This window comes from Triturus cristatus, chromosome 7 (genome assembly GCF_964204655.1).
Source record: "Triturus cristatus chromosome 7, aTriCri1.1, whole genome shotgun sequence".
Lineage (NCBI taxonomy): Eukaryota > Metazoa > Chordata > Amphibia > Caudata > Salamandridae > Triturus > Triturus cristatus.
The window spans coordinates 159337917-159482095 of record NC_140590.1 but is presented as its reverse complement, the minus strand read 5'-3'; the positions used below and the strand labels follow the sequence as shown (position 1 = coordinate 159482095).

Below are 144179 nucleotides of genomic sequence, written 5' to 3'. Positions count from 1 at the left end.
CTTTCTGCTGATTTTCCGCCTCAGATTGAGCACAAATCTTTTCCTTTTTCTGCTAGGTCCTTTATCCGACATCTCGGGTTTTGTAGGTCTACTATTGTATCAGGAGGGTGGACCTAGCACATTCCTCTACCCCCCACCCCCCTTTTTTCTGACGTCTAACATCAACATTTTTCTCACCAAGTTGAAGAGTACATATGACACCTTTGGTAGCACGGGGTTCGCAGGATGGGGTCTTCAATGGTTGTTGTGTTTCTCCTGCGGAGATTTCCACTCCACTGTGCATTCCTGCCTGTTCCACTTCAGCAAAAATCGATGCAAAAGATTCTTTTTCACCAGTTGTTTGTGATCTTCATTAGCCTGTATTGGGCCAGGGGGTGTGATAAGGGGCTGAAGTTAGCCCCTGGTACTCCCACTGCTTTTTGTAGTTCAATCAAGCCAGGGAGACCCAGGAGCTGAGGAGCTGAGAAGCATTACCACGCCCTCCTTCTGCTGCTCAAGTGGCTCTGAGCTAGGGTGGTCAGAGGGGGAAGGCTCTGGTGTGCATTGTAGCACAGCCTCTGTCTTTTCCTTTCCCCTACCCATTCTATGTATTTTGTAGAGGCAGGGAAAGAGAAAGACAGAGGCTGTTTATTAGAACTTTGAAATGCTGAGTGCAGTGGGCCTATACCAGTTTATATAGGCCGCTGCTCCCAGACCACTGACTGAACTAGAAAAAGGAGTCCCACAGAAGGGGTTGGGCTTTGTGCCCACACCCAAGGTGGACCACTTCCAACAACTATGTGAATTACAACAATTCTTCCGCAAGGTACGCCTTAAAGCATTCTTTGATGGTAAGCCCTCCCAGGAAGAAGATGATTCGAGATTACACAACCCCTCCACTTTCACTCCAAACAACGGGATGATACCCAATGAAGTGATAAACTATGAACAAGCTGTCGTAAAAGAGCTAAAAGCAGCCTCCGACCCTAGACACTTCTGCAGTATTTCCAGAAGAGAGTTGATGGCCATAGAATCCCTGGCCAATGACCCCTCAATCATGGTGAAACAAGCGGATAAGGGTGGGGGCACGGTCATCATGGCCACCGTCGATTATGACATGGAGTGCTTGAGACAGTTGAGCAATAGGAAGTACTACATCCCAATTCCCAGTAGCCCACTGGAACGTCTAACTAAGACCATCACAGCTCTGGTCTCCTCTGCAGAGAACCAAGGGTGGCTGAGCAAGAAGGAGGCTTCCTTCCTCATTAAAAAAGAACCCATGACCCCCTACTTCTACATACCACCAAAAATTTATAAGGGGACCACTCCAGTACCAGGTCACCCAATCGTATCGGGAATCGATTCCATATTGGAACCTTTTTCACAATTTTCTGATCATTTCTTGCAACCGTTGGCGGAACTTACATACATACAAGACACCACCGATGTACTTCGCCTACTAGACGGGTTCCAACCGACCAATGAGATTGACTTCCTCATCACTCTAGACGTGGAAGCTCTCTAAACCAACATCCCTCAGAGAGCCACCCTAGATGTGATAGAGGAGGAACTGAGTTCAGCCTCATGGGAATCACTAACACCACCCAGTTTCATCATGGAATGCGCTACACTGGCTCTGACGGAAAACTTCTTTGAGTTCAGGGGTCAACTATATCACCAAACACAGGGTACTTCCATGGGAAGTACCTTTGCCCCCAGTGTAGCCTGCCTCTATATGGCTGCCTTTGAAGGACAACATATCCTTCACGACTCTAACCCATACCGTGCCAACATACGGATGTGGAAGAGATTTATAGATGATATCTTGATCTTTTGGACAGGGGACTCAGAATCCTACTCCAATTTTTTCAGGTGGATCAATGAGCTGAACCCGTACTTAAAATTCACCACCACTGTCTCCCTGAATCAGATTGCATTCCTGGACCTGACAATAAAACTTGAAGGAGGGTGCCTTACAACTACCATGCATAGGAAAAGCACTGATCGGAATAACCTTCTGTTATTTAGCAGCCACCATCCCAGAGCCTTAAAGGAGAACCTCCCCTTTGGGCAGTTTCTGAGGGTGAAGAGAAATTGCAGCACATTGGAAGAATACAGGTCAGAGTCAGAAATCCTTGTCAAAAATCTGGCAGCACGAGATTACCCACCACTTAGTATAGCACTCTCCAGGAAGAGAGCAAGAAACAATAATTGTGAAGGGTTGTTAGAACACAGAGAGAGAACCCCCACTGAAACCTTACCTGTGTAACCACCTTCACACCAGCTTCCAATCAACTAACGAAAGCAATAAAAAAACATTGGAACATACTGAATACAGGCACAATTAATTTGGAGCTTCCACGCTTCGCATTTAAACGTTTCCAGAAACATCAAAGACATGCTGATCGACACAAGACCCAAAGGGACCGCAGGGAAGCAACAGAGAACACTATGACAATTACCACTGGTGAAAGGCCATTACCCCTGTGGCACATGCACAGCGTGTGCTTTTACAGCAGTACAGAAGACCATCACTCTCAACAATACTTTCACATGGTAGGTGAGGTCACACACCAATTGTATATACTTGATTACGTGCCCCTGTAATTTATACTATATAGGGATGACTACCCGCCCAATCAAACTACGCATATCAGAACATCGCAGCAACTTTCGCTGTCATAAGAACAACAGGAAAATGTGCTTTTTGAGGTTAATAACGCAAGCTACGCGACATATTTGGCAGGTCAGTAAGCTAAATACGAGCCATTGTACTTAGGAGTTGGTTACTGGATCGATGCCTAGACTCCATAAACTGATGGAAAATACAATACATGAGCTGAACAATGGTCCTAATTGGACTCAGTATGAATGATTGGTGGCTATTAGTGGGACATGTGAGATCATGAGTATAAGGATCGGTTCGTTCACTATGATAACATGGTTCCCTGCGCATTGAGTGATATTGGTGCCATCCATTTTTTGTTTCTCTTTTTATCTAGCCTTACATATGAGCATTGCCTTATGTGTGACCTACCAGGTACTGTTGAAGCCTGGTTAGTCTACGGATTTGAGTGAGTCCACATGAATGTACCTCTGCTGCAGTACGTATGTGCCACAAGGGCTATAGTTCACATTAGCTCACTGTGGGCACTCACTACATGTCACTGTTGTTAACTGCTTTTAGAGTCCTCAATGCAATTGTATTTACTGTTCACCACTATAGATAAGAAGTCAGAGTCACAAAGGAATATAACCTGTGTATTTATGTGTACCATTTCAATCTGAATGATGTCACATTTTGTCTCTCCACACAGGTAGTTCCAGGTCTAAACAGGTACACTTATAGGTAGATACTTGGTTGATGTGAGTATGATTCCATGTCACCAAAATGTTAAAGTGTAGATAGTTTCACTGGTCTGTTCCTGAAGAATCGCAGGTAGAATATATTTCAAGCGAGAAACATGTTGACCTTCACTTATCAATAAGGACGCTCTAACTCAAGACATCAAGCTTAGGAGAGCGCCTCATTGTTTGTTTTTACTTAGGGTAGGACACCTCTAGAATAAAGTTTGGCTTTCCTGGTACTCCCAGCCCTATTTTAAATCGCTTTCCAAAACTCATACATCCACACATTTCAGGCCCCTCACCCCCACTTCACCATACGGCTATTGGAAAAGGATCTCCGCCAAAGTGCCCCTATTATAGGGAGCCCGTTGGGTATTGCACCGCCGACCCAACGAGGAGCAGCCCAGATGACACCTGAAAGGGTGTGTGAGGGCATTATAATCCAATATATGGATCCCCAACTCTAAACCCTTTGGGTTAAGTTGGCCACGTTTTCCCTGACTCTTACACTCTATCATTGAGGAACAGCATAACTTTTGTTTTCAATTTTGACTCAGGGGCACTTATGCTGGACCTCCCACTCTTGTTAGAGAGGAAAAAGCCCCCTTGTCCCTCCTTTGCATACAAACTTTCTAAACCCCCTAACTTTTAACGGACATGCAGGTGATATTTAATGTAACTAAAGCATCATGTGGTAAAGCACTGTCAATTACAGACAACATATTGTTCATTGAAATGGCCACTATATATGCACAGACAGACAGTTTTACTGTCAAGACTATATTGCATACAAATGATAATGTGTGGAAATCTGGGTTCAATTAATATTTGTCGTTTGCGCATGGGTACAGACAGATTTCTGTGAGGATAAGCAGGCCCAAGGTGTGGTCATTCAGCAGGTCCCATATCTCTGTAGTGTGCTTGCTGAGTGAACAGGTGTTGAGGAGTACAAACCTGAGTGAGGAATGGGGTTTGTGTGGGGAATGTTTTGAGTGTGTGTGGGCAGGTGGGGTGCTGTCATGTAGTTCCTATGAACCTATATAGGATCTGCGCATTTAAACAACATACACTGCGGGATTGGTGTCCGAACTGATTCCAGACACCCCCACCAGGTATGTTAGACTGCATACCATCTAGCTCACAGTGCCACTATTAACCCCACTTACCAAGGAGAGAATAGTTCTTGGCAACTATTGAACATAACAGCTCTGTCCCGTCAGGGATCGTGGAAACAGTACAGTACTTTTCGCTCAGTCATTCGTGCTCTCTTCATCTCAGAGGAATACACAGAATAAATGGTGGGGACGTTTTTCAATCAGTATTTATTGAACCAGCGTCATTCTAATGTAAAATAGGTGTGCTGAAACAACCATAACACAGAAACAGATGTAAAGGATTCCAAGCACAAATAGGGTAAAAGGATGGTAGATTCCTACCATAGTGCTAAAACAATGAATACATGCAAGTATAAAAATACACTGCAGTAATAAAAGCATACTCCTACGATGCAACCCTAACTAGATGTGCCTAAGTGTACCTAGCATGTATGTAGGTGTAGAGCCAAGAATCCCCCTAACCACCTTTACCTGAATTGAGAGACTGTGGGACCCCATCTTGGTCTCGAGATGGACACCCCACGAGGGATGTCAGACCACTGCGTTCTGGAGTGTCTGCGTGCAGGAACCTTAGCTTCTTGCGTTAGAGTGTCAGCATGGAAGTCCTTTTCTCCTCATCTCAGCAAAGATATGGTGTTTATATACCCAAAGAGGTACCCTCAAGGGATATACCTTGCTGTGCCATGTTGGACTAGTTTGACAGAAGGAATGACCCTTATACATAGTTATTATGCAGTAGATGGTAGTCCTGTTGAGATTCCAAGAATCCTCATGCATAATGAATGAGGCTAGTTTTCGGAGAAAACCCCATGTCATTTAGGCATTACCGTAACTAGGTAAAAGGTCAGGACTAAGAACCGTTATGTAGTGTAATGGCAGGGGATAAGTAGGTGAAAGGCGTATTCACAACCTGAGCCTGTATATGGGTACCTGTTTGAAACATAACACCCACTCCTCATCCGACTGGACGACATACTAAAAAGGTCTAAATATGTATTTTAAAAATATGCAGACAACTAACAAGTCCATTAGAAAGAGGAAAATGCATAAAAATGCTTAACATTCTAGCAGAAGCTGCAGAAGTCTATTAAAATATATTGTATATATGGTCCAAACAACGAGTGCTTGAAAGCCTACTTTTCAGCAAGCGAAGATCATAAGTGTTTTTGCTTTAAAATTCCAAGTTATTGGTTGTTTTGAAAAAGGACACATTTTTCCCAGCACACAATGAGCCAAATGTTTATATGTCCTGTGTGGGAGACGCAACATCACTGCTGCTTGCCATTGCAGATGACGATCCCTGCAACATCTCACAGATCAGGTCAATTGAGCACATATGATCTTCTGCAGTGCCCACAGCTGAAGCGGGGGAAGCCTGTATGGTATCCATGACTTGTGTGCCAGTAGATGAGCCGGTCTCCGTTCCAACAGGAGCTGAAGCATCCCATGGTGGCTCTAAGAAAGCAGACATTTAAATGACACCGCAATGCATGGGCCTTTAACGGGTCCAGTAAAGCATCCATGTCCGGTGGCGCAACCGATGGAAGTGTTAGACAGAGATCCAACACACATTCTTGTCCACAGAATAGGCATCGGAGGACAGGCAGAACACAGTCAATGCAGACTGGTTGATATGATAGGAACCAAGACTCGCTCAGTTCCCGAAGGCAAGATGTGCCAAGATGGAGTACCATGCGATCACGTATAGGTGCTCCAAGAGCCTTTTTTCCATCTCCTTGATGACTGGGATGTCCATTGCGTAGCAGAAAAATTACAATCAGGATTCCCGCTATTAGAAACAGGATCAGCGGAAGTCCTCCAAAAATGCTTCCGAATACGGAGTGTATGAAGGCTGGTATCACTCCGAAGACTATCTGAAAGGTGCTTAACTGTCTAGAACCTATGGTCTTAAATAAGTGTTCTATACCCTTCGTATCAGACATGTTAAAGATACGTTGTACCATTTCTGCGAAATGGAAAGGGCAGTTTGTTCGTGCAAGTGCCTGTATCACAGCTTACGACCTGGAGATCAAAAGTCTCTTGGGCGGAGTTTAAGGGCAAAGTTGTCTGTAAAAGCATGGCTTTCATTCGGCAAAGAGTATCAAACCGTATAAAGGAAACATTCAACGAAGGCCATAACGGTGCCTCCCTGACTGTGTGGGTCAGTGGAAACAATACTTGCATACAACAAGTAACCCTGGAACCTACAGTAACAAGATATGCGATGCCCGGAAGCAATCCACAACAACCTTGATCATTCAGCATCAAGTAACTCCCATTCGAGAGCAGCTTGAACACCGGATTAATCATGGCAGCTGAAGAACCCTTCAAATGACAGGATAAGTTTGCAACTGAACCGTTACAGGCCCTGTGAAGCATGATATCCTGGCAGATGAGTGATCCACTTAAGGAGTTTTCGCAATCTGTACCGCTCAGAAACACTTCCATGTCCTCACTCCTGCACCAAAATCTATAAGGCAAATCTCAAGATTCATTGATGAATTCCGTACCCATTTCTTCATATCTGCCTGCCTGTTGTTGTTCTAGGCAATACTAAACTGGAAAGTTGTGACCGGTAACGCAATACGGCCATGAATTAACCAATCTGTGGATGGTGACTCTGCCACAGTGAAAGGTAATTTGTCTAGTTTTTCAATACGCATCATTGTATACTTAGCTCCTCTTTGTTCCCTGAACTTTTCATTCCCTCAGCCCCCTTCTTTTTAACATTTATGTGACCCCCCTGGTCCATCTGGCTGAGAGTTTGGGAGCTAAGGTGATGGCCTACACCGATGACACACAGCTGCTCTTTACCTGGGACAGTGATGACAATTTGGTCGCTTCAGCCCATCACTGCCTCTCTTCCATTTTCAGGTGGCTTATGGCTGCTCAACTAAAATGCAAAGAGGAGAAGTCAGAGATTCTCCTGTTTGGAAAATTCCCTCACAGGTTCCGGGAAGCTCTGTGGCCACCTGATTTTCCCCTGCCCTCCTCTGAAGGGAAGCCGGCGAGGAACCTGGGGCTATGGTTTGATGAGAGCCTTTCTTTCTCTTTCCACATCACAAAGTTGGCCGGTGTCTGCTTTGGCCTTCTCAAGACTCTAAGAAAGTTCTTTCCTCTCCTGCCTCATGCAGCTAGAGAAATGGTCACATGTGCTCTCATCCTGTAACGGCTGGATTATGCCAATGCACTTTACATTGGCATCCCTGGCTACCTGATTAAAAAGCTTCAGGTAGTCCAGAACTCGGCAGCTAGACTTCTGCTGGGCATTTCCACCAGATATAGTGTGCGTCACCACTTGCGTTCCCTTCACTGGCTTCTTGTAGCCGAACGGGTGAAGTTCAAATCGCTGGTCCTAGCCCACCGTGCCTTACATGGCATTGGTCCATCCTATCTGCAAAAGCGTTTTACCTTCTACGTGCCCTCAAGACTGTTGCGATCGGCATCCCACCGACTCGCACAGGTTCCCCTATTTCAGTTCCAGAAGCTGAGAGGCAGGTCTCTGACTGTGGGCTTTGGCAGCGTGGAATGCACTTCCCCTGGCCTTACACAATATTGAAGACCTGTCAGCATTTAACAAAAATCTGAAAACGTATCTTTTTGTTTGCTAGTCTGCTTGCTCCCCTTAAGACATCGCGCCGGGACACTCATGAGTAGCCTTGCATGTTATAAATCCAAATAACATAACATAACATCATTTCAAAGCTTGAAAATGCAGCGGATTGTTCTAAATCAGGCAACATGTTATTTACAGTTTCCAAATCCCAATCATCAGAAAATGTACTGCAGGTAATGATATCATTTAAAGAAATGTTAAATTCATGAGGTATTTTCAAAAGTTCTGTGGGACCAAATACATCATAATCAACCCTGTCCCAAACTATGCCATCAGGAATTGGAACAGTTGTAATGTTCACGAAGGACAGGTCTCTTTGTTCACGATGAGATGACGTATGAGGTTTCAGGACCAAATTTACACTTGAAACTGCAGAGCGTTCTGGGAGATAGTTTCCATTCATCAGCAAGCAAAAGACCGTCACTAGGCCAGTCCAGAATAGAAAAAACAATATTCCAGTTATTATCCAGAGCTGTAGCTATTGTGAAACTAGGTAAGTCTTTTTCATAAAATGTTTGAAATCATGAAGTTATTTTTTATGGAAAGCTGGTGCCGGCGTTTATTCAGGTTCACTGGGATCAAGATAGAAGGTATCAAAGTCAATGAAGTAGCCAGATGCAGTTTGATCTATATATCTCTCAGCAGGTTTTGTCGAACTGACAGACGTCTCATGTAGAGGCATATTGATGTAGATATCGGTGGTAGACCGAATTGATATTTGTCTTTCATTTTTGTTTTGATGTTCTATTTCTTTGGGAACAAGTTCCATTTCATTGTTAGTAAGTCCATTACTTTGAATTGGTGACTCTTCAAATGTTATGAGTCTTTCTGTCTGAACTTCCTGTTATATATTTTTTTAATCAGCTGATTACCCCTTGCGGTCATGAATTTTGTCGTGTTTTTACCTCCTTGCTTGATACCATGTACTTTGGTGGCATGTTCCACCCTTTTATGATTTAATGAAATCAAATAAAAGTATTATTGACTTTCCTTTTCTTACATGTGAGTCACTCATAAGGTAGGCCCAAGGTAGCCCTGTGGGCAGGGTGCAGTGTATGTGAAAGGTAGGACATGTCCTGTGTGTGTGTGATATGTCCTGATAGTGAAATACTGCCAATTAAGTTTTTGCACTATTGAAAGGTCATCAGTCCAATAGGATAGAATGGGGAGTTTACTTATAACATCTTATAAGTATAACTACCCATAGGAACAAGATAGAAAAATGGAGTTTCGGATGCTTGAACTCAGAATGTAAAGATGCGTCTTTTAGTAAGTGTGATTTTTACTTTCTTGGTTTGAAAATGCCACTTTTAGAAGTAGGTATTTTCTTGCTTAGCCATTCAGTGTGCCTCTTCTAGGTTTGTGTTTTACCTGTCTGGCTTTGGAATGACAGGGGTTGGGGATGTGCATTCTGTTCAGACAGCCACTTGGGGGGCTGAGGTTTGTCCTGCCTTTCCAGGGTGCGTCAGGGCTGGGCTGAATAGACCTGGGCAGCATTCAGAGTAGGGAGAGGAGATTTCTTTTACACCTGAATGGGCCTGGTCTGCCTTGGACAATGGTGTCTCCACCTCCTGCCAAGGAACTGCACTGGAGAGGACAGAACTGGTTGTGGCTGGGCAAAGAGCTTCTCGGCTACCAGAGAACAAAGGAATTTGTGCTATAATAGTGGGGCCCAGACCCCTGAGCTTTCGATTACTTCTGGGATTCAAGAGGAACCTTTGCCAAGGAGAAAAGCTGGAGAAACTGTGGAGAAGTACTGCCCCTTTGCTGTGTGCTGTCTAGGGTGGCCTGCCGTGGATGTTTCTCCCAAGGAAAGGACAAGGACTTTGCTGTGTGCTGTGTCCCCTGCTTGAGGAAGATCTCCGAGGGCTTGAAGTAGAGCTTGCCTACAGTTTTGAAGACTGAGTGACACAAATACTTCACCCCCAGTCCCCGTTGAGCTCATTTGGTTTGAGTTCCGACCTGATATGAGGTGCCTGCCAGTGTTCTGGGCCTCTGTAGGTTGTTTCTGGGGCGGGGAACTGCAAAAGACTAAAGAACTGTGAAAATCGACTCATTGCCTGGTTCCGATGCATCACAGCAGTGTGAGAAGAATTTCGGACACATCTCCGCCGCTAAAGAATCGACGCAGCACCTGCTTGCAGCTGAAGTGTTTGCCGTGCGACAAGTCCTGGGCACTGATCTCCAACGTCTGAGATCACTGCACCGAATCTGACACAGGCCCTGCTGTGTAACAACCAATGAATCGAGGGGACGCAGCAGGAAATGTCGCAGCGCATCCCGGATCTTCCCGCATCGTATCGCCCCGGATCGTCAAGCATTGAATCGAGGAGCCAGGTCTGTCGCATCGCTGGGGATGCAGTAAGAAACTGATGCATTACTTCCCCACGCTGTTAGAAACCGACGCATCACCTCCTCTCCGGTAAGGAATCGACGCATCACCTCCCCTGGAGCAAGGAACCGAAGCATCACCTTCCCTGTGTGTAAGGAACTGACGCATCACCTTCCCTGCGACACTTTTTGCTTGTTTTTTTTTAAGCATCCGAGGTACTTTGTGTTGAAAGTGTCACACAGAACTATTTCTCCCTTTTGAAAGTCATATTTGTAATAGTGTATTGTGGATTTTTGTCGTTTTGGTCATGTTTGGTTTAGATAAAGATTACTTATTTTTCTAAACTGGTGTGGTGTACATTTGTAGTGTTTTCACTGTACTATTGTATGTGTGCACAAATGTATCCCCCTTAACCTGACTAGGAAGAAGGGTCCCTATTTGGACAAAGGTCCAAACCATTGCCAAATAGAGACCCCCATTTCTCACAGTTCTCATTGTTCACTCACAGTAAGCTGTTGTGGGGTGATCAGTGAATCACACACATCGGAAGAATTAAGTTATCCTTTTTGCAAATTTCATTTATATTCATTAAGTTCAATTGTATTACCATTTTGTCACTTCCATGGAAATGGGTGGAACTTTGCTCTGCTCACAGCCCGTCCGTTCCCAGGCTCTTTTCCCTGGGTTTGCCACAATATTGTTAAAATTCTACTGAATATGCTTCTTAGCATGAAGTAAGTCCATTATTAGTTAATACAGAAGTGAAACTTCACAGAAAGTTCTTATAGGGCTTAAGTGACTGCCTCACATAATTTTACATTAGCTGAATCACTACTGTTTAATATTATTATAAATCACACATTCATAACTGCATTTCTACGTTCTCTATTATATTCTCCATTATATCAGTTATAGTTTTCTTCAGAAGCTACGTATCAATGTTAGGTATTACTAAAAATTTCTTTATAGGCATTATTTGTACATTACCATTTTCAAAGAATAATTATTCACGTTCCCCTCACAAATACATGTATTATTGTATAAACGTCACAGATGCTCAGGTTTGCACTATATCAATTCTTTCTTAATTAAGCAATTTTGCATTTCAAGAGTCTCATTATGCATGTATATATTTCAAGTTTGATGCACATTTGAATGTTATTATCACAAAACTCTATGTTAACAGTATTTTATTTTCTCACAACACGTAAATGCATTTATGTGTAATTCTCATTGTTTCTCTCTTTGTTTACATTTTCATATTGTCATTTTAGAATACTCTACAATCTAACGTGTCCGGATGAGATATTCTCCACGCGTCAACCAGAACCCTCGATTGAATTGTAGTTGTGAAGGTTTTTTGCAATTTGTTGGGAGTGTACCTAGCGTTAGACTTCCTATCCGTGAAAGGGTCCATGACCTGATTTCAATCCCCACCCACAAGTAAATTGGTGTCAGGACATGAATGAAGGGTGTGTGACATGTTCTTCCAAACTTGTGTATCAATACCCGTAGGACCATAAATGTTGAGAAGGGAAATAGGGGAACCATTTATATTATGATGTAAAAGGAGCCATCTTCCATCAACATCTCTCTCCTCCCTCTCCAAAACAAGGGAAAGAGATTTGTAAAATAAAGTAAATACTCAATTTTTCCTATCTTTAGACGGGGACAGAAAACATGGCCCACCCATTGCCTTTTAAGTGAATTTATCTTGTTTTCATTAAGATGAGTCTCCTGGAGCATTGCTATTTTATATTGCAGCCTAGCCAAATGAGTAAGAACCCTCTGTTTCTTGACAGGACTGCGTAATCCCTTAACATTCCATGAAACAATGCGAACATTATCAGTCATGATAGCCAGAGACAAAAAGCATTAAGCAACAAGACATGCAAATTAAAACTTTTAGCAACAGCAGAAACAGTTCATAATTTATATAACTGAGGAATGGACATGTGAAAAATTGTAATACAAAGTACCTGAGATCGAGTAGTAGAAAGCAAAGAGAAAGATGAAAAGTAAAATAGTGACAAAGTAGAAAATAAAAGGAAATGGAAAAAGATAGAAGCAGTGTGCAAAAGGGAAAAGGAAATGCAAGAACTACTAAATGCACGAGATCTTGTAGAAACAAAAGGAAAGAAAAAGATAAAAAAGAAGAATTAGTGTTTAAAGAGGAAAGAACAGAAAAAAAACAAAAAAGGAAGAGGAGAGGAAAGAAGAGAAGGTGAAAAAGAGACATGTTAGAGGATGAGAGGTTGACAGGAAGCCGGAGGAGCCGGAAAACTTCAGTCAAGAATGACGGAATACAGATCCAAAAGAGAAAGGATAAGCTGTAGAGGCGGGGTGCCGCAAAGGAAAGACAGACGGCAGGCCCGCGAAGACAAACGGAAGTAACAGGAACCAATAAGGAAGGAGGTATGAGGAGCTGGGAGCCAAGCAATAGATAAAGTAGGAGAAAGAAAACATAACATAGATGGAACAAAAATTAAAAACATATGATGGTGATATAAGAGAAATAATCCAACAACAGTAACATGAGTATCCAATAACAAGCATTTACAATGCAATGGTCTCGGCATTGTTAAAGTTAGAGCTATTGGCATTGCTCATGACATTATTTTTGTTTATGTTTTTGTTTTTAAAACATTTAAAGAAACGGCATTGTTATTTACAATGTCAATAGCTTAATCACTCTCAAATGCGAGACCTATTGCATTTGCACCCACACACAGAGCCACACACACAAAGCCACCCACACACACAGAGCCACCCACAGAGCCACTCACATAGAGCAACCCACACACAAATAGAGCCACCCACAGAGCCACCTACACACACACACACGCAGTAGCCCACTGACCTATTTACATTATGTGCACTTTGTGATCTGCATGGTACATGTTCTTTGCTACAGGCACATTAACCCTATGTGCTACCTTTTCAGGAGTCAAAACTTACCCTAGACAAAACTCCGATCTCTCTCTCTAGGAAGAACATTAAACACCAGTCATCATGACATTTTTATTGTTGTCGAAAATTGCTGGAGGCCAGGAAGGAGGCAGCAAGCGCTTTTAAAACCTTAATTTACTTTCACACATAATGTCTCCACCCAAAGTCAGCGCCCGGTCAAACCGGTTGCACTGCCCTAGAGACTAATTTCCCTTTTTCTTGCACTTCTTCACTTTCTTCTATTTTATCCACGTCTACATTCACTCCTGACCTCTCCCCCGATCTCTCTCACTTTCTTTCATGCCCTCTTCACTCCTCTTACTTCCCTACTCTGCCCTATTCTACCTCTCCCTCTCGTCTCATTTAGCTGCCCCTTTTCTTCTTTCATCTTCTATCATGATCTCTTCTTCCCTCTTTTCTGCTCTCTTCCCTCTCTTGCTCGACCCTTCTTCTCTGGGTCCCCTCCAAGAATCTGGAGTAGGGCTTGCCATGAAAGACCTAAAAACGTTTGCTAAAGGGGGAGCACATATTTACGTTTGATTTGAAAATGCCTGCCAGGTACATTTTCTCAAAAAATACACCATCTGCTAATGGTAGTAAAATCCTCTCCCGGGTATGCACACCCTTACCATCACATATCAGGCAACATGGAAGAGGATCTTCAGAAGTTTCTAGCAGGAAGAACATAGCAAGATAACGGATGCTGTGCAATCAGGACTTCAGGAGAGGACCTGTACGCCACCTCTTAGCTCAGCATTTGGCAACAATATTTACCTGGTACATCTGGTCAAAGGGTGAAGTAAACCTCGTGTACAGGGTCTGGGGACATGGGCACCGTCACAAGCAAGGAATGATACTTTCACAGCAGTCAACAACTACAAGTTTTTATCTGCAAACACTACACAATTGATCAGGAAAACAATTAACTGTACAAAGTCATTTTGACTTTCCCTCATTTAATGCCACTTGTTGAAAGGGTCTAATTTCCGTCTTTTGTAGTGAGAATAATCATCATCTTGGGGGAACTACCTGACATTAGGATGAGCAACTGTGACAGTAATATGCTGCAACATGTGCATTTAACCATTTCTTGGTCTGAGAATGTGTGGCTCTACATTTCAGAAATCTCTAGTCTGCAGGCAAAAACCAAGAGCCATCTACCTCTTATGTTTCAGTTGCAGGAATCCACTCATCAGGGAGCAGCCCCATTCTCCATTTTGTTCATCTAGGCGAGAGGTTTAGTCAAACACCTGAGCCATATGTGGATGCCTTATCCATCAAGGGCCTCAAGATACATTCTTCTGAGCTGCGCAAGCGCAGAGGGATCTTCGTGCTTCTTTTTTGCCTAGGCCACCTATTGGCTTAGACAATGGTTTTTGGTGAATCTGTACAGCATCGCCGATGCAGCGTGGCATGTCCAAAGACAAAAAGAAAAAAGTGTGATAACGTGGTCATTGGCAGCGACATCATTCGATAGGCAAATGCATGCAAGCACCTACAAAATGACTTGGGCACCTTTGTCTTTTTCCAATTTATCAATCCAAGCTGGAGAAAGTAACACAGAGAGCTGGGGAGGCAGTGAAGGACATGGACGAGAGAGAGCCGTACAAAGAGCAAGGGGGAGAAACATGTGAAGGAAACAGCTGGATAACACATGCACTCACATGAGTGCTTAAGCTGAAAGAACGCGGGTGCCTTCAGAGGTTTCCTCTGCAGTGACTTGCTACTCTACAGGACGCTCTTTGGCCCTCTATATTCCATTACATTGTCAGAGCTGTTTCTGTGTTAATCCTTGCTTGTTCCTTTTAACCAGTAGATGTCGTGGGGCCTTACTTTGGCCTTCTACCTCCTTTTGTTCTGTCTTTATCTTCCTAACAGTAAAGCACTTTGCTACTAGGTGTCTGGCACTATACTAATTTACAGAATAAAGCTATTGCAATGCTAGAATTCACTAACAATGAACCATAATGAACCAAGCTGTCTGAGATATTGATTGCCACTTCAATGCCTTACTCACCATGTCTTGTCTTAGCGGAATGACACAGAACATGGAAATAACCATGTTAGACGGCGACCTCAGGAGCCTGGAAGGGGTCCTGACTACCCTGAGACCCACCCTCAAAGTATCGTAGCCGGGCACTGGCGGGAGACTCCCCAGGGGGAGGAATCTCGTATCTAGGATCGTACTTCTGGCACCACACGACACAGAGTGACCACACCGGTTATTCTGAGAAAACAATCTTTATCAAGTAGGTTATCACTGCAAATATGTACAAGGTGAGCGCGGGCTCAAGAGTCTCGGAAGGGGTAGGGGGTAGCGGGACAGTCTCTGGTAAAGGTTCAAAGCAGGGACGTATCCGGCGCACAGCTCACAATCCTCGAGCTGGGGGATACGATGTTGTAGTCGGGGTCCGGCGGGACCGTGAGAGTCTGTTGGAGCCGCGAGTCACTCAGCGGGCTCAGGCACAGGTTCGGAGGTCTTACGATCTTCAGGGAGCCGCGAGTCACTCAGCAGGGCTCAGGTACAAGTTCGGAGGTCTTACGATCTTCAGGGAGCCGCGAGTCACTCAGCAGGGCTCAGGTACAAGTTCGGAGGTCTTACGATCTTCAGGGAGCCGCGAGTCACTCAGCAGGGCTCAGGTACAAGTTCGGAGGTCTTACGATCTTCAGGGAGCCGCGAGTCACTCAGCAGGGCTCAGGTACAAGTTCGGAGGTCTTACGATCTTCAGGGAGCCGCGAGTCACTCAGCAGGGCTCAGGAGGGTCCAAGTTCCAGGAGCCGCGACCACGTCGGCAGGCTCTCGTTGTTCCAGCGTCGAATCTGCCGGACAGACCCAGAGCACCCCTTGTTATAGGTCGACCCCTCTTTGATGTCCGGAGTCTGTGCAGGCAGGGGTCTTGTCACCTGGGGGTCGCTTGTCGGGATTTCCTGCTATTGTCTTTTGATCCTTTCAGGGCCGGGTCGGGAGGAGTCCCAGACACCCAGCAGGCACAGAGCCAGCCCTCAGGGAGGCCGGAGGGCCGATCGAAACCCATCGTCCCGGGGGGTTCAGAGGTGCGATAGATACTGCTCCTCCCTCTCTCGTCCCCTGGAAGCGGGATGTCCTCCAGCCGGAGTGGCGCCTCTAGGCCCGGGTCGCGCTGGGGCCGGGCGGCCATCTTGGTGCATGAAGTGGGCACGCGGGCCCGGGGTGGCCGAAAGGAGAGAGGCCATGGACGGGGATGTCCGGGTCGGTGCGTGTGTCCTGGTGGGGAGGATCGGCTGGGCCGTGTGCTTGGGCTGCAGGTACCAGGTTTCGGTGGTGCGGGGGCACGGAGGGCCACTCTACGAGGCCGGGTCCAACACGCGTCCCCCCCAGCTGAAAGCCGGAGAGAACTGCCCATCAACTTGGGGGGTTCTCTTCGCTGAGGCGGAAGAACCGGGAGAGGCCGTCAGCATTGGCGTGGTCCGTACCAGGGCGGTGTTCTACGGTGAAATCCATCCCCTGGAGGGAGATTGACCACCGCAGTAGCTTGGGGTTTTCTCCTCGCATCTGCATGAGCCATCGCAAGGGCCGATGGTCAGTTTGGACTCTGAAATAGGTGCCGAACAGGTAGGGTCGCAGCTTTTTGAGTGCCCAGACCACGGCAAAGGCTTCGCGCTCTATGGTGCTCCATCTCTGTTCTCGGGGCAACAGCCGCCGACTGAGGAAGGCGACGGGCTGGTCTAGGCCTTGGTCATTCACTTGGGACAGGACTGCCCCAATGCCATGCTCGGAGGCATCGGTCTGGACTATGAACTCCTTGGCGTAGACGGGGGCAGTACACATGGCTTTTTTTAGGGCATCGAAAGCTTCCTGGCAGGCAGCTGTCCACTGCACTTTCTTTGGCTGTTTTTTAGACGTGAGTTCTGTGAGAGGGCCGACAAGGCTGCCATACCCCCGAATGAATCTTCGGTAGTAGCCCGTGAGTCCCAGAAAGGCTCGGACCTCCGTTTGGGTGATGGGTGGTTGCCAGGCCAGGATGGCGTCGATCTTTGGCTGTACAGGGGCGACCTGGCCGCTCCCGACCTGGTGCCCCAGGTAGACTACGGATCCTTGCCCGATCTGGCACTTGCTGGCTTTTACTGTGAGGCCTGCCTGGCGCAGGGCGGTTAGCACCCTCCGGAGGTGCTGGAGGTGCTCACTCCATTCTGAACTGAAGACAGCGATGTCGTCCAGATATGCCGCGCTGAACTGCTCTAGCCCGGCCAGGACCCTATTCACCAGTCGCTGGAAAGTGGCCGGGGCGTTTTTCATCCCGAAGGGCATTACGCGGAAGCGGTAGTGCCCATCGGGGGTGGAGAAAGCGGACCGCTCCTTGGCCCCTTCGGTGAGCGCAATCTGCCAGTATCCGCAGGTGAGGTCGAATGTGCTGAGGAACCGGGCGGCCCCTAGTCGGTCAATGAGTTCGTCGGCTCGTGGAATGGGGTGGGCATCGGCTCGGGTAACGTCATTGAGCCCCCGGTAGTCCACGCAGAATCGGAGCTCGGGGGCGACACCGGGGGCCGCTGCCTTCGGGACCAGGACCACGGGGCTGGCCCAGGGACTGTCAGAGGGCTCGATCACCCCCAGGGTCAACATCTTCGAGACTTCCGCTTGAATGCAGGACCGGACCCGGTCAGGAGCCCGGTAGGCTCGGTGTCTCACCGGCGGGCTGTCCCCGGTGTCCACGTCATGAACACACCAGTTGGTGACCCGGGGGGTCAGGGAGAAGAGGTCGGAAAATTGTCTTAGGAGCTGGCGGCAGTCCGCTTGTTGCTGGGCAGTGAGGGCTGGGGAGAGGTTCACTCCTTCTACGGAGCCATCCTGCTCCTTGACACACAGGAGGTCCGGGAGGGGATCCGACTCATCTTCGGCCCCGTCATCGGTGGCCAGCAGGAGGCTCAGTTCTGTCCGCTCGAAGTGAGGCTTGAGGCGGTTCACGTGCAGGACCCGGAGGGGATCCCGAGGCGACTGGACGTCCACCAAGTATGTGACTTGACTCTTCCGCTCAACCACTTTGTAGGGCCCAGTCCATCGGTCCTGGAGGGCGCCAGGCTTCACGGGGGCCATGACCCACACCCGCTGGCCCGGCTGGAACTCGACCAGAGTGGCATTCTGGTCGTACCAGCGCTTCATCTCTTCTTGACTTGCCTCCAGGTTGGCCTCGGCCAGTTCTCGGAACTTCCTGGTCTGGTTCCGGAGGGCCAGGACGTATTGGAACACATCTCGGGGGGTGGTCTGGGGTGCCGCCTCCCACCCTTCCTTAACCAAACTGAGGGGACCTCGGACGGGGTGTCCATAGAGTAATTCAAACGGGCTGAACCCTAAGGACTTCTGGGGGACCTCCCGGTAAGCGAACAAGAGGCAGGGGAGCAGGACGTCCCACTTACGCCGGAGGGGCTCTTCTAGGCCAGCGATCATCCCTTTCAAAGTCCTATTAAACCTTTCTACTAGGCCGTTCCCTTGGGGATGGTACGGGGTGGTGAACTTATAGGACACCCCACATTGTTGCCACAGGGACGTCATGTACTTCGAGATAAAATTAGTGCCGCGATCGCTCACGACCTCGCGGGGAAAACCCACCCTGGAAAAGATCCCCATCAGGGCCCGGCCCACCACAGGGGCCGTAATGGTGCGTAGGGGAATAGCCTCAGGATAGCGGGTGGCGTGGTCCACTAGGACCAAGATGAAACGGTGGCCTTGGGAGGTGGGGGGGTCCAGTGGTCCCACGATGTCGATTCCGACTCGTTCAAAAGGGGTACTGACGACCGGGAAGGGTTGGAGGGGAGTCTTGCGCTTCCCCCCCACTCTTCCCACTAGCCTGGCACGTGGGGCAGGACTTGCAGTGGGCTTCTACCGCTGCTCTCATTCTAGGCCAGTAAAAATGGGTCACGAGACGGCTGTAGGTCTTGTCCTGACCCAGGTGGCCGGCGAGGGGGACGTCGTGGGCTAAGCCCAGGAGGAAATCTCGGAAGCGGAGGGGTACCACCAGTACCCGTCCGGATCCCAGCTCCACTGACTTCTGCTCACTGTACAAGATGTTATTTTCCCAATAGATTCGGTGCGTCCCGGTCTGGTCACCTGCGGCTTGGCCCTCGGCCTGGCGCCGCAGCCTGACCAGGGAAGGACAAGTGGCTTGCTCCCGGCAAAATTCTTCCCGAGTGGGCCCGCCCTCGTGGCGCCAATGGGCCAACTCGGGTAGATCTCCCAACTCGGGGACCGGGGCGGGGTCAGATGGTGCGGGTTCGTCGCGGGCGACGGACCCTTCTGATGGGGGGAAGGGAGGACCCTCGGCGGGGACTTTACTGGTCTCTTCGACCGGGGTGCTCTCGACTTCTCGCCGGGGAGTGAGTCGGGCTGACATAGATCGGGTGGTGGCGCACACCCACTCGGGGAGTCCCATCATTCCTAGGTGGGCCTTGCGCTCGACGTGCTTCCAGGGAGAACTCTCCAGGTCGTTCCCCAAGAGGCAGTCGACCGGCTGGGAGGTTCTTACGGCCACCTTGAGTTTACCTATCACCCCTCCCCACTCAAACGGCACCAGGGCTACCTGACACATACTTTCTCTATTGTCTGCAGATATTACGGGGCAAAAGACGTTGGGGAGGATCTGCTCCTCGGGGACTAGGTGCCTGAGGACACCGGTGATACTGGCCCCGGTGTCCCGCATGGCCTCTACCTGGTGGCCATTGATCTTGACGAGCTGCCCGTATTTCTGTGTGTTGGAGGGTAGGAGGCTACCAGGGATCATCTCCCTATCTCCCAGGGATACTAGGGCCATCGCTGCGGGTTCCCACTCCTCGGCTTCCTCAACCTCCTCCCCCAGGGCTACGTTGGCTATCTGTCTCGCAGGGGTGGTAGGGGAGACTTGGGTGGCCATGGGGCACTCTGGGTCATTGGCGTAGTGCCCGGGTTTCTGGCAACGGAAACATGTGACGGTCACCCGGTGTCCCCGTCTCCCAGGGGGCCCTGTTACCGGTGGGGGGGGCGCCGGGAAAGGTGGAGGTTGTGTCTTCGGGGGGCTAGGCTGGGACTCTCTCGGCCCTCCCTGGTTCCCTCCCCCTCTCTGGCGGGGTGGTCCCTGACTGGCTCGGGGGTACTCTCCTACCATGCCCCGGGAGACCCGGGTGTTGGTCCAGCGGTCGGCCTCCACTGCCAGCTTCCGGGGATCTGTGAGCTTGCTGTCAAGCAGATGCTGACGTAGTTCTATGAAGCAGTTCGCAGCCAGATGTTCCCACAACATGAGGTCAGTGAGTTCGGCAAGGGTGGTGACTTTGCTGCCCTTGATCCACCCATCGAAGGCCCGACTGAAAAAGTTTACATACTCCACCCAGGTGGTGCCCGGGATCTTCCTGCAGTCCCGGAATCGCTGACGGTACATTTCTGGGGTGAGGCCGTATCTTGTGAGTAGAGCCTCTTTCATGTGGCTGTAGGAGGTCTGCAGGGAGAGGGGTAGGTCGAGCAGGGTGTCCCTTCCTTTGCTCAGAAACCGCCCCCACAACCCCGCCCCCCAGTCCTTCTGCGGGATCCGATGGGAGGTCATGGCGACCTCGTAGGACCTGAACCATTGCTGAATGTCATCGTTTTTATAATATTCCTTGACCACATCCTTGGGGATGTGGACCTTCTGTTCCGCTGGGGAGGCCGTCTCTCGGTTTCCCGGGGGCCTTCCTTCCTCGCTTCGGGCCTTGAGCTCGATTTCTTTCAAGCTGCGTTCGTGCTCTAGTTGGAGCTTCCTTCCCTCGTGCGGCCCGTTGGAGCTTCTTTTCTTCTAGTTCGCCTTGTACACGCATTTGCTCTACTGCTAGCTTTTTTTCCGCTAACTTCAACTCGCCCTCGATTTTGAGTTTGGCTAACTCGAGTTCATGATTGCGGCTTCTCTCTCTGTCCGTGAGCTCTTCCGGGGACAGGCCCCCATCTGGTACGATGCCTCGCACCTGATTGCTACTGCTTTCACTTTGGGGGGGTTCGGCTTCGTCGGGGCGCTCCCCCGTGCCTTCCGGGCGGGAGGCCCCGGTCTCCACCCAAGTTTTCAGTGCTTTCTGCAAATCCTCTTTAGTGTTGAGACCAGTGGTAGCGATTTTAAGTTCTTTGCAAAATTGCTTTAGCTCTTTGTGTGTGTATTCTTCTAGATGCTCCACCTGGAACACCCTGTTGGCTTTGGTTTCTGCGGGGCTCACGGCGCTTCCTTCTGCCATCTTTGTCGGTAGTGCTTCTGTTGTTCACGGTACGATCTCTAGGTGATGGGCCCGAATCCCGTCGCTTGCCACCAATGTTAGACGGCGACCTCAGGAGCCTGGAAGGGGTCCTGACTACCCTGAGACCCACCCTCAAAGTATCGTAGCCGGGCACTGGCGGGAGACTCCCCAGGGGGAGGAATCTCGTATCTAGGATCGTACTTCTGGCACCACACGACACAGAGTGACCACACCGGTTATTCTGAGAAAACAATCTTTATCAAGTAGGTTATCACTGCAAATATGTACAAGGTGAGCGCGGGCTCAAGAGTCTCGGAAGGGGTAGGGGGTAGCGGGACAGTCTCTGGTAAAGGTTCAAAGCAGGGACGTATCCGGCGCACAGCTCACAATCCTCGAGCTGGGGGATACGATGTTGTAGTCGGGGTCCGGCGGGACCGTGAGAGTCTGTTGGAGCCGCGAGTCACTCAGCGGGCTCAGGCACAGGTTCGGAGGTCTTACGATCTTCAGGGAGCCGCGAGTCACTCAGCAGGGCTCAGGTACAAGTTCGGAGGTCTTACGATCTTCAGGGAGCCGCGAGTCACTCAGCAGGGCTCAGGTACAAGTTCGGAGGTCTTACGATCTTCAGGGAGCCGCGAGTCACTCAGCAGGGCTCAGGTACAAGTTCGGAGGTCTTACGATCTTCAGGGAGCCGCGAGTCACTCAGCAGGGCTCAGGTACAAGTTCGGAGGTCTTACGATCTTCAGGGAGCCGCGAGTCACTCAGCAGGGCTCAGGAGGGTCCAAGTTCCAGAAGCCGCGACCACGTCGGCAGGCTCTCGTTGTTCCAGCGTCGAATCTGCCGGACAGACCCAGAGCACCCCTTGTTATAGGTCGACCCCTCTTTGATGTCCGGAGTCTGTGCAGGCAGGGGTCTTGTCACCTGGGGGTCGCTTGTCGGGATTTCCTGCTATTGTCTTTTGATCCTTTCAGGGCCGGGTCGGGAGGAGTCCCAGACACCCAGCAGGCACGGAGCCAGCCCTCAGGGAGGCCGGAGGGCCGATTGAAACCCATCGTCCCGGGGGGTTCAGAGGTGCGATAGATACTGCTCCTCCCTCTCTCGTCCCCTGGAAGCGGGATGTCCTCCAGCCGGAGTGGCGCCTCTAGGCCCGGGTCGCGCTAGGGCCGGGCGGCCATCTTGGTGCATGAAGTGGGCACGCGGGCCCGGGGTGGCCGAAAGGAGAGAGGCCATGGACGGGGATGTCCGGGTCGGTGCGTGTGTCCTGGTGGGGAGGATCGGCTGGGCCGTGTGCTTGGGCTGCAGGTACCAGGTTTCGGTGGTGCGGGGGCACGGAGGGCCACTCTACGAGGCCGGGTCCAACAAACCACATGACGCAGAGCTGAGGCTGTGTGGGACGCCAGGCCTGCATGAGGTGTTAAACGGCACTATGTCGACATTACTCACCTTGTGCAAATCCTTCATTAAGGCTGCTTATAAGGAATTAAGTGAAATCGTAAGAAAAGCTGTCTTGTGGGACTGTGTAATGGAGGGATAAAATCTGGTGAAGGTCATTTTTGGGTGCTTGACTGGAAATTGTTTAGAGAAGTGAGAATTTTCTTATGTATAAAACACAGAATGGTCTAGAACATTACCTAGAACCTCTATGTGCTCATCAAGATACGAAAAAACTTCTACTGCACTCAAATAGTCAAACATATCTTTTCTTTACTGGAGCTAAAGGATTTGTGCATTAAACCATTTGCATACTCCATATCTCTGGGACCTCCATTTCATGATGAGCATATCGAAGTACCCAGTAGCAGAGAGAGAAAAAATGAAAAACGAAATCACCAAAACACAGCCATCAGGACAATCGGACTATATGTATTCACAAATCCAACAACAAAGTGCAACTGCGTGATTTTTAACAAATGCTTAAGGGGAGGGGGGGGGGGTTGCGACAAAACAAAAAGCTGCAACTAACCCTTTAAAAACAAAAAAACAAAAGTTTGCTTCCAACTTCAATGCAGTCTGCAAAAATACATGAAAAGGCACAATGGTGAAGAACTACATTAATTCAGAGCCCTGGCCCTCGCTGTGAATGGGGGGCGCCAGGGATTGGCATGGCTTTTTTCGTGGTGCGCTGTAAAAGTAACCCTTCATGATCCTTGGAAATGTGCCCGAGCCCAGCGCTGCCAAGAGCGAGCACTTTCCCTTGTACCCATTGTTGCAAAGCACACAAGAGGAGCTTACACAGGCAGCGGCTTGGAATTGCTGACTAGCAGCATTGCTTAATCCCCGGCAATGTCTTTTCATTTCATAAGGCAAGTTTATCAAGACAGTGAACTCTTCCGACAATGCCTGCGCTTAAACACTTACATCCATGCTCTATTCCAGTTAAGGCCCGAGTTTAGGTCCCCAGTTTGGGAAAATATTGCTTCACGCTTTGCAGCGTTGTTGTTTCAAGCCGTGCATTTCGTGCAGAGGCTGCCAGGGAAAGAGAAAGGGCCCATCTTCCCAAAAGCTGCAGTTGTGACCTCTGAGCTGCAGACAGCCATTGTCTCTGCTGGGTTCAGCACAAGGCGGTAACCGGAGGAGCCGCTAATAAAAAGGATTACAGCGCAGCTCCAGGGAACTGTAATGGGAAACTTCAACACGATGCGAACAAGGTACACGTGAAGAATTATAAACAAGAATATACGGAGACACCGCCGCCTTTCTCCGAGGTGAAGCAGAAATGCCTCGGAGAAAGGCAGCGGCGGTTTCGGATTCGGGGTCGTGTTTTTCTTTCTCTCCTCTTGCCACTGGCTGGAGGAGAGAAAAACACGCCTAGCAAACAGTAACAAAAAAACACGCCCCCGATTCCGAAAAGGACGGGGCTTGTTTTGCGAGACAAGCCTCTTCTCCAATGGCTGGCCAGCATTTAAAAGGCCAGCCAATGGAGAAGAGGAGAGAAGAGGGGCGGGTTCAAGCCCCTCTTCTCCAAGTCATTAAATCTCGTGAGCGAGACTGCGCAAGCGCAGCCTTCGCTAGCCGAGACCTAAAAAGGATAATACTTACCAAGCACTGAAATTAACCGCAAACAGTAGGATCAGGATGGGGAGATATGAGGGAAGAAACATCAGGGGAATGAGTTTGCATGGGAAGGGAGACATCTGTGGAGAGAACAGAGGATGAAATAAATAAGAACAAACTTCCAAAGAAGATAAACATACAACAATAATCAACGATAAAACAACAAACCTGAACTAACAGGAACAGACAAAACCAGTAACAGCAGAATATTGGATTGAAAAAAGAATATTCGAATAAATGAGACAGAACAGAAAAACAATTCTCCGGCCCCTCCAAAGTCCATCTCATCTCCTTTATGGCGTGCAATAAATTGTCGTATATCCTCAGGGTGATCAAAAGAGTATGAGCGGTCCGTGTAGGCGACTTTAAAAAAAACAGGGATGCACCAGGACATAACGTGCGTTCATAGATCGAAGAGCTGGGCGAAAAGACAAAAATTATTTGCGACGAGCAGCAGTTGCGCGGGCCACATCCTGGGAGAAGAAAACTTCATGTCCAGACCATGACATCTGCTTTCTGTCCTTTGCTGCTGAAAGGACCATAAGCAACTCTGTGTACTCCAAAAATAGAACAATGATCCCTCTAGGGTGGTTGACCAATGAGGTGGAGGATGAACTTCCAGATCTAGGACAGATGCGGTGTGCTTGCTGCAGAATAAGACTGATGCCATCCTTGAGACCGACAATTTTAGTAATGGGTTGATTTAAAAATGCAGGTATGTCACAACCTTCCTCTCCCTCAGGAATACCATATTTTCTGAGATTGTTGCGCCTGTCAGATTTGTCAAATCTTCAGCTTGCATTTTAAGGAGAGCGATATCCTTTGACATAGCTGCAACTTGAGGTAACACATCCTGAGTGTCACTAATCCTCTGTTCCACCGCAGATACTCTGGCATCCAAACTAGACCATTTCTCCTCTAGCGTCTGAATAGTAGCATTAGTATCAATAACAAAAGTTTCATAAGTTTAAGTTCTTCCATAAGGTCCTCCATTGTTATAGGTAGTGGAGATTTAGAGGGAGAATTAGGATCTTTTTAGGGATGTTTGGAAGATGCAGCCATGTTAGCATCTTTGCGGGTAGACGACATGTCTATTGAGGTAATCGTTTGACCAAGAGAGGAAGAAGACTCCATAAAATAGACAAAATAAAATTGTACTGCAGTCGGCATCTTGGAAAACCTGCGTCAACAATGTGTAAAACCCTCAGAGGAAACTCAACTAATGGGAAGTAGGTGATAAGCGGAGTTTGCGTCAGCCCAGAGAGAATCCAAAATCAATTAGGAACAGCGAGAGGGAGACAAACAAAACGAAAGTTCCTCTGAAAATCCCCTTAGCAAACCAATATCATAAAGAGTACTTAATTAGCACCTAGAAGACCGAAGTGAGCCTTTAAAACATAATGCACCAACGCAATCTGGGTATTTCAATTGAAGGCAAAACCAGCTCCATTAACGAGGCCGCAGGTATGTATAACCATCTGGTACCATAAACTCACAGCACATCAAAAGTCTCAGGCAACTATGCAAAAGGCAGTTCCAAATAATATGGTTTGACCAAAAGGCAGGACTGCTCAGCATATATGAGAGTAGTAGGGATATATATGACTTGAACTGTATGAAAATTTAGAGGAAACCGAAGGCTCTTGAATCTGTGAAAATGAGGAAATTGCTCTATAAACAAATGATAGAATAATACTGCTCAGTCCCCTCACCACACTTCAGGCGACATTGTGAAATCCATGTGAAGAGGCAGCGCCTCGCCGCAAACAAAATGGCGGGCGCCGCCAACAATCATGAGGGTAACAGAGCACGAAGGGCACAGGGCGATACAAGGCAGCAAAAAGAAAAAGAAAAGCAGCTGCCTGTACACCCGCCCCTTTAAAGCAGACCGTCCAAAGCTCCTGACATTAGGAAGACGGCTCCGATAAGGAAAGAGGCTCTGTATGGGACGCGAAGCTTCAAGCAGGTGCCGCCATCTTCGAGCGGCTCAAGCCGCGCCCCCCGTTGTGCCATTGTAATCTGTTTTTCTTAAATTTTATTTTTCAAGTGCAGAAAATACAGAGATTTTACTTTTTCAGCATGCACCCCCCCCCCACCCCCTGCTACTGCAAAATTGCCAAATTTCAAGGACACGGAAAAATATACAATTGGGAATATTGGGTACAGAATCACCAAGGAGAGTTTTACAAGGTAAAAGAAAGAAAGAAAAAGGAGAGAATAAACAAACAAAAAAAAAACAGATTAGCCGTTTGGCCCAGGCTGTTCAGGCTGTTCCAGCCAGGTGGTGAAAGGTCCCCAAATGTCTAGCCCCTTTTTTCGCCATTTACGGACTTTTTTAGCATATACAGCCTTTTCGAGGTGGTAGGTTGCAACTAGCCTGGCCAGCCATTGGGGAAAAGAAGGTGGATCGATCTCAATCCACTTTTGACGCAACGCAGATCCTCCACACTGTCATAGCAACAAAAATAAGAGCTCCACCTTTTTCCCTGTTGACCTCTTCCTGTGTCCCCAACAGTATGGTTATGGGAGTCAGAACTATTGCTGTGTAATGACCCTCCCAAGAAAGTCCTGTATTCTAAGAAGAACAGGAGTGAGTTTTGGGCAGGCGGCGAACATGTGTATTGCATCAGCGCCAAACTCCGAGCACCGAGGGCGCAGTGTCCCTTTGCCTGTTCCCCATTTGGCAATTTTGCTGGGGGTAATATATAAAAAAAAAAGATGGTTTTGAAGTGTTGCGCCTGTAGTTTTGCTTACAGCAGGTCGCTTTGGGAGAGTTCCAGTGAGTTGTAGAACATACTATGCGGGGCCTCTAGTTTTATGAGCCACCTGTCTGCTATCCTAGGCAGGTCATCTGGGGTTTGGCTATTTAAAGCAGAGTAAATGAGACCTATCCTAGGGATCGTTGGGGCCGTAGCGTTTTGATAAATTCAATCTCCGAAAACCCTGCGGGTCCCCTAGCCTTTTGGGAAAGAAAGTCGTGAATAATAAGATGTTTGAAGGTGTCTTGATTTTTCAGTCCGTATTTACTTTGTAGATCTGCAAAGGATTTAACTCCTTCGCTGGAAATTAGGTCTCCTAGCTTTGTGATATCGGCCTTATACCAGTCCAATAGATAGGACCTGCCAAAGATAGCAGGCAGGCTGCAGTTCTCACTAATAGGAGTATAATAGTTAAATGTTCCCAACCCGTAGGTTCTGCGGATGTTGCGAAAGACCTTAAAGGAGTTCATCAGTGTCTTGAACCTAACGCACTTGTAGTATCCAAAGGATACTTGCCTGAACAAACAGCTGCAGGTCTCCTCTCCCAATAGAAGCCGAAATGGTGAAGGAAGACCGGTTGAGGGAGAGAGGGAGTGTTCCTTCACCAATTCAGTGCTGTATTGCAGAACTGAAGCCCAATAATAGAGTACTATGTTAGGAAAAGCCCAGCAACCCCGCTCCCTGGGGAGAGACAGTTGCTTTAGTGCCCGCCTAGGTTGTGAGTAGGTCCAAATAAATTGCATAAAGAGTTGCTGAAATATCTGCAGCTTGGCCTTACTAAATTCCAGTGGGATGGAGCGAAAATAGTAGAGCAATTTCGGGAAGGAGGTCATTTTGATTACGTTGCATCTGCCTACCAGAGTCAGGTGTAAGTTGTCAATTTGTTTGAGGGCTTTCTTTGTTTCGATGATCAGGGGGATAGGTTCTCAGTTACAATTTCGTCTATGTTGGCAGTTATAGTTACCCCCAGGTATTTGGCCTGTGTAACAATCCGGCTATCAATCCAATTGACTTCATTATTCGGTATTATTTGGGTTTTGTTTTTGTTCAATGCATACCCCGAGATTTTTCCAAATTTTTGTGCCTCCAGTTCCAATGCCAAAATAGCGGTCTCAGGTTCAGGGGTGGTTATGGTCAGGTCGTCAGCGTAGGCCATAATTTTTGTATCGATTCCCTGTATGCTTACTGCCAGAATTGCTGGATTTTTTTCAATTTTCTTAATTAGGGGATCTATGTAGAGGGCAAAGAGCAAAGGGGAGCAGGGGCATCCTTGCCTAGTGCCCCGAGAGATGTTGAATTGCTCGGTTAACCTCCCATTAATCGACACACAAGCTGTCGGGCTCTGGTACAGAGCCCGTACAGCCTGCGTGAGTTTTGGCCCAAAGCCCATTCTCTTCATGACACACCACAGGAACCGCCAGGAGACCTGATCAAATGTTTTTTCAGCGTCTAGTAGAATCAGAGACATCGGGTCTCCTGTCACCTGTGCTGCGTCAAACAGAGTAATGGCCCACCTAATGTGTTCAGTGGTACTTTTCTTTGGAATGAATCCATGTTGCCATCTTGACACCAGGGAGTAATCTGTTTTTCAGTGAGATTGTATGCTGAAAATAGAGATGAACTGTTGATAAATCGCCAAGGCACATAACCAGCGAGCAATGATTGCAGCGTCCAGCTTAATAACATTATAGAACGTAGCTGTGATTGTCTGTGCTGTTGAATGGATTAGACTTGTTCTAGTATATCTATAGCAGAAGATACAATGTTGCCCAGTGAATAAATCCTGAATGTTAATGTAGTCATACCATCGTCAACTACAGCTAACGCTTTTTCTAGGTTAATTCTATCTCTCTCACGGAGTATCTCAGCAGCTTCTTGTTGAGATATTTTCCATATTTCATTATATAGAGCATAATAGAAACGTTTCTGATGTGGCTTTTGGGGAGCTAGTAAACAATCACTTAAATTCACCTCGCCTGACAGTAAGCATAAGTGCTGTTTCACCTGGGACAGTGTCGAGGGTTTTAGCCGATCAAGGCACAACTTCCCTACACGGTACGATGTCAGTCACTACCCCCGGATGTTCTCTTTGTACATATCATGGGTCTGGCCTATGGATACTGAACCCTTTGGTTGCACCCCTGAATCTAGTTAAACATGTCTGATACGACGGGTATTGTCCACCTATGTAAGACCATAGGTTCTGGACCATTAAACACCTTTCAGACAATCCTCGGAGTTGTTCCCAACTTTATACACTCCGTCTTCGGAAGCCTTTTCGAAGGGTTTCTGGTGATCTTATTTCTAATAGCAGGTATCCTGATTGTCCTTTTTCTACTAAGCAATGGACCTCCAGTTACCAAGGAGATGTAACACACACTCCTGGAGCGCCGATACCGTGATCGTATGATAATCCATCTGGGCACACCTCGTCTTCGAGAACTAAGCGAGTCTTGGTTCTTGTCATTTAGACCAGTCTGAATCGACTATTCTGCCTGTCCTCTGATGCCTGTTCTGCGGACAAGAATGCATGTTGTATCTCTGTCTAACACTTCCAACAATTGCTTCACTGGACGTTTATGCTTTACTGGACCCGATAACAGCCCATGTTCTGTAGTGTCGTCAGCGTATTCCAATGTTGATGTCTGCATTCTTAGAGCCACCATGGGATGCTTCAGCTCCTGTTGGGAAGGATTCCGGCTCCTCAACAAACACTCAGGCCTCGGATGACAGTAGCGTCTCACCAGCAATGGCTGTGGTGAACACGGACGAACAGCTGTGCTCGAGTGACCTGATCTGCAAGGTGTTGCAGGGATCGTCATCTGCGAATTGCAATTAATGTTGCGTCTCCCAGCCAAGACACATAAAACATTCGGCTCATCGTGTGCTGGCAAAACTCAGCTTTTTCCAAAACAACCTAAATTGGAATTTTAAACAAGACACTTTAGTCTGAGTTGCATGGCTTTCAGTCACTCTACAACTATGTTCAAACTATATCCTCGAACATACTCTAGATTTCCATTGCCTTCTATACATGTTTTTTTTACTATTTCTTGGACTTTGCATTTTCTAAGGACTATTTTATAGACTTATTTCCGTTCTATATTTAGCAATATGTTAGTCTTTTAGTATGTCATCCAGTCGGATGAGGAGTGGGTGTTATATTCCATATAGGTAGCCCAATATTGGCTCAGGTACTCCAGGCACCTTTAACCTACATTGCCCTCATATTGCACTACATAACGGTTCTTAGGACTGACCTTTTACCTAGTTGAGGCAATGACTAGAGGACCTGGGGATTTCTCCGAAAGGCCTAAGCCTCATTCATTATGCATGAGGATTCTTGGAATCACAGCTGGACAGCAGGCCAAACATCTCCTGCATAAAAACTATGCACAAGGGTCATTCCTTCCATCATCCTAGTTCGATATGACACAGCGAGGTATATCCCCAGGGGGTATCACTTTGGTTATATATACACCATCTCTTGCTAAGGTAGAGAGAGGAGAGAAGGACTTCCATGCCGACACACTGACGCGAGACGCGGAGGCTCCCGCACGCAGACACACTTTAGCTCACAGTGGTCTGACATCTCTTGCGGGGTGTCCACCTCGAGACCAGAACAGGGTCACACAGTCTCCCACTTCAGGTAATGGGGTTGACTTTATCCTAGAGGGATTCTTGGCTTCCACACCTACATACATGCTAGGTATACTTAGGTACATCTAGTTAGGGTCGCATCATAGGACTACGCTTTTATTACTGTCATGTATTTTTATACTTGCCTGTATTTATCATTTTAGCACTATGGAAGACATCTACCATACTTTTACTCTGTTAGTGCTTATAATCATTTATATCTGTTACTGATTGTTTCAGCACATCTATTTTACACTAGAATGACGCTGGTTCAATAAATACTTATTGAGAAACGTCCCCATCGTTTATTCTGTGTATCTCTCTCCGAGACAAAGTGAGCACGAATGGCTGAGCGACTAGTAGCACTGTTTCCTTGATTCTGAGGGATCAGGGTTGTCATGTTCGATAGTTGCCAAGAACTATTCTCTCCTTGGTTAGAGGTGTTTCTAGTGGCACTGTGAGCTAGCTGGTATACAGGCTGACATACTCGGTGGGGGTGTCCGGAATCAGTTTGGACACCAAGCCAGCAGTGTATGTTTTCTAAACGTGCAGATCTTATATAGGTTTATAGGAACTACACGACAATTGGAGGTATTCTTCCTGCGGCCAGTATGTCTCAACCTTTCAGATTTTCTGGGCCAATGGTCTCCTCTTCGCACATGTTTTTCTGGTATGCTGCTCACATTATCTGACTCAATACTTCGCTTAGTTAGATCCCCTTCAGTTTGACCCTCATTACCAACTGGGACCAACTCTCCTTGTCTGAACCTATGTTTCCAGACCGAGTAGCTGGCACCCCCTCTACTCTGTGATTGATCTGAATGGGATGTCTCTCTCTTACCACCAGTTCATCCACTACAGATCCTACACTTTTGAGAGGAGATAGTACTCGACGAGTGTGGGCAGCATGCACCAAGTTACGCAGACCACCACATTTTACAGCAGTTGTGGTTACAAGTATCACTTGATAAGGCTCACGTCAACGAGGTTCCAGGCAGGATTTTCGCACGTACGTCTTTCGCAATAGCCAGTCACCTCAGCACAGTTCATGGCACTGCTCCTTTTGCACTTTAGTTGCTACGTCTCCAACCTGGTGAAACACAGAATGCACCACATCAGCTAATCCTTTACAATAACCGAGTACCAAGTCATCAGTAATATTCACAAGCTGATTTGCTGGAACTGTAGGCTGCCTCATGGCCCTCCCCATAATTATATTGTGAGGGGACAGTCCAGCTCTTCTGTCTGGAATGCTTTGTAAACTCATCAACACCAAAGGCAGAGCATTAGGCCATTTCAGGGATGTGGAAGCACACACTTTTGCCAATCAAGAGTGACTTTAGAGTTCCATTCACCTGTTCAACTGCTCCAGACACATCAGGCCGATAGGCACATTGCAGTTTTTGTTCAATTTCCAATGCAGCGCAAAGCATTTGTATTACTTCATTATGAAATTGTGTACCTCTATCCAATTCCAAGGAGGTCGGAAATCCAAATCGCAGTGTAAACTCTCTAAGAAGCAGTTTAGCTACTTTTAGACTTTCAATGTGTCTTTTAATGTAAGCTTCCACCCAAAGAGAGATCAGATACACAATCACAAGGACATATTTTAATCCATTGCAAGGGGGCATTTCAACAAAATCAATCTGCATACGGGTAAAAGGAATTATTGATTTTCCTAAATGACTTGTCATGACCAATGTTTTTCCTCCTGCATTTTGTTAATGACATGTCACACATCTCTGACACAGACTGTCTGCAATGGCTCTGAATCTGGGATTATACCAGGTCTGTCAAAAGAGATGCAACATAGCATCTCTTCCCAGATGTGCAGGACCATGGCAATTGCTTGCTATAGGTGACAACAGACTATCTGGTAAAACTGGTCTCCCATCTGTGTACACCCACACTTTATCCTCTTGTCGACTATTGCATCCTGCTCTAATCCGCCCTTTTCTTTCAATTTGGGGTACTGCATTTTGTAATTATTTAATCTCTTCCCAGGTTTCTACAACTGAAAACATTAGTCTGCATTCTGTGTCATCAGACTGTTCCTTCAAGGACTACCCATTGAATGAATGAGAATTTAGGGTGCAATAGAGTGCAGTCTCATCTGCATAGCGATTGTCGACCGTCACATAATCGTGGGTAGTTTGGTAGGCGGAACACTTCACCACCGCAATCTGCTCTGGCAGTTGTAGTGCCATCAGTAGGTTTCTCACACTCTCTCCGTTTTGTATGGATGAACCCGAAGAGGTCATGTACCCACGCTTAGACCACAACTGCCCGAAATCGTGGGCAACTCAAAAACCATATTGCCTGTCTGTAAATATGATTGCTCTCATTTGTTCAGTAATGCTGGAAGCCCTGGTAAGTGCAATCAATTCAGCCACTTGTACTGAAGACAATCCTTTCGACCACTATGCTTCAACTACACCCACCACTGTACAGATAGCATATGCAGCTCAAAAGGTACCTCCAGAACCTCTCAAACAGGATCCATCCACAAACAGAACATGATCTGACTCATGCAATGGGACATCTTGGCTGTCAGGACACGGTTTGGTACAGAATTCAGTCACGTCCAAAAAATAATGATCTGCTTCATCCATCACAACTTCATGTGCTGGTAAGGGCATCAAGGTAGCTGGATTCAAACTCATGCATCTTGTCATTTTCGGCTCCCAAAATCACTTGCTCATATTTGGTTAATCGACTACTTGTGAGATGTGGTGTTCGTCTTCGAGTAAGCAGAAGCTCAACAGAATGCGGTACATACACTTTCAAAGGGTGACCTATCGCAATGTTTTCACACTGCTTCAAACTCATACATGTTGCAGCAATAGCTTTCAAACATCCAGGCAATGCAGCAGCTACAGGATCTTAAGTAGCTGAAAAGTACGCAACAGGTCTGTGAGGAGTTCCATGCATTAGCATTAATACTGATAGTGCACTACCTTTGCCCGCACTGCAGAACAATGTAAAGCTCTTGTTAAAGTCAAGCATTCCCAATGATGGAGCTCGACACAGATTGTCTCGCAGTTCATGAAAAGAGCGCATGCATTCCTCATCCCATGGAATGGGATCAGACATGTCTTTGTGTGTAAGTCTCTGAAGTGGCTTAGCTATCAGGGGAAAGTTTGGTATCCACTGTCTGCAATAACCAACCATTCCCAAAAACATGCAAACCTCCTTTTGGGTACTTGGCAGATTCATCTGCAAAATTGCAGTGATCCGATCCTGTGACACTTTTCTGACTTTTTTTTCAAAGTGGTGTCCCAAAATAAGAACTTCTCTTTAGCAAAACTGGATTTTTGCTGGGGTCACCTTATGTCCACTTATTGCCAAATGATCCAATAAAGCAATAGTATCACAAACCCGAGCCTCTTTAGTACCAGATGCGGCCAACAAATCATCTATGAATTGCACCAGCACAGTGATTTGGCATCTCCAATGATTTCAGATTTCTTTTCAATATTTGGTTGAAAATCAAGGGACCCTCTGTATTCCCTTGTGGAACTCGGCACCATGCCAAGACACAGTTTCCGAACCGGAACACAAACAAATATTAGCTAACCGGGTGCAAGGGGATCGAGAAAAAGGCTTGATATAAATCAATCACTGAAAACCATTCGTCCTCACAATGAATCTAGTATAGAATCACAGCAGCATTTGGTACAATTGGACAATATGGTATCATAATTTGATTCATTTTTCCTAAATCCTGCACGATTCTATATTTCCCATTTGGTTTTTGAATACCCATGGTAGGTGAATTACATGGGCTAACCAAAATCTCTCTCAAAATTCCTTGTTCAATCAGGGTCTCAATCAAAGGAGTCATGCCTGCAACGGTTCCTGGGCTCAGATTATACTCTGGAGTTCTGGGAAATTCTGCATTTGGCTTCACTGTGCTTCAAATTGGAGCTACTCTTTTCATCAAACTAACATCTGTTCCTGTAAAGTCCCACACTTCAGGTAAAACTGTATCTCACAACTCAAGTGGTAAATTATTTTCAGTAAGTAAGGGATATAACCCCTCTACCTCTGTCTTTTGTCTGGCCATTTTAAACACCATAGCTTCATCTTTTGTAAGGAATTCTATTCCCTTTGGGGTACAATAGATGGAACAATTCATTTTGCATAATAAGTCTCAGCCTAGTAAATTCACTAGACTAGAATCACACACCACAGATTTGTGTAAATCTTCAAAAGACTCAATTTGTACTTGTACAGGTTCTATCACTGGGGTCGATATCAATTGGTTGGATACTCGTACAACTTGGATTTTTTCTCTCGAGAGGGGTAGGTTCGGAATTTACACAGTTCTCACAGTGGAACGGGTAGCACCAGTACAAGTACAAGTAATGAAATAGGTGTTCCATTTACCTTGCCATCCACATTTGGACCATTCTGATCTACTTCTAAGGATGCGCCAAGCACGCATTCCTCCTCCCTTCTCAGGCACCGTCATTGGGACATTTCTGAGTCACTGTCACCGGTCTGCAACAAGTACTGTGTTGCCACTTGTATATTCAGATTTACCTGATCATTGGTATGAAAACACATATTAGCATTTTCGCTGCACCTGTCCATTCAGTTGAGCCATAGGAGCTTATAGCATATTTTGATTTAGACCTCACATTCTAGTAGTCCCCTGACCATTTCCCTGTACCATGCCTGAAAAATCAGAATCAAAACCCACATATCCTTTCTTGGCCGCTCTCATCTGTGCCAACATTAATTTCTCTTTTAATTTCTTGTGACTCGAATCAATCAATGTCATCTCCACAGTATTTTGCAAAACAAAGAATCTCATCAATGGGCTTAATCTGCAAGCAAATCAAATCCACTCTGCTCCATCCACAAGCACGCCATCGAACTCTAGGACCTATTCGACTCAGCCTCTCCGAACTTCACCTTCCTAACAGAGACTTGGACGAATTCCTCCTCGGCACCCGACATTGCCATAGCCATCCCAGATGGCTACAAGATCACCAGAAGGTACCGCACCAACAGACCAGGAGGAGGAATCACCATTGTCTACAGGCATACCCTCAGAATTTCGACAAGCACAGCAGACACCTCCAGCACCGCTGAACACCTGCACTTCTAGATCCACATCAACCCCAACACCACCCTCAGAGGAACACTTATTTACAGACACCCCGGACCCTGGCCACAGTTCATCAATGCCATCTCCGACATCGTCAGCATGCACGCTCTTGCTTCCACAGACTACATCCTCCTCGGAGACCTGAGTTTCCACCTCGAGAACGCCGATGACAGCAACTCCATCATTCTGCTCATTAACCTCACCAACCTCAGACTCAAACAGCTCGTCACAACCCCCACCCATTCCACCGGACACACGCTCGACCCCATCGTTTCCGCAAGCAACCACGTCACCTTCAGCCACACCACCGAACTCCACTGGACTGACCACCGCTGCGTCCACTTCACTTTCAAGAAACCCACCACGCACCACCACCCGCAACGGATCCCAAAACCGTAACTGGAACAAAGTCACCGAAGACCAGCTCATCACCACCCTCGCCTGAGACCCACCAACCGACACCACCGACACCGACACAGCTGCCCCCAACCTCAGGCAATGGATCGACGACTGCGCCAACACTCTCGCCCTGATCAAAAAACCCTCAAACATACGCATCGACAGAAAGGCCAGCTGGTTCACAACTGACCTCCAGGAATCGAAGCGGACCTGCCAAAGACTCGAGAAAAAGTGGCACCACGAACAGACACCGGACAACCACGCAGTCCTCAAGAACGCCAGCCGCAAGCACCACCAACTCATCCGAGCCACCAAAAGGACCGCCGTCAAGGAACGCATCGACAACAACGCACACAACAGCAAAGAGCTCTTCAACATCGTGAATCCAACTCCAGCTCCTCCTCCAATGACATCCCGCCGTCACAAGACCCATGCAACTCCCTATCCACCTTCTTTCACAGCAAGATAGCAGACATCCACAACAGCTTCAACACCCAGACCCTGCCGACAGCTGGCAACACCACAGACTCACCACCCCCCAGCCTCACCAACCTCCTGGTCTCCTGGACCCATGTCAGTGACAACGACACCATCAAAACCATGAACACCATCCACTCATACTCATCATCCGCCCCCTGCCCTCACCACTTCTTCAACAAAGCAAACCACATCATCGCACCCCAACTCCATAAGATCATCAACAGCTTCTTCGAGACCGCCACCTTCCCGGAGAGCTGGAAGCATGCTGAGATCAACGCACTACTCAAGAAACCCACAGCGGACTCAAAGGACCTCAAGAACTTCCGGCCCATCTCCCTTCTCCCGTTTCTGGCCAAAGTTATCGAAAAGATTGTCAACAGGCAACTGACCCACTTCCTCGAGCAGAACAACGTCCTGGACCCATCCCAATCTGGATACTGCAGCAATCACAGCACCGAAACCACCCTCATCGCTGCCACCGATGACATCAGGACCCTGCTGGACAACGGCGAAACCGCGGAGCTTATCCTCCTGGACCTCTCGCCGCCTTCGACACTGTCTGCCACCACACCCTACGCACACGCCTCCATGAGGCAGGATTTCACGACAAAGCCCTAGACTGGACCAAGTCCTTCCTCGTTGACAGAACCCAGAGGGTCCGCCTCCGCCCATTCCGTTCCAAAGCCACCAAGATCACCTGCGGCGTGCCCCAAGGATCACCCCTCAGCCCTACCCTTTTCAACGTCTACATAGCACCACTCGCCAACATCGTCCGCATGCACAACCTCAACATCGTCTCCTACGCCGACGAAACCCAGCTGATCCTCTCACTCACCAAGGACCCCGCCACCGCCAAAACCAACCTCCACGAAGGAATGAAGGCCGTCGCCAACTGGATGAAGAACAGTCGCCTGAAACTTAACTCAGACAAAACAGAGGTCCTCATCCTGGGCTCCACCCCCTCCGCCTGGGACGACTCTGGGTGGCCAGCCACTCTAGGAGCTGCACCGACACCCACTGACCACGCATGCAACCTGGTGTTCATCCTGGACTCATCGCTCTCAATGACCCAACAAGTCAACGCCGTCTCCTCCTCCTGATTCAACACCCACCGCACGCTTCGCAAGATCTACAGATGGATCCCCACCAGAACCAGAAGGACGGTCACCCAGGCCCTCGTCAGCAGCAGACTGGACTACGGCAACGCCCTCTATGCAGGAACCATGGCCAAACTCCAGAAAAGACTTCAACGCATACAGAACGCCTCCGCACACCTCATCCTCGACATTCCCCGCCACACCCACATCACTGCCCACCTGAAAGACCAGCACAGGCTCCCAGTCACCTTCAAGCTCCTCACTCTCGCTCACAAAGCACTCCACAACGCTGGACCAGCATACCTCAACAAGCGTCTCACCTTCCATAAACAAACCAATACACAAAATGTTGCATGTCTTTTTCGGTTACATTCTCGATTCCCTTATATTGCTTAAATGCTTGCAAAAGCCTTTCATAATATGCATGCACTGTCTCTTTTAATTCCAGTGTAGTTCTGTCTATTTTTACCCAATCTGTTTCTTTCAGCGAAAAGCATTTTGTAAAATGAATGCACTGTCTCTTTGAATTCCTGTGTAGTTCTGTCTATTTTTACCCAATCTGTTTCTTTCAGCGAAATCTTTCCTTTCGGATAAGGAATAACCTGATTATACTTCCTCATTACTTACACGAAGACGCAACAGCTTTTGAATCTCTTGCAGGCTCTGTTTCTGGCCAATCAACAGCAATTTTACCTTCAGTCCACAAATCAGTCGGCACTACAATGTCAAACAGGGTGTCTAAATCTTTTCACAGAACCTTTGAAACTTTCTCAAATCTTGCCAGTTGCTTGGACCACTCAACAGGCTTCTATCTCAATTTTGGAAAGTCTTTTGTAAAAGACAAAATATCCTATCTACTCCAAGTGACATAAACATATCCTACTCCTGGTACTTCTCTCATAGGATATGCTCTTGCTTCTGCTTCTCCCTTCCCTTTCTCCATCATTGGGTATAGAGGCAAGACCATTGCCATATCTTCCTTCTTTTTAGCCTATCTGCCTCCCTATTTTTCTACTTCTCCCCATTGTTTCAAGGTAGTTAACAGTTCTTTATTCTGCAACCTCTCCCCAGAAGGGTTAGACTCTCTAGATCTTTGTCACTAAAATCCAATCTATATGTTTTTTGTAAAGGCTTAGAATTTTCCACATCTACTCCATATTTTTGAACTGTCTCAGCAAATGTTTCAATTGTATTCCTAGAATTTCGTGTTATTTCCTTGCACATGAATAGTAATTCTTCATCACGATATTTCGCCAATCTTTCTGGACTAATTGTTCCCAATATAATTTCTTCTAATTCTATTTTTAATCTGTTTAGGTCTATATTAGTTAGGGCGTCGTTTTCCACTAATTTTACTTCTCGTTCCACATTACCCATTGCACTAGTTGTAGGAACTATGGGCCATATGTAACAAGCAATTTTGCTTTCGCAAACGGGCCGATCTCAGAATCGGCCCGTTTACAAACACAAAAAATGCTTTTTATATGTATCAAACCCTATTTTGTGATTCGGTAACCTGTTACCGAATCGCAAAATGGGTTTGCGATTCGGTATTTGGAATGGGTGTGTTTAGGGCGTCCCTTCCAAATACCAAATCTCTGCGATATGTATGAATGTTTTGTGACCGTGAATGCGGTCGCAAAACGTTCTCATTTTCCCATCTACTTCAAGTAGTTGGTAACCCATTCGCAAATGGAATGGGTCCCCGGGGGACCCCTTCCACTTTGTGAATGCTTGTAAAAGCACTTTTAAGATCAGGCAGTGGTCCCACGGACCACTGCCTGGTCTTAAAAAATGAAAAGAAAACGTTTCATTTTACATTTTGAAAAGCATCTCGTTTTCCTTTAAGGAAAATGGGCTGCTTTACAAAAAAAAGATTGTTTTATTTAAAAGCAATCACAGACATGGTGGTCTGCTGATCTCAGCAGGCCACCATCCCTGTGAATTTTGCGATTCCTAATGGGTTGAAAATTGCGAACTACCTCACTAATATTCATGTGGTAGGTCATTTGCTACCCATTAGGAATCGCAGAAAGTGTTCAACACACTTTTATACATTCCGTTTTGTGATTTCCTAATTGCGAATCTCAAGATTCGCAATTTGGGATCGCAAAACAGTTTATTGATACATCTGGCTCTATGTCTCTAATCCAATCATCAAGTTCCTCTGGTGATGGCCCTAATGACGTACATGTCTCCTCTCTGAGACTTCCCACTAGTTTCTCCTGCTCGTTGTGTTACATGGGTGTTTAATTTTAGATTTCCCATTTGCAAAACCTTTCCTGTTATTACCTGGGGACCTCTATTTGGCATTTCAAAACTTTTCCCAGTAAGGTTATTAATGATTCTACGTCCCATTCTATGGTGTAATTTATTCTTTCACTCATTACAACATCACTCCCTCGTGTTACAGTTTTCTCTCATGTAGATGATGCATTCTTATCAGCCACCTTCTTATTTATCTCTTGCGAGGGATAATTTTCTCCAGCTATCCCACTAGGTATCGTTATAGCATGTACTTATGATACACATCATCCTGTCTGTTATAATGGGACATTTTGGACTCATAGTAACTGGGACGGATAGTGCATCTGAGCCATTTGTTATAGCAGAATTACGGAATCCTGCTCCATCTGGATTTGTCATCTAGACAAGAAGATATTTCTATGAGCCAAATCTAAGGTTGCGGGTGGTGTTTCTGGGTTCATACCCACAAACTGGCTTGTTTCTGAATTTATCTGTTCTTCATTATAAGGTGGAGGTCTATTCAACAATAACTCTTCAACAATTCGTCATCTATTTCATCCAGATTCTCTTTTGTTAATGTAAGAACCTGTGTTTGTGGCTCATCGATATGTTGCTTTTTCTCTTTACATTTTTCTCCTTCCTTCTTCTCTTATTCGATACATTTGTGCACCCATGGCAACATCCTTTCTCCACATCTTTTTCTGTGAATCCCATTTCGCTTCTGCATATCGATTTAAGTATTCTTATATCTGCCTTGATATTTCTCTTTCTCTCTCCAATGAGCGTCATGCTCCCATTCGTCGAGAGCCTCATATTGCATGGGTCTAGGTGTCAGTTTCATATCATTCATCTGTGTTCTCAAATTTTCTAAAATTCGGAAATTAAATGTTCCATATTGTGGGAAAGCTAAAGGACCATCCTTTTCGGTGTATTTTACCCAATACTCTAACCAGGTAGAAATGTGTGACATCCCCTCTCTAGAGACATATGCAAAGCTGGTGTACTCACCGGAGATACAGGAACTCCTTTTCTGATAGGAATAGGCTCATCATGTGTATTAAAGCTCTTAATCGCTTAATAAATTTCTTGATTTCTTCCTTTTAATACAGTCTAATCTTATTTCTGCAGAACTCCCTTCTGTATTATTGTTTCAGCTTCCAATCACTGCTCGATTTCAACCACCAACCCCAGCGCGGCTCCACACCAACCAACCAATCCCAGCGCGACAATTGTATTTGGTCAGTCTAACTCCTCACAGCAACTGACCCTCCCTTTGCAATGCTCGTCGTCTTTTCTTGGTGCTTTTTATTTTAATTGATTTCACGCAAAACAACACAAAACATAAAACAACTCTTGTCTGCTCCACTAAAAAGAATTATATATCCTTACACAATCAGAAGTTTCATTCACTCCCAGTAAAATCTCAACCAGCGCAATTTCACCCCTTTGAGTAAAATCTTAGAATTCCTCCTGGTGCACTCTAGAAGAAACCCCACCATAATTTTAACTCATCACTCTTTCAAAAAGTTCCCTTCCTGGTGGCCCTGGCAACAACATCTCATGCACAGCACCCTAATAACAGCAGACAATCTTACTTAGTGTATGCCACACTAAGACCCACCCATAGGTGCATACCCTGATTTCTTAGACCTCGACTGACCTGTAATCAACTTCAATACAACACAAACATCTAAATTTCACAATATGACCTAACACTTCTGTGATCACAATTCCACACTAGTCTCGTTAAGTTGATTTTTATTTTAAAACATCTTTTTATTTAACAGTTGATTCATGACACATAACAATCATTCAGATCATTTCTCCTTTCATAGGCCCCTCGCAGGGGGCTAGGTCGCCTTTGCAATGTCAGTTCTGGCTTGTATTACTCTCCTACGGAGTCATCCTTGACAGCATACTACTCCCATTCCTTCACTTCCCTTCCAGCACCTCAAGCTCATTTTCCGCCCCCTTCCCAGTTTGATTACCCCCCCCGGTACTGCATCCAATGAGTTAAGTAGATGTTTACTGTCGATTTGAAAACTCTCTTAACCTCTAGACAACAAAGGGATCTTTATGACCACGTCTCCTCATATCCTAATTTCAATTAGCCAAACTAACCATTCGTCACGCTACCAGAAAACTGATGCAGCGCAAAGCTTCCCAGATTTTACTTCACCCTTAAACAATCTTTGAATCTCTAGGCCTATTTCATTATCAACCTTCAAACTCACAATTGTCTCGATTGATACTCAGATTACCACAAATCATGGTCCACCGATGGATCTTTTTGTTGAGATGACAGGGACTAGTATACTTGGAAAACGTGAACAATTATTCTATGAGTCCCTGAAATAAAATAATTGTTATCTCAAACCTAATTCAAAACTTTTCTCAGCCACAGATACAAATGCCTTGAGACAAGAAGTATGACTAAAAGAATGAGACAGAATCAATATAGATAATTCATAAAAAAACATTTATCAAATGCCTCGTATTGCATAGACAGGTCAAGAAAAAGCATTTTAAATCAGATTTGATGACAAAGTATTAATTACAAGTAGTCTCACAACACAGTACAGATCATTATTAAACAGCTGGAATTTTGCCTGTGGAGAGAAACAGGATAAATTTGAGGTTCAGTTATTAATCATACAAGCCAAAGCAAAGCTGATCGCTCCAAGTTCGTCCTCAGTTAGATCTAGTCAAGTCTGTACTGCAGCACCGTGTGCCACAGTAGGAGTCAGCTAACCTCTCAGCCAAAAGGTTATTTTCCTGCACAACTTTACCAGCCGGCAAAGTACAGGATTCAAGTCGCAGTTAGATATTGTTCAGTTCATTAAAGTCAATTCCACCCAGTATAGATGGAGAGGGGCATAGAAAAGACAATAGGGATCAAAAGTCTGTCCGACAGCATGCCAGGCAGGAAAGGAAATGACAGACAGCCTCCCACTCCTCCTCCAAATGGGCAATTATACCTCAAAATGTTCCAGGTTTACACCCCTTAATGTATCAATTCCATCAGTCCATGGTGTTCTCATTGTTCACTCGGAAGTGGGTGGAACTTTGCTCTAGTCACAGTCCGTCTGTTCCCATGGGCTTTCTCTGGGTTTGCAACAATATTGTTACAATTCTATCGAATATGCTTCTTAGCAAGAAATTAGTCCATTGTTAGCTAATACAGAAGTGAAACTTCACAAAAAGTTCTCATTGGGCTTAGAACTGCCTCACATGATTTTACATTAGCGTAGCAAAAGAAAAGCATCTAAGGCCTACTTGAAAAATTAGCTGAATCACTACAGTTTCATATTATTATAAATCACACATCCATAAATGCATTTCGACTTTCTCCATTATTTCAGTTATAGTTTTCTTCAGGAACTACATGTCAATGTTAGGTACTACTAAAAATGTCTTTATAGGCATTATTTGTACATTACCCTTTTCAAAGCATAATTATTAATGTGTCACTCTCAAATACATTTATTATTGTATAAATGATATAGAAGCTCAGGTTTGCACTATGTCAATTCTTTCTAAATTAAGCAATTTTGAATTTCAAGAACCTCTTTATGAATGTATATATTTCATGTTTGATGCACATTTGAATGTTATCACAAAACTCTCCATGTTAACATAATTTTATTTTCTCACAACACGTAAATGCGTTTATGTGTTCTCATCTTTTCTCTCTTTGTTTATGTTTTCATATCATCATTTTAGAACACTCTGCGTGTGTTGGTCCGTTTGTCCCCATTAAAATGAACCCCAACTACAACTTCTATAATGCACTAATAAGTAAAAGCAAAGACCAGGAATGGAAACTTGGTGGTCCTGGTGCCATGGAACCATCTGGTCACCCTAGTAATGGGATCATGCGATAAGTGTCTCCGCTATGCTGCCGACAAGAACACAGTGGAGGCCTCCTGCAGTGATTTAAAGATGGCAGGGACAGTGCCAGGGCTCAGAGAAATGGAAAAAGAAAAAGATGAGTGAAGAGAGGGAGGCTCTGGCATAAGAAACTTTCTATGCATGGGTAGGTTCCTCCATACAACCCATGTCTTGTTGGGTCAGCCCCAAGAGGGCTCTCCCTTTCAGGGCCTTAGGGGTGGCACAGGTGATACTGCTGCCGTCTGCCGCCGCGTTCCCTATCTTTTGCAGCCAGAGCTTCAAGGGATGGAGATCACAGGTGCAGGCCCAGGGGTTATCAGCAAGGTATAGCTCCTTCATGTTTACTAGGGGCTGCAGAAGTTCCACCTTCAGGGTTCTCAGATTATTGTAGGAGAGGTCAAGCACGCTCAGTCTCATCAGTCCGGTGAATGTCTCGGGGTCAATTCTTTCAATTTTATTGTCATAGAGGTAGAGAATATTAAGGTCTTTCAGGCCATGGAAACTGGACTTGGTCAGATGTTTAATGCTGAGATGAGCAAGGCTAATAAAGAAGGCACCAAGTGGGAAACCTGGAAGAGAAACAGAGGTCATGTCACAAACACATGCACCAATAACACTAAGACACATGGTGACTGCCTCACCAGTCTGCAGCTAGAACCGGAAGTAGCAGCCAAATCATGAACAAAATGGGCTTGGGAAATCACAGTGCCTATGCGGGAGTTGTTTTCCTCTTTATTAAAAACATTATAACTTGAGTTTACGCTAACTTAGTGTTTATACTGTTCTCCATATTGCACCAACATCACAAAATATCATGTGATGACTATTGCTGTGTTCTAAATAAAGCATTGTTATGATCCACACTAATAAACAGAGAGTGTTGCCAGAGACTTTCTCTCACCGTACCTAATTTATCGCAATACAATGTGTCAATTGAATTGGTTGAATAAACTGTAAGAATAACTAAAATCCAATGTGTTACTACCATGAAAGAATCTTCAAATGTATTCTGTAGTAAAATGTTTCTTCTTGCTTGTTCCTTATTGGTGCATATCCTGAGAATCATGTTTTCATGTAGAATGTATAAATGTCTTAGTTTTAAGTCAGACAAAAGGGCATGTGGGTTTCTGTTTTAAGGAAGACCCTTTTCACCACCTGCAGAATCTTTGCTGGATTTCACTTAGGACTGGATTGAGTTCTTTGAACTCATGATTTGTGTGCTTTACTGCCAAATTCACTTATGGCACGGTTTATGTAATCTACCTATTCTTCATATAAATTTTGGTCAAATCCCTCTACGAATCAATCTTGCGCAGCTGAAAATAGAATTTGAGGAAATTGTGAAGCGAAACGTGGGGATGGATTATTTAGGATATTACGGGGAGAGTGAGTTGCTTTACATGAGCAAGGAAGCAGCAAGAGCGCAAAAGAGAGGTGCACGCATGGATGGAGAAGGCGGTGGATGAATGTGGATTTGTTATAACACAGCGAAAGAAGCTGGGGAAGAATGCTAGGATGGTGATGAATAAGAAGGAGCTGCAGATGTTGAAGTTGAAAGGGTTAGGGATACACGTGAGGGAACTGAGTGAAAACATCAGAGAGTGAAGTGATACCACAACTACAGAGAATTGTTGTCCGAGAAAGAGAAGGTCAAGGTGAAATAAAAGAGAGAAAAGGTCAAGAGAAGACGGGGAAGGAGCTGTGAGAGGAGTGTCAAAGGAGTTGCCCTTGCGTGATGTGCAGGGAGGAGCATATGTGCATATCTATGACCACACTTAGATCTATTCCATTTTAGAAACTCCCTTCCATAGTTGAGAGAGAATCCTGATAAATGTTACACCCAGAAAGAAAAGACAGTGACCATTTCCAAAGTTCTGTGGGAAAACCTGGATGTTCTATTTGAGGTTGCGGTAGTGTAAAATAACAGTCAATTGGTCAACCCAAGAGCCGCCCCAGGTAGCAGGGACAAATGTCCCTTTGCCCTCTGTTAAAACCAAGTATGATGAGGTCATAAAGCACCTAAAAATGAAGGTTCCCCAAAATGATATGAGTTGGCCCAAGATTTTTTTAATTTATCAAGAGCTGAACCTTTCCGGGCATGCTTACTTTGAGAGATTGATGCAGGTGTACAGAGAGTACAGCGGGATGAACGACCCGCTAGAAAATACCATGAGAGGGTTTCTTGCGTCCCCTGTACAGGGACTAAGGTCCAAGATTAGCAATGAAATCATCCAAGACGTTCTCTGCTGGCAGAGCAAACCTGTTGGTGAAATATTACAGTATGCGATATATTGCAGTGACATCTTGGAAGTGAAACCATAGGGGTTAAGAAGAAATGCACGATAGCCCAGACTCAGCTGTCACAGAGTGGAGGGACAAAGAGATTTAAAAATATACTCTGAGGACCCGAGTTAGACCCCAGTTCTGTAATGGTAATGCAAGGAGTCTCCTTGAAATACAATGGGAATGTCCCAATAATGGGGAGAAGTCGAGGTAATGTCACATTTATAACAGGGTGGGGCATTAGAGGCGGGAGTGCCGATACAATCTTTGCCAAACTGTGATGGATTCCCAAAGCATGGACCAGTATGCCAGGGAGAACCTTTCCCTAACACCTAGACCCACTATTGCTGTCCCGAAGGTTCCTAAATCTGAGAAGTGCCAAATTCTTTCAACCAGATGCAGGCAGGTATTCCTCATCCACAAGCAGGCTACAGAGTACCCCAAAGTCCAATTATGTTCCAAGGAGGTCCAGGCCCCATGATATTCAAGACTTCCATAGACTCCAACTAGGACTAATGATGGTGTCTGATTGGGGAGGAGGAGTGCGTGCTTAGCTCAGTCCTGGACCTGGAAGTGGATCAGAGTGGCCCATATGTGGGTGACGATCTTAACGTACATCCCATATCTCTTTTAATATACACTGGAGCTACACTTTCAGCGGTTTGAACAGTTGAGGCCCCTAACTTACCCCTCTCTGGAAAGGAATTCCAAACTGAAGGCAATACAAATCAGCAGCATAGCAATAAAGTTACTGCCCCTGTACCAGTAATATAAGAGCTATTATAGAGCAACACTAATTTGTAATTTGGTCTCTAGCCCTGTAAACCTGCTCCGTGGAGATCTTTGCAAACTCAACTGCGTCATATATTGTACACAGGATGGGGTGGGAATTGAAACACAAGCAGCCAATGCCCAAAACCTGTTGTCAGGTTATACCTTGTCATCACAACGGAGGATTTGCCAGTGGATTCGAGAGAGACGTTTGACCTCTTCAGTGCCCATGACGAGATAGTCTCGTCATGGAGCACGGTTGCGCTGTGCCCATGACGATACTATCTCGTCATGAACCCCACCCACTAGTGCAACGCCCGGCACAGGAGGGGGAAAGGGCGTGGCACTGAAGGGGTTAAGGAGGAGGTCTGGGATTTCACAGGGAGAAAGATTGGGTTGATTTAAAGGTAATAAGCCCTAAAGATTACCCTCTGACCAAATACCATTTTTCCAAGGACTTGCCCATACAAAATGATCCCAGAAGCTATCAATGAAATCACCACTGTCATTGAGACCATGATAGAACAATGCATCCTGAAGGAAGTTATCAGGAGTCCATGTAACTCCCCAATCATGGCCCTACAGAAAGCAAAGAAAAGTGGAGGATGGTTGAAGACCTTCAAAAGATTAACCAAATTGTTGTTCCATGCTATCCTGTGGTACCAAAACCTGCCATGATCCTGTTGCTAATTCCCCCAGAGAATGAGTGGTTCACATTCATTGATCTTTGCCAAGCTTTTTCTTGGTTCCATTACATGAAGAGAGCCAGTTTCTCTTGCCATTGTAAGCAAATCCCTTCGGATTGTTTTTTCAAGATTGTTTTGCTCACTTGGATACTTACCAAGTCTGTGGATAAAACTACTTTCCGGTGTCTGTGACCTGGACATTTTTAACAACTTTAGTGATTTGCCTGGTTCGACATATTTTCTTGACCAGACATAAGGGTCAATTCTAATTCTACTTTCATTGTCCTGAAGATGGTCCAATGGACATATATGCCATCAAGACCGAAACGTCAACAAGCTCATCTATCTCCCCAGTGATTTATTTTTCTAGGTATTGTTTTCTGTTTTCTTCAGATTAATTTTCCTTTATGATATTGTTTTGGAATAAATGTTTACACAAATGATTTGAAGGTTTCAATTTCTGTATATGATTCATCAACCTCTGACATTGTGTTTTGTTATCACCCTTTGTACCCCTTTCTCTTGCTTGTACGCAGTAAATGAGTCTATAATTTGAGAAATTCACACCTGTGTTTGAAATTGTTCACTGTAGATTTATCTTGATTTAAATGAGCAAATTGATGTTCAGATTGTTCATGTGTTAGCTACCAATTGGGGCTTAACAACACAATTCAGTTATTTGTGCAAATGGTTTAACTGAGTTGTTTTAATGAAATCCCTTGTAGGCACAGTTACCTATCAATAGTTATATTTCCCAAGCCTCCAATGGTAGATTGGATTTCCCACTTTTTTCCTACTGTATTGTAAATACGGTGCATCCATGATGGCGCAAGAGTTTCTCAGGGTGGTGCAGGGAAAGCGACTCATCTCTACAGGTGAGTCACTTTCTTGTAAATCTGCCACTATCTTTGCAGCTCACCCAGTCTTGGTTTGCCAGACTATACAAAAGAACGTGTGCCCTTTTATCATGAAAGAGATGGGTGTGCTCTGTCTGTACTAACACAAGCCCATGGGGAGAATAAGGGCTCTATCAGTTACTTCTCAGCTACGCTTGATCTAGTGGGCGCTGCATTGATTGGTTGTCTCAAAGCGATTGTAGCGGTGTCTTAGCATATAGTAAAAGTGAAGGGCATGTGATGGGCTACCCTTTAATTGTAATGTTACCCTATCCTATTAAGATTCTTATGACCCTTACCAGAACCCAACATTTGACCAATAGCCACCTAATCCGCTATGAGAGAATTATTCTGGTACGGGAGAAGGTTTCCATTCAAAGGCGTAACACACTAGACCCTGGTTCTCTGTTGCCAACTCCAGCGGGAGATGAGGGTGATTTTGACCACAATTTTATCAACATTACCGAGTTGTGCACAAAACCAAGGCCAGACATACTGGATGTTACCTTTCCTGAATCTAACCATACCCTTTTTGTTGATGGGTCTTGCTTGAGAGACTGGCGCAATATCTTAAGAGTCGCTTATGCAGCATGTACGCTGAGTGTAGTGGTAGAAGCGTCTTACTTGTGCCATGTAACGTCTGCGCAAGTCACTGAACTGATTATCATTCCCAGAGCCTGCTGTACTTCAAAAGGCTCACGAGTCACCGTTTATCCAAAATCCAGATGGGTTTGTGTTGCACACCATTTTGGCCATTGATGGTCGCAGATAGGATTTTCTTTTACCTCAGCTGGCACCCCCTTTTGGAACGGGCTGAAAGTTTTAAGTTTGTTAGATGCCCGAAAATGCCAAAGGGAATTGTGGGGGTGTAGTGTGCTGCACACAAGAGTGGCAGTGATTTTGTTACCAGAGTCAATCGTTATGCAGACAAAGCTGCCTGATACTGCACTCTTGAGTCCAGCAACTTCCATTTTGACAGACCATGAAACGCAGAAGGAAAAACTGTATTCAACATACTTCTGGATACTGTACACACCTTTAATGAGTTGGAGTTGAGAGAACTGTAACATACTGCCCCAGAGATAGAGAAAGCGGAATGGGAAGTGATGGGATGTGTGAGGGTCGACATTTGGGTGTCTAGTGAGGGAAAAACAGTTCTTCCTGATTCCCTCCTGCCTGAGATGGTGTGACACATGCATGTTCCAATCTATATGGGGAGGGATGGAATGGTATCTACCTTCCGATTGCACTGTTATAATCCCCATTTCATGATAATGGCAACAATTTTGTGCCAGCAGTGTATTACTTGCCAAAAAAAAAATGTGGGCAAAGGCGTTGCGGTGACCATGAGACATATCGGAAAGGCTGATGGCCCCGTCAAACGTCTCCAAATTGACTTTGTGGAGATGCTCCAATGTAACCAACTGAGGTATATCCTCATCATCGTGTGTCTATTCTTACGATGGGTTGAGGCATATCCCACTCGGAGATGTGACAGCCTAAGAGTGCCAAACTATTGCTGTGGGAGTTGATACTGCAATTTGGAATGCCAGTTCATTATGAATCAGATCAAGGAACTCACCTCAAGAGTGGGATAATACAGTTACTTTGTACAGCCCTAGAGATTGCCCAGAGATGTCCAAACTATAGGTGCAGGAGTTGATACTGCGATTTGGGATGCCAGTTCATCTCAAATCGGATCAAGGAACTCACTTCAAGAGTGAGATAATGCAGTTACTGTGTACAGCCCTAGGGATTGACCAGAGATTCGACTGTAGATATAGGCCAGAAGCATCAAGGGTTGTGCAGAGACTAAATGGGACAAACAAGGCTAAACTGGCTTAAGCTTGTGCCTCCACATTGGTCAAGTGGCCTGATGCCCTTCCTTTGGTGCTCATGAGCATTCAAAGTACCCTTTGTAAAATAACTGGATTGTCTCCTCATGAGAGGTTGATGGGGAGAGCCATGCGGATACCCTCTGTCCTGACAGCCTCTCTTGTGAATATCACAGATGACCTGGTCCTCGAGTACTGCAAGGGATTGTCTGATGTGGTGCGTTCTATCTCTCATCAGGTTGATGCAGCTAATCCAGCTGTCCGAGGGTCCCCAGGGCATGTTCTGAACCCTGGCAATTGGATTTGCGTCGAGGAACATGTCTGCAAGTCTTGCTTCCAGGAGTGCTAGAGAGGATCCATCCAGGTGATCCTGGTCACCAACACTGCTGTCAAGTGTGCCGGTCTGCCGAATTGTATTCACACCTTCTAAGTTGGCAAGGTATGCCGAGACGTGGGTGCCTTGCTCACTTTGCCACTGGATTCAAGCTAGTCTGGTTGATGAGCGCTGTTAAAAAGGAGGCACCACCCCTGATTGGAAGCCGGATTCCTGGCCAGATTTCAATAAGCAATTTTATACTGTAGTTTTTGGACCAATACATGCCAGTGTACCTTCTTGACCTGAATAACCTGTACTGATGGTCCACAGAATGTAGACAAGAACCTCTGTGGTCAGTACCACTCCGAGCTGGTGCCAAGCTGGAGCAAAGTACTGCCCTATTGATCTGCATGTTGCTTGCCTGACCTGCTGAAGAAGCTGTCTGAAGGCCAAGGTACTCCATGCATGAGGAGCCAGTGAAGGAGTCCGGGACTTCCTACACAGGGAGGGAGGGCAAGATATAGTGGATGTCTATATCTTAGTCCAAGAGGGAATTGCACAAGGGTGAAGAGTGCAAAAATGAGCTGAACGAAAGGTGTGAAGCTGCCTGCAGGGCTTTTCCTCTGTTCTGTACCAAAACATTTCATTCTTCTAATGTGAGGAGGTTGTTCTTTCCTTCCTACATGTCTAGTTATTCCCTGAAATTCCGGAGTATGGTTTGGGTTCCATCTCTTTCTTGTAAAGCCCTACATTACATTATACCTGCGTCAGGTATAATGTATGTAGGATGTGCTTACCCACACAAAAAAGCCTCGTAGAAGTGACGCCGTGCAATCTATAGGATTTCGCTGCGCCATTTCTAGGACACCACTGCGTCAAAACCCTACGCCTGCTTGGAGCTGGCGTAAGGAGTGATGCAGTGTATTGGCAATAGGCTTACCTGGAGAAGTGTGGCTCAATGGTTAGAGCGGCAAACTCTGATGCAGAGGTCTGGCTGGGACTAGTGTTCAATTCCCGCCTCGGCGGGTCTTGGGCTCAATTTCCCCGGACCCGATAATTCTCGCCTCTGTTCCTATTCTAATCATGGGTCCAACTCTGGGCAATAGCTTGCTTAATCTCCAGAATGGCCCCAAAAGTGCTAGGATCCCTGGCTTCACCTTGGCGGTGCCCAGGAGTGGGCACTTCACAGGGAAAGGCCAGGAAGGGTTCCACAGCGGTATGTGCACAGCGCCTGAGAGACCCTTTCGGGGGTGTGCGGAGCGCTATATAAATGCACTACATTTACCTGTGCATTGCTGGAGTTGCGTTGTGCTTGCGACACGACACGACTCCTGCAATGCGTGACTTTTGCGGCAACAGATGCCTCAGAATTTCTGACGCATCTGTCAATCCTTGCCCATGGTGCGCAGTATTGTAAATACCCAGTGCCCTGATGGCATGCGAACAACATACCTATGCAGATTGTTTTGAATTTTATTTCAACTAGAGTGGCTTTCACCAGGCTGACAAACTCAATCTAGTTTATACCCTTCTTTGTGAAAATAAATTCCTCAGGTTGTATTTTTTCAAAGGGGATTCCCCCTCTCAACCCCCACCCTCACTTTAACATTTTTATTTACTCATCTTATGGGAGGGAGGGTTCCTTCCCTAAACACCCCTGACCCTTTACCTCTTTCCCATGATTTTCACCTTTTGAAAGCACCTCCTTTAAGCCACCCTCCTCCACTCAGGTTACTGCTGACTTTCTTGTTTTTAGGTCGAGCTAGACAGCACATGCGCTGTCTCTTCAAGACCTGCTGTAATCTGTCTGTGCGCATCAAGCCCATCCCCTTTTGTGCCATTGTTTTCATTTTTCTATGTTAGTGTCCTTAAATCATCCTCCTGCCCCATTGCTTGTATTATTTTTAGAATGTTTTTGCAATTCTGGATGTCGATCGGCAGTTGGGCTATTTGGTGCAATGCTTGGTTGGTTTTGGCCTTTATTTTAAGGGGGATTGTGCTTATCTTACAAGTTAACTCACCGAGTATTGCCGGTGTGGCGTGTGTGATATGTCACGTCAGATGAAAGTAACATCCCTTAAAACGACCGATGGCCAGAGAAACCGCAAAACCTGCGACAAAAACTGAAACTTGGAGACTTTTTGTGAGGTTATTTTCATTTTTTTTTCCTGCTGTCGTGGTGATCCTTTTCAACCCTCGTCTTTTCTTCTGATCAGATCTCACCCGAAACAGTTGATAAACTAAATTTAAAGCTGCTTTTCTACCCCTCGTTTTTACATCAATATGTCAATGCCCATCAGGTTTGAAAAGGACAGAGAGATCATAGGGGAGTACGAGACTCAAGTGAAAGGTAAATTGCATGCGAGTGTGTGATGTTTCCAAACCTGTCCCTTTCCTCCAAGGATGCTTGATCTGGGTTCCAGCTGAAATAATATCTCTTATTGCCTATTCTGCATATGCTGATCAAAGCCGGGATCCTGGGCATGCAGCCATGGGGGTGCGGGCGAGCTTACCATGCACAAGCTGCATATCATACCCTCTCAGCCGCTGAGGTTTTATGTTTCAGGTAGCCGAAACAGAGGTGGGTTCGATGATTTGATTTAGGAAAAAAACTATAGATTTTATCTGCTTGGGCAGCAGTGAGATGAAGGCCAGTGTAACGAATTGACAGCAGCTCTTATGCTATATTGTTATTGAATTTTGCATCTGGTTTCTATGACCAATTATGCAGAGCACAGTTTAACTCGCATTGAATAAGGCGCACACTTGTTTTCAGGGTGATGGGAGCTACCACTAAAAGGTTTCTCATTTCTCCGCCCGGCCCTTTATGCCTTTATGCCAAAGATCTCTATAATGTATACCCTAAATCGAGTGCTACCTGCCCTCAATGTTAAGCAAATGCAACATCTCACAAGGAGGTTTGGTCAGCCACCCTGAAAGTGCTTTGTTTTGAAGCAGCTTGCTTGTTGTTTTTTTTCTACTAGGAGTGGTTTGTGGACATATATTTGATGGGTTACATCAGGGGTCTCCAACCTTTTCAGTAGTGAGAGCTACTTCTGCTCATGAAAAGTCTTCCCGAGCTACTAGCAAATGTTATACCAGTAAAATAGTGACTATACTATGACCACCCAAAGCAAGATTTTCAGTAGTTACCACCCAAGTATACCAATTGCGGTTACCAGCAGAAATTCTGGGAAAACGTTCTTCAATATTAAATGCCTCCCCTTGACTTATGAAGTAACATTCAAATCTTGACATGCCCAGTGGCACAAAGGACATAAGCACAGCAGTGCGTCTCCCCAGTTCAGCTTGAATTATCATTCACCAGTTTCTGAAAATGCAAATACTACTTTCCACTGTGGGCAAACAAACTTAATTTTCCAGAAGAAACCCCATTTTTGAAAACTAAAACTGCCTTTAAAATATCAGTTTTCAATTTTTGAGAAATGCACAGTCTCAAAACATCAACTTGTCATTATCATCATGTACTCCCATGTACAAATGCCTCATATGGACAGACTACTTTGAATTCCCAGGTATTACAGGAAGACCCGCCTGCAGAGGATATAAAATACTCTCATTGCACCAAGGTTGAAACGTCGACACTCTCCCCCAGTGGGCCTGTACCCGATATCATCCCAGCCTGCCTTTTCACAGATGAATGTTCTCTGTGCATCATCAGAAAATCATGAAATGAATATTTGTAAATCCATAAGGGACTGGCCTATCTGTAAAACTGGTGCCACTATGAACCAAGACCGGTTTTTGCTAAGGATACCAAATGTGTAATTGATTGGTTTTTGAATTTGCCCTCCTTTATGTCTGTCCTACCTCACAAGCACTTTCATTTTTCACACTCCCCTTGGAGCAACCTCTTTCTCTATTTGGAGCATTGAATATGGTGATCTGTTATAAAAATAACTAAATAATAAACAGTCACTATTGGAGCGACATTTTGTGCCTTTGTGTTTTTCATAACTGAATTGTAGCTTTAAAGAAGTCTAGGACCGTTGTTTCCTATACCAATCCTTACCCAGGTCCGTGGGCAATTGTGGGTTACCCCATTATATCATAGTGGATGCTCACCATAGCACCACGGATGCCTGGATTATGCCAGTAATGCCATTTCACTCGTACAAAACCATAGAAATTCCTCCGTTATAGTTAGTTCTGCTAATTATAACTCGCGCACCCGCAATGCACTGCTGATGATGTCACATATTGCATCATTCATGACATGGTCAGTGACATCACTGATGACATCTCAAATGACATCACTGATGACATCTTCCAGTGAATGTGGTTTAGTTTGAAATTTAAATATGTATTATATATATATACCAATCTGTATTGAAGATTGAGTGGATATATAACTGTCTGGATGGAGGATTTAGTAGCTGTCTGACTGTTTAAGTGAGTAATTAAAAGTGTCTCACTTAATACATGGATTAGTAACTAAACTATGTGAATGTGTGCATCACTGTCTCTGTTGTTGTAACATGCTGTAACAGTTGGTCACTAACTACATGAGTGTGTATATTAGTTATTGATTAGTTGGGTGAGTATTTGTATGGGACACCGAGTTTGTGTGTGGTTGGATGGTGTGTGTGTAACTCTATGCATAGATGTGTGAATGGTTGATTGACAAGGTGTGTAGGTTTAAGAGTGCATGTGGAAACAGTTGTTTGGGTGAATGAGTGTATTTATTTGTGTGTTGGTGAGCGAATATATGTTTTAGTTGTACATCTTCAACAAAGTAAAAAAATAAAAGGCATTGTATGTGAGAGTTGGTGTATATAAATAAGTATGTGTAATAAGAGTCAGTGTTTGTGAGAGTAACTATAGGAATAAGTGATAATTGTAATGGTGATTTTTTAACATACTAACTATGAGTTACTATGTGTTTGAATAAATGAGGTGTTGTTGGATAATTGTGTAAGTGAGTAAATGTAAGTGTGATTAATTTTTTTCATGAGTGAGTAGGATGACTGCATAACCGACTAAGATGACTGCTGATGTGTCAATGTCTATATATGTGTATAAGTGCATTTGATAGTGTTCTATTAATTAGTGACTGAATGTATAAATGATTCTGTTGTTGAATGGGTAGTTGTGTGTGTAGACTTAGGAATCAGTGAGTCGGTATGTAGTAGCTGGTATTGGTGTGTCAATGGTTTCAAATATGGTACAATGTATTTTACAGTGAGCGATGAAAGGTTATACTAGTGTATGATGAGGTGTATCAGATTGTCACGTGGATGATGTCATCAGTGATGTCATTTGAGATGTCATCAGTGATATCATTAGTGATGTCACTGACCAGGTCATGAATGATGCAATATGTGACATCATCCGCAGTGCATTGCGGGCGCGCGAGTTATAGTTAGCAGAATTAACTATAACGGAGGAATTTCTATGGTTTTGTACGAGTGGAATGGCTAGCTAACTATAACACCCCTGAAACCTATGGTTTTTTCTGTGAATTTCTAAGGTTTTTTAAATGCTAATTTCTAACTATAACGTCTCTGAAACCTATGTTTTTTTTCAGTGAATTTCAAAGGTTTTTTAAATGCAAATTTTTAAGTGTGATAGTAGTTATACCTATTTTTTGTACTGATTTTCTACAGTTTTTTAACTGTTTATTTATACATTTTTTATTTATTAAATAACATATATTTTTCTGAAAATTGCAAAAAAAAAATTTAATAAAAATTACAACTGAAATATTGATTCATTTTCTTGTTTTCATTTTTAATTGTAATATATTTATATTATTTTCTTTAAAAAAAATCGGAGTCGCGAACTCAAAGCGTACACGGTGGGTGCGCGTATTCTAGCCGCCATTTTTGAAAAGTCGTGAAGGATCCGCGTACGGTGTGTGATGGCTGCATGTTTTTCAGTTACATCATATACATTTAATATTACATGATGTGCGCGATTGGTATGCGTCCAGTCCACGACTCCTGCTCCCGCGCATTTGCGACACATGCACATGACGGTACGAGATGCTTGCACAGTTGCTGGTCCCGCGTGACGTCTTATATGTGCTGGGGCGTGCTGGGTGCGCGACTCCAGCAAAAACAATTTATGTTCCAAAATGATATGTATGTGTCTTTAATATACATATTAGGGCAAGAGATTATCTAAGATATTCATAAAAATAATATATTTGTACTTATAATAAACTTATATTATTTTTAAATATATTTTCGCGAAGTCGGGTGCGTGCATCGTGAGTGCAGAGAACTAGGTCAGCAGTACTGCTGTAGAGCCAGAGAAACTAGGTCAGCAGAGCCGTTGTAGAGCCAGAGAACCAGGTCAGCAGAGCTGCTCTAGAGCCTAAGAGGATCAGCAGAGCTGCTCTGGAACCAGAGACCCAGGTCAGCAGAGCTGATCTAGAGCCAGAGACCCAGGTCAGCAGAGCTGCTCTAGAGGCCGAGAACCAGGTCAGCAGAGCTTCTGTAGAGCCAGAGAAACCAGGTCAGCAGAGCTGCTTTAGAGGGAGAGAACCGGGTCAGCAGAACAGCTTTAGAGCCAGACAACCAGGTCAGCAGAGCTGCTCTAGAGCCAGAGAACCAGGTCAGCAGAGCTGCTTTAGAGCCATAGAACCAGGTCAGCAGAGCCGCTCCAGAGGCAGAGAACCAGGTCAGCAGAACTGCTTTAGAGCCAGAGAACCAGGTCAGCAGAGCTCTTTCTTAACCACTCACTCTCTACTACTCACTCTACTACTCTCTCGCTACTTCTCACTCTCTACTACTCACTCTCTACTACTCACTCTCTTCTACTCACTCTCTACTACTCTGTACTACTCACTCTTTACTACTCACTATCTACTACTCTCTCTACTATTCACTCTCTACCACTCACTCTCTACTACTCTACTACTCACTATCTACTACCCTCTACTACTCTCTCTCTACTACTCACTCTACTACTCTACTACTCTCTACTACTCACTCTCTACTACTCACTCTCTACTACTTTCTCTCTACTACTTTCTCTCTACTTCTCACTCTACTACTCACTCTACTACTCTCTACTACTCACACTCTACTACTCGCTCTCTACTACTCACTCTCTACCACTCTCCACTACTCACTCTCCACTACTCACTCTCCACTACTCACTCTCTACTACTCTCTACTACTCACTCTCTACTACTTACTCTCTACTACTCTCTCTTCTACTCACTCTCTACTACTCTACTACTCACTCTACTACTCTCTACTACTCTCTACCACTCACTCTCTACTACTCTACTACTCACTCTACTACTCACTCTCTACTACTCACTCTCTATTACTCACTCCCTACTACTCTGTAATACTCACTCTCTACTACTCTCTCTCTACTACTCTCTCTCTACTACTCTCTCTCTACTACTCATTCTCTACTAGTCACTCTACTATTCTCTACTGGTCACTCTCCACTACTCACTCTCTACGACTCACTCTACTACTCTCTACTACTCTCTCTCTCTACTACTCACTCTACTACTCTCTACTACTTGCTCTCTACTACTCTCCACTACTTACTCTCTACTACTCTACTACTCTCTACTACTCTCTAAACTTCTCACTCTCTACTACTCTACTACTCTCTATTACTTACTCTCTACTATTCTCTACTACTCACTCTACTACTCTCTACCACTCACTCTCTACTACTCAATCTACTACTCTCTCTCTACTACTCACTCTCTACTACCAACTCTACTACTCTGTACTACTCACTTTCTACTACTCACTATCTACTACTCTCTCTCTACTACTCTCTACTACTCACTCTCTACTACTCACTCTCTACTACTCACTCTCTAATACTCTATACTGCTAACTCTCCACTACTCACTCTCTACTACTCGCTCTCAACTACTCTCTACTACTCACTCTACTACTCACTCTCTACTACTCTACTACTCTCTCACCCTCTCTACTTCTCACTCTCTACTACTCTCTCTACTACTCACTCTTTACTACTACTCACTCTCTACTACACACTCTCTACTACTTGCTCTCTACTACTCGCTCTCTACTACTCTCTAGTACTCACTCTACTACTCACTCTCTACTACTCTCTACTACTCACTCTACTACTCTCTACTACTCACTCTCTACTACTCCACTACTCTCTACTACTCACTCTCTACTACTCTCTACTACTCTCTCTCTACTACTCTCTACTACTCACTCTCTACTACTCACTCTCTACTACTCACTCTCTACTACTCACTCTCTACTACTCTCTACTACTCACTCTCTACTACTCTCTACTACTCACTACTACTCACTCTCTACTACTCACTCTACTGCTCACTCTCTACTACTCTCTACTACTCACTCTCTACTGCTCACTCTCTACTACTCTATACTGATAACTCTCCACTACTCACTCTCTACTACTCGCTCTCAACTACTCTACTACTCTCTTACTCTCTCTACTTCTCACTCTCTACTACTCTCTCTACTACTCACTCTTTACTACTCTCTACTACTCACTCTCTACTACACACTCTACTACTTGCTCTCTACTACTCGCTCTCTACTACTCTCTAGTACTCACTCTACTACTCACTCTCTACTACTCTCTACTGCTCACTCTACTACTCTCTACTACTCACTCTCTACTACTCTCTACTACTCACTCTCTACTACTCACTCTCTACTACTCACTCTCTACTACTGTCTACTACTCACGCTCTACTACTCTCTACTACTCACTACTACTCACTCTCTACTACTCACTCTACTACTCACTCTCTACTACTCTCTACTACTCACTCTCTACTGCTCACTCTCTACTACTCTATACTGATAACTCTCCACTACTCACTCTCTACTACTCGCTCTCAACTACTCTACTACTCTCTTACTCTCTCTACTTCTCACTATCTACTACTCTCTCTACTACTCACTCTTTACTACTCTCTACTACTCACTCTCTACTACACACTCTACTACTTGCTCTCTACTACTCGCTCTCTACTACTCTCTAGTACTCACTCTACTACTCTCTACTGCTCACTCTACTACTCTCTACTACTCACTCTCCACTACTCCACTACTCTCTACTACTCACTCTCTACTACTCTCTCTCTACTCTCTCTACTACTCACTCTCTACTACTCACTCTCTACTACTCTCTCTCTACTACTCACTCTCTACTACTCACTCTCTACTACTCACTCTCTACTACTCTCTCTACTCTCTACTACTCACTCTCTACTACTCTCTACTGCTCACTCTACTACTCTCTACTACTCACTCTCCACTACTCCACTACTCTCTACTACTCACTCTCTACTACTCTCTCTCTACTCTCTCTACTACTCACTCTCTACTACTCACTCTCTACTACTCTCTCTCTACTACTCACTCTCTACTACTCACTCTCTACTACACACTCTCTACTATTTGCTCTCTACTACTCGCTCTCTACTACTCTCTAGTACTTACTCTACTACTCACTCTCTACTGCTCTCTACTACTCACTCTTCTACTCTCTACTACTCACTCTTTACTACTCTCTACTACTATCTCTCTGCTCTCTCTACTACTCACTCTCTACTACTCTCTACTACTCACTCTCTACTACTCACTCTACTACTCTCTACTACTCACTCTCTAGTACTCACTCTCTACTACTCTCTCTCTACTACTCTCTCTCTACTACTCTCTACTACTCAATCTCTACTACTCTCTCTCTACTACTCTCTACTACTCACTACTACTCACTCTTTACTACTCACTCTCTACTACTCACTCTCTACTACTCACTCTCTGCTACGCTCTCTGCTACTCTCTACTACTCTCTACTACTCACTCTCTACCTCTCTCTACCTATCTCTATTACTCTCTACCTCTACACCTCTACCTCTACACCTCTACCTCTACCTCTCTACCTCTCTCTACCTCTCTCTACATGCACACTTATGCACATATATATATGCATATATATGCATATGCATTTATATATGTATATATATATAGACATACATATATAAACATACATATAACCTGCATATCTATAAAAATACAAATATAAATGCATGCATACATATACATATATGCATACATATGCATGTTATGTACATGAAAGTTTGAAAAACACTAATACAAGCAAAGCTAAAAAGCCACCTAATTACAAACAAAATTGATTTAACTTAAACGAGTGCGAGACTTATTGCATTTTCAATGCTTGTTTACTTTGGTTCCATCAAGAAGGCATTCAGATGTGTCACACATTTGCCATACATTCTGAATGGTAGCACTCTAGTTGCTCATTAGATCACTGTAGTAAAGCTACCGCTCATCAGGGAAGTCTGCTGCTGGTATTCAAAGTGCATGTTTCAGTCTGTAAGTCAGATTTGTTTTAATGAAATAGAGGAGGATTTGAGAAGTCAAAATGTGCTTTAATTTTTCTTTCTGCAGCACTAATCATAATTTCTATGGCAAAATGAACCCCCTCATTTTGTTCCTTTGCAATTTAAATGTTTTAAGTGTTACCACTTTCTTCCAATAAAGATGGCTTCAGGTGTGCCATACTTTTGTCATAAGTAAGACTGTTAGCGCTCTAGTTGTTCTTTAGAACACTCTGGGACATTCTGTCATTGGGCTATACTTGGGCTACATCTGGGTGATATTTGTGCTACATTTGGGCTCTTTTGTCTCTGGTGGCCATCTTGGGAGACTTATTTGTTATGAAGTTTATTAATTTCCTCATTTATTACAGTCTCCTCAGTAGAAAATACTTTCAGGTTTTTTACTTTGATTCCATCAAGAAGGCATTCATATGTGTCACACATTTGCCATAAATTCGGAATGTTAGCACTCTAGTTGCTTATTAGATCACTGTAGTAAAACTATTGCTCACCAGGGAAGTCTGCTGCTGGTATTGAAAGTGCATGTTTCAGTCTGCATGTCAGAATTTTTCAAAATGTGCCCTAATTTTTCTTTTTTCAGTACTAATCATAATTTCTATGGCAAAATGAACCCCCTCATTGTGTTCCTTTTAAATTAAACTACTCACTCTCTACTACTCAATTTCCACTACTCACTCTCTGCTACTCACTCTCTGCTACTCTCTACTACTCACTACTACTCACTCTCTACTACTCTCCACTACTTGCTCTCCACTACTCGCTCTCGACTATTCTACTACTCTCTACTACTCTCTCTACTACTCACTCTCCACCACTCACTCTCTACTACTCTCTCTACTACTCACTCTCTACTACTCTACTACTCTCTCTACTACTCTCTCTACTACTCACTCTACTACTCTCTACCACTCACTCTCTACTACTCACTCTCCACTACTCACTCTACTACTCACTCCACTACTCTCTACTACTCACTCTCTACTACTCACTCGCTACTACTCTCTAGTACTCACTCTCTAGTACTCACTCTCTAGTACTCACTCTCTAGTACTCTCTACTACTCACTCTCCACTACTCACAATCTACTACTCGCTCTCTACTGCTCTCTACTACTCACTCTACTACTCACTCTACTACTCACTCTACTACTCACTCTACTACTACACACTCTCTACTATTTGCTCTCTACTACTCACTCTCTACTACTCCCTACTACTCTCTCTACTACTCTACTACTCCCTACTACTCTCTCTCTAGTACTCACTCTCTACTACTTGCTCTCTACTACTCTCTACTACTCACTCTACTACTCACTCTTTACTACTCCCTACCTACGACTCATTCTACTACTCACTCTCTACTACTCACTCTCTACTACTCTCTACTACTCTCTACTACTCACTCTACTACCCACTCTACTACTCACTCTCTACTACTCTACTACTCTCTACTACTCTGTCTACTACTCACTCTCTACTACTCACTCTCTAGTACTCTCTACTACTCACTCTCCACTACTCACAAGCTACTACTCACTCTCTACTACTCTCTACTACTCACTCTCTACGTCTCTACTACTCTCTACTACTCTCTCTACTACTCTCCCTTCTACTCACTCTCTACTACTCTCTACTACACACTCTCTACTACACACTCTCTACTACTTGCTCTCTACTACTCGCTCTCTACTACTCACTCTACTACTCACTCTCTACTACTCCCTACTACTCTCTCTACTACTCACTCTCTACTACTCACTCTCTACTACTCTACTACTCCTTACTACTCTCTCTCTACTACTCACTCTCTACTACTTGTTCTCTACTACTCGCTCTCTACTACTATCTATTACTCACTCTACTACTCACTCTCTACTACTCCCTACTACTCACTCTACTACTCACTCTCTACTACTCTACTACTCCCTACTACTCTCTCTACTGCTAACTCTCTACTACTCTCTCTACTACTCGCTCTCTACTACTTTCTCTACTACTCACTCTCTACTACTCACTCTCTACTACTCTCTACTACTTGCTCTCTAGTCCTCGCTCTCTGCTACTCACTCTATACTTCTCCCTACTACTCACTCTCTACTACTCACTCTCTACTACTCACTCTCTACTACTCTACTTCTCCCTACTACTCTCTCTCTACTACTCACTCTCTACTACTCTTTCTCTACTACTCTCTACTACTCACTCTCTACTACTCTCTACTACTCACTCTACTACTCACTCTCTACTACTCATGCTCTACTACTCTCTACTACCCACTCTCTACTACTCTCTACTACTCACTCTCTACTACTCATTCTCTACTACTTACTCTCTACTACTCACTCTCTACTACTCACTGCTACTCACTCTTTACTACTCATTCTACTACTCACTCTCTACTACTCTCTACTACTCACTCTACTACTCACTCTCTACTACTCACTCTCTACTACCCACTCTCTACTACCCACTCTCTACTACTCACTCTCTACTACTCACTCTACTACTCTCTACTACTCACTCTCTGCTACTCTCTCTACTACTCTCTACTACTCTCTACTACTCACTCTCTACTCTCTATTACTCATCCTCTACTCTCTACCTCTCTCTACTTCTCTCTCTACTACTCTCTACCTCTACCTCTCTACTACTCTCTACACGCACACATATGCACATATATATGCATATATATGCATATGCATTTATAAATATGTATGTGTATATATACATACATATATAAACATATATATAATCTGCATATCTATATAAATACAAATATAAATGCATGCATATATATACATATATGCATGCCTATCCATGTTATGTTCATGAAAGTTTGAAAAACACTAATAAAAGCAAAGCTAAAAAGCCACCTAATTACAAACAGAATTGCTTTAACTTAAACGAGGGCGAGACCTATTGTATTTTCAATGCTTGTTCACTTTGGTTCCATCAAGAAGGCATTCAGATGTGTCACACATTTTCCATGAATTCTGAATGGTAGCACTCTAGTTGCTCATTACATCACTGTAGTAAAGCTACTGCTCACCAGGGAAGTCTGCTGCTGGTATTCAAAGTGCATGTTTCAGTCTGCATGTCATAATTTTTTAATGAAATAGAAGAGGATTTGAGAAGTCAAAATGTGCCCTAATTTTACTTTCTGCAGCACTAATCATACTTTCTATGGCAAAATGAACCCCCTCATTTTGTTCCTTTTTAAATTAAATGTTTTAAGAGTTACCACTTTAGTCCAATCAAGATGGTTTCAGGTGTGCCATACGTTTATCATAAGTAGGACTGTTAGCGCTCTAGTTGTTCTTTGGAACACTCTGGGAAGCTGCAGTAGAACACAAAGGAATCAACTAGTTGAAGATTGCATTAATCTCTTAGCTTAGGATATTGATAAATTTATAAAAAAAAAATCTAATGTGCATATTTTCTGTTTTCCTACTGGATTATGGGAAATGTCTTTAGCTCATGCTAAAAGGACCATCTGTTGAAGATTGCATTAATCTCTTAGCATGAGCTGAAAGCCATTTTGTACTTGGCAGCCATTTTAGTTAGCTATGTGCTGGCCATTTGCTGTTTCCCTCTCCCAGAGTCTTGCACATGCTCAGATGTGCTTAGCTAGTAGAGTGCACCTGTTCCTAGTATAGAACTGTAAGGTTGTTCTAACTGATGTCAGCAACTTATTACTCCTCCTACTTGTTGACTGTGCAGTTTCTGTATGACCATCTATGTGCTTAACTCTTCTCATGTGTACTTGTACCGCCTTTTTTCAGCCCCTGTGTGGGTATATAATGCCCCTGTTCTCTGGACTCCTTAGAAAGTGTCTCATACAGTGATTTGAGAATGCTGTGTGACACAGTTTTTCCCTCTTCAGAGGTTAAATAAAAATATGTCTTTTATATTACAGCTTCTGTGCCAATCTCTTCTTTGTTGGTTTAAAAGGACCAGGTGTATCAGTGAAGCCCCTGAGAAGGTTTTGATTTCTACAATTGGTGCCCTCTGTGAGGCTCATCAGAGAAGTGGCTATCCAAGGGAGGGATCCTGATGGGAGACAGGAATCTACTGAGGAGGACAGAACAGGACTCTAGTAAAAAGGTACCCTAAAACTGAGATTCTGTCTCTGCAGCCCAGTATATTTCTGGTCTTCCTGATTGGACTCCTCCAACTGCTTACCACTCCTGACTGAGAACATTTTTGGCGTGAGTATTCTAAAAATGACCGTTTGGTCACTCAGAACTTGGCAGTTAGAATCTGGAAACTTGTGCTTGGTAAGGTCGTTTGTTGCGCCGCTTTTTGGATTTGTATGGAAATTGGCCAATGTTTGGAATTTGGAAATATGTAAACTGCAGTTTATGTAGGCAGGTAATGAGAAACTTTTGTAAACTTGAACGGCACACTTTGAGTTAAGTGCTACTTTGTGTGTAATATTGTATATGCTGCAATATTTTTGGCATGCCTGTTCTTAGCACACATCGTAGAATGTCTTGCTTTTTTTGTAGGTACCCTTTGGAACTTGTATTGAATTAGCCAGCTCCCCTAGAGGGGATACCTAACTAGGTTTAGGTATAAAAACGTATTTCTTCCTTGGTGACTAGTAGCCCGAGGAACTAAATATGTACGTAGAAAGGATCCTGGTCTGTGCACTTAGTAACATTCATAAGTGGTGATATGCAGAGCGTTTTTTCCTGGTGTTCTGTCAGCCAAATCTAGTGAATATGGCTTACAACAAGTATTTACAAATGGTTTGGTTTAAGTACAGTCTGTGGGCTGTCTTTTGTTTCTGTATTAAGTGTTGATCTGTGGGTTAAATGTGTGTTTAAATGTCTGTGGTTTGTCATTAGTGGTACTTGTGTGAGTAAGTAGCGATTGCGCTCTTGGTGCAAGAATGGCTAGCCTTAAGTGCCCTGTATTATGTGTGTGACACAGTTTTGAAAATGTCTGGAATGAGCTGAATGTTTTTTTTTGTTATCATTCTGTTATGCAAAATATCATTAAAATAAAATATATTTTAAAATAATCCAGCAATGAATTATATAATATATGCTAAATAGCTGAACGCTATCATTAAATTGACAGAGTAAGACACTATACATGTGTGCAAATTGCCACAATGTTAAAGATAAAATTAGAATCCACATATAATAGGAATAAAAAAGCTCCAAAAAACGAAATTGTGTGTTTTGCAATAGATAACATTAAGATACAAAATGTCACAGCATTTATCCTTCTGTATTAGGTATTAAAAGGCATTCACATTATCTGAGTGAGTTGGTTGTTGCTGAACCAAAATACACATTACAGAACAACAGATTTGTGCTGGCTCGAAAGGCTGACTTGAAAGGCGTGTGAATTCGACGCCTTTACGTGTCAAGCAGCTGTGTCAGCACGTGGGTATTTCTGACTCCAGGCCACACAAAGAAAACAGCTAAAGTCAACTACCCCTTAAGTCAGTGCAAGCACGGTGTAAAATCCTGCATTTCAGACTGCTGTTTTAAAAGTTAGAAATATAGTTTCATTATTTTTGATAAACAGAGGACAGATTGACAGTAGGGATTTCTTTTCTTAATGCCTTTTTAAATAAGGATAAGAGTGGTTTTTGATGTTAAATAATAATGACTGTCCTTTATTTAAAAGTGGTGCAGACTTTCAAGTTAAGCTTCTGTGCTTAGGGCTAAGAATGAATGTGTTTAAATATGATAGGCAAATGGATGCAGCTTGCTTTTCATATGTGGACTCATCAAAATGATTAGATTTATTAAAAAAAAATTATTATTTTTATTATTTAAAACAATGTGATTTAAAATAGGTGCATTAAATTCGTTTTTTAATATTTATAATCCCTAATAATGATGCTGTGACCTCCTAGCATCCAAATTGAATTTAAGCCATGCTATACAGCAATAGGGGGTCACTTTCATGTGAAATGTCACTTTACCCAGGCATACAAAACTTATTTTTATAAGGGTATACATTATACATTTCTGATGCCACATCTCTGGGACATGTAGAGGACATTCTGGGGATGACTGTTATGCAAAAACATTGTAGGATATTCATTTTTAAGTGCCCCAAACATCAAAGTCGAAATTGAGTAAAATTCCCTATTTAAATGAGGTTATTCCAATCAGAGCAGCTTTTAAACTGCCTTAGGCTCCAGTAAATGCACACATGTAAGTATAGAATGAATAGCTGACATCTATACTGCTAGACAAGCACTCAGCACACTGCTTACAAATATAAATATGTACAAAAAAACTGGCAGAAGTTATTAAGCTTACCTCTGAATTGCTGGTAGACAGGAATAGAGTGGGTTGCTGTTGCGCTCTCAGTCTCCAGGGTCACTTTGAATTGGTAAAACTGCATGAAAACCTTGCACACAAGATGGAACAGCTGCGAATAGGTTAAAGGTCGAAGTTCTACATTTAGAAGCAGGGCTCAGCGCAACATTTGTTTTGACATTTTGACATTTGAAAGACGAAATGGCATGGCAGGGACAGAAAGAGGTTTTGCTTACTTTTTTTTGGCAAAAGCAAGATTTTGTTCACTCATATGAACAGATTGAATAATAATGGTATATGTGAGCTCTTATTAAGACAATGGCTCTGCCATATATATAGCACTAATGCTTTTAGGGCTGAATTAAGGAAGCAATGGGATTTAGTTTGAATTCATGTGCCCTCGTGTTACACTTGTACATTTGCTAAAGGAATATGTTCTTTAGCTAGCTCAATGTGCTATTTAGCTCCTCAGAGTTTGTTTATGCCCAGTTGCTACAAATTGGGGTTGATAGTGTTGACAGAATGAAACCTGTTACAGGTTTCCTACTGTCAAAAATGGGGGGAGGTGGCTAGCTCCTCTACAAATTAAGGGTAGGCAAATTTATGTTTTCTCTCTCTCTTTCTCAATTTCTTTTGAGCCTGTCTAAACTGTCTGTAAAATAGCCATGAGACATTTAATTGGCTATTCAGTAATACTGTTTTAAACATTATTAGCATTAATAAAATGAATAAATAAATTTGCTATGTTACTGCCCATCCTGTCTGATGAAATTATGAAAGGATGAGTAGTCTAGATTGCTGTTTCCTTATTTGATCTTTAAGGGGAACTAGCTGTGGGTAGTTTTTGTTCTAAAATTTTCAGGTGATAACACCACTATTGTTTGTTATTCTCATGCTACATACAGTTTTGCAAGGGCATTGCTAGTTTTTATTAGCTAGTCCGTGTAAATAAACTGACAGTCCTTACTAGAGCTGATGTTGCATAGTTTGGATTGTGAAAAATAGAATGCAGGGAAGATGCCCATGTGATCCTTAGCAAACATTTTTGAGGAAAATATTGTTTTATAGGAGTCTGTTTGTCACAAGATGTTCTGCTGGAGAAAATGAACCCATTATGTTGAAGTTTTTAGTTCTTTATGTAATAGGAATCCCGGCTAAATTAGCAGTTTTAGATTTTCCTGTTGCTCCTATAACATGAGAGCATGGTCCTAAGCATACAATGTAGGTGCTTTTATTAAGAGAAATCATTTTAGAAGTGTCTGCAGTCCTGTACAAGTAATGCAAAGTCGATGAGTAAAAGTGTAGAACATTTCCTTTTTTCTTGAGGGTCTTTAGATGATTAAGATAGGAATATACAGATGTAAGGATTTGGAGTATGTCTGTATTGTTTTTCTCTTTTCCTCAGAATTTACTAAATGAACACAGACTTCCTTGGCTGCTTGGGATTGGGTGACTTATTACTCTTGTCAGTTCACCAAAGAGTTCCTTTTATACTTGCCAATAGGTTGAGGCTGTTGTTTTTTTTTACTCTCACATAGATGAAAGTGGTTCTTGGGTGCCTTGCTAATATATGAGGCGTCCCTAGACTAGGAAGTATTTTGAGACTAATCTCTCTGTTGATAGATTATTTCTGTGCCTTGTCTAAAGACCTTTTGTTTTGTCCACCAATAGATATTTGCTGCCTTACAACCATTGCCAGAGGGGCGCGGACGTCAGATCTAGCTTCAAGAGTCAGCACCAGTCCAGCTTGAAGTCAAAGTGAACGTAAACAGCACAGGCATTGCTGCCAACCGGGACCTCAGTGAAGATAGAAGGCCGGAAGCACTGGGATGTGAAGTGTGTACCCCTGCCACTGTCTTGGGCGAAAGACGGGGTCACAAATCAGAAAGGAGAAATCGTAGATCAAGTTTTTGATGCCCAGCTGAGAGTCACAGACCGACCAGGACGGCGAGAAAGTTTTTGCTTGAGGTAACCCCCTTTGAAACAAGGGTTGCTTCAGAGATCCTAGCATCAGGCCTCTGAATCCTGGTCCCAAAGTGGCTGTAAAGTCTTCACCTTTGTTGGTCAAGAGATACCTGGGCACACTGAATGCAATCTATGGCCCCAATGAAAGAGCAGTGTGCCAGCAGAACAATACAGGAGTTAGGGAAGGACTTGAGTTCAGGGTACAGGTGCTGTGTCTCTGGTGCCTGTTAGATTAAAGTGAAGAAAACTGGTGCACTGCCTGAGACACTGGACAGGATCGCTGAGAGCATTTGCCCAGGTGGGTGATTGCCCTATCCTGAAAGAATAAACTTTTCCCTTGAAACTGGGCCGTGATTCCTGAGTTGCGAGTTGTGCAGCTCCACCGTGGGAACAACAAGAGCCTGCCTGTGAGGCTCAAACGGACACAGGGAGAAGACTCCCCTCTGGTTGTTTGTACAGCGGCTTTAATTTCCCAAGGACTTCTTTTTCTTTTTTGTTGAAAATGTACCCCATTGGTCGTCCCATTTTTGAGGAGGTGAATCCCTTTGCAGCTCTTTGTCCTAATTCTCATGGTCCTGTTTGTATTAGGAATAATGTTTATTCTACGAGAGAAAAGTTCCTCTGAGCAGTTGACAAATGTTACTTTACCCTTTCCTTGATTGATACTCTAGCCCTCATAAAGGAAACACTGGAAAAGTCTAGCGAAAATGTTTTTATTAGATATGTGCTGTTGGCTATTTTGAAGTTGAAATTGATGGTCACTGAAATGCATAGGAGCCTTGAAAATGTTTTTACTGGATGGTTCTGGGATTTGCTTAGGACTAGAAAGCTAATAGTTCTGTTTCTGATAATAGTAATTACTCTCTCCTGCTATCTGTATGACCCAATGCTCTGTTCTCTTTGTACTCCTGCTTATACCTTATACATACCCGCTTAACAATATTTAGAATGAGAAATGCCCACCTAGCAATGAATTAGGATATTGATACATTTATGAAAAAAATCTAATGTGCATATTTTCTGTTTTCCTACTGGATTATGGGAAATGTCTTTAGCTCATGCTAAAAGGACCATCTGTTGAAGATTGCATTAATCTCTTAGCATGAGCTGAAAGCCATTTTGTTCTTGACAGCCATTTTAGTTAGCTATGTGCTGGCCATTTGCTGTTTCCCTCTCCCAGAGTCTTGTACATGCTCAGATGTGCTGAGCTAGTAGAGTGCACCTGTTCCTAGTATAGAACTATCAGGCTGTTCTAACTGATGTCAGCAACTTATTACTCCTCCTACTTGTTGACTGTGCAGTTTCTTTATGACTATGTGCATAACTCTTCTCATGTGTACTTGTATACCGCCTTTTTTCAGCCCCTTTGTGGGTATATAATGCCCCTGTTCTCTGTACTCCTTAGAAAATGTCTCATACAGTGATTTGATAATGCTGTGTGACACATTTTTTCCCTCTTCAGAGGTTAAATAAAAAGATGTCTTTTATATTACAGCTTCTGTGCCATTCTCTTCTTTGTTGGTTTAAAAGGACCAGGCGTATCAGTGAAGCCCCTGAGAAGGTTTTGATTTCTACAAACTGACAGTCTCTGCCCTTGTTGGATGTAACTGTTTTACTGAGAATGTCAGACTTCATTCTCACATGACTGAGAAAGATAATGTGAATTTACAGAAAATATGCTCTCAGTTTAGATTATAGATCACCTTCCAAACCTCTGTGGGAAAAGCATGAGAAAGTAGTTTTCTCTCAAACATGATTCATGATATCACAGCAGAAGGCTTTTTCACATGGTAAAATCACCTTAGAACACACCACAATTCCTAAAATGAGTATGGTACCATCAACAAACGATTTATAATGTAACTAATGTCTTAAAACCTTCTATTAACTGCAATGCTTTTTAATGAGGTGCTATCATGTATATTGGTCCCAAGATGGCTGCCAACACTTCTTGGATGAAGTGCTGACAGCCAATCAGATCTCACGATGAGATGTGTGGTTAGCTCCTCCCAGATATATATGTGATTTTACTTTTGATTTTCTCAGGAACTACAGAACGGATTTACACCATTTAAGCAAAAGGCACTAGTCTGAACTGAGGACTACCTCTTTGCCAAAGTTGGTGTAATTCCATTCAGCACTTCGGGCTGTAGCTGCGTCAACAGATCCTATGGGAAATTGCATGGGGAAAACACGTTTTGGGACCCCCCTTTTTTCTCGGCCCCCACTACACGAATCATCCCGAGACTTTCAGGATAGGAGCAGACCAGAGCTGGCCAAACATTTTGAAAATGTCACGAATATTCGTCAATCGGCGTCAAAGTTATTGGGAATAGAATGTTGCTGATTTCCTATGGAAAATAGGTCCTAACTATAACTACCTACTGGCGACTGCCAGTAGGTAATATATATATATATATATATATATATATATATATATATATATCTTCAAGCACTCTTCCACTCCGCGATTCTTTCACCAGCCACTGCAAAAAGAGCACGGACCACAATCCTTCAAATACCGATAGGTTTATTGTCCTGTAGGTTACATCGACAACACAGCAGCCATTACGCGTTTCATCCCTGCATGGGGACTTGATCACATGACGATATATATGTATATATAACGAAGAAGACCACTTTACTTGAAGTAGACCAAGGACACAGCGGGGATTCTATCAGAAACCTTTTATTTACTTTGTGGCGCAGCGTGATGCATTTCAGCTCGATTAGCCTTCCTCAGATCCCGTAAACCACCAGAATGCACCTTCTCCCTCCTCAGTTAGTTCATTGGCCCTCCCATTAATATGAGAGCAGCTGACCCTGTTAACTCGCAGCAGCTGTGCTCCAGTGTAAGACCACAGCATGCAGCAGGATGGAAATCGCATAACAGGGTAAGTTTTATACTTCAAATGAGTGCTAGAGATGCCTTGTGAGGGAGGGCATGTAGTTGCGGGTGCCGTCCTTACTACCGTGTTCAGGGTTTCCTCAGGTCCTCTATATATAGAATGAACAGTCATGGCCCACCTACTGCACAAAGGGGGTTCTTGTACGGACCACAAAATGCTTCCACTCGATCAAGGTTGGTTCGCAATTCTTTTTTATTTTAAATATAACCTCCTAGTGAAACAGACAAGTGTCCGCCCTGATTCATTTTGATCGCTCCACGGCGATCTTGATCACATGACATTCCCATAACGAATCACTACTTAAATACAAAATGTGTCCAATCAACATGAAAAAGACTAGTGTAGCGTTGTGAAAAAAGTGAAAAATGGACTATGCAGGATGACTGTTGAACAACAGACTTAAATACATACATCACATTGTAAATAAGCACGTAAATAAATATAAATAAATAATTCGGAAATGAATATTGCAAACGGATTAGCACATAAATGAGCTGAACAAGAGAGGAAAATTGGTAAAAATGTCATGCATAAATATCATAAAACAATGGTCAAGTCACATAATCTGCAATAGACGTGGTCAATACCGCATACAATTAAAGTGCTAGTGCAAATAAACAAAATAGACAAATTTATTATAATTAAAAAACCCTCTCTTGAAAATAGCATCATATAGTCCATCAATGCAAACATATCTGGATATAAGTTATCGCATCATATTTAAATATTGCTGTGCAAATAAAAAGGATATGATAGGTAATTAAGTATAGTCCATTAAAAGTTTACCTAAAGCAATTGTGTACAAATGTGCAAAAAACAACCTAAAATGTCCTGTGTATACTTATATATAAAAAGTAGTGGGGCCTGCCCAGAGGCGCTGGTTAACAAATAATGCAACCTATGATATTCACTCAAAGTGCTAGTGCTGAAATATATACAGTGCCAGAGCTGGAGTATATAATATAAGTTTACAGTCATAGTATAATTCTTTTTTTACATGAAATGATACATTTTCATTTAATGTGTTGGAACTCATGATGTAAAGGAAAATAGAAACATTCATGCAGAATACAGATGAGAGGAAGAGACAAAGAGTCAGAACAACAGGCAAGTTATTATTATTTCTGAATTTGTAGAGCGCCTGGTTACACTTAACAGTGTGTCCCCGCGCTATCAAGGATTGCAGCAGCACCCACCCAACAAAACCAAAAGCAGATAGTTAGCCCTTGGGGAAGAGAAGCGTCTTCAAACAATAATGGAGAACCTACTATGAACTAATGTTAAAGAAAATTGTGTAGGTCCTCACTCTTATTGAGCCCGTCGTGCATCTTAGTGTCAAGAGTCATGATGAAGTATGACTCAAGTTGTCGCAATTTCCTCTCTCTGTTCCCTCCTCGTATAGTTAAGGGAACTGCCCCTATCACTGAATATTTCAATTCATTGACTTTGTTCTGGTGCACTGCTTTGAAATGCCGTGCTACTGGATAATTTGGGTCAGAATTAATAATGGCTCGCAAGTGCTGCAAAATTCTATTGAACACAGAGAGCTTTGTACTGCCTCTGTGCTTGAGCCCACAAGTACATTCCAAAATGTATACCGTGTAATGTGTACGACATGTAAAATGTTCCTTTAAAGGCACAGGAATGGAACAAAAGACAGTCAAATATTCAGTGATATGCCAGCAAGTACATTCCAAAATGTATACCGTGTAATCTGTACGACATGTAAAATGTTCCTTTAAAGGCACAGGAATGAAACTAAAGGCTGTCAAATATTCTGTGATATTGGCCCCAAATTTGCAAGCCTGGCAAGACTTGCCTTTGAAGAAGCCATATTTTGAAAGCCAAGTGGATTTGGGCGTGAGTTCAGGGCTAGATGCAACTAAAGCATCCCTCATATAGGGTGCTCTCCTGAAGGTTATGTCAGGAAGAGATGGCAAAAGGGTTTTGAGAGTTATGTCCGTGAGCACAATGGGCCAATGGACAAAAATAATTTTACGGATTTGCTTTTCCTGGTTACTGTATGTAGTCACTAATCTAATCGTTGAGTGTCAATGTCATTCTCATCCTTCGCTGACTGTTCAGCAGATTCAAGAATTCTCTCCCTTTTGGTTATCAAACACCACTCACGCAGTTGGGAATTGGCTTTATCCAAAGCTTTCTGTAAATCCTGTTTATTATAGCCCAGTGCCAGGAAACAAATAAATGCCTCTTGCTGGCAATGTACCAATTCTTGATTGAGACTACAGATACGGCGTATGCGAAGAAATTCGCCAGACGGTAGACTGCGAATTACATGGCGGGGTGTGAGCTAGTGGCATCAAGTGTAGAATTTCCGGCAGTGCTCTTTCTATGTAACTTGGTTTATATTTTGCCATCTTGAACAAACACATCTACATCAAGAAATTCTACCCTATCCTCACTGATCACAGCAGTAATACTAAGATTTAGCTTATTGCTGTTGATAGTTGTCACAAACTCAGATGCTGCTTCCTTTGTGCCCTCCCATACAATAAATACATCATCTATATATCTCCAATAGTGCTTAATGTGGGAATCCCAAATGTCCCTATGTAGTGACCTGAGGGCATGCTCCACCAGCCAACATGTAAGCATGCATAGCTGGGAGAGAAGCATGCCCCCATCGCCACTCCTCTCAGCTGTTGATAAATTGTTTTGTTAACAAGCAATGGAAATGCAATTGGTCTAGCATTTATGTGAGTTAGGGCCATATGTATGAAAACATTTTCCCATAGACATAGAATGGGTAAAACCCTTTGATAAATCTGGCCCTTAGAGCTTTTAGCATTGTAAATTGAAATGCCTTTTAGCCAGGTGTTACGGAGTGTATGTAAATGGTGTGTAGTGGAAACATGTGGGTTGGATTGGGAAAGTTAGTTGTGGATTTGTGTGGCATGGAATTGTGTGATGTGGAGTGGATTTGTGTGTTGGAATTATGAGGTTTGGTGTGCTGTGGAATAGTGGATAGTAATTATGTAGCATTGTGTGTATTGGAATTATGTGGAGTGGGATTGTGTGTTATGGATTGTAATTATGTGTAATGGTGTTTTCTTTTGTGAAGTGGTATGTAGTTATTCTAAACTATTCTAAGGTATGGATGACCTTTCAAAGGAGATAAAATTATTGGATATGTTACGTTAGAAAGAGCAGGGAAAAGGCATCTTAACTGATGGCCACCTTCCAATTTGTTTGTTGCACATTAGAGAACTGCAGAAAAATTAATTTGATCATCTATTTAGATGAATAAATAATTAATGTATTTTGCATTCATTGAGTGCAACATTTGGGAAGGCCCGTGAATATCCTTAGTCGGAATTTCCCTTTGACAATATGTTTTTGTACTCATTTCGACTACTGAATGAAATGCAAAGCTCGGCGAAACAATAAAATATCTCCGCGAGCACGCAGAAATTCCACGAACACGCGGAATTGCTTGTTCCGCCCGTTCGCGGTGCTTTATTCCTGTTCGCAAAGGCTGTTTGCATGCTCGGTGGTAAATATCTCACGAACACACATTTTGAAAGCACGAACAAGCAAAAAATGCGGCGAAGCTGCAGATCGCTGAATTTTCGGCAATTTTGCGTACTCCGTTGAATGTGAAATTACCCAAATTCCGACAAATTCCGCGAGCGTAACGGAATTTGCCGCCCAGGCCTAATTATATATTGAAACTGCACAAAAAATGTATGAGCCGCCAAGACAAGGCTGGAATGTAAATCATATCCAGGACAGTATATAAATCGTCTTTAGATATAGCCATCGACATATTTTGGAAGCTTTTGTAGCTGCTAGATGCTGAAATGTGTTGCAGGTAATCAGGTTTTGCTTCTCAACCTTACATATTGAATGAGTACATGTTGGTTAGCATCCATATCAGTCATGCAGCTCCGGGAAGGGACTCTGTGTTGGCCAAGGTCACGTTATCCCACTGCACATTTCTATTAATTGGGTCTTTGAACCATTAGAGGTAGGAAAGTCACAACTGTTTCATTAGCCCAGGGACCCCAATTTCAGACATAAATGCATTCATACACCAAAGCACAGTTGTACAATGAGCAAGATTCAGTCTACGCCCCGCGAGATGTGCATTCTGGGATGTGCCCATGATTTAGATTGGGTGCACTTTAAAACACTTTACACAGTCTCAGAAATCAGACCTCTAGAAGGAGGCTGCCTTCACTCTGAAATAAACATGTGCAATCATCTTCGCAAACAATTCACTTTTGCATCTATTTGAAAAGATGATTTATGCTCTTGACTACTGAAAAACAAAAACTAATAATATTGAAGGGCAAGGGAAGGAGAAAGCAGACAGCTACAGAAGTGAACGTAGTGTTGATACCCGATGGAACCTGGATTCGTTTGATTTGCGGTTTATGTATACCGCTAAATAGGAAACAATGAGAATGTGCGCTGACATAGGAAGGTAAAGGCATAGAAACGCACAAGGCCTGAGAAGGCAAAAAGACATGGATGTAAAGAAGGGAGGGAAGAGGGGTGAGCATACAATAAAATATTCCACGTCTCTGTGGTAGATGAGAAGGAGGGGGCAGCTGCGAGAGAGAGAACAACCTGTAGCGAGGGGAAAGGCGGAGGGTGTGTTTTCGTGTTTGCCCACGGTGGTTTGCATGAGGGGTGAGGCATTAGGAAAACCCTCAAAACTCTGCAAACACTGCAAAATTTCACAAAATTTACCCAGCTTAATACATTTGCGGAAAATTAGCAAATTAACTTTGTAAATGAAATTTCCCACATAGTCGGGTTACACACGTTCCTCAATATGTTTTTCCCTTCAGTGTTTCCATACTGCTGTCCGCAGTAAGGCATTTCTTCAATGGGCTGTCATCTGTAATTAAACTAGCGGTACTGTACATGACCCGTTCGTGAAGCATGTGCCTTGAAGAGAGAACGAGCGCACAGGATTCCCCCCCACCAGCACACACCCAGTGAAAGAAAGGAAACAGAAGTAAAATGTAGCACACAAATTGCACTTGAAATGCACCCAATGTTTAAGATAGCTGTTCTGTGCGATTCGTGCGTTTTTCAAGTGGCGATCAGCAGCACAGACAGAGCCCGCGAGGCTCTTGTCCTTTTTAGGTCTCGACCTTGCTATCGCGTAAGCGATCGCAAAGCGAGACTATAGAAAGCGGGTTTGAAAAGTGCTCCCAAAAAGCGGATTGCATGGCTAGCACGCGCACAATCACGCGCATCGTGCCACAATGCAATCCGCCTTTTGGGAGCACTTCAAAGGGTCCGCTCCCCCGCCCCCAAGTGCCCGCGCGTGCAGCCTGCCATCTGGTATGGGTCAGGTTACAAATGCTTTCACTTTTGCGGATTCGCTGCCACGCTTGTTCTTAATACATTTGAAGTGCTGCTGTCTGCAACAACTTTTTATTCCTGTTCATTACTTGACGTTCCTTAAGGCCAAATGACTGCCAGGGACAGGCACTTTCAGAAGCGTACTTCCTGTTTTCCACAGACCATGCTACGGTGCAGCACTGGTCCACCACATGAGCAGTTGAAGATACTTCGGTGTAAAATCTGCCTTTTTGTCACTGACTGACGGCGTGTGACGCAGCAGTGTGCTGGCTGTAAAGGGAAAGCCTGGACTAATCAATTATCTTTGTAAGGGAATATGCAGATTGTATTGGCCACATCAATATGCTTGGTAGGTGCAATTACATAAATCATCGTAAAATTTTGTGAAGCAGTGTCGTGGAATGTCTGTTAACAAACACAAATACGTTGTGATTCAGCTGTCAGGATGGCGGAGTTATCTAATGTGTTTTGTTCAGGTCCCAGTCTACTCTGTGGCTGTGGGTTCAAATCCAACTTCTGACATCTCTGTTTTTTATATTTTTATTACTAGACGCAGTTAAAAGTACTGTGTAATAATGCAGATATGTTGAAATCATTCTTTTCTCAGCTCTTAACCTAATATTTGGCTCACAAATTTGTAAAAGCATAAATCCCTCTCAAATTCAACTGTCTTGCTTGAGTTTTCACAGAACATGACTGGCTTCAAACAGTAAGCGGAGGTCGGAGGTGCGCATGCAAATTCAAAATCTGAATGATTCCAAGAGAATGATCCAGTCTAACGAGCTTCCAATAAAAACGAAAGTGCAAAACAACAGTTTGTAATGGGAATCGTACAGGCCAATGCGATGATTACAATGTTGCCAAGCTGGCAGCAAAACCGCTCTCTTTCTTTTTTACTATCACCAACAGCGGGCTTTTTAACTTTCTTCCCAAATATAACAAAAGCGCCAGTTTTGACTGAGGCAGATCCAGTGATGCAGCGCAGGGGGAAATGCACTTCTCAGATGTGTGTCTTGCAGTAAAGCCTTCCTCCTGTGACCTGCTTTTCATTGTGCACTGCACAGGTGAGTTCAACCAGTTATTTCAGATTTCAAATGGGGCCATTTCTTGTTTTATTTTTCCGTATGGTTGCCTGGATACCAGTGAACCCTAAAAGGAAATTGGTAGTAACCAAAGTTTACTTGTTTGTCCTGGACTCGGGATTCGCATGAGGTGTTTGACCTGTGAAACCGTGCTCTCGTGTTATTCCTCATTCCCGGCAGAATAGCTCACAAGAACTTGTTTAGCTGTAGAGATACTGGCAGGGAATGTTTATTCTGGCTACATGTCATCTCCACACCTAAATCCATCGGACTTGTAATCAGGCTCTTAATTTCTTCTTATCAGTTCTGTGAAAATGTTACCTTTGCCGAGCTGCAATCAAAGTCAGAGGCATGATGATTTTTGAATGCACAATACAGTACAGGGTCTGGTTGGCATAACGTACTGTACATATGTCTTTGCGGTCACATTCAAGAAAGTCTCAGCGTGGGTGTGGGCAGGTGACTCCATTTCCAGTGGAAAAAGTAAGATGGCCTTCTCGGTGAGCCTGCCTGCATGCGGCTGTCAGTGCAGGTCGGACGCACCTGTCAGTACTGCTACACTAGTCTAGGTATGAGGCTCTCGGGGGTCTTCGGGCCCTGCCTGTCTCTGGTTTGTTTGCTGTGGCAGAACACCTGTGCATGCATCTTTAACCAAACTCTGGTCGCCTTGGTTGGCGCCCTGGATTCGCAGCACTGTCCCTGCTATCTCACAAATGTTGGTGCTGGCCAGGAATGAGTAACGAGAATGGTGAGGTGGGCTGTGACGAGGCCTGGTACACTACATTATAATTTGAGTGTGAAAAACATAGTGGTTATTTATCACCTTACACGAATGACATATGTTACATTGCCTATTCCTTCCCCCCTGTATTTCAGAGTGCTCCAGTGCTTCACAGAATGCTGCAAACAATGCTCTCAAAATAAGATATTTTAATGTTACGAACTGCACTTATGTCCTTATGGCCCATGGTACCATTCACCAGTCCATCTCGGAATGTCCTCCTTTCTTGTTTGCGTTTTATAAAGCTCCTATTGTTCTGAAAAAAAAATTGTAGCGTACATATACAAAGTTTGATTATTAGAATATGTATGTATTTGTTATGTATTGTAAATTTGCAATTTTATTTCTATGTGTAAATACATTGTTGGTTTGGTTTGAGATTATCGTTATGTTTTATTGTTTCTAGTTTTACCTTCTCCTGCAAAAAAATCCTTATTGATTTCTGCTTCAGCAGTGGTGGCTGCACATACCACTCGCGACGCTGCTTGAGCAATATCGGGCGCTTGTTGTTTCACATTTCAGGCAAGCATTTTTCTGTCAGTGCAGCACCCATCTTACGGCCGCCGCGCTGTTAAGTAGCTTGTTTTAATATTTCGGGTGAGCATTTCTCTCTCAGCACGGCACCCATCTAACAGCACTAACTCATGGCCACCTGGCTTCATTTCACTTCTCCCAAGAATTGCTACCTTGTGTCATCAAATCACGCGATGCTGGTTGAGTAATAGCGTGCGCTTGTTTATAATTGCAATGTACGCAACATAGTCTCACGTTTTTCAGAGCTTGACGCCTAAGTGAAGGCCTGTGCGCTATGTAAAATAAAAGTACGAGGTGTTTGATGACTCTCTACCGTAAAGAAGGTAGAAGATTTACCACCGAATGTTTTTATTGTGTTCATTCGTAGGAGAGGAGGTTTGTTGTGTTAGTTTGAAATATGTGGGGTTTTAACCTCGGAGTCAAAGATGCAGTGCCGACCAGACCGGTCTGCGAACCATAACCATCCCCGAGAAAAATGTTGAAACCAGTTACACCTTGCATTTGCATTGCGTTTATTCTGAATTCAGAATGGGGCATCCCAAATACTCATTTTGCTAAAACAAAAAATGATCCCGATAATTATTAATACAAAACACATGTGCAAGTACATTGGCAATTATTTTTCAATGGCTATATCACGATAGGCCATCCAGCCTCAAAGGCAACTCCTCCAGATGTCCGAAAGGCCTGTAACAAGCTTGCAGTGAAAGATCCCCAGGGAGAAGCCATATCTGTTGACTCTTTAAAAATAGTAGGATCGGCAATCGATTACAACCAACACGGGCCCAGATACAGCTAACATCTAAGAAGCTTCTAGCAGGCGACTGTGAAGGCCATAAACCACCCCCCTTTCAGTGCGAACACAAGGGCTTGTAAACATCAAGGGGCCTTCATGTGGAGCTCAAAGACCTCATAAATCAGGTGCTTATCTCTGGGAAGCTCATTCCTTAGCTGCCCTCTAAGCAGGGACAGGAAGGCAGGATTACGGTTCCAGCAACAAACAAGCATTTGCAGTGCAATAGGTCTCGTATTTACACGAGTTTAAGCTATTGGCATTGTAAATGACAATGCCTTTTATTTAGGTTTTAAAAACAAAAATAAAAGGCATTGTCATTTGCAATGTCAATATCTCAAACTCGCGTAAATGCGAGACCTATTGCATTGCAAATGCTTGTTAATGGAAGCACGCAAGACTCAGATATACCCTCTCTGACGTCGGAGCAATCTGGGAAGCTCTGTCTTCCTCTGGCCGGTGTGCGGGGCTCTCCTTGGTGCACGGGAGCCCCGCCCACACTCAGGCGCGAGACACTGCCTTCTGGTGTTCGCGCTTCCTTTACTTTGCGCACTACTTAAAAACAAGCATTTGCAATGCAATACGACTCGCATTTACGCGAGACGTTTTGCATTACAAATGGGAGCTTCCGCGTTTATGAAGGCACAAACAAGAGTGGGGGTGGTGAGTGGGGGGCAAAAAAACTGTGGAAGGGGGTGGGGGGACACAGGGCAGCAAATAGTGTTCGAGTAAAGGGGCTGATAGGCTCGGAAGTGTGGTGTTCTCAAGGTGAAGAAGAGGCAGGAACACCATTGAAGATAGGTAAGTAGATTTATTGCACCTCATCCACCAAGAGCCAGCTCCAACTGTCCCCACTGGAATCCCAACAATACTCTAATGATGTAATTCTAAAAAGAATACTATGTGCAGTTCTAACTTCTTGTTCCATGTTACGTGCATGTGGGAGACAGACGTCAAGCAACATCACACATCTTCCCCCTCAACAGTAACAAATGAAAAATGACTTAAAAGTAAACAATGTAGAGATATGGTAAAACATTCCTAAATATAGCTAAAAATATGCTTAAAACACAACATGAAAACAAAGAAGGTATATTATACATAGTCCTTCATGTACACAGGAAGTCTGCGCAACCTTTGACTTCTCTCTCTAACACAACTAGAAACACCAGAAGAGTCTGAGAAAGAAGATGGAATACAAGACAATTTGGAATAGGAGTCAACATTATTATCATGAGTCCCATTTGACAGGACATCGGAATTAACTACAACTATACAACTCTTATTCCAAATCCTCCCATCACTGGTCTTGACAGCATTCTTAAAAATTTTAACCACAGGTCTGACATTGGTATACTTAGACCAAGTTCGACAACCAACAGGAGATTTGATTTTGACATGGTCACAAACTTTTACCACCTGAAATTGAGCACTTTTCCTTTCGTCAACCTATAACTTCCTCAAAGACTGTTTATCCAGTTCTCTTTTCCTCCAATCTCCTATCTGATTATCATCAAACCCTTTATTTAACTTCATCCAACCTGGACACAATAAAGAATTGGGAATTCTCCCTTTAAAGAGTTCAAAGGGAGCCCTCCCGGTGGTAGAATGGGGAGATAAACGATAAGCTGTGATTCTGTCCTGAAGTGAATCTTTCCAATTCAGACCATTAGCTCAGGCAAGTTGTATGCTTTCCTTAAGAGTTTTGTTGACCCTTTCTATTGCTCCATTCGTTTCAGGGTGATAAATGGCACACCTTTTATGGAGAATGCCGCAGTTATTAAGAAAATGTTTGAAATCTTAGAGCAGAATTAAGGCCCATTATCTGAGAAAATGCTGTTGGGAAAACTCTCTCACTTGAAAATTTCTTGTAAGAATTTAATAACACATTCAGTGGAAGTTTCTCTAACTGCACCCACCTCTATCCACCTGGAATAGAGATCCAAAACAACTATTAAATAGGGAGTGTCACTCACACCATGTAGAGGACCTACAATATCAATGGAAATTTCATCCCAAGGGTGGTTAGGCAATTTCCTGCAAACCATGGGAGTTTGCTTTGTCTTCAAGATTTTATCGCTAGCACAACATTCCGCACAATCCCGGACCATTCTCTCAATATCAAGATCCATGCCAGGCCACCAAAACTGTAACCTTAATAACTCTTTTGTCTTCACAATCCCAAGATGACCATTGTGAGCAAAGTTGAGTAATTTCTTCCTTATACCTTGAGGTGGAACTCATTTCGTGCCCCTAGCAAGCATACCATCAACAACCGAAAGTTCGTCAGAAACAAGGGCCCATGGCTTCTCCAAATACTTATTATTCGTCAACATCTCCATCACTTTCTTTATCTCATCATCCTTCCCAATTTCTACCTTCCAATCAACCTCACTGACGATACCATCCGTGATCTCGCATACGTTAATTACATCATCCTCTTGAAAGACTTCGTCCTCAACACAATCATTCATATCAACCAATCTTGAAAGACAATCAGCGGATTTGTTTATGACACCAGGAATATAGTCCATATCAAAATTGAATTCCTGAAGAGAAATTATCCATTTCTTAATTCTAGACGAAATGGAATCAAGGCCTTTCTTTGAAAACACCTCTTTTAAGGGTTTATGATCAGACAATACACTAACTTTTGTTCCTCTAATCAGGTTCCTAAATTTCTTTAAAGCCCAAAATATGGCTAAGGACTCCTTCTCTATGACAGAGTAGTTGAGCTCCGACCCACTGAGACATCTTGAGGCACAAGCAATTAAACAATCTACACCTCCTTTGTTTTGCAGTAAAACTGCACCTAATCCTTTTTCACTAGCATCGATCATGATAAAAGTTGGATCACCACGATCAAAGGCATGAAGAGCAGGGGCTTTACTCAGTTCTTCCTTGATTGAAACAAACTCTTTCACACACTCACCTGACCAATGAAACACAAACTTTTTTACAGTGAGCCTCCTCAAATTATGAGTTTTACCAGCAGAGTCCGGAATGAATTTACTGTAAAACTCAACCATGCCAAGAAAAGATAGAAGCTCTTCCTTGATGACTGGTTCTGCAATCTTTATAATGGAATCCACCAATTCTTTTTTTAGGAAAGACCCCATGACCAGTTATACGATGGTCAAGATAATTTACTTCCTCCAAACCAAATTTACACTTATCTTTTCTAAGAGATAGACCAGCTTTTCTAAGTCGTTCTAATACAGCAAAGACACGAACATTATGCTCCTGCACTGAGTTACCAAAGATCAAAAGATCATCCTGGTAGCATTTTAAACCAACAAGACCTCTAAGAATACCGGACATAACACGCTGGAAAACCGAAGCAGCAGAAATGAGCCCAAACGGTATTCTACGAAATTTGAATGTCCCCATAGGAGTCACAAAAGCAGTTAAATCTTGTGAGGATTCATCTAATTCAACCTGATGATAGGCTGATGCCAAGTCCAGAGTCGTGAAGTATTTTGCGCCAACCAAAGTACTAACCATTTCATCAATGTTGGGTAAAGGGAACTTATCAGCGATAACCTCTTTATTCAATGCGCGTAAGTCAATGCATAAGCGCAGCTCCCCACTGGCCTTCTTGGCTACGGCTATGGGAGCCAACCATTTAGTAGCCTCTACCAGTTCAATGATTCCTGCACCTACTAATTTTTCGATTCCTCTCTGAACACCAGCCTGTTCATATAAGGGAATTCTCCTTACCTTGGCAACTACTGGTACAGCCCCATCTCTTATCTTAATGTGATGTTTGTACCCTTTGAGACAACCAAGACTGTCTCTAAATATGTCTGAGAATTGCTCGACAAATGTGGAAGAGAGATCATCAACTGCTTGTACCTGAACTTGTGGAAAGGCATTAGGATTCAAACATACGCCAAACAAACGTTGGTGAGGCCAGCCCATAAGAGAATTACCACGTTTAGCTACATATACTTTCCCTGCAATCATTCTTCCACAAAGCTCAATAGTAGCTAGAAAGTATCCCGACATCTTTATAGGGAGGCCCCCATAACCCAAAGGAGAAAGGTCATTCCTAGAAAGCTTGACTTTGTTAAGGAAGTGTTGACGAAAAACCTCCTCACCTATCATTGTCAAATGGGAGCAAGAGTCAAACTTAAAGTTGAGAGATACACCTTCAATGTCCACTATACGAGACGGATGATCTGCTCTTTTTTCATCAATTTGAAAAGTGACTACTTTTACTTCTGGTTGATTTTTTGTAGATGATCGATCACCTCTATCAATTTTGCTTTTGCAACATTTTGCAAAATGCCCTTTCCGGCCACAGGTGTAGCACACAACACGCAGCCCAGGGCAAAAAGGCGAGTTTGCAAGATGCCCAAAACGACCACACCTAAAACAAGTAGGCTTCCCTCCAATAGTAGAGTTAATAACATTGTTAGGCACAGAGATGTTCTTTTCTTTATCTGTCGTATCTTTCTTCTCTACTAGGCATACAACCTCTTCAACTTTAGTCTCAGTTGTGGTAAGTTTATTCTTCTCACCACTAAGTTCATCCACACACTTCATCATGTGTTCGACTTGCTTTGCAATAGTTATGACTTCTTCCAAAGGAGGTTCATCTTTCAACCATAGTTCTTTTCTGATATTATTGTGTTCACACTTTTAAACAAACTGATCTCTGATCCTCTCCTCTACAGCAGGACCAAACTTGCAAGATAATGCAAGTTTCATAAGAGCTGACACGAACTCTTCAACAGATTCGTCTTTTTTTTGTTCGCGAAGTCTAAAATGATACCTTTCCATTTTTGTACTTAACCTTGGAAGGTAATGACGATCCAATTGTAAAATACATATCTCATATTCATTGAGATTCCTTTGTTCTGCTGCACTAAGTTCTGGTAGATGTTCTAACACCTCTTGCCCCTCACCTCCGAGACAATGTATTTGTAATGAATGTTTACGTTCAGCACTTAAATTCGTACCACACACTCTTGCATAGTTTACAAATATTTTCTTCCATTTCTGCCATTTCACATTAGGTTCACCTGGACTCGTTAAGAAAAACGGAGGCTGCGTTCCATTCTGCATATTTTTGAATAAAGTACTACAATTACCAGGTAAACATTATATCAATTATACTTAAAGAAAAAACAACTAAATGCAATATGAATTAACTTATTTTCAAATGTACATTGACTAATATTGTTGTGACCCCACAAACTAAAGCAATAGATTTTCTCTTATTTTCTTTACAGTGAGAGACAATATTAAATAAAAGTTTACAGATGAAATAAATTTGCTTCCGTTGCCAATGGTGTGCCAGTCACCGAAAACACTGGCTAACAAATGCAGATTTTAATAAGTGTAATTTAATTTGACTAAAGGGTTAACCTTGTGTCAGATGACTTTGAAGTCGACAAGCATTTCACAGAGAATTAAACTTGTGTCAGATTACTTTGAAGTCGACAAGCATTTCAAAGGGAATTCCTCACTTTGATCAAAATCGTGCTTCAACCGACAAGTAATGTCATTCTGTTTCTTACTTGTAAATGTTGAACAGGGACACGTTAGCGAGATATACTGTTTCTTACTCGTGATGATTAAACAAATAGTTGTTAGCGTGAAGATAAAGTTGTGCTTGAGATCTTCGTATCTTTATTTAAACAAGAGCCTTCCAGCACAAAAACTGAATTTTCGCTAGCGGTGACCTTAAGTTATTCAATTGCTGTAATCCCAAACATGTAAAATGGATGCTACAGATGACGTGTAGCCATTTCATCGGCTAAAACCAAGCCTCACTCTGAACATGTAGCGTGATGATGTTGGGTGTCTCTAGAAGCTGAGACAAAGGCTGATGCGTCATAACCACACGTAAATAAAGAATGCTAGCAAGGTTCTTGCCATTGCGGCCTGTTTCTCCTTGAATACCACGTTGGAACGCAAAATGCGTTTCACAAGACAAAGCTGGGTTTCACTTATAAAAACGTGCTTCCGTTTTACGAGGCAAACCACCCACTTTCCTCCTCACCGCAAACAGTTCGATACCACAGCTTCCGACTTCCAGTCTGATATGGATCTACGATATTCAGTTGCAGAAGAACCTTTAACTTCTCGTTCAATGAAATATCAGATGCCGGAGGAGGAAAAGCTTCTGTGGAGGATTCAATAAGATCGGTGTTGAGGTGATACTACGTCCGCTCGTCGCCAAATAAATGTGGTGTTCTCAAGGTGAAGAGGCAGGAACACCATTGAAGATAGGTAAGTAGATTTATTGCACCTCATCCACCAACAGCCAGCTTCAACTGTCCCCACTAGAATCCCAACAATACTCAAATCATGTCATTCTAAAAAGAATACTATGTGCAGTTCTAACTTCTTGTTCCATGTTACGTGCATATGGAAGACAGACGTCAAGCAACATCACAGTAAAGAGCAAAATGGCGTCAGGATGCAGGACTAACAAGCCAAACACCAACCACAATGCAGAATTTATGATTAAAGCCAATCAAAAAGATGGGCGGAAAGTGGGTGGAGCTTCCCCCACTATAGTGTATACTGCATGCCTCGCAAAGCGAGCAGCGCGTTGCGCTGCAATGCTATGCGAGACCTAAAAAGGAACAAGTTGGTATTGAGGCACAAATTTATCATAGATAAAAGCATACAGTTGTGATCATGTAGATGAATGGCTCTGTCATTGAGAGAATATCTTACAGCCTCTAGCCCATCAATGTGATGAATACTGGTGTACAAAGAAGCTATGTCCATTGCAATTAACCGATAATCCTGATGCCACCCTACTTCAATGATTTTTCTAAAACAATCACCAGTATCTGTGATGAAGGAGGGCAATTTGATCACATGCTCCTGAAGAAAAAAATCTACATACTTGGACATAGCTTCTAAGATGTTATTCCTCGCCGAGATGATCGGTCCACCAGGCACAGGAGAAGTGCTCTTGTGTACTTTAGGTATGAAGTACAAGATCGGGGTGGTAGGATGGTCATTCTTTAAGAAGTTGTATTCATTTTTAGACAAAATGCCTTGTCTTTTCCATTGTGATAAATGTCTGAAGACTTTGTATTTACTGTGGCCAAATCTTGTCGTGAGACTGTACGGTAACAGCTCGTATCAGACAGATGACGATGGGCTTCTGTTAGGTATTCTGAATTAGGCCATAAGACAATGTTGCCTCCCTTATCAGCACTGCTGACAATGATCTCATGCTTAGCTTTTAATTTTTTTATGAGGGCCCAGTAGCGATTCAGTTTGTAGTTGTGTCGATTTCTTTTTGAATTGATGGAACTGTTAAATTGTTTCAGTTCCTCAATGACCCTATCACTGAAGACATCAATTGAGTCCTTGGCCATGAGTGGATAAAATGATGAAGAGGGCGGAAAGGACTGGATGCGGCTGATTCAGTGTTGATCCCCTCTGCACAAAGAATCTCTTGTGAGGAGCGGGTAGTCTCCAAATCATCATTAGCCAGTGACTGCAATATTCGAATTGTGGATATGTCTTTGACTTGTAAGTTGGTTTTGTCGTCAGCCCGTATGGCTAGATCATCAATTTGCGTTGGATGTTTGTTTAACTTAAAAACTTTTTTAATTTAAGTTTCGAATAAACTTGTAAATATCTATCCTAGATTGTTTATACGAAAAATTGCTCTCATGGCAAAATGTCAATCTAAGTGCTAAAAGTTCCTCCTCTGCTTTGGTCAACACTATATCTGTGAGGTTTATTGTGGTGTTGAACTTATGATTGGTTAACGCCTCCATTTCCTCAATGTTGTTCCTCTGTTTGAATTGCCGCTTCTGCTGCCCATGCCTCTCCCTCCTGTATTTGTTCCTGTTGCCTCTTGTTAGATTTGAGGATTCTGCGGGCTTACTGTTTGCCGCCAGTCCAAGGTTAAAAAATGCAATTCTTCTGCTGGTGTATAACTCTTTTTCCTGCTAGGCTGTACAATGGAGGTCAAGGACCTGTTATCATCCGAGTCGCTGTTGGGTGTAAGTGAATTTATGTCCGAATCATCGTTGGTAGCCATATTATTGCCTGATGTAGATGGTTGTGCTGTAGGCAATTTCTTGGTCAATCCTTGTCGATTGACAGTGTCAAATTTGTGAGAGAAGGTGAAAACTCTCCCAGTAGCGTAATCATCCCTATCTTGGGCAAATGTAAAGACTTTTCGTGCCTTTATAGTGTCTTCATGCTTCCGAAGCTTAGTTCCAATATCTGTCCGTCCTCTGGACACCCAATCCTTTTGTTCACACTCATCCGGTGAGGCATTTACTTTATCAATTTCTTTACGAATGCTGTTGCGGAAGATTTTTGCGTATTTCATTAGAATATTCACCATATTCATTGACGCTTGTAAGCTATTAACAGCCCACTCGCTAAGCATCTCTGGGTTGGGGTTTTCAAATGTGGGCGCGATTAAAACCCGCAACCCCTGCGGCACTCTCCCCGCATCTCGATATTTCTCAAGGGACTTTTTTTCCCACCACTTAGTGAGTTCTGTTTTCTGCAGTTTTTCCAATGTCCATAATAGAGTCTTCACACCACTCGAGTTAGTACTATTAGACTGTTCTGTTTCTTCTGTACTCAAGTCTGGCAAGTTTCAAAAACAGCGCCTCAGCCGCAGCCTCCCGGTCACCCAGCGCGTCGTTGGTAGACGTCATGGAGGTTGAATTAAGTTTAATGCGAACAAACATAAGTTGACAACTCAACAGAATTAAAGCGTGTGATCTCCCAACCCATTGGTATTGGTATAACGTTGTTCGGTACTCCTTACCAGCCGATGTCCTCGGTCCCTAGGGTCCACCAAACCACCAGCTGGATGCAAGGAAATCCGACGAACTACGGGGCGTGGCTAATTTACTCCTTCCGAGTTAGGTCAATTGCTTCCGCGATGTTGGCTGAACACAGCCGACCCACTAATTAGGGACGGGAGAGCGTCCGTAATCTGGAGTCAGCAGATCAGACAGACAGACAGACATACATACATACATACATCCATACCATGCTGGTTCTCCACTGCTCTCTAGCCAAGGTTCACCATGTAAAATAGTGTTTTTACATAGAATTCTTCTACTGCTTGGGAGGCCCAAAACACTCTAGTTAGTATCTCTAAGATGCAGGATGCATTAATATGCTATCAATTAAATAGCAAAGTTTAATTGGGATTTTTCAATAGATTGCTTCCTCTCATGTAGTCGCATCAGATCTAATGCTTTGTTGACTTCCGAATTGAAGCAGTCTTTTTTTGCTTTTTGTGTGGTCATAATAAAAACGCTGTCCGGACTTGCTACTACCAGTGAATCCTAATTGTCTTCGATCAGCACTGTATGAATTTCACATTAAGGGCCACAGCAGTGTTTCCTAAACATAGTCGCAGGAAAAGGCTGACATTATTACTCACTCCAGGCTCCCTGAGGCAATGAACCTTTCCACTGCAGATGAGCAATCAGCTCACCCCACTGCTAGACAGGGAGCAAATCTCATATATAACATGGACCTGGCTGAAATGAATACAGCAGGTGCAGACAGACAGGGTCTAGTTTCGATCCCAAATATTTTATTGTACGACCCGGTGAGCTGGTCAGTTACTTGAGAGTGTGGCTGTCAGCAGTACATCTCTGAATCATTTCAGTATGCCTCTTAAGCACCTTTATAACTAACCTCTGTTTTTTATTTTTAGTTTGTGTTTGGTCGCTTAGCTCTTTCTCCTACACTTTACTCGTGTATCTGTAAAACTCATAGGGGCATATGTACAAGCCCCTATCGCCACCGCAACGTCACTTTTTAGCGACATTGTGGTGGCGATAGGGGCTTAGCCTTACTTACAAGGCAGCATTCAGCCACTTAACGTGGCTAAACGCTGCCTTGTAAGGCCTTTTTCACGCTATGGTTAGCATGAAAGGGGTGGGTAGTGGGTGTTGCTGTGGGAATTCCACCGCAACACCCATTGTTTTTGACACTGCCCCATATGTACAAGGGTGGCGTACATAGGAGTCAGTGCCAAAATTAAGACCAGGGAAAATCTGCTCTTAAGTTGGCAAAACGAGGAGAAATTGATTGTTTCTCCTCGTTTTTGGTTTTTCCACGTGTGCTGCCTTGTGCAGCACACATGGAAAAAGCAAAATGCCATGGATTGTTTATGAACATGAAGAGACACCCTCCTGTACATAAACAATCTTTTTTAAAAATGGCAATTTGGGACTTTCATGTGTGCTGCATGAAGCAGCACACATGAAAGTCACAAAATTGTATTTTAAGATTGTTTATGTGCAAGAAGGGACACCTTCCTACACATAAACAATCCTCCCCTGCGTGCAAACTCCCTTCACTATGGTGCAAGGGTGCCTGCGTTGGTGCTACACTGCTAAGTGGAGCGCCATCGCAGGGGGAAACGCAGGGCTGCACCATATCGTTGTAAATATGGTGCAGCCTGGCATTTCAGAAGTGGCGGAGAGACGTGTTAAGACAGGAAGGCTAACGCCTCTCTCCGCCACTTCCTTGTAAATATGCCCTACAGTATGTGGTTCATGATGGCCTATACACGGCCTATACACGGCCCCAGCAAAAATCTTGGAGAAAGAGGTCCAGAGGCAGCTTTCGGATTTTTTAGAATCCAATAATCACCTGCATGATTCTCAGTCGGGCTTTAGGGCAGGTTACAGCACCGAGACTGCTCTTCTAGAGGTGGCAGAGTCAATACGGGAAATGATGGATACAGGAAACTGCGCCATGCTCATGCTGCTAGATCTTTCGGCGGCATTTGACACGGTCTCCCATAAGATCCTTCTGAATAGTCTCCACCTATTAGGAGTTACAGGGACCGTGTTACGCTGGTTTCGGTCGTTTCTGAAAGACAGATCACAACAAGTCTTTCTCCATCCCCATGTCTCCAGCTCTAGGGCAATGCGACAAGGGGTCCCACAGGGTTCCGCATTGAGCCCGTCACTTTTTAATGTGTATTTGGCCCCTCTAGCATCTATTGTGGAAAGATCGGGTGTCCGTGTCGTCTCGTATGCTGACGACACTCAACTTATTTTTTCTTTCAAAGAGCAGAGCAAGAATGCCTTTACTAATTTCAGGCAGTGTCTTCGGAATATCTCATCTTGGATGACAGATAACTGCCTGAAACTTAATACTGATAAGACTGAGATACTATTTTTTAATCAGCCTCTCCCCCCTCAATCTGAGCTCTGGTGGCCAGTAGAATTAAACCCTCCTCCAATTCCGGTTAACTCAGCTAGGAATCTGGGTTTTAGGTTTGACACCCAACTGACAGGTAAGGCCCAAATATCGCACATCTCCTCTCAGTGCTTCTGGAAACTGAAGGCACTACGCAGATGTCTTCACTTCCTTCCTATGGATTGTAGGAAGACGGTGGTCTATGCTCTCATCACTTCTCAGCTTGATTATGCCAACAGCCTCTTCATTGGTCTCCCTGACTACCTCATGAGGAGACTTCAACGGATCCAAAATGCAGCAGCCAGGCTAATTAGAAATGTGCCCCTACAATATCACATCACCCCTCATTTGCAAAGCCTGCATTGGCTGCCGGTGAGGAAGAGAGTGATGTTCAAGGTTCTGGTCTTAGCCCACAAAGCTCTAAGAGAGGTGGGCCCGCTCTATTTGAGGCGTAGGCTCCAGAAATACCAGAACGCCAGAACTCTCAGATCCAACAATCTGAACCTCCTGGCTATTCCGCGCTTTAGAAAAGCGAGGACGGGAGGGCGTGCTTTCTCCGTGAGAATGACTACATTGTGGAATACTATGCCCAATTTCCTGCGTCAGATAAGGGCGGAACTACCTTTTAGGAAGGCCCTTAAAACGTGGTTGTTTGGCCTCTCTAGTACTGTCTAACCCTGTTGGCCTCTCTCTCGGTCCCCCCTCACTGGATGGATGCTAGCGCCAGGACACCTCTGTTGGAGGTAGCTGTTGCGCTCTACAAATGCTAATAATAATAATAATAATAATAATAATACACTAACTGTACAACCCTGATAATATCCATAGCATATATATGCCAGCCCATCCATTGTTCTCTCCCGATTCCACTCCCAAATCTTCAACAGGCATGCTTGAATTTCTTGTATTCAGTGTTTTATTTTGTACGTGGCTTAAGCTCAAATTTTTGAATAAATGTTTTAAAAGTGTTGAATGGCAAAGACTGTAAACAACTCAAAAGGAGGAGTAAACACCCTGGCCTAGAGCTAATGACAACTTGGAATGGGTAAATGGTCAGCAATGAGTCTGTAGTTCCAACTATTTAAGTGATTAGAGAGAAACTATGAAAATGAGCAAAGGCACAGAATAAAGGAAAGATAGAAATCAAAGTCTATGTTATATAAAGGGCAGGTTTTCAAAACACATAAATAAAGGGCATGGTCATTAACAATAGAAATAGCTCCAACTCTCACAATTGCGAGACCTATTGCATTGCAAATGCTTGTTTGGGTCTCCTAGCAAAGCTCCCCTACCCCATCCAAACTAATCTCTCCTCCACCCTCAGTTCTTAACTTTGTTTTACTCAGCTCTTCTTTTTTTCACTAAGCGACTTTTTCTCTTTTTTTTCAGTGCCTGGATACCCTCACAGGTGTTGAGCCACGCTATACAAATCCACTTACAGTGGACTTAAAGCCCACTCATTGCTTTCCTTGGCTGGCTCTATTGCCCCTCTTTTTTGCTTGCTTCTTAGTCAATGACTTTCCTTTCTCTTCCTGCCTCTTCTTGTGTTTGTCCCTCTCATGGAACATAGCCTATTTATTATCCTTTTGATTATCGTACTTTTTATCTTCCAGTGCTCACTTTTAGGAAACTACTTTTTCCTTTTTCGTTAAGCAATCCCTGAAAGTGCATATGCTTTCTAGCTCTCTCTTTCATAACCTATTCTCTCTTCTGTGCTTCTCTCCCAGCCAGGCTCTTTGTCCTCCTATGCTCTGTGTCGCTCTCTTCTTCGTGTGCTGCTTTCTAATTCTCTCCAACCACCTTTATTTTTATTTTATGTCGCTTTGCTCCTCATTGCTTCCCCCAACCCGCTCATCCATTTCTCCCACAACTATTGCAGGGATTTACATGTTTTTTAGAGTCTGGCATCTGCCACAAGAAAAATCACTTTTCTGCACTCAAAATTTCATTTTTGTATTTACCAATTGTAAGAAATTGGGTTTTAGGTTAAGTGAGGTGAAAACTCTTTTCAAGCAGCAACCACAATCCTTGTCAGTGTGAATCAACAAAGTCAATAAATTAACTCTGGTAGCGTGGCACAAAAACAGTCTGGCTCAACTTACAGGAACTGTGTTAAGTATTTATGCAACATGCAAACAATATTAAGGTGAAAAAACAACTTACCAGTTTAGAAAAATAGAATAAAATTCAATAAAATGACATCACAACAAATTACATCCAATCAGTAGACCGAGAGTTATGAATTTATAAAGTTTTAAGTGAAAAATAGCACCTAAAAGCTCAAAGTGCAAACCGCTGGATATCTGGTCACATGAGATCAGGCCAAAGTCAAAAGTTAAGGACCACAGCAATGGAGCACAGTATGTTTACATGAGGTGAATTGAGTCCAGTCTCGGCTTACCTCGGGTCTTAGTAGACATTTTCAAGAAAAGTTCCTGAGAAGGTAAAGTTCAGCGGGGCAAGCCAGCTGGTGGTATCCAAGGAGGTGGCGCTGCTGCTAGGGACCTGCTGGACGAAGTTGCGGTGAAGATTTCTACATTCAGACTAGGTCAGTTTTTTGGAAGTTGAAAATCTCCAGTGGGACAAAGCTGAAGGCTGTATTCAACTAGGGCTTCACGAGGCTGGATACCCTTTCCGAGAGGTCCAGCTGAACAGGATTTGCTGCTGCAGAGAATAATGTAGCCAACCAGCGATGCACCTCAGGTGAATCGGTGAGCAGGTAGGTCCCAGTCTACTGTCAGTGCTCAGGCCACTTTTAGGTGAAAATGTTTCAAGTCCCAAGTGTCAGGTTTTGGCTGGAGAAGCACCATTATACCCACTTCTAAGTGTGCAGTAGGACTGATTGGGCACAGCTTAGAGGAACAAGACTCGCTCAAGGCAGAGGCCAGGTGCAGGGTTCAAGGTCTCTGGAGATGGTTATGTCCCTGTTGATATATCCCTGTGGCTCACACAGAAGACTTGCCAGCTAGCCCGTGGAGTCACTCTGGTAGTCCTAGAATCAATCTGCAGGGCAGGCAACAAGGCAGACCTCGAGCTGCAGGGCAGTCCTCTGAGAGTACAATGCATGCAATGCAAGCTTCAAGCAGCAGGGCAGTCCTTGGGTAGCAGCATGGCAGCCCTCTAAGTAACAAAGCTGGCCTCAAGCAGCATGGCAGTCCTCTGGGGTACAAAGCAGTCCTTCTGGGGAGTCATCTGCAGGTCCATAAGAGTACTTATGGTGCTAATAGTTATACCTGGTGCCATCCTTTGAAGTGAGGGAAGCTTCTAGGCTATACCCCACATTGGTTCTGGGAATGTCCTTCTTTCCCCCTGCCCTGTGCTCCAAGTAGTCCAGGGTGACGAAAGGCTGGTGTCAAGTTTTTTTATGAGTTTGTTGGAGGCAACCCTTTGACATGTAATTGGGTCAGGGAGCAGCTCCGCCCAACCCATCCTTGCAGGATTGCCTATCCTGCCAACACCTAGTCCCCCTTTGTGTCACTGTCTAGGAGTAACACACAAATGCAAACTGCCAATGACTCACAGTCATGCGGCCAAGGACACAGGCTACAGGCACTAAACAGTTAGGACAACAAAATGCCAAATTCCAAATTACAATTCTTTTGAAACCAAACATGATGTTTCTGTCTGTTCCGAATCAAATGTTATCACTTATTAAAAGTAATAAGGCAATCCAATGTTATCCTATGGGAGAGGCAGGCATCACAGAAGGGAAAAACAAATTTGTCAATTATTCACTAACAGGGTATGTAAAACTTAAAAACATGTCCAAATTTTAAAATATAATGCACCCTGCCCTATAGACTATTTAGGGCCTACCTTACAGGTGACTTATATGTCATAAAAAGGGAGGTTTAGGCCTGGCAAAAGGTTTCTTTCGGCAGGTCAAATTGGCAGTTAAGAATTGTACACAGGCTGCAATGGCAGACCTGAGACATGTTTTAAAGGGCTACTTAGATGGATGGCACCATAAGTGCTCCAGGCCCAATTGTAGCCTTTAATTTACAGGCCCTGTGTACCCAAGGAATACTCTGCTCAGAAGAACAGCAACCCACAGCGGCCACTGACAGCTATCAGTGTCAAGAGCCAATGCCCAGGCCATCTAGGGATCTCTGAGGTTTCTCAGAGTGGGGGTGGGGCAACAACCTTAGGTGTTAGCTACCCTTTTCCCATTATCCTACTTACCAGTCCAAGGGGTTAGCCTGAAACTAGTCACTCAATTCAGAGCCTGTACACTATGCAGTGGTCAGGGGTGAGTCCTTCCTCCCCCTGCCCCTCCATTTGGGCCTTTGTACCCTCCATTTGGGAGAGGTGCCCCCAGAATTGCGAGATTTCATGGTGCCTTGGGAGGCTACCCCTCCTAGTTCTTCCATCACCGGTGGCAACTCATTCCCCAGAATACAGTGACTGGGCCTCTGGGGGATAACTATGACCCTTCTCTGGGTCACCTCCCCACCCCACTCCAGGGATACCAGGAGCATCAGGCGGAGAAAGTCCTGAGTTACCCTACATACCTCACTGGTGTTTTGCTCTGAGAAACCAGCATTTCCACTACCATGGTCTGACTAGCCCTGGTGTCCCACAGAGAAGTGACAGGGACCCCATTCACTTTGACCTGGTTGAAGTGATGATTCCCACCCCCAGGGATCACCAGTCTACCCTCTGAGTTCACCTCCGAACTAAGGGAGATTATGGCCTGATCTACCTCCTGCCCCTGGGGACTACTTACACTTAAGGCCTTAATGGCCACCCCCGTAGAGGTCCCACCATTGGGTGGTTTCTTAGGACAGACAGTGTCCCCTTGCTTGTGTCCTAGCTGAGAACAAGCAAAGCAGTGAGGTTAAAAAGGGGGCAACCCCAACCAGAACCTCACTCCTTCTTCTTAGAAGGGGCATGGGAATGTTTTCCTTTCCCCTTAGTCTAAGACTTGTTTATAGGTCCCTCAACCTCCGCCTCACCCTACTGGTGGGGAAACTGTACCACCCTCTTGAGGCCACCCCCAGGTAAATTTTGGACACTCAGGTGCTGGCCCAGAGGGCCAGCCCCTCAGCAAGATTCCTAGGGCCGGTCAGGTTGCTATCTGCCAGCTCTGTAAAACAGGTATTGAGCATGTGCTCCTTGAAGATTAGGTTGTACAGCCTAACACAATCATTAACCATGCAATCCCTCCTCAGGCACTCAGTAGTATAAGAAGTTTACCCAAGACTTGTTTGGGAGTTTGTGGCTGTCTCTGTACCTTTGACAGTATTTCCTAGGGGTCAGCCCAAACGTAGCAACAAGTATGGCTTTCATGGAGGCATACTTTGTCTGGTCATCTACTTCAAGTGTGAGAAGTATGTCCCACCCCACTGTAGGCATGTACTTCCGTAAGCTACCACTCTCAGTGCTCTTCTGGGACCTTGCGTACCCTCAGAGCTACCACATAAGAAGAAAACCACTTGTCAATATCATCGCCCCCCATATAATTGGACTCTCAGCTCTCCAGTTGACACGGCAGGTATGCTGCCACTGTTGTTGCTGGACTCTGGAATCTATCTGACATTCAGCTCCTGGTCCTTCAGTACCATCTCATGTGCCAGCAAATGTTTCTTCTCAGCCAAGGCCCCTCTAACTCAGCTTTCTCTCACCAAGACTCTTTTTGCCTCAGCCCTCCTTTTCCTGTCCTCCAGTTCCTCTTGGGACAGGCCACTGGCAGACACACTGCTCCCTCTCCATTTCCCTCACTGCCAGTATCAACATGTTTCAGCCTCTACCAACTGCCTCTAAGGGTCATAGTCTTTTTTCAGGATACAGATCCCTCTGTTTTCTTATACACCATCCCTCTAAAATAGAAAATACCTAATTGCAGGAATAAATAGTGCTGGCGGGGGGCGTGTCCAAGATGGCGAACGTGTAAGACGTGCTTCACGGTCGCTCCGGCCCGCCAAATTCTATAGCCTTTCCATCGCCTTCCATCCTTAGCTATTTTTGGTGGAGGACACTGACGCTGTTTGCCTGATACCCCGCAGTGGCCCACGAAAATCCGGAAAGCCGCCGCAAGCTTGTTGGACGCGGAGCCCAGCCACATGGAGCCGAGCACGGATCGCTGGGGCCTAATTGCTGTGGCCTGCTGGGGAGCAACTGGAGAGTCCCCCCCGCAAGCTGAAGCCGGGCCCTCCCACGGCCTGCTGAGACCCACCCGCGACCTAGAAGCACCACTCCTCGCCCCTTGGGGGCTCCAGGTACCTATCGGTGACCTCCAGAGGACATACTTCGCTCTTTTTGGGCCCAAAGACCTGCTGGCACTCCGTCCCCCCCCTTCCACTGGGGTAAAGAACTGACTCGCACTCCAGAGCTGCACCGGGAGCTGGGCCAGGGAGGTCCTGATCACTCCAGTAGGCAATATCGACCTCCCGCCGTGCTACACCAGATGTTGGCGGCGTGAGGAGAATTCAGGCAACCGCCGCAACCTCGCTGAGAGCAGAGCGGAGCATCGCGGAGTTGAGCTCGGAGCACGGCCTGAAAACTGAAACCAGGCCTTCCCACAGCCCGCCGTAACCTGCCCGCGACTTAAACACACCACTCTTCACACCTTGGGGACTCCAGGTACCCGCCGGCATCATGTGCCCCCCCCCCCCTCCACTGGGGCGAAGATTCTGCCCGCGCGGGTTCATGCTCCGCACCGGGGGGTGGGCTATAACAACACTCCTGATGGTCGCACCGAGCCCCTGGGTTGCCCCACCTGCCATTAATAGATCCCCCGGGAAGAGGTGGGCGGGCGGAGGTGCGGACGGCGCAAGGAACGGGACTGGTGCTGCGCCCCTCCCGTTGCCCCTTCTCTGCCATCAGAACTGCCTGCCTCGAGGTGCATATCGGCGCCTGCAGTCCGCCGCTCCCACAGGGCCTCGCCTGACCTGAGACTTGCCACTGAGCTCTCTACTAGGAGTTCCTCTGATCGCCCCGCGGCCGCGTCCACGCAGGAGCACCGACTTTCTCGCATAGGCCGCAACCGGACTGGCCTTGCCCCACCGTTAGCCCGCTTGCTCTCCTTATAAACCGGGCCTAGTCCATTCCCCTCAGCATAACTACCTCCAGGCATTACTTGGTGACAGAGATTCATAGCAAGGGCTCTGCTGGGAACTGATACCCCATGGCATCAGGACGTCCTAGGAAGGATCGCTTTGTAAAGGACATGCTACAACCTAGGACAGTGAGTCAGAGCTCAGAGCGGCAGGAGCAGTAGATGGAGCAGATGCCCCGGCCACGAAGGCCTTCATGACATCGCTTTTCTACACCCTTATAGAAGATCTCCAGGAACTCAAGGATCAACTGGCAGTGGCTCTTCGAGAGGTTCGCCGCGATGTCTCAGAGATTGGTGACTGGGTTGCGACGCTGAAGGAGCATGAGAATGGAGGAGAACCGCTCCCACCGCAACAATGTAAGTATCCGAGGAGTGAAACAGGGAGCGGAGAAAGATGATGTAGGGGGATTTGTACAGGCCCTGTTTCAACACATTCTAGGCCCGGATCACACTACAGAGATCCAAATCGACAGAGTTCATCGGAAAGGCTTGCACCGTCGGAACAATGCCCCCCCCCGGACAGCCTAGTGTGAGTTCATAACTTTCAACCGAAAGAACTTATACTGCGCAAGGCTAGAGACTCCCACCCTCTACAATTCCGTGGACTCACACCAACGCTTTATCAAGAACTCTCTGCGGTCACGCTGCTTAAACCGCGGGAATTACGGCCCGTCACTCAACACCTGAGGGAGAAAGGGATCCCCTATGCGTGGGGTCATCCCTTCCGCATCATCTTTAAGTATGAAGGGAAGCTACACCAACTGAGATCACTGCACAAAGCCTCCAACCTTCTTGGTCTCCCGCCTCCAGTCCGTCGCGCCTACAGAAGGCGTTCACACCCCGCAGCAACAGACCAGACTGCTGGCATAGCATGGGCAAACCCTCCTCGCCGTCCATTGGCCCGGACGCAACAGCCTGAGCAAAAGAAAGGGAAAATGTCCTGGCATCACTGGCCGGCAGCCCAGCCAACACATCTCCATCTTGATCCTCCCCGCTAGCTGACACATGGAATTCACCACTCGAGCAGGCCGGAGGGCCAACAACCCTACCCTTTCGTGGACCTGAGCTGTCATCTCCCCCCTGAACTCCATTTCTATGACGGACTTGTGTCATTCCCGCACTGTTGCGGATTTTCCTTTTTTTGTTATAGGGACTGACCGGCATAAGATCGGTCTGATGATGTCCTTCCTATTCATGCTGTTTTGTTTTGGGGATTGTTTTTTCTTTTTTAGGGTCGGGTGGGTTTTCTCCTCAGTGAGTCCTTTTGCCAGACACGTATGCAACAGTCTCACATGCATAGCCGTTCTATGCCTTCATGTCCCTCCTACCCTATCTCCACTTTGGCATTGCACGCCATTACTAAGAGCTCGACTAACTCCTCCCCTCTCATCTGGATCTTAAAATAATCAGTCTCAATGCACGGGGCCTTAACAACTCAGTCAAGCGGAGAGCTGTGCTGTCACTACTGGAAAACTCGGTGGGGGGGAGACTTATGCCTCCTCCAAGAAACTCATCTCCTACTATCAGACACCCACCGCATGCGGCACAGACACTTCCCTTACCAGTACTGGTCCTCTATGACCAACAAGCGGGCAGGAGTGGCCATTCTCATAGCTAAACACTTTAGGGGTTCAGTAATCGGGCCCGTCGCGGAGATTAAAGGACGTCTTTTAGCCCTAAGCCTCCAAATCGGCTCCTCCTTCTGCACTGTTGCTTCCATTTATTCCCCTAATGAATGCCCAGAGACATTCTTAATAGAGGCCTGCGCCAAAGTGCTGCACTCTCCTGACTCTCTGGTGGTGGTGGGAGGCGACCTCAATCTAGTGATGAATGGGGAACTGGATCATTCTGGTTCTCGTACTGGTGCGCTGGTTCCCTCTCAGCAACAGGTAGGGACTGGCTGCGCGATGCTGGGATTAGGGATGCCTGGCGCTGTCTGCACCCAACTGATAGGGACTATTCTTACTATTCGAGCGCACACAAAACATAAGCCCAGCTTGACCACTTTCTAGTCACCTCAACTGCCTGGACCTTAGTCACGGGAGCTACTATTGAGGCGAGGGCACTCTCTGATCATGCACACATTACCCTGTCCCTACGCTTCCCCTCTCAGCGATTTGCTTCTGCTTTGCGATGGCGCCTGTGAGACTCCCTACTTAGGTCCCCAGATGTAGTTGCGGACATTAGGCACTGCATTACTGACTATATAACAACTAATAATGAGGGACACGCCACTCTCCTTGGTATGGGAGGCTCTCAAATTAGTTACACGCGGGGCTCTCATAGCCAAAGCTGCCTATGACAATAAGACCAGGCAAACGAAGAGCGCAGATCTGGATGCTACGGTCAAAGAGCTGGAGGCCATACATAAGCATGAGGGTGCGCCCCACATATGGCAACAACTGGAGAAAGAACGCCTCCAACTACGCCGCCTCGATCTTGACCGCGCCGAACACGCAGCGGTGCATCTGAAACATAAATACTTTGTGGGCTCCAACAAAGGTGGCCTCAGCTGTGGAGTCCCGCAAGGATCGGCCCTCAGCCCTCTCTTGTTCAACATCTATCTGGCCCCCCTATTCACGCTAATTGCCAACTGGGGTGTCAAGGCAATCTCATATGCCGATGACACCCAGTTGGTATTTCCTTACTCTGAGATGACGCAGGACTCTTTCTCAAACTTTAAAGGCTGTCTCCAGGACATTGCTCACTGGATGAACACTAATAAACTAAGACTTAATGCCAATAAAACCGAAGTCATTTTCTTCGGCAAGGGTCCCACTCCCGCCCCTGATCTCTGGTGGCCTTTGGAGATGGGCCCCCCCCCCTCTCCCAGTCACTCGGCAAAAAACCTCGGAGTGAGATGGGACGATAAAATGTCTTTTACATCCCATATCCAACAAGTGGCCGGATGCTGCTTGAGCAAGCTAAGAAACCTCCGAAAAATTCTTAGACTTCTACCGGAGAGCTGTAGGAAAACGGTCGTCCATGCAACTGTCACCTCACGGCTGGACTATGCCAATGGTTTGTACCTGGGCCTCCCAAAATTCCTGACTCACAAACTACAGGTAGTTCAAAATGCGGCTGCGAGACTGCTACTGCGAATCCCTTTCAAGCAGTCAGTCTCTCCGCATCTTCAAACCCTGCATTGGCTGCCAGTGGCCAACCGAATAAAATTCAAAGCTCTGACGCTTGCGTTCAGATCTTTACATGGCTCCTGCCCACATTACTTAAAAAAACGCCTTCCAAAATACGCCCAAAGCCGCGCATTACGGTCCAATGACCGTGTCCAATTGGTCGTCCCGCGAGCAAAAAAGGCTCGACTTGGCGGTCGAACCTTTTCAGCAAATGTCTCCGCTTTGTGGAACTCCCTGCCACAAGCAATCCAACAGGCCCCATCCGAACCCGGTTTTAAGAAGATGCTAAAAACCTGGCTCTTCACCCATCCACGCTAGTTCTCCTTCCTTTTTTGCCCAGGTTTACTGTGTTCTACTAGCGCCGGGACACCTCCTCGTGAGGTAGCTGTTCGCGCTGTATAAAATCCAATATTATTATTATTATTATGTTGGGGCACTGCCTGCGCAGCCAGCATGAAGCACACTCGGTCTCAACGCTTTGAGATGAAGCTGGTCAATCTCTCTCTGGCGACGCCCATATAGTATCAGCCGTTTGCTCTTTTTATAGCTCACTTTACACGGCAGATCCCTCTCTACACCCAGATCCCTCGGTCTATCTTGGAGAGGCAGCGGTGATGCCCCTGCCTGCTGGCGAAGCAGACTCCTTGGAGGCACCTATTCGCATAGAGGAAGTGATATCTGCTATTGCGCGGCTGAAGTTACAGAAGGCGCCAGGACACGATGGCTTCAGTGCCCTTTTTTACAAAACTTATTGCGCGGAACTTGCTCCCCTGCTAACCCGGTTATTTAATTCCTTTGCATACACTGGGCCCCTTACCCCCTCTATGCTGCAGGCCTCTATATCGGTTATCCCCAAACCGGGTAAAGATCCGGAACTTTGCAGTTCATACCGGCTGATCTCCTTATTGAATATAGACGCCAAACTATTCTCTAGTATACTTGCACACAGACAAAATCCCCATATGCCGGGTCTTGTTGACCCAGATTGGTCCGGCTTCATCCCGGGTAGGCAATGCGGGGACAATACCAAACGCATCTGTCACCTCATTGACAAGGTGCACCGGTCAAAGGAGGAAGCCCTTCTCCTGGCGATCGACGTAGAGAAGGCTTTTGACCGTGTGCACTGGCCGCACCTCTTTGCGACTCTGGAATCGGGCCGCGATTCTAACGCTGGATTACGAGCATTTACAGCGCACTTTAGGCAGCCGTTCGGGTCAATGACGTCCTCTCTGATCACTTTGCAGTAGGGCGGGGAACACGGCATAGCTGCCCCCTTTCTCCCCTGCTTTTCGCCCTATATATGGAACCCCTGGCCCAGCGACTCCGAGACAACCCTCTTGCGGATGGTATCCCATTCGGCTAAGATCGGCACCTTATTAGTCTGTATGCAGAAGACCTTATCTTTTAGGTAGCACAACCTCTATCCTCTCTGCCGGCTATTGTGGACGACCTCCATGTATTTAGCCAGTTTTCGGGCTTCAAAATTAATATGCAGAAGTCACAGGCACTCAATCTCACTGCTACTCATCAGACGGTGGAGACTCTCTGAAATTGGTTTACCTTTGACTGGGTATCAGGCGGCATCATGTACCTTGGGCTGGTCCTCCACAAAAGTCTAGTGCAAACTGCAGAGATAAATTACTCGACCTTGCTCAAAAAGATTCGCGCAGATATGCACCGGTGGCGCCGCCTTCCTCTGACATGGTTTGGGAGATTGTCCAGGGTTAAGATGAATGTGCTACCGCATGCACTTTATCTATGTCAAGCCCTGCCACTTGAACGCCTACCGCACGCCCTTCGGCAGATACAAGCAGGAATTGAAGGGTTCGTCCAAGGCAAGACTACACCCAGGTTACGGAAAATACAACTTCAGAGACCTAAGAAAACCGGAGGCCTGGCCCTCTGTGATATTACTCGATATTTCTACACCTCCCATCTGCGTTACTTGGTGGAGTGGAATCGCCCCATGACCGAGAAATACTGGGTGTTCATGGACCAGACCGTAGCGGACCATCACATTTGGCGAGATGCCTGGATGCCGCGACCGGCTCGGGCATGGAGCTTATATTCCTCTCCTGCCAAGCGTCCCACGATGCTCACCTGGGATAGGGTTTCCCGGAGAGCTAATCTGTTCACCTTCTCCTCCCCCTCGACCCCGCTTTTCATGAACCCCGCTTTTCAACCAGGTATGAATAACGGGGCGGCCACACGCTGGATTGAGGGAGGTTGTAAACGCCTAGGTCATCTCTTTGACATTCAGGCCTGATCCCCTTCAAGGAACTCCGATCGGACGATAATCTGCCTGCGACCAATTTTTATCTACACTCCCAGATAATACACTGGATATCTGGGCCTGAGACGCGATCCCTTGCATTCTGCCCGATGTTGCCGTTTGAGAAATGGGTCATTAGCAAAAAAGATGATAAACGCCTTATATCGGAAATGTATGCCTTCCTCACTACGGCCCTTCCCAAGGTGCGCACTGCTTGACAGAAACACTGGGAGACAGAACTAGGACGCACACTATCGGACAAGGAGTGGGAGGATGTTTTTTATCGGGTTCACCACACTACTTACTCCTCAAGTCACACGGAAACAGCCTTGAAGATCACGACATACTGGTAATATACTCCTGATAGGGTCTCCAAATGGCAATCTAAGTGTGATGGCCTCTGTTGGAGTAGTTGTGGTAATCCGGGGACTCTCCTCCACCTACTCTGGCATGGCCCCAAACTAACCCACTATTGGGACCAGATACTTGATGACTTTGACAGGGCCTTCAACACCTTCATACCCCGGCTCCCTGCGTACACTCTTCTAGGCCTTCTTAATGCAACATCTTTTCCTCTGCGCTCGCTTAGTGGGAGGCAAATGGCGCTTGCATTGAACGCTGCATGCAGTGTTATACTAGCACAGTGGAAGTCCGACAAAACTCCAGAACACATACATTGGGTACATCCGCTACGGAACCTTTTAGCGATGGAGAAACTCTCCATGGCAGCCGAGGGGAAGACAGCAGATTATGCCAAAACCTGGGCTCCTTTCTGGGCTATTCTTTCCACAGAATTTCGAGAACTGACTTGCCCACAATATCTCCGCATCCTCAAACTGATTCCTGACGACACCTCTATTATCCTCTATTATCCCATATCGCATGACATCGGCCCCCCTTCCATTTACCGACCCAGTGGCTCTGCTGCAGCAGACAGGGTACCTGGATTTATTACCACTCCTTTTTCTTTTCTCTTTTCTTTTCTTCCCTTTTTGAGTGGCTCACTGAGGGGACTGGGTGGCGGGAGGGTGAGGGTTTTGCTTTTATTTATTTTTTATTTTTTACTGTTCTACATCATTTTGGTTCCACTCCATGTTGAAGTTTGACATTCCACGCAGAGACTATTGCCTCATGGGTTGCCATATGGCACCTGCGACCTCTTGCCCTACAATTTTCTTGGGCATTTGCCCACAGCATTGTCTACCAGTCACCATCTCTCTTAAGATGCGGCCGGCACTGCAGGGTTGTAGGCGGCTTGCTGTGTATAATATTTGAAAGCCCTAAACACCGCATCGACTTCCTTGCACAGCTGAAATGTTATTTGCCGGCCCGCTGGGTTGTAGGCGACTTGATTTGTTCACTGTCTTTATTCTGTCAATTAAACAGATTTAATACTAAATATTGCTGCCAATACTTGCCTTCTTGTCAACACACTCGGGGCATGTTCCTAAGGAAACAAAAAGAAATTTACAAAGAACATGCTTACTTAATCTGGTACAATCGTATTATAGGGTATACCTCCCTTAATTCTACCTAACTGGTCTATAACCTTATAGGATCCTCGTGAAATTCAAAACCTTCACAATGCAACCCACACCCAGTGGTAGTAAAAGACACCGTCTCAGTGTGATTAAAAGCACCTGCCAAGAAAAAGGTATCCATCTTAACAGAATTTCACTGTTGCTGATCTCAACACGGGTCAGAGTGGGAATGTTCTCCTGTAGTCACACTCTTAATAATATGACATATACAGAAAAGAAACACAAAACTTTTATTTAGTGGGACACCACTTACCTATGTACTGGGAACGACGATTTCCTGATTAATTATAATTTATAATTAATCAGGAAATCGTCTAAACTTCATTTGCCAAGGACTAAACTTTCGTCCCAATCTCGTTTTTTATTTTTAGCCCATGTTTTCAATCTCCCTCGATCTTACATACAAAAAAACTTTATTTGAAGTGATAGAGGTTTATTACTCTGTAGCAGTGACGGCTCGCACAGGTAAAGCTGTGGGGGCGGCGAGGCGGTGCGGGGGCAAGGATGGGTTGGGGGATAGTGGAGTGTGACATACGACATAAGTGGAGAGTAAAGAAATAAACAAAAGCACTTACTTTGCGCTCGCAGCATTGCCGACTCGGTGATGCTGCAAGCGCAAAGTAAGTGCTTTTATTTATTTATGTATTTACTTTTTTTAATGTATTTCTTTGCTCTCCACTTTCCCTTCGTATGTCACATGAGTGCAAAGTAAGTGCTTTTATTTATTTATTTCTTTACTCTCCACTTTCCCATCATATGTCTTTCTTCACTACCTCCCCACCCAGCCCTGCCTCGTCGCCCCACAGTGTTACCAGTGCGAGCCGCGACTGCTCTGCGGGGGCCATCCAGAGAATCTGAGATAAAGTGAAAATGAAAAAAAATTAAATGAAAAAAGATTTAATAAAGCGCGCGAATACCCTAAGGTGTCTTAGCGCTACAAGCAGAACATCAGAGGCCAGTCCTATTTCGAAGCGCCGTCGATTGTAACTACAAAAATTAATCGACATCTTCTCTAAACAGCCAGGTCTTCAGCTGCTTCCTGAGTTGCATCAGAGACGGTTAACAACGCAGCTTAAAAGGTAGTGAGTTCCAGCATTTTCCTGCCCCTGTGGATACAGCCCTAACTCCCCATCTTGCTTTATTTGATCTACGAATGATGACACATCTTGAGGAACTAGATCTAAGAGTTGTGCTTGGCCTGTACCAGGACAAAATATCCTGAAAATACTTAGGGCCAGTTGATGTAAGGCCTTATAGACTATACACATAGCCTTGAAAATAATTCTCTTTATCACAGTGAGCCAATGTAGAACCTGCAGAGAGTGTGCTTCAGAGTTAAAATTAGGGATTCTAAGCAGCAATCTTGCCCCCGCATTTTGCAATGTCTGCAATTTCTTTATCACACATTTTTGCGCACCCAAATACAGAGCATTGCAATGAGCCAGTTTTGAAAACACAAGTGTTGTTATCACTGTTCTTTGCAGACCAGTCTATAGTTTAATGTTAATGTCCATTTATAGAGCTCGTATCCAGTTGAATGTTTTTTTTTGGTACCACTCCGTGAACACTGTTCGCCAAAATTACTGTAGGATTTGTGATTATTTAAAGATTCTCAAAACAATCCAAATTTGTAAAATCCTTAAAACAAGTTCCCCAATCCATCATGGAGACTCCCTTAAGTCACATGCAAGCAAGGTTCCCTATCCAAGCAAGGAAACTTGGCAAGGGGGTTAGATTGCCAATTCGAATCAGCAGTTTAAAACTGCATTTAGGCTGGAAATGGCAGGCCTAGGACATGTTTCTTTACAAGTCTACTTAAGTGGCTGGCACAATAAGTGCTGCAGGCCCACTAGTAGCATTTCATTTACAGGCCCTGGGTATATGGTATACCACTCTACAAGGGTCTACCAATGTTACCATGTTTCAAGGAGAGAGCGCACGCACCTGGTTGACAGTGGTAAAGTGCACAGGGTCCTGAGGCCAGCTAAAAAAATGGAGGGTAAAAGCAAAAGGTTTAGGGATGCCCATGTAGAGAGTGTCAGGTCCAACATGCCCACTCCAATGTTGTAGGCCTGAGCTGAAGGTAAGGTGCTACAACAAGGCTGAAGGACTTAAATGGGAACTTAAACTTTAATATGCAGTAGTTTTTAAACATCGAGGGACTTCTCCCTCTTCCTGCCCTGTTTAGAAACCACTGCCAGGCAGTGCATACCACTAAGCGCCTTTATATATTGTGCAGTAATCACTGCAGAGTATGCAAGGGTGCAGAGGGGTATGCACCGCAGTGCATTTGGTATTTGGCTGTGCTATTTCTTATGCAAAATGCATCCTCGCATCCATTTTTGGACACAAGAAAATAGCACCAAATGCTCACTCCACCTGTAGCAGAATCCCACAGACTCTTGCGGAATTTTAATGTAATTCCACAGAATAAAACTCAGCCAATTCCTCCCACCCCTAGTCTTCATTATATCTTGCAGGGACGTAACTCAAGATTTGCTGCGTCACTAGCCAGCACTCATTTTTGAACGGCGACTTATTATTCATTATCAGACTTAGACCTACAAAAGAAACAACGGAAGAACAGGGAGAAAGATAGGAAAACAGTGACGAATAGAGGAAGCAAAGGTGAACACGTGACAATTGCACTGACAAGCCAGACCTAAAAATCCATATAAGTTAACGACTGACCTACTCCCATCTGTGCTTGTGCCAGAGAAAAACACCATGAATTATCTAGTCACTTTAGACATTTTAATAGCAGTCCAATTGTGTGTGCCCCTCAAGATTCAAGCTCAGACAGCTGGATAAATAAAGAAAGTGACCACAGCTGGGTGTAGGGCAAGCACTTTTTGTGGAAGCACACAACTTCTGCCCAATCAAAACATGTACAACTGGTTCCCAACTCTCTAGGGCTGCTCACATTATTGTCTGGCGAACGTTGCTCTGTGAAGTCAGATCATAAAACCTACTGCCAACATGAGATAAAAATATGATAAGCGCAGGGTAGTGGAGGGAAGAGGCATGAGGTAGAATCCGGCCTAGGCAGCCTTCCTATCCAGCAATCCAAACTCTCAGAAGCACCAATGACGGGTCCCGCAGAAAGACTTTGGAGCCCTGAAATAAGTATCATTATGATTACAAAATAAGAACGTGGGTGCAGTGGTGCCCACTGTTTGCCACTCGGAGGTCAGAACATGGTTAATGACACCTCAATATTACCTTCTGGGACTCTGGTGATTTTGCTGACAACCCCGCCGACGCCGTTGCAGTCTACCATGAGTCGGTCTTTTTCCTGGCATTTACAAGCAGTCGGACACTGGAGCCCCCGAGCCACGGAGGAGAACAGGAGGACAAACAGGACCACTGGAAGCACTGGAAGCAAGAAAGATGAAGTTACCACACTTTAATATAGAATCAGGGCCGGCTCTAAATCGGATTGACTGGGACAGTGCCCTGGGCGGAAAAGTAAATGTGGTGTTTGTTGTGGGGCAGGGGGTCGTTGCGGTGAGACGGCAGTAAATGGGAAGAAGATGGGAGGGGGCAGAGGGTTGATGGGGTGCTAGCAATTACCCTGAGGTACATTAAGGGCTGATTACAAAGTCTTTAACGGTACCCGATTGAGACCAAGTGAGATGGAAGATCTGCTGATTGCTTGCCATTGAGTCAGGCAGCTCCCTGCTGCGCCCCTCGGAATATTGGCGCCCCGGGCCAGGGCCCAGCTCACCCATGCCGAAGGATGTCCCTTTATGGAATACTGCAACACCCTGAGTCCCTGACTTATTGGACGAGTAAAGCAGCAAGCTCTTACTTTAGAGAGAGCATTTGGACACCCTGTGCTTCATTTCTAAACATGGCTAAATAGTGGCTACAGGTAGAGGTGTTAGCAGGTAACAACGCTTCCAGCAGCATTACTCATTTAGACTTAGTTTGATAATTCCAGGCACAACCGACAAAAACATGGTTTCCACTGTTCAATGCTGCAGCCTTTCTCCAGCAGCAACGTAATCTGAAAGAGACCTGGGTTTAAATCCTAGTTGACCATTTGTATACATCGCGCCGCTGGCAACACAGCCATTCCTTGCGATCTTCTGCCTTTAGTGGTACACTTGTCTCATGACACTGACTTTTGAGATATAAATATTGTTTATTGTAACCTAACTCTCTTCTGGTATTAATGTTATTGACCTAGGTAGTCTGAAAATCTGTGTGAATCCACCATGTTTTAAACTTTTGTCTAAAGAGCCCAACATTGGATGCATTCGCCATTTATCCACCGGACCCAGTAAAACGTTTTTGAATGGGTGGGCTTTGTCTCGCAGCACAGATCGTTTTTTTTAATCTGGTCTTGTGATTTGATTAAGTTATTGGCTTATTATTGTGGGAGAAACACAGAAAATACCCTTTTTAGGTTTAGCCTAGACAGCCGTGAGACATTTTGCTTGTATACAGTTGTCTTACCTGCCGCCAATAGCTTACCATATGTTAGCTTTAGCTTCACTCTCATTTCCTTTGTTCCCGTTTGTCTTGGCATGCCCATTAAAGATAATGGGGTAACCCAGTAACCCTCAGAACCTGGGCATAATAGTGAAAGCAAAGAACAATGGTTCTGTCGGGAAGTAAGCAAACTTATTTGGAATGTACTGAATACACTTGAGAGCTGTACGGAACACACACAGACCCAAAGAAACAGAAATGAATTCGTGTTGCTGGATGGAATAGTATTAATTATTGTATGGAAAACACCGAAGTGTTTACAGGGTAACCCAACCAGAGTACACATACAAAATGAAACAATTAGTGAAACAGTGGTTACTTGAACAAAAAATCACATATAACAGATATATACAATAGACAATACATAGAAATCATAAACAATCAGATCCAACTTGAAGTACATAAACCACTATAGGCTGTAATTTCCTTGTTCTATATGTGGATTTGCACGGAAGCATAGGACAGGTAACGTCGACGTTTCGACCCAATATGGTGGTGCCAATTAGTATGCATCAAAGAGGGTCTTCATCAGGACAAAGAATGGGTTGGGGACCTGTAAGCGCAAAGAATTTGGTGTCAGGGCAATGTGTGTGTCACATGTGAAGGAAATGGTTAAATTCCCTTGCAGCTGAGCCTTTGACGGATAAAGACGTCCAGTTCGCGGACTCCATGTAAATTGTTGCACTAACGGCGGGGTTTTTTCACTAAGTTTCACAACGATGTTGTGAAACTACTGTTCCGTAATTGCTCTACCTGATGTTTCTTCACCGCCTTCGTCATTTTTAACTTAGTTTCCATGTAAAATGATTCTGCTACCATTGTCTAACCGCCACGGGTTCGCCCCCCATTTTTTCAGCTGTAACATTGGGGGTGTAACAGCTCCTTATATGAACTTGAAACAGTTCATTTTATGCTGAGCCTTGCATTTGTTTATGTATAAATTTGTACATATGTCCTTAGATATCCCGCAAGCGATGATTACGCTCTTATTGATTAACTTTAATTTAACTTGCTTGGCAACCTTAATCATAGTGCCCCTTTTTTGTTCGCAGTACGTGGCGATTGTTGTGACAGCACCACTTTTCTTTTCAAATCAAAATTACCGTCATATTCGTGCTACAGCCCCTCCTCTTTAATTTTTGCAGAATTTTTGCAGAATTCACTTCCAAAATAGATGTCGGCTGCCTGCATAAGAGAGATGACGAATCTATTTCCAATTAATTAAATCGTTGTCCCAGGTGAGCTATTCTGCCGCACAAGGGAATTTAACCATTTCCTTCACATGTGACACACACATTGCCCTGACACCAAATTCTTTGCGCTTACAGGTCCCCAACCCATTCTTTGTCCTGATGAAGACCCCCTTTGATGCATACTAATTGGCACCACCATATTGGGTCGAAACGTCGACGTTACCTGTCCTATGCTTCCGTGCAAATCCACATATAGAACAAGGAAATTACAGCCTATAGTGGTTTATGTACTTCAAGTTGGATCTGATTGTTTATGATTTCTATGTATTGTCTATTGTATATATCTGTTATATGTGATTTTTTGTTCAAGTAACCATTGTTTCACTAATTGTTTCATTTTGTATGTGTACTCTGGTTGGGTTACCCTGTAAACACTTCGGTGTTTTCCATACAATAATTAATACTATTCCATCCAGCAACACGAATTCATTTCTGTTTCTTTGGGTCTGTGTGTGTTCCGTACAGCTCTCAAGTGTATTCAGTACATTCCAAATAAGTTTGCTTACTTCCCAACAGAACCATTGTTCTTTGCTGTCTTGGCATGCCTGCATCATATCTCTTCTTGTGTTTGGCCCTCTCCCTGGAGTAAGGACCAAGTACGTATGTCCTTCTACTACTCCTGTTTTTAGAGCAACTTATTTTGGGGGTTCAAATATTCTATATGAGTGTTTGTGTTTTCAGTTCATCTCCCTGTCCATGTAGCTTCTGTTCCCTCCCACTTGCCCTCCTTTCCAGGTTGCTTCTTTTTCCTCCTATCCCCAACAATGTAGGCCCATCTGCTCATCTATGCCAACAAATAGGTCTGTAAGTGTGGCACAGAATATGCATATCCTTGTACTGTGAAGTGTGACTGTGATTATGCATGCTTTCCAAATAAAGAACAACACACACTAGGGCTACCCAATATTACCCCAGGAGACTGGGTATACACTTAGGGCCTTATTACTAGTTTGGAGGTCAAACCGCCATAGACCTGTGTCCAGCGCAGCTAGCAGCCCACGGCACTGGCGGTCCAAAGACCTCTGTATTATGAGTTGACCACGGTCCCGACTGTGTGGAGGCGGGCACCCTGTTGCGGTGGTGAATACTTTTACCAAATATATCGATGCCTGTGTGTGCAATTCGACTGCAATCCATTACTGAGGTACAGCCCATATGTGGGCAGTCTGGGCAATGGGCAAATGGTATGAACAAGACTCACATGTATAACATCACACACAGGGTCGTAATCCACAGGGTGAAGATCCTACTGTGAATCGGGGACCTAGGGGCAGGGATCCATGTTGGTGTCTACCTGGAAGAAGAAGAAAGGGGTGAGTACGCACTCCAAATCCTTCATCACCGTCACCTTGAAGCAGGTGGTCGGACCTCCTCAGTCCGCTCATGGAGCAGCCAATTCTCAATACGCATGGCAGTGCAGCACTCCTGTACCACCATATGGTGGCAGCTTTTCCCCAATCACAAACCCGGCGGTTACCGGTCTGCTGGCGATCTTGGTGGTACAGAGGTGGTCTTCCCAAAGCCAATTGGCCCAACTCATAATGCAGCGGTCGGACAGCTGAGCTCTTCACGCTCAGACCACCACCGCTGAAACAGTGGTCCAAGGGACAACCAAACTTGGAATAAGGCCCTTAGTCAATAAAATAATGAGCTCCTTAAGGAATAACTTGCATGTACTCTGAATTGAGTTGGTATCAAAAGAATCCAACCTATCTTGAATAAAATAAAATAAACATGCCTGTGATAAGGCGTACCACATAGTAAATTATGAAAAAGATTTTCTTTTATTTATACATGGTAATTCATCAATATGTACCAATAATTATACATGATATATACAATCTATGTTCATTTAGAGTTCAAGATGTAGAAAGTACAACTTACCCACAATAATCACAAAAACCTTCTGCAGATTGACCATTCAAGGTGGGACATAGTTTAATATATTAATTATTTGTTTCCTTTGTAAGTGTCTTAAGTTTCTGTTGTTGCATCCGGTTTGTTTTTTGCACTCGTGTTTTGTAGGTACTTTCCAGGGTGTTGGTTAATTAGATACACTGTGGTGATCTTAGCTTTCTACTATTTTTTTGTGGTGCTTCATGTTTTCCGTCAGCAAACCTTTGGTAACAGATCCATATTTTGATTTTCTTTATTGGTGTACCCATTGTTTTATTTGTTGTGAACATATGTTTATTGGTATTTGTGTACCATGCTAGGTTCCTTAGGGATCTGTCCTACTGGTTTCTTTTCATCACTAAGTCCTGAAGACGGTCTTCCACACTATTTAGCTGACTGAGATCGAAATGTCAGCAGTATATATACTCTGATACCTATTCATGACTATTACACTTTCCAACTTATAAGGGACTATTGTCAGAAAGATTGTGATATGTTAGGTGGATATACCGATCACCATAAATCACCAGCAAGTAGATTGTAATTTGGATTTCATAATTATTGTGAGTTTGTTGTGCTTTCTGCATCTTGGACCTCGAATGAACATGGATCGTAGTACTGGAATGGGTAAATATGATGCAATAATTACCATGATGTGTGCAGGCCCGACAACGACAATACCGATAAATGCAATGCTAACGTGTGCCATAACCTTTCAACATATGACAATCTAAATGCTCATAAACACAGTGTCAAAATATGTCATAATCCATGCGTAGACAACAGCAATGATATTGGCAGTAGCAATGTCAATGTATGCTATAATCAATGTACAAACGGCAATGTTGTTACCAGTAAAAGCAATGTCAATGTTTTTCATGATCTAGGAATGCATAACCATGTAAATATCGGTAAAAACAATACCAATGTACACTATGACAACTGTACACTAGCTATTGTGCATGGCTTTAAAAATTACACCAGTGACTGCCATATTATTTTTAGGAGTTCCAGTGAACTCATACCATTGCTGTCGGATTTACCCAAGATGACCTCCTCATTAATCCTGAGTCCGCTATACGTGGTCAGATAGGCCCTGCAACATGCACCCACGCCTATCGAATAACAGGTCACAGGTGAGGTCTCGCTTAATCCAATGATAAACGCATGCACAGTGAATACCGTCATCAATCCCAAAGATAGACAGTTGCACCACAAACAGGTCCGTGGCAATTGGCATAAATAAAACACATTTGGCCTATGGTTCGCCTTCCCCAAAAAGAGACTTTCCTCAGACGCATTCTGTCGAGAATCTCCCAGCTGCTGCATTTAACTAATCCAACTTGTTCCTTTTTTGCTAAACGCCTCTTGTCTTTTGATTTCTTTACGGTAAGTTCATATCTGAGCAACATTTTGGTGAGCCAAATAGGAGAGATTGGTTTATCGAGCTAGACTGCTGCCGAAAGACAAGGACCCCTGCCCGAACTGATTCATCTGTGCAAACATCGGTGAGCAGAATCCATAATTGATTAGAAGATCTGTTGAATCCATAGGGCGGATGTCTGTCTGGAGCCCGCCTTCAGAGGGTAAGAGACTACATCTGATCCTTAGTCCCAGTAAGTGGCATATGGCAAACTAGGACAAGCATAGATAATTTTTTGCTTTTTCCCTAGTCAGTACACTAGAGAGGGCGAAGGTGACTACTACTGTTTTGGGACCACTGTGGGGGACACAGGTTATGCCTCGTCCCTGCTTCGTAGTAAGGGATCGCTTGGACCTTTGGGCAAGGATCATAGGTGTAGGAAAGTAAGATCTGCTTTCATGGCTACCCCCACTTTTTGCTGCTGTCATTCTGTTTTCTGACTAGTCTGACTGGGATCCTGCTAATCAGTACCCCAGTCACTGTGCTCTCTCTCTAAATTGGACTATGGTAAGTACTTTGGTACCTTCCTAATTGGCTACTGGTGTACCCTTCTAAGTCTCTAGTCCACGGTACTAAGGTCCCTGGGGGATAGGTATACCAGGGGTCTCCCATGTGCTGCAGCATGTATTGTGCCACACATAAGAGCCCCCGCTAACTGTGACTAAAGGCCTGCCATTGCAGCCTGTGTGAGTTGGTACTAGCACCCCTCACAACCAGTGTTCCCAATAATGAGTGCGCCCGCACGCGCGTGCACTTCTCTACCCCCGAGCACGCAGTGCCATGTGTGGAGCGCGCACAGATGGCACATCCCGCAAGAGTATTCGCGCCGCCGCCACTTTTAAAAGGTGTGCGGCGCAAAAAACGGGTGTTTCCAGATTGCAGAGGACGGCGGCGGAAGTGACCACTTTGAAGTGAACACTCGGGAGCGGACCTAAGTGTTCTAATGTGGCCACTTGCTGTCCTTCTGTTTCTGCTGCGAGTGCTTTTCTATTGCCCTGAAGTGCACGCACTGTTTGTTTGCTGTATTCTTTTATTAGTAAAGCGAGGCTGCGGGAGAGATTGTGTGCTTTTATTTAAGTATTCATGTTAATTGCAGCCCCTTCACGAGCTGCGTATAACATGAATACTTAAATAAAAGCACACAATCTCCCCAGCCTCGCTTTACTAACAAAACAATACAGCAAGTTTAAAAACACGGCGTGTGCTTTTTAGGGTAATCTGCCTTGTTTGCAGACTTGCTGTATTATTTTGATAGTAAAGCGAGGCTGCGGGCAGATTGAGTGCTTTTGTTTAAGTATCCATGTTAATAGCAGCTCGTGAAGGGGCTGCAATTAACATGAATACTTAAATAAAAGCACACAATCTCCCCCGCAGCCTCGCTTTACTACCAAAACAATACAGCACGTCTGCAAAAAAGGCAGATTACCCTAAAAAGCACACGCCGTGTTTTTCAACTTGCTGTATTGTTTTGAGCAGGCAGCCGCGAACACTGCTCGCCGGGTGAAGGACGTGCTGGATTGTAGCTTAGCAGGCAGCTTTTTGCAGAACACCAGCTTCCGACCTCATAGCTATTTCACAAATTCGCCCTCCATCCTTTCTGTCTGCTTCTCTCCTTCGAGACTTCAATTATTGCAAGGAAAAGTTGTTTTTTAATCTGCATTCATTAAATAAAACGTCTTCATTCATTTTCAAGCGTGTCGAAGGAGCTGCTCCAGAGAGCAGCTCGGAGGCAGTGAAGTGACTTTAAAATGTGCGGTTCATTGGGGCACGTTCTGCATGCTGGAGGACCGTGATGCTGTTTTCAACTTTATCATCGGACTTAACTGTCGAAAATACGTGCAAAATTATAGTTTCATGTTTCCATAAGTTAACAGCAGTGACATCAATGATGGTGGTAGGTATGGTTACATACCTCAAACCCATCTATGGACAGGCCACGACAGAATGTAAGGGTTCACAAAGGGAGTAAGGGGCCATGTTCACAGAAAGAGTTAGAAAGTGCAGCGGCACAAACAATGGTAGAAGGTCTTTTTTCACAGCTAAAGTCAGAGGCTACGGATTTGCAGCTGGCGTCGGAATGTGAAGATGCAATGGTATGCACTGTTTCACACAAGGGAGTAGCCAGAAAATTAAAGTAGCACCCACTTGAATCACGCCTCTAAACACACCAAGCATTCAAAGTGAGCAAACCTGACCCCATGTAGGAGGTTTCCCTTCACCCTTTCATCCTACTTTTATCCATCTTTCCATCTATTCCTAAATTCTTTTATCTGTCAATCCCTTCACTATCCATCCATCCATCCATTCACATTTCTATTAATTCAACCATCCATATATCCAGTCATTCATTTGTTCACCCTTTCATTTACCATTTTACTCGTCTCTATCTCTCCCTTATTTATCCTTCTACCCAATCACCCTGTCACGTACCAATTCTTTTACCCTTCGTCTGTCAGTCCTTTCACCCACTCTTTCACCTTGCATTAGTTAATTTTCACCCTTCTAGATTACCTATCACAGTTCCTTCCTTCCTTTCACTCTCTTTCTTTTCGCGTTCTTTCTTTCTTCTTTCTACCTGTCTTTTGTCTCTGATCATTCTTTTTCTTTCTTACCTTTGCTCTACATGTCAGCCCATGACTCACACCCAATTGTCATGACATTCCCTAACCATTATTTATTAGTATTTTTTCTTCAGACAGACAGAATAGGCCCACAGATGATTAATTACCATTTTATTAAGACCCAGTTCACCAGCCCATCAGTCTCAGTGGTAGCCCTCGCTTAAACTGCTTAAGTGGAGCGTATCACTACACCACTAGTTTCACAATCAAGTAAAAGTGTACAGATTCACACCTGGATACGAGTGTAGATGTATTACTTTTTAGCGCAATCACCACAGGAACCAAAGTTGCTACAGCCTTTTAGAGACAGAAAACAGAGCAGAGCCATATTTATTTAAAACAAAATGGCCAGCTGGTGCCCCGTACCCCTGCACTGGCGCACAAACAGACTGCCTAGCTCCTTGCACAGGCTTTGGATAATGATTCAGGGGTGTGTGCATGCTGTCTTGCATAGGATTTTAACTCAAAGCATACCCTTTCAGTACAAAATCTGCCTTGTATGTCTGCTGTATAGTGCAGTACACATGTAATATGTGGAATATTTAGAGTAATTAAAACATTTTTCCTTGTTAGCACCTGCTTCATGGAAGTGTTATTGAATGACATAAAAGCTTGATCAGTCTATCTTAGTGGATCAGACTTTGCATCAAAAATTATGGGTGCGTGCACAGATCCCTCTAAGCTACACCTAAGTAATGCCCCCTTGACTCAATTGATGCAATGCTGCACAGAGCTCTATCTGCAGATAGAAAAAACTCCTTTCCAGTGCAAAATTTCCTTTGCACTGTGTAGTAAATACCCCTGCAATAAAAAAGTACCATTTTGCATGATGTTAAGGGACTTTGCGATGGTATAAATCAAATCTGCCGCAGAACGTACTGTTGCATGAATGACAAGGGAATGTACAATTTGACAACTAAATAAGAATCTGCTGATTTGCACAGTGACGATAGAACGTTTGATGTCACCAATTATATGAAGGCACATTTCACAACTGGAATCAGAATATGCAACTGCACAAGTGATGATGGAAGGTACAGTTTCACAACTTAACTCAGATGGGGCAATTCACAAAGCTAAACTACACACTTGTAAATCTACATGTGTAAGTCTACTCTTACATTTTTTAGTTATCTTACTACATTTGGCTACCATTTCCGGCTGTAAAGTTACTTCAACTTGTAGACTTAAATATCTCCACTTCCTGAAACAGAGGATGGAGACATGAAAAACGTCATAACCTACTGTAAAGTTACTACTAGTTAATGGCTTTAAGACCCTATTATACCTTCTGCCAATTTGACAGAGACCTCTACAATCAGGTCAGAGATCTTTTTACAGTAAAGTAGAAGGATTGTTTTTTAAACTGCAATAAAGTTTTAAAAAAATTAAATGATTTGTTGGTGTAAAGTTAGTTCATTTTAAATATTTATTTTTTAAAGCAATGCAAATATTTTTTTTTTACAGCTCTAGTAACTTTTGGGCTCATTACGATGACGGGCGGACTTGACTCCGCCCGCCATCATTGCGGTGTTTGGGACAGCCCGCCAGACATGCGGTGGTCCCACCACTGCAATTAGGATGCCCCTGCCACACTGGCGGGCGCATCCAGGGCCTTTAACATTGTGGACTGTGCTGCTGGCTGCAGCACCGTATGCAATGTTAAAATGGCATGCACTGCATTTCCCTGGATGGTAGCTAGCAGGCAGCCGCGCTCAGTGTTCCTTGTGCTTCGTGTCCCGCTTTCCCCGCGTGATGAGGAGTGGCTGCAGTGTTGTCTTAAGAATTTGTGGGGCCCTGGGCCAAACATATTTTGGGGCCCCCATTCAGAACAACCTTGAATTTTATTACGTATTTTCTGCTCATTCAAGCCTGCAGTAAGCAAGTAACATTAGAAAAACAAGCATTGGCATAGCCAATAGGTCTCGCCTTTGGGACCTTATAAGTGTTTAGGCATGCAACAGTTGCATAACTAAATACTTATAAGGTCCCAGAAGCGAGACCTATTGGCTATGCAAAGCGACCGTGCGGCCGCGAAAGTAAGAGTGATCGCGATGGCGATCACGATCAAACATCAAAGCGGCCGTGCGGCCGCAAAAGTGAAAGTAATTGCGGTAAAGCGCACATGCACTGTAGCTCTAGGCTGGCCTGGTAGCACTTTTTGGAGCCCTCTCAATAAGTCTCGCCAGACCAGCGCATGCGCTGGGTCAGGCGAGACCTAATTAACAACGGTGAAATCAAGTGATAGAAAGATCACATTACCAGGGGCCCCTTGAAAGGTGGGGGCCGTCGGCAATTGCCCACTTTGCCCTTGCCATAAAACTTCTCTCTTGCACAGGATGCGTGCCAGGCCTTATGGGGTGAGTTTTTGCTTCTAGCATGTGGCGTTTCTGTAACCTGCTTGCAGGGAAATTTGATTCCAGCCATCAGCGTCTCTGCAGCCCTGCAGAACACCTTGTGCCCTAATATTTATTGCCTGAATTCCATTCCAGGTTTCTGCAGTTAAGTAGATCGTGGTTCCTTCATTTTAACATACTGTTCCCTTAGGCAATAGGGCAGAATACTACTTTCTGTTTCTTTGCAGGTGCACTTCCTGAGTGTTCCTATTTAAGGAGACGAACTTAAGTTCACCTGGCATCGCAACTACGCTTGCTTGCTGCTCGCTTGTTGGACTCATTGGGTTCTCTTCGTGTTTTCTGAATCCAGCTGCACCTTTGGACAGTTCTGCTTCTCTTGTTCACTGGCCTGGCGTGGTGGAGGAGTTTTTCCTAAACTCCAGGGGGCAGATTTACAAGCCCCTTGCGCCACTTTTGCGTCTCTTTTAACATAGGAAAAGTGATGCAAAAGTGGTGCAAGGGGCTTGTAAATCTCCCCCCAGATTTTTCCTTCAACCACGCAATTAATACTCATTGCACCTCTGGGCTTCCTGTTGTGATATGAAGCCGGAGTCTGTTGCTGGAAGTAGCATTAAGAAGACTCTTCATAGCCAAAAACTAGCCCTTTACCACTGGCCCCTTCAGCTCACAGTCTGCCCTCTGCACACAGCCTGCCCCCTCTGCACACACACTGACACTGTCTCTTAGCTCACTCGCGCCTCTGTTCACTCCCACATCTGTCCACACAGTGCCTTCTTTACTCACTCTCTCTCTGCTCTCACATTCCTACCTCTGCTCACACATTCCTACCTCAGTTCACGCAATGCCACTCTCCTCACACATTGCCCCATCTGTTCTCTCCCACCTCTTTTCACACACTGTCCTTTCTGCTCACTCCCAGCTCTGTTCGCATATTGCTGCCTGTGCTCACTCTTGCTTTTGTTCACATCCTGGGCCCTCTGTGCTGCTCCTCTGTTCACACCCTGCCCCCTCTTCTCACGCCATGCCCCCTCTTCTCACGCCCTGGCCCCTCTGCTCACGCCCTGGCCCCTCTGCTCACGCCCTGGCCCCTCTGCTCACAACCTGGCCCCTCTGCTCACACCCTGGCTCCTCTGCTCAATAACTCTGCTCTGTACCCTCTGCTCACACGCTGCCCCCTCAGTTCACAGCCTGCCCCTCAGTTCACAACCTGGCCCTTCTGTGCTGTCCCCTCTGTTCACACCCTGGCCTCTCTTCTCATACCCTGCCCCCTCTTCTCATGCCCTGCCCCCTCCTCTCATACCCTGGCCCTCTGCTCACAACCTGGCCCCTCTGCTCACAACCTGGCCCCTCAGTTCACACCCTGGCCCCCCTGCTCACACTCTGGCTCCTCTGCTCCCACACTGGCCCAGCTGCACTGCCACTCTGCTCAAACCTTGGCCCCTCTGCTCACACCCTGGACCCTCTTCTCACACCCTGGACACTCTTCTCACAACCTGGCCCCTCCGCTCACAACCTGGCCCCTCTGCTCACAACCTGGCCCCTCTGCTCACACCCTGGCCCCTCTGCTCACCCACTCTGCTCTGTACCCTCTGCTCACACTCTGCCCCCTCAGTTCACAGCCTGGTCCCTCAGTTCACACCCTGGCCCCTTTGCTCTGGCCCCTCTGCTCACACTCTGCTCCCACACTGGCCCAGCTGCACTGCCACTCTGCTCAAACCTTGGCCCCTCTGTTCACATCCTGGACCCTGTTCTCACGCCCTGGGCCCTCTGCTCACAACCTGGCCCCTCTGCTCATAACCTGGCCCCTCTGCTCACAACCTGGGCCCTCTGCTCACACCCTGGCCCCTCTGCTCACCCACTCTGCTCTGTACCCTCTGCTCACACTCTGGCCCCTCAGTTCACAGCCTGGCCCCTCAGTTCACACCCTGGCCCCTCAGTTCACACCCTGGCCCCTCTGCTTTGGCCCTCTGCTAGCTCTCGCTCCTCTGCTCCCAGACTCTCTGGTTTGCTAAAGACATTTTGGAGACATTTAGAGAGTTGGCATAGCAATGCATTCTGCCCGTTGCTTACCGTTGGCTTGGGGTTTGTAACGCACATTGTCATGCTTTCTATTTTCTGGCTTTCTTTGCTTTAGGCTGTCCAGCTTGAGTTTGTCTCTCCCGTTGCCCAAACTTTGATTACTGTATTCTTCCACAAACTCACTTTCTGTAAACAGGTCTTTACATCTTGGTCTTATCTTGTCACATTTGCGGTGCATTCAAATGTTAAAGTCTCGCTTCAGAGGACGTTTGGTGTTTACTTTTCTTTCTCTAACTTCAAAGTGAGAGAATGTATGCGACAATCCTGCTGAGCATCCATGTAAGAGAAGAGGGTGTAGGATTTTTTTTCCTAGCACATAAAAAAATGAACTGTGCTGAGTTTTCAAAATAGATTAATATCAGTACAAATGAAGCAACTTTTTTTTTTAATTCTAAAGTGTGTTGGAAACATATTTGGATATTATAAAAACACATCGATACACTAGGTGATGTCTTATGCACACATTATTGTTTGTGTGGAGTTTTACCCCATTTTGGTATAAATGTAATGCTCATTTCAATTGAAAATATGTTGTCTGTAAGAGTAGCGTGCTACCACACCATGCATACTTCACTTTACACCACTCCACTTCGCTCTATGCCCTTCCACTCTGACACGCCACTCTACTGTACAACATGCTACTCCATGCCAAGGTTCTCCACAACATGCAATGACACTCCACTCCCCACCACACCACTTACCCCACACTACTGTACCCCACTCCATCTCAATCTATTACACTCCAACGCACCCAATCTACACCACTCAACCCCAATCTACCTAACCCCACTTTACATTGCATGCACATTACACAGAGACACTGAATCATAGTGTGTAAATCAATGTATAGGAAATGTTACATCAGACAGAGGACTACAAGTTGTAGGAGTCACAAGTCATCCATACTGGTAGACAGTATAGTTTAAAAGTTCTTGGTCTGAAAAAGCACACACTGAGAATTTAAAATGTAACTCCATGGTTGGGGGTTGTCTTTAATAATAAGAATTGATTTGTACCCAAGTTAAACCGTTTTGCAGCATTAGGATAATGAAAGACTGGAGGGGAAATTCATAATGCTCTAATCTATACCTTGCAGTTTGCATGCAGCTCTTTGATAGTTAATAGCTCACTTTTCTATATGAGGATTTACACTTATAGACTGCAAGTAACAAAAGGGGATCTCTGACAGAAGCAGTAATGCAGTGATCTATTTACAATGCATGCACTTTGTGATCTGCATGTTTCACCTGCTTTGCATCAAGCATTTTGACCTCCTCCGCTACTTTATAATGAGTCAAAACTTCCACTAGACAAAAATCAGATCTCTCTGCAGCTGGCCCATCAATCTCCAGAGTTTTCCAGCCAAAGTGAAGCGGAGAAGCCACTATAGATCCCAAGTTTTCTGTTACCACATTGTTCAGCCACTAAATGTACATACTTCTCCAAGTCCACCTTAACACCTCCCAAGTCCCTGACCACTATCCTGACCCTTGGGAAAATATTTGCGAGTACCCATCTATTGTAAATGTGATTACATGCAAATGTGTGTGAATGGGACGCATATCTGTTAAAACATTGACATGGCAAAAGGTAAGGAAAACGCAGGAGAGTGGCTGGATTGTGTGGGGAGGTGCAGAGAAGTTTAGCCTAATGGATGCTAATAATGAAGCACAGGGGCACATGCCTATTTGCCTAAACTGGAATCCCAGGTAACTATTTGGTCGATTATCCTAATGGAGTATCTGGGCCAGTCCCATTCATTGTTTGTAACTCTTAGAGCCTTTACTAACCCTCTTGTCTTCAATTGCATGTTTGCAGTCTGTAAGGTATTTGGATTTGAATGGTCAGGCGTGAGTACCCACAAAGACAAGGTAATTCTGTTTATGTTCCACATTGGTTTTGGGGGGTGCCGGGTAAATAGATTCACAACCTGCACCCCTTTTCTTTTGCAGGTTTGTGAGACCGTGCTACAAATACAGTTGTACAGGCAGACGTGAGTACAGGCAGAACACACAGGTAATTGTTTGGTAGAGTTAAACTGTGGTACATTGTAGTATAACAACATACCATACCCATGTTTTCTTCTGTTGTAGGTTTCGCAGACAGTACCCCACACATTCGAACGGGAATATGTGAGTACAAGCAGAGCAGATAATTGTTTGGTAGAGTTAAACTGTGGTACATCTTGTACATTGTAGTATAACACCATACCTTACCCATGTTTTCTTCTGTTCTAGATTTCGCAGACAGTACCCCACACATTTGAACGGGAATACATGAGTACAAGCAGAGCAGGTAATTGTTTGGTAGAGTTAAACTGTGGTGCATCTTGTACATTGTAGTATAACAACCTCCCTTACCTATGTTTTCTTCTGTTGTAGGTTTCGCAGACAGTACCCCACACATTTGAACGGGAATATGTGAGTACAAGCAGAGCAGATAATTGTTTGGTAGAGGTAAACTGTGGTGCATCTTGTGCATTGTAGTATAACAACATACCTTACCCATGTTTTCATCTGTTCTAGGTTTCGCAGACAGTACCCCATACCTTTGAACGGGCATACGTGAGTACAAGCACAACAGGTAATTGTTTGGTAGAGTTCCATTATGGTGCACATGGTATATTGCTGTATCACAAATTCACAATGTGCTGTAACAACCTTACTTCTATTGCAGGCTCTACAGACAGTGCTACATTTAAGTTTGAAAGGGCAGGGCAGTGGACAGAAAAATCCAGGTAATTACACTCTACGTTTTGCCGGCGATGCCTCCCTATTATGTGACAGATTGCAATCATGAGCACAGGCATCAACTTTAAACATGTTCCTTTATTCTGCAGGCTTTGTGGCATAGCAGGCTAAACACAAGCGCAAAGCTGTACCTTCTGCAGAGTATGATGCTTCACCACAAAGGAAGAAATGTTGCCTTGTATTCAAGGAAGAGTAAATGAAAGAAATTGTGGAGGCTGAGACACAGAAATCATGAAGCAAGGTTCGCGTGCAACTTGGGGAACTATTTCAATACAGTCCAGACGTGGGCTTGATTTACAAAGCATGTGCCGAAGCCAAGATTGTTGGGGAATTTTCTACAGGGAAGAAATGGAGTGATGGCTGGAAACTGGATTACCTAAAATGCCATCTAATTAGTAAAGTTCACGAGTCTGCCATGGTGATATTGAGAAACAGAAGTGCTGCTGCCAGGTTGGGTTTTGGAGTGCGGGCAATGTTGACAGAAACTGCCACTGACAAAGCAAATAGAATGGAAGTAGTTGAACGACAAAGATCCCTGCCTGAGGAGATAAAGTTTCTCATCAACAATGTGTTGCTGGCAGTCAAGATGAATACTTCAATGTTATCTGTAAAAGACATCCATGACCACCTAGCTTTGTATGTGAAGATACTAGACAGCTGGAGGAGCAAGAAATATGCTTTTGAGTTCCTTGAGGCCATCAATAGCGTGATACACTGTGAAGCTATGGCAGAACTTCGTAACGCTTTGTATCACACATTGATAATTGATGAGAGCAAAGATATTTCTGTTACAAAAAGGCTCATTCTGTACTTCAACTTCCGACCTGTAACCTCAACAGAGCACAAAATACTGTTTGGGGGCATAGCGAAGCTGACTAGTTGTAATGCTGAGGCTATCACTACGACTGTGAAAGAATTCTACACTGCCAATGTACTGGACCTCATGAAAATGGTCATGTTCACATCCGATGGTGCGTCTGTGATGCTGGGTATAAATATTGGTGTTGCTACTCGCCATAAACAATCCATTCCCCATCTAGTTGAGCAGCATTGTGTCGCTCATCAAGAAGATTTGGGAGTTGTTGATGCCTGGAAGAGGGTTCCAATGATTAAAGAGATGGAGACATTATTGAGGACTGTCTACACTGTGTTCTCCAGATCTCCTGCAAGGAAGTCCAAGCTGGATGAAATGGCATCGGTCACTGATTGTGAAGTGGTCTCTTTTCAACCATTGAATGAAGTCTGGTGGCTTTCAAGGCATTTTGCAGTTGGTGCACTAATTCAGAATTATGAGGCTGTTCTTAAGTATTTTGAGCATGAGAAAGTTGAGGAGAATGATCCAGTTGCTAAATACTGTTACAAAAAGCTATCTGACTCAAACTACCGTATTTCCCTTGCAGTACTTAATGACATTCTGAGTGAATTTGCATCTTTGTGCAAACTGTTCCAAAAAAGTTATTTGACTACTGTTGAAGCTGTACAGTATGCAAGAGCAAAGATTGGCCAAATTAAGGAACAGTATTTGAGGGACACTGTCTTTTGGAGCAGCAATGTAAGAGATATGATGGTGTTGTACAAGGAAAGGCAAGAGTTTGACAGTGGGCCTATTTTGTCTTTTGTTTCCCTTCTTTGTGAGCACATGCAAAAAAGGTTCCATGAAGATGAACTGAAAGAATGGGCAAGTTTTGAAATCCAGGCAATAGCAACACAGTCACGTTTTGATTTTGGGATTGAGAATATACAAAGACTTGTTGAAAAGTATAAAAATGTCTTGGTCCTGGGTGATTGTGAAACACCAGAAGATGTTGTTCGACAATACAGAAATTATAAATATGTGGTAGCAGAACATGTAAAGGGTGGGTTATTTGCCACCTTTCAAGACATGGTGAATTTTACTGTACACAATGCTGCTCAGTATAGTGTGGTGTCTCAGCTTGTTGATGTCTGCGCAACATTTCAAGCATCTAGTGCAGATTGTGAATGAGGATTTTTGACATCTCCCTATTTGAAGGAACTCTGGTGGAGTCTTCGAGCCCGTGTGCTCCATCCCTGGTTTTGCTGTGCTGTTCTGATCAGTGGGAGCGGGACTGCGAGGCCCAGAGGCGCTTGCGCCAGGACATCGCGCGCACCTGGTGCCTCTTCCCGCCCCCTTCCTCTTTCTACCTAGCCCAGCTCCCTTGTGCGCACACGGGACGCGCGCGGACTGTAGCACGGGCGAAGCCCGGGACAAGGGCGGGTCAATCTTAGACAGTCCTAGACTGGCCGGGGCTGGACTGGGCCCGCCACTCTGTCCGCACAATTATCAAAGCTAGCCGGCTGAAGTAAGACTATACCACCTATCTTAACAAAGTAGTTTTCATGTGATTGTAGTTTGCGCGCACTCATCCTGTTGTTATTTGTTGTTATTTGTCTGTGTCGTATAGCAGTGTTTACTACCAACAGAAAATATGCCTAAGAAAATCGTCTCTGGAGCTTTAGATACGTTTAACACCATAGATAGCTATCTGGTTCAGGTGGTAAATAAAATAAACAGTGACAGAAGGCAATCGCTAGGTTTGAGTCAATCCCCTGACCCTCACTTAGCAAGCCCCTCCACTAGTGCGCAAATGACTGATACATTATCGCAAGACCCCAGCACGAACATCCCTGACACCTACCCCCTTGACGTCGGAAATCATGATCAAAGCATAGAACTGTTGGTTGACCTAGAGACAAACGCAGAGTCTGACCCCGAGTCTCAGGCGGAACTCATAGCAGAGGAATCCTCACCCGCTGTGCCTGTGACTAGGGCGGTAAGAACCTGCAGAAAAAGTCAGCCTAAACGCGGGGGTCCACGGTTAGGGAGGAAAAGGGCCGCTTCCCCACCAAAGTCTAAGGAAAAAAAACAAGAGCATGAGGGAGATAACCTTAGACAAATTATAGATGATGATCTATTTAACAGGATAGCGGATATGATAGATCTAAAGATAAAGACTATCATTAAGCCACTGATTGGAAAAATTGATAAACTTACCGCGGAGGTGAAAAGGTTGGGAGGGCTGCAACGTAAGCTAGTAGAAGAAATAGAGAATGTAGTAACCATTGTTACTAAACCAGTAGACACTGTGTTGGGAAATAATGGGGGTGATATAGCAGCAGATGAAGGCTTACCAGAGACCATTCCGCCTGGTCAGGCACCACCAGCTGCACCTAGTCAAGAAGTAGCAAGGGAGGCCCCTATACACCCATCTACTGCACCAACACCGCCATCCCTAGGGGATAACCCCACACAATTTATAGTGGAAGTCTCACCATTGGTACTGGTACTAGCGAATGTACCCATCTTACCCCCCGGCCAGACAGAATCTATTTCATCTCTGACAAGCAAGGCGTTACACTGGCTGTCAAGCAACATGCAGATGGCACATTATGGGAAAGAGCAGCTGGCAGGGGAAATTGTAATGGCGAGGAGGATGACATGGATTGGGAACAGGGAAAAAAAGTTCAAGGGGGACTGTGTAGTGTTAAATTTCTCAAACGCAGACGTGCTCCCAAATGTCCTGTCAAATATATTTCCCCCCCAACGAAGAAGTGGAACCATAATCCCTCTCACCCTAAAATTTTTCTTTAGCGAGCAGCAACACGCGATCCATCCAAACATCCCAAGAACAGGGTGGGCCACAAGAAGTAACAGACGGGGTGGGGGTTTTGGACCCATACATAATGACCATGGTATCGGCCCAGCTAATAGATTCGCTGCAGGGCCAGGTGATCATCAGAATGTGTTATTTTCTAAGACCCCAAGATCAAACTGGAATATAATGAATATAATGAATAGGTGGGGGGCAGGTGTCCCGGTATATGACCGAAACGACTCCGGGATGTGTGGAAATGGGTTTGGAGCTTGGCCGGTTGATGAGCAGTTTTGGATGCGCCCCAATACCCCATTACCAAGGTGGAATGCAGCAACAAATGGATGGGGATTGGAGGCCCCACCCTATGATTGGGGGTTTGGTACAGTGAATAGGTATGGGGTTTTGGCAAACTTAAATGATTGCGATTGACGCATGGGGGGCCCAAATACGTTAAAAAATGGATCAAGGGTCCCATGCATAATAAGCCACACCAAAGATAGGGGCGGAAGTCTTATAGTTGGTATAAACATGTTTGAGACAATTAATCTGGAAGGCCGCAAAGCGCAAGTTGCTCCAGAAAGAGAAACTGCTCCTGACCAAATTGTGGGTGTGATCGTTGGTGGCTCCCTTAAGGAGAACGAGAATGTTATTGTTAATGATAATGATATTTTGCATGATCAGTTAAATACAGTAGAGAGAGTGGGCAATTTATCGGTTAATGGAAGCCCCCACCTATGAGCAGAAGATGGGGTCCCCTTGACCGATTTTGTGGCAAAGAGAACTGTAGAAACATGCAAGATACTATGTTGGAATGTAGCGGGACTTAATTCCAAACGTAATGATAAGGAGTGGTCAAGCTTTGTTGTAAGACATAACATTATTGCCCTCCAGGAAACCTGGGATACAACTGCTAACTTTTGGTGGGATGGGTTTACTAGCTTCGCCAAGGCAGCTATTCCTAGCCGCAGCGGCAGAGCTAAGGGAGGCCTGTTATTGTTATTCTCCCTAGAATTGAAGGGCTCTCTAAAACAGATTAGTACTGATTCGCACAACATACTTATCGTAGAGAGAGAGATTAACCCCACTAGGAGGTCCTTATACATCAATTTTTATAACTCAGGGAATAGGGACTACAGCGGTAGCAATATCGCCACTTTAGACGCTATATTAAGGACAGGCAGCAAGATTACTCAGCTTGACACAGAGTATATCCTATTAGGCGATTTTAATATTCATCCCTGCACGTTAGCATGCAGTTTAAGCAACAAGGAATGGGGTGATGGTCCTGAGGGACCTCACTTTGAACATACCACAGAGGGAGAGGAGCTAGAGGACTTCCTGGCAAATTTCAACTTGTACGAACCAGAGGGGGGCCCAAGAATAGCTACCTTCACTGGCACCAATCCCGGAACCATAATTGATTATATTTTCACCACACAAGGTATCCTAAACCAGGTGCTTTCCTATTGCACTGTGTTATCTCACCACAGTGATCATAACCCGGTCTTACTTGAAGTGGCTTGGGGAGATTACATGGGGCCAAATCCGGGGAAAGTGAGGTCGGACCATACTTTGCGTACCTCTGATCAGGGTAGGAGAGTTAAGTGGGCTAAGGTGGTCCCAGAAAACTTCTATGCTGAGGTTTTCCCAACAATTAAGGAACAGGTTGAGGTTTGCCAGAACCCTCGTGCCCCGGGTGGTGAAACTATAGGGGCGTTTGAGTCGATTTGTGGGCTGGTGTCGCATGATCTCCTGGCTAAACCAAAGAAAGGAGAACCGAATAAGAAGCGCTGGTTCGACACCGCATGTTCAAAAGCACACAGGTCTTTGATGGTAGCTTTGAAAAAAACACCTAGGGCAAGGGGCGAGATTGTTAGATTGAGGAAAACCTACAAGTCAGCTATAAAAATCAGACAAGAAAGCATCAAACGGGAAGCCTGGGAAAATCTCCTATCCGTGGCAGTCCTGAAGGACAGTCGGAAATTCTGGGAAATAATTAAACAACCATTCTTTTCCGACCAAAATAACGAGGCCATGGACTGTGTCATCCCAGAAGACAAGTGGTTGAATCATTTTAAAAATGTGTATGGGGATAATGATCAGGCAACCCAGGATGTGTCGCTGGCCACTTTAGACGCCACTCCTATCCATTTCTATAGTACAGAAGTGGAGAAAGCTATCTTGGCCACAACCAAGCATAAGGCCCCGGGCCCCGATGGGGTGCCAGCCGATTTTTTTATACATGCCCCAAAGTTGTGGGCAGAGGTATTGGCCAATGTCTTTACCGCCGTTAATAGCAACCCTACTCCATCTTCCTGGGACATTTCCACCATCGTCCCCATTTTTAAAAAGGGCCAGCGGGACGACCCCGGGTGTTATAGGCCCATATCCCTCTTGGACTCGTCGGTGAAGATCTTAGGCAGAGTCCTTTTGTCCAGGCTGAGGGATAATGTTGAGAGTTGTGGAGGGTTGTCAGAGATCCAGTATGGGTTTAGAGAGAGGAAAGGCACAATCGAACAATGTTCCAACCTACACCTGCTCATATCAAAGTATACGGTGGCCAAGGAGGGGTCCTTGTTTCTAGCATTCATGGACCTCTCCTCGGCCTTCGACTTGGTGAATAGGGCGAAGTTATGGATGACCTTGCTGAAAATGGGGATCGACGAAGCATTGGTAAGATTTATGGCTTCCCTACACCAGGAGCTTTTTTCGGCCGTACGAGTTACAAATGAGGGTAGGTGTACGTCCCTTTTCAAATCCCTGAGGGGGGTAAGGCAGGGCTGCATATTGGCCCCTCTGCTCTTCACAATTTATATTAACGGTCTGGGTGCACATTTGGAGGAGAAGGAAGTCGACGTTCCGCGTGCGGGAGCAGTTAAGATCCCAGCGCTCCTGTACGCGGACGACGCCGTGCTAATTGCGCGCACGGGTGTCGGCCTTCAACGCCTCTTAAATGCCTTTGGCACATTCATGGAACAGCTTGATTTAAAAATAAATGCTAGTAAATCGCATACCATGGTGGTGGGCCGAGAAAGTAGTAAGAGGAGAACAAAAACCTTTACGTGTAGAGGGGATATGGTTTCTAGAGTTTACACTTTTCCCTACTTGGGGGTACTTTTTGACCAGAGAGGAACTTGGGGTCCTCAAGTGAGGGCGAAGAGGTTGGCGGTTATTAGATCATCGTCTGCCCTCATGGGCTTTGCGGGCAGGTTAGGCGCCAGGCCCATGGAAGCGTTGTTAAAAATTTACAAGAGTAAACCTGTCGCCATTGCGTTATATGGTTCACCAATTTGGGGCCATGTAAATGTGGAACCAATCCAGAGAGCGGAGAACAGATTTATACGGACACTCCTCTCTGTGCCGCAGTCAACACCAACTTACTCAATACACTTGGAGGTGGGCCTAGATTTCCTTACTGATGGGTTGAATATGGCTCCCCTGATCTTTTGGTTAAAGACGTGGCTTAATGAAGACCTCCCACTGAACCATAAGATCATGTCCGACGTCTTGTCCCTAGACCATTGTAAAAAGATCCCCTGGCTGGCCTATCTGTTGAAGGCATTCTCAGATTTGGGACGACCAGAGCTCTTTACTTCCCCCCAAGATATCAAGGTCCAAGACATCGATCTTGTCAAAAAGCATTTTATGGGGAGGGCAAGAGCACTTCGTGAAGAAAGGGAATTAGTGAAACCATCAGTAAGGGGGCATTACTTACTTGTTAATTCATTTTCTTTAGCACCGTATCTTGGTTTCGTTACAATTCCATTCCATAGGTTTCTTTTAACCAAGTTCAGGTCTAATTTGCTACATTTTTATTTAGGCACCTTTAAAACATGGGAAAAACCGGATATAGCCTCACCCTGCAGTTGCGATCATTTCTCACCACAAGACACCATGCATTTTGTTATGTTTTGTGGGTTTTATTTAGAGCCAAGGAAAAAATATCTGGTACCAGCCTTGAAGGAGGCGGGTTTCACACAAGTGAGACCGGCTCTGCTCTTCTTGCAATCATTGCCCAACATACATATTACCTTTTGCATAGCCAATTTCTTGGTAGCTGCAGTTAGGATGAAAAAACACACCCATTAGACCCATCGTTATTCCTTTTTAACTTTTGTATGCCTAGATTTGTTTTAATGTAAATTATTTTATTGTCATATTTTAACACGCATGAAATGTTCTTAACTCTTTGTATGAAATGTTTTTAATCTCTTTGTATGACTTTAATTGAGTCGAATAAAGATATTTTGACTGACTGACTGACTGAATGAGGATTCAGCCTCATGAATACTATCAATAGTAAATTGAGGAATAGACTAGAGCAGAAGCATTTGGATATGCTGATGAGGACAAAGGCCTACCTCCTGAATGGGAAAGTTAACCTTGATAGAATTTATCAGCACTGGAAAAATGGCAAGGATCGCCGTGAGAAGCAACCCTGTCACCCATCTAGTGATGCCACTTGACATGTCTGAACAGCCCTCTCCCACAGTCCATGTTTGCCTGGATGTCAAAGTTTTACAAACTAACTCTGGCGGGATAGCCCAACATTACTCAGTAGCTTTCACATCAAATTGTAAATAAGTTATGTCATTTTGTAACTTATTATGTATATGTGATATTGTATAGGCTCTCAACATTTCCCCACCCAATGAACAGTGCTCCAGTTAAGAATATTTAGTAAAATCTAATGATGGTACCACAGTTGGAGTCTTGTGCTTTTCTAAACCTGAAGTGTACTTGCCTGTGTAACCAATTCATGTCATGGCGTGTTTATCCAATTTGCAAACCGGTCTTAAGACCCTTAACGTGGCGCTGTGTGTGTGAAAATGCACCATCTTTTCACTTTTTTAAAGTCAACGTTTGGAGTGACATTTGGCACTGCACACGCGCGCGGTCTGGTTCCTGGCGCACATAGCCATGGTTGCAGCGCACAGAGACCCTCCACTGCCGCACACAGAGGAAACAAATTAGAGGGAACATTGTTCACTACAGATATGTTTCCTTATATCTGAGGTCACTGCACTTAAAACCTATAAGTTACCCCTAAGGTAGGCCTTTCAATCCTGAAGGCAGGATGCTTGGTTATAAATGTGAGGGTGCCCTGCATGAGCAGGACACCACCTACAAACCCAGAAGCAGATTTTCCAGGCTTTGTAAGTGTGGTCAGCCATTTAATACATATAGTAGACATCAAGTAAATTATGAGATGTCTAACTATATATTGGCTGCACCGAAACCAGTCATGTTTGGTATCAAACATGTTAGAATCTTACCCCAACACGGATTCCAGTGTTGGACGTAGGATCCCATGTACTAGGGGGTTCTCCTGGAGAGCCCCCTGTATTCCCGGTACCAGCCTTTCAGGGTCTAACAGCAAGCTAGTGCTGCTGCCAACCACAGACACGATTCTGCCCTCCTGCTGCTGAGCCAGGCTCAAGCAGGGGAAGGTAGAACAATAGGTTTCCTGTCACAGGGAGGTGTACCCACCTCCCAGACAGGACTTAATTTATTGGGCTGAGGTGGAGGCGCTTGCCAGTGCCACAAGACTGCTTTGAAGGGCACATTTGGTGCCCTTGTTGCATACTCCAGTTGGAACAAGTTCAGAGAGCCAATGGCTCCCGCTCTGGCACGAAACTGGACAAAGGACACTGGAGTATCCTCCCCTCTGTCTAGCCCCTCCTCTGGAAGGGACCCCTGAATCATCCCAATCCTTTCCTTTGGGTACATAAGGGCTTACCTTTGGGTGGCTCTTCAGATTCATCGTGGGACAACATTCAGGTCCGAAACCACTTCATCTTTAAACTTCTGGGCATTTTAGATTTCGTTGGACTTCGCTTTATGAACCGAGGGGCAGATTTACAAGCCCCTTGTGCCACTTTTGCATCATTTTTCCCACGTTAAAATGACGCAAAAGTGGCGCCAGGGGCTTGTAAATCTGCCCCGAGACTGCATCTGGAAGACTCCTGCTGCTCCTGGTCGCGTCGTCTTGCCAGTCTTCTGAGTCGTCTGTGCCTGTGTTCCATCCAGGTTCTATTCCAGGCCTGCTGCTGCTGCTGATGTCCTCTGGACATCGAAAAGCCCAGCAACACAGATGGTAGTTCTGCAACTCCCTCAAGGTCTGCACTGTCTTCTAAACGAGTTTGAGGCCAGTGTTCCTCGTCGGATCCACTGGAACAGCACCCCTGTGCACTGCGTCAAGTTTTCGTTGCCAAGGCATGTTGACTTTCTTCTCCAGAGGTCTTCGGGCTCCGATAAGCCCCCGCCTCCAGCAACTCTTGCTACCAAGATCTTTGTCCTCACTGCATCCTCTGCACAGTGGGCATGCATTATTGGTGAGCTGTTCCTCTTGCAACTCCTGTGCCTTCGGCATGTGGGTCCTCTTGAGGGTCTTCTTTGGCTCCAGTGAGCTCCCCTGCTTGCTCAGAGCCTGCTCTAACACTCCTGCACTTGGTGAGTCCTTTGGACCTTGCTGGTCCAGACACTGCACCTTCTTAGTTTTCCTCGTCTGTTGCTGCTGCCAGGGCTTGTTGGTGCTCCCGCCAGACACCGACCCCCTGGCTCTCAAATTCCGATGTGGGACAGCTCATGAATAGCTCCTGGTCTTCCACAGCATCGGCTGGTCCCCCCAGCTGCAGCGACAAGGTCACCATCAACGCTCCTGCATCTTTCGTCATCGGTGGCCATTGTCTTCCGTGCCTCCTGGTCACTCCTGAGTGGCATAGACTCTGTCCCCTTTGCTTGCAGGTACTCCTATTCAAGAATCCACCCTTGTATTCCACCGGACTCTTTCACCTTCTTCGCCAGCTACATCTTCACTAAAGTTCTCCATTAGGGTCTACTGCAATTTCCGACGTCACTTCGCACCTATGCACCCGGCTTCCCTGTTGTAGTTAGCCTGGTTCCTGGGGTATCCTTGGGTGGAGTAACTCTCCAACCTTCCATCTTCAACAGGGTTTCTTCAGGGTCCTCTGGAAAGGGCCCTTCACTGTGAGTGCACGGCGAGTGCTCTGTGGGTCTTCAGAATTAGTTCTATACACAAACTGTACACTACCATCGGCGTAGACCCTTGACACAGACCCACACATAGATAGCCTTCCTCAGCCACTGCGTTACCACCCCCCCCCCCCCCCGGCTACCACTACCGTCCCCCTATTCAGGGCTGATCTCTGAATTCAACATACCCTTTTTCCATTGAAAAAGCATGCAAACCTAGAGTGCGATCTGAATCACCTAGCCTCTGGGAAATCCATGGCTGACAAGGAGTCCAAACCAGGTAACAAAAGCACCAAAAACGGAGCCTCCACTCCCTGACTCACCTGTCAAAAGCAAGAATGAGGGAAACAGCACCATGGACATGATACTTAAAAAAGTAGACATGGTGCATGACCTAGCGAAATCTATCAAACACAACATGGACATTATGCAACAAGAATTGTCCACTATCAAAACCCCTGACCCTCGGTCAGCGATCTGCTCTTCCCCTGCAGCTCCGCAGTGCTGTGCGCTGCGTGCGGCCCCACCCAGGCAGGGTTCGAGTCTACACGTTGATGGTGACCAGTGCCTCTTTGCCTTGCTGCCTGTGCCGTCTCTCTGGTATTATAATTTCCGTTTATTTGTTTTCTCTCCCCCCTGCATTGTGCCCAATTGCCTCGCTGCCAGAGCCGTCCTTTTGCTGATTATCTGTTTTCCCTTTCCCCCCCTGCATTGTGCCCCATTGCATCCCTTAGCGCTGTTCCCCCTTATCCTTTTTTCCTCTGTTGGTGGCTTTTATTCCAGCGCAGTGCCCTGGTCGTTTTTTCACTTTACGCTCTTCTTTTTCCTCATTTCCCCATTCATTGTATTCCTTGTTGTTTCCGTTCCTGCCGTAACCCACCCCCACCTCCCAGCTGCACGTCCCTCCCCCTCCCCTACTTAATGGCGAACGCTGTGAGGTCACGCCGTTGGCGCACCAAAGGCAAGCCCGTCTGCGCCCGTCTGCGCCCGTCTGCGACCCGACTCCGACCAGTGCCAGGAACCCTGGAGCTCTGAGACTCCGCCAAAATGACTCAGTCGCCCTCCACGCTCTCAACCCAGGAAGCAACACCGACTGCCAAAGAGCCGGACCTATCACCACCCATTTTTTTTTTTTTTTTTTTGAGAACTTTTATTAACCATAGTTGCATCAATTGGCAATGTACAATTCTGCGACAGAGCATCAGGTCAGCAATGTTCGAGTACATACAGTCAAATGTTGAAACACAGCCGTTTAGCCGACAACCCGGAGGTCCGGCGGCGGAGCTCAGTTGTACCTAGATAGAGGATTCAGGTGTGTACATTGCGTGTAAGCGAATCGGTGGTGCTTTTCTGTTATGTGTCGCGTTGTTTCTCAGCTAAAGCGCATTGTCCGCGTGTGAGGGGGGCGTTTCGTATCTGCCCGCTGCGCAGCGGGCCCGGTGGCCCGCTGCGCAGCGGGCCACCGGGACTCCGATGCCCACAAATCAGGGCACTTGACGGACAACCCAGCACCCAGCTCACAGTAGGATGTGTGCTGGGTGCTGGGTTGTCCGTCAAGTGCCCTGATTTGTGGGCATCGGAGTCCCGGTGGCCCGCGTGTAGCGTGGGGTGGAGCGCGTCAAGGAGGTTGCAGTGTAGTTCGCAAGGGTGCGCGTGGCGACCGTTGCTATGATGGATCACATGCTCTGCTAGGGAGTGTAGTCAGTCGCCGAGTTGTACCCCGGGTGTGCAACGTAAACTTTAGGGATCAAGGCCAGGGTCGAGAACTCGGGTAGGGGCCAGAAGAAGAGGGGTGAGGGGGGGGGGGGGGGGGGAAGTGGAGATCCGCGTGCAGCAATGCGTGAGGAGATAGGGGCTGTCCAGCAGGGCGTATCCGGCCGCCCGGGGAGGGGTCGTCAGTGTGCGCGTCCTCTCGGGTAGCAGCGGTGGTAAGTCCCGCGCGTGCGCCAGACCACAGCGCAAGAAGTATCCGACAGTAGTAGCCTGCCGCGCAGTATGTGAGATGTGTCAGGGGAATAAACAGGGCGAGGGGGCCAGGAGCTAATCCCACCAGGGTTTCAGACATGTTGCCAGCGATCTAGTAGTATATCAGTGCCCACCTGGTGTTTAGGTTATCCCACGGGCTCGGCAGGCCGTCTGAAAGGTGGCGAGGAGGCCATCCCAAAGGTGAGCGATGGGGTACTGCCTGAGTCCCGCAGTTTCCTCACGGAGGAGCACTGCACTTTCCGCCTGCGCCCAGTTGACGAAGGATGCCCTCCAGTGTCTGATGTGCGGAGGGGCCGTCGCCTTCCAGTGCTTGGTGAGCAAGCGTTTGGCTGTAACAAGCCCCATGTCCCAAAAGCGCGCCTGTACTCTATTCGCTTTTGTGCGCCTGTACAGGCCCAAGATACACGCTTCCCACGTGCGTGGCAGCCGTCCGTCCGCGCCGCGCTCGATCAGTGACAGCACGTCACTCCAATACGTCTGCACGTCAGCGCAGTGCCAGAGCATATGCAAAAGGTCCGCTCCTGGTGACGAGCACCGTGGGCAGGCGGCATCCGTCCGCAGGAAATATTTATTGATCTTCTCCGGAGTGAGATACGCTCGCTGTAATATGTAATATTGTATGAGCTTGAAGCGGGGGTTGCGTGGAACGTTAGCCGGGCTGGCCAGTATCATCGCCCATTCTTTATCTGTCCAGTCTCTGCCCCTGTCCGTCGCCCAGCGTTCCCTTAATGTCGAGGTGGTCAGTCGTGAGTGTGCGAGGAGTGCCTGCACCAGCCAGTGTATGACATGTGCGCCATTGCCCATAATATGCAGATATTGGATGAAGGCATGCGTCGGTAGCTCCGTCGTCATGTCGCCCCAAGAGGCCGAGAGCGTCTGCATGAGGGAGGCATGCAGGAGGAACTGTCCCGCCGGGAGCGCCGTGCCGTCAGCCAGGGCGGCAAACGTCAGCAAGTCGCCGTCCTCATACAGGTCACCTAGCGTATCTACACCTGCCTGTTCCCACCCTGCCAAATGGGCCTCCGTGAGGGGTCCCGTCGGGCTAGGCATGCCCAGTAATGGTAACTCCGGAGCGTACGGTGTGGTCGCGCGCGTGAGGCGAAGGCACCTCTGGAAACACCTACGCGCCACCGCCAGGTAAACCTGGGAGGGGCAGGGCGCACGAGTCAGCGGATGAAACAGCGCGTGGACTTGCGTCCGCGTCCAAGCAGCCGCGTACGAGGCAGTGTCCTCTAGTTGCTTGCCGCTCAGCCACCCCGCCACCCATTGCATCTGCGCTGCTAGATAATATAGCTCCATATTGGGGACCGCTAGTCCCCCAGAGTCAGCAGGCATGTACAGTTTGGCCAGTGCTACCCGAGGCCTCCCCTTGTTCCAGATGAGGGTGCGCAGCAATACCTCCAGGTCGCGGAATATTCTGACGGGCACATACAAGGGCAGGTTTGCGAAGTAGTACAAGAGGCGGGGCAGCACTATCATTTTGGTCAGTGCTACCCTGCTAGGCACGCTGAGGGGCAGGGTGTTCCAGTAGCTAACCTGCGTACGCACGGATGTGATTGCTCTGAGGAGATTCCCATCTAGGACGTCCGCCGGGGACCTGTAGATCCGTATCCCCAGGTAGCGGAAGGTGGTGGGGTACCACCGCAGCCTGTCTCCTCCCAGGCGGACGTCGCATTCAGGTGTCTCCGAGCCAAAGGGATAGGCTCCCGACTTGGCCCAGTTAACCCTCAGGCCCGACAGTGCTTCGAAGGTGCGGAAAACGTCAGCGAGGGAAGCAGGGATGGCGGTCATGTCTCTGACGTATAGCAGCAAGTCATCTGCATATAGGGACACCGTGTGTAGGCCGTCCGGCAATGGGATTCCCCAGTCCAGTCCGTGTGCTCGGAGTGTCGCAGCCAGGGGTTCCATTGCCAGTGCAAATAGCATCGGCGACAACGGGCAACCCTGGCGGGTGCCTCTGCGGACTCGGATGGCGGCCGAGAGGATGCGGCCCGTGCGGACCCGGACGGTCGGCTCACTGTAAAGCAGGGCGATCATGGCGTTATAGCCCCCCCCCAGCTGGTATTTCTCCGTTACTGCCCTTAGGTATGGCCACTCGACGGAGTCGAAGGCTTTCTCCAAGTCCAGTATCAGGCATCCCGCCCTGGGCCACTGCCGCGTGGCGTATTCCTGTACCCGGAAGAGCCTGCGGATGTTGTGGGAGGTATGGCGTGTTGGGACGAACCCATTTTGGTCCCGGTGTACAAGAGTGGGTACGTGAGGGGCCAGCCTCCTAGCCAGTGCAGAAGCAAGGATCTTATAGTCTGTGTTTAGTAGAGCCAATGGGCGGTAAGAGCCCACCCGCGTGCCGTCCCTGTCTGGCTTAAGTATAGAGACCAGCGTGGCTTCGTTCAATGTTGGGGGCAGGGCAGCTCCCTCCGCCGCCGCCGCGTACATGCGCAGGAGCTCCGGGATTAAGATATCCGAGCCAGCCTTGTAGAATTCAGCCGGTAGCCCGTCTGGGCCCGGAGTTTTCCCGTTGGAGAGCTGAAAGATGGCCTCCCTAAGCTCGTCCGCCTCCAGTGGAGCGCCGAGTTCGTCTTGCTGAGCGATAGTCAATTGCGGCATCGGCAGAGGGGAGAGATAGTCTGTAATAGCAGCGTAGGGAACCGCGAGTCGGGAGCGGTACAATGTGGTATAGTGGGCAGTAAAAGTGTCATGGATACCAGCTTGCGTGTACTCCAGTTCCCCACCCTCGCCCAGTATAGCCGTCACTGGCTTGGAGCGGGCATCCCGCGAAATCAGCCACGCTAAAAGCTTGCCTGGTCTATCACCAAGGCGGTGAGTCCTCGCCGAGTGTGCCGCATAGTTGACATGGCGAAGTCGCTCCAGGAGGCGCGCATGTTCTGAGCGGGCGTCTTGCAGCGGGCCCTCGTCTCCCTCCGCCGCCTCCTCCTCCCGCGCAAGTAAACTCGTTTCCAGCCTAGTGAGATCTCCCTCTAGTTGGTGTCTGATCTGCCCCTGGGTGCGCAGACAGTGACCTCGTATCACGGCTTTGAAGGCATCCCACTCCACCCTCGAGTCAGTTGCTGTGCCAGTGTTGTCCTCGAAGTACTGCGCGGTACGCTCGAGTAGGGCAGCGCGAAAAGCCGCATCTAGTAGCAGCGCTGGCTGCAGGCGCCATGTGGGGACAGGGGGGTGTGGGCGGGCCCAGGCTACGGACATGAAGTGTGGATTGTGGTCTGAGTGTGTGCGGCCCATGTATTGCGCGTCCGTCACATGAGGTAGGAGGTCTGTGGATACCATGAAGCGGTCTAGGCGGACATATAAGTCGTGAGCGCCAGAGTAATAGGAGTACGACCGCGTCCCCGGATTGCGCTGTCGCCAGACATCGTGTAAGCCCCATTGCGCAGCCCACTCCAGCAACGCCTTCGTGGCTCCCCTGGTAGGGGCGTTCGCGGGGGGCGGGAAGGAGCGATCCAGCGTGGTGTCTAAGGTGCAATTATAGTCGCCCCCTATAATCCACGAAGTGTCATGCCAGGGCGCCATAGTCGTTGATAGCCGCGCCAGGAAGCCTGCTTGTTCGATGTTTGGGGAGTAGAGGGATATCAGTGTGATGGAATGACCATCTAGCCTGCCTCGCGCGGCCGTGTATCTGCCCTCGCTGTCTATCGCAGTGTCTGTGGCCTCCCACGGGGTCCCCGGGCGGATCCATATCAGTGTTCCGCGAGCGAATGAGGAGTATTCCGTAGCGTAGAGTTGTCCCCGCCATCTACGGTGTAGTGCCCTCACCTCAGCTCCGTTCAGATGCGTCTCCTGGAGCAGCGCTACGTTAATCCTGTGCCGCTTTAGGTACGAATAAATATGGTAGCGCCTAGCCGGTGTGTGCATCCCCCTGACGTTCCAGGTGCATATTTGGGTACTAGCCATTACTGTCCTGTGTGTGGGGGTCTCCCTCCGCCCCCAAGAGCGCATCCCCCATCTCAAGGGCCCCCCAGGGCCAGCAGCCCGCTCCCGCCGCGCAGCTAAAGCTAGTGATGTGCATGCAGTGTCGTGATCTCCAACAGGGTGAGGGGAGAGGGAAGAAAGGGTGCATAGAAAGTCGAAACATAGCAACTAAGTAAAGAAAGATGAGAACTTGTAGAATACCAAAAGGTCGGCTGCACAACAGGTCGCCGTCCAAACACTCAAGCGAGCTTACAAACTATACAGTCTCGAGGGGTGGGTAAAGTATCTTCGGAACAACAACGGAAGCAATACAGGTTCGGAAGCGCCTCGCATGCCTCCCAGGCGTTGTGTACATGCTGCTGCCGGCCGGCGGGCGTCCGATGGCCACAGTTCAAGGCCGCGGCAGCTGCGCGCCCGGCCATCAGGTCAGCGGGGGGCTGGAATGTCCACGGAGAGAGGGGGGGGAAGGGGGAGGGCGCGGGCACGTTCCCCCCACGACCCCCCAGTAGCAACAAGCCGAGCATGCGGCACCAAAAGGCGTCTCTGCGTGTCTGTAAATCAGGTGTGTAGGCCGTGCGGCCATAAGTAGAGATTGTACTTACAGTGTCCGGCCCCACGGGCGGGCCCCCCCGCAGCGTCGTCAGCATAGGTGCCTGGGCCCTTCCAGCAGGTTCAGTTCCGTAAGGGGGCTATCCCGCAGGGGTTCGGGAGGTTGGCGATGTACGTCAGGTGGCAGCCCATTTCCGGAGTACCTCAGCCAAAGAGGTCCGCCGTTTGCGGTGTGACCTCCGGGGGTCCTCCAGAGTCCTGTGTGTCCGGGATGCCGTAGATTGCCTCGTCGTCCGTTGAGTGGGCCGTCGGGCTGGCGTCCGGCCGAGCCGACGACGCCGGAGAGTTGCTAATCTCTGCCACCCTGCGCAGGGCCTCCCGCTGCTCCTGTTGAACAAGGTCCACTGGCGGGGAGTGACTCGGCATCCCGCCGGTTGGCGGCGGCGTGGGTGACCCGCGGTGGCGTCGTCGTCTTGGTCCCCTCGGTCTTTCCATCGCGCCTGTTCCCGCCGTCCGTCGTGGCGTGGCTGGCATTCCGCCATCAAGCCAGCCCTCCGCGTCTTCGGGATTCGTGAAGAAATGGGTTTTGTCGTGCGCCACCACTCGCAATTTGGCTGGGAAGAGCAGCGAGTACTGGAGGGCCGCTTCACGTAGCCGTCGTTTGATGGGCAGGAAAGAGTGTCTTTGCCTCTGTACTCGCGCCGTGTAGTCCGGGAAAAACATCACCGTCGCATTGTCAATGGTAATGTCCCCTAGGTTTCTGGCCCCTCGCAGGATGGCATCGCGGTCCCTGTAGTTGAGGACTCGGAGGAGAAACGGCCGAGGGTTAGAGCCCGGAGGTGGTGGTTTCGCGGGGACGCGATGGGCCCTTTCCACCACGAAGTGCGGGGAGAGCGTGTTGTCCGGTAATAGGTCTCGTAGCCAGTCCTCGACCTTGCGGACAGGATTCGCCCCTTCCCATCGCTCCGGGATGCCCACCAGGCGGATGTTGTTCCTTCGTGCCCGGCCTTCCGCATCCTCAGCCCTTCCCTCTAGTAGTTCCACCCGATGTAGAAGGTCGCTTACCCCGGCTTCGGCCCGTTTCGTCGCCGGCTCGACCTCTGCCATGGCGTCTTCCAGCGCGGTGGTGCGCGTTTGCAGCTTTTTATGATCTGAGGTGCGTCAGGTCAATTGCCACACTGTCTATGCGGGTCTCCAGGGAGGTGCGCGTCTGCTGCAGCGATTCCTCCATCCTCTCCATGGCCGCCAGGACACTGTCTAGTTTCGCCGTCACATGGTCCGTATCCATCGCGGGCCTCGTTGGCTCGTGGCGCCTTCTCTCCGCCGTCGACCCCGGTCCGGAGCGGGTTCGCGCCCCTCTAGGCATGGAGCCAGCGGCGTGCGGAAGACGTCCCCCCCGTCGACGTGGGGTAGGGGGGTGTTGCTCCGTCGATGCCCTGCTCCAGCGGAATGGGAGCGGCCCACCTCGCCGTATCTCACCGCCTCAGCCAGCCAGGCCGTGTCGCCTTCGCCGCGTGTTCAGGGGCTCAGCCAGTGGGGGGCTCAGTCGCAGCCGGGTCAGCTCTCAGTGTCCCTCTTCCGGTCCGCAGGGCACCCCTGAGCCCTTCTTCCCGCGTCGGCCCGTACCGCAGCGCGTGGCGCAGGGGTCACGCTGTGTGTGTGTGCCAATGGGGCCCAGGTCGGCGCTCCCACAGCGGTTCCAGGGCTCCGCGGGCGGTGGCAGCGTGTGCTGGCGCGTCGTGTCGCTGAAGCGCCAGGGTCACCAAGAGGAGAGCCGCCTCAGTGCGTCTCCTGTCCCGGCAGAGTGTGGCGCAGGGAGGCAGGTCCGTGCGTGTGTCCCCAGATCCGGGGGGCTGCCGCTGCTGCTCCCCTATGGCACCCCCAGGCCTCGTAGGATGCTGCAGCTACCTGTGATGTGCAGGTAGTCGTCGTTGGGGTTCAGGCGCAGGCCCACCCGTCGCCAGTGGTGCGGTCACG

At 45.6% G+C, this 144179-nt stretch overlaps 1 protein-coding gene across 1 annotated transcript; it reads right to left on the bottom strand.

Annotated features, from left to right (window-relative positions):
- Positions 1-44352: 44352 nt before the first annotated feature.
- LOC146809103 (leucine-rich repeat-containing protein Bf66946-like) lies at positions 44353-119012 on the bottom strand (the record flags this gene model as incomplete). Its single annotated transcript, XM_085614827.1, has 3 exons — positions 44353-44786; positions 109477-109629; positions 118991-119012. Coding segments are annotated over 3 exons (609 nt in total), but the record flags the coding sequence as incomplete, so codon positions are not given.
- Positions 119013-144179: the final 25167 nt, after the last annotated feature.